We start from the raw sequence: 144179 nt of genomic DNA on the forward strand, positions 1-144179 counted from the left end.
ACTTTTCTCAGGTGAGGACAATTGTTTTCCTCTGTTAAGAATTGAGTTCACATCAATCCACTTCAACAAATATGAGTGCGTTGATATATATGAAGCTCCAGGAAAGACATGAAGATATTTTAAAAAGAAAAAAATTGACAGACACTGACCCTAGGGAGGTTGCTGAACAGTGTCTGTGCCTGTTTAAAACAGTTGTCTGATCTCTGTGATTTGCCATAAAATGTTAAATTTAGCTTTAACTTGCTGTGCATTATTCTATCTAATAAGAACCAAATTTTTATCTTTTTAAGGTAGGTTACCCAGATAAAAAAACAATTTTCTTTTCAAATGAAATTTTATTTAGAATTAATTTTTTTAGAAAAGTGTTTTCTCACATTGCTAATAAATAAAATGACTATGCATTCAATAATTCTTAAAATAAATGTGTGTTTATTATTCAGAGGATAACTGCTATATACTTGAAGTATATCTATCTTAAGGCACATTTAGCTACACTATAGCACTGTCATGCATGTATGGTTATTACAGCACATTGTTTAAAAAGCCTGTTGCCTGAACTAGGAGACATCATCATATATGAATTATCTAGTGGTGATAGAAAAATTCGTAGAATTAACTTTGTATAAAGCTTCAAATGTGCAAAAGATATGTGTGTATGCATAATATATACTTGCATTTACATATGTATGCATATTTATGTGTGTGTGTGTGTGTGTGTGTGTGTGTGTATATATATATATATTTACTTTTATTTTATGTAGAGATAGTTTCTTGATGTTTCACCCAGGCTAGAGTGCAGTGATGTGATTCTAGGTCACTGTAGCCTTGAACTCCTGGGCTCAAGCGATCCTCTCACTTCAGCCTCCTGAGAAGTTATGCTACAAGCTTGCCACACCATGTCCAGCTAATATTTTAATTTTTTTATGGATAGGGTCTCACTATGTTGCCCAGGCTGGTCTCAAAATCAACTGATCGTGTTGCACCTCAGCCTTCACAATTGTTGGAATTACAGGCATGAGCCACTGTACCTGATCTTACAGTTCTATTTTTATGAGCCTGTATATGTGAAAGTAATTTTAATTATAAACCCTAATTTTAACACTGTGACACAAATAAAATGTATATCATTTAAGTGATGTAGAAATTAAGAATTAGAATGCTTTGGAGACTTCCAAATATCACATATCTGTGAGAGCAGATCAGATTGACTCTGATGTTATTTGTTAACCATTATTTAAATTATTATTACTTTCTCATGCTGAATTTATACTCATATATCTTGAAAAAGTCTTTAAAAGTCAATTACGTTTATTTCTAAATTATGTTTAATATTCATGTTCATAACGCTGACAACCTCACATTTATTGCCTTCATAATATGTGAGGATTGAGGAAGGTGGACAGCTATTTTTTTTTAATTGAACAAAAGAAGAAACTAATACATTTATCTCTGGATATAAGTACTTTGAAGCTTTTGATGACAGATGAAACCCTAAATGGACACTAAGAGGTGTTCTATGCTTTCTCAGCCTACGTTCAAACCATGAGATTCTGTACGGTGAATGGTGCTGGTAATGTGGAAATAGTAAGTTTTAAATTATAGTTTGGGGAGTTTAGTGGTCATTGGCTTAAAACAGATGTCGTGTGTGAACCACAGTGCATTTTTTAACAGAGACTCTAGGCACTTCTGGGCTGGATGGAAGATATATGGATAATCACTGTGAATTTAGTCTACACCCATTCATCCTGAATTTCAAATGAACCTTTAACCACATAGTATGTTGTGTTGTCATCTCTTCAATTTTGCAATAGCCCTTAAGTTATGAGATTATTCTTTAACAGATTTAACAGATTGTAAAATGAAAAGATTTTCTGGACCAATTAGACAGTATCTAGCAGCCTGAGGGCAACCCATGTCTTCTTGCCAGGAAAAAAAAAAAAAAAAATGGAAATAGCAAGTGACTTTCCTCAGGAGTATATTTCTAAAAGTCTGATTGACTTTGTGTTTGAGTACTCCTACCTTCCATGGGCTGAGAAGAGCCTTGAAGGGACTCATTCAGAGGCATTAATGGTAAAATAAACAGAGTGAAATAATAGAGAAAAATCCCAATTTAATAGTTTGGAAAATTAGTTATTTTTATAAAATGTATTTGAAATTAAAAATTTAATAGGTTAAAACCAAAACAGAACAACACATGTTCCTCTGTGGGCATGCTGCTCATGGGTTGTTTGTTTGAGTGTTTGGAGTAAAATATTGTAAGTAAACCTTGCTTTTGTTTCCAGAAGAAAATCTGCAGGTAGAGGAAAATGGTGTTCTTTTGCGGAGTTCTTGTGAGTCTAAGTCAGACCTTCTTTCTCACTCCAACCTTAATTCTGCCTGCTCAGAACACTGTCATCTCCCCATTTACAGTGCTCTATTTTTCCAACAGAAAAGCCTTCTCTGATATAACACCGTAAATTCCTTCCTGATCTGGAAGGCCCACTCCATTAGCACATGCGCTATGTGGATATTCCTGGTGTACCACATTAAGGATAATGACTTTATCACTGTAGGAGCGCTTCTTTGTATGAAAATAATTCTCACATTATCAAGGTGAAATCTTTTAATTTAAAAACGCACACCACTTTTTCCAGTTTTAAAGGATATCATTGCTGCTTCATTATGACACTAAAAAGAATCAAATGAGTATATTAATAGTTAAATGTCATGAAATAAAAGACCACCACTGGCTAGGGAATACTATTTGAGCACGTGGTTTTGGCTAATTTTATTTAGAATTTCATTATAACTAATATTCACTGATTTATTTTCTTGTGCCAGATCCTGAAAAATATTTTCACACAACACCCATCTGATAAGCTCATATGAAAATGAACAAATGGAAGCTAAAGCAAAATCATTTTCTCGTAGTATGGTTAATCTCATAATTCCAAATTGACAGGGATGTCGAGCAACTAAAACTCTCATGAATTGCTAAGCGGTGTATAAAATGGCATAATCCCTTGTAAAATAGTTTAAACTACCAGGTAAGAATATATTCATATCTTCTGAACCAGAAATACTATGCCTAGATATAAACTCAGGTGATATTAATTACACATCCAACAGGGGACCTATGTTTACTATTGAAATTAGTGCTGTGAGAAGCTAAGCTGAACAGATTCTGTGTTCCAGTCTGGCTTCAGCATTTTTGAACATCTATTTTTAAGAGCCTTTTCTGAGAAAGTCAGTGAATAAAATCACAGTGATACCTCAAAAATGTGGGCTCTGTGTAGTTAGAGCACTTAGCATCTGGCCTGTATATTTATTTAAGAAATAAAAGTTTGCAAATATTGGAAACCATAAATCAGGCCAAGATCTTTAGAAGTCAAGCAATCACAGTATGTGATCTAATATCTTTTCCAAAGTTATGTAATTAAGTATCTATCTGAGCTTGCATGGGATTAACTAATACTTGATTAGGAGAAATGTCTTGAGTAATCAGTAATCAAACTTTTTGCTTTAATAAAGCTATTTACTAAAACTAACTTTCCAAAGTCCAAAATAATGGAGTCCACACTCACAGTAAGTTTTATTATGAAAACTCATGCTTTTAGAATGTAATTTTTTGAAAAATTACCTAAAATTTGGTTATGTGGGTAACATAACCAAAATTTTATTTCAATGTGGCTTTGATTATTCATTCAATGTATATTTCATTTTACCTATTTATTGAACTGCAACGAAAAGTGGAAATGTATTAAATCTTTCCCTCTCTTTTCCATCCTAAGAGCCTGTGTACACTGAAAATGTATTATTTATAAAATTTATGACAGTGTCTCTTGATCCACAGGTGAGATACATACTTGAAGGTCTTCATCTATTTAAGCAAAGTACTTAAATAAATATGCACAGTATACCCTTTAATCTGATAAGCCCAATATGAGTAATTTTTCATGACTTTAGATGAGAGTGCTAAGTTACAGTTCTCCTCTCTCCTCTGGAGAGTGCTTTATGTTACCTTTAAAGCCTAGAAACATTGTTTTCATTTTGCCTCCATGAGTTGAGGACAAATATGACTGGCAAGGAAGTTAGAACTAAGAAAGTCATTCACACTTGTGCAGACACATACACACATAAACATATACCTCAGGTATAGAGTGCTTATAGTGAATCTATTGGCATTTTCAATAATATGGGAAATAATTTCCTTGTATAGTTTACTAGTTTGATTTCACTTGTAAAAACTATTTTTCAATCTAAAAGCTATAACTGATATAATATTTATTACCAGAAATGGGGTTTCACAAGTAACTGACTCTAAAATATTGAATTTCCTGAGTTCTGTTAGAACATAACAGGTGAGAAATGTAGAATATTTATTTAGTCACTAACGAATGATTAAATGATTGCTGTTTTTGTTGTGGACATTAGATCATGTGCCTACCCAGGCTGCAATGTTAGAGGAAGTGTGTCAAAAAGTTAGAATGCTGGAATCTCTACAATTGAAGAGACAAGCTACTGGAGTCAGGCAACGATAGAAATAAAAGGCATCCAAATTGGAAAAGAAGAGAGATCCTATATCTAGAAAGACCTAAACTCCACCAAAGAATTCTTAGAGTTGATAAATCTTCAGTAAAGTTGCAGGATGCAAAAGCAACACACAAAAATCAAGTCTTTTAGTACACCAATAATGATCTAGCTGAGCTAGAAATCAAGAAGGCAATCCCATTTACAATAGCTAACAATAAAATAAAAAATAACTAAAAATGTATTTAATCAAGGAGGTGAAAGATCTCTGCAAGAAAAACTACAAAACACCGATGAAACAAATTGAAGATGACACAAACCAAAGGAAAATGATCCCATGCTCATGGATTTGAAGAATTAAGAAAGTTGAAATGACCGTACTGGCCAAATCAATCTACAGATTCAATGCAATCTCTATCAAAATAATGACATCATTTGTCACAGAATTAATAAAACAATTCTAAAATTCATATGGTACCAAAAAAGAGTCCAAATAGCCAAAACATTCATGAGCAAAAGAACAATGCTGGATGCGTCATATTACCTGACTTCAAATTATATTACTAGGCTGTCGTAACCAAATGGAATGATACTGGTATAAGAACAGATACATAGATTAATGGAACGGAATAGAGAATGAAGAAATAAACCACCTATTTACAACCAACTGATATTTTATAAGTCCAAGGACATGCATTGGGGAAAAACACCCTCTTCAACAAATGATGCTGGGAAAATTGAATAGTCGTGTGCAGAAGATGAAAACTGGATCCCTGTCTTTTACCATATACAAAAAAAATTAACTCAAGATGGATTAAGGACTTACATGTAGGACCTAAAATTATCAACATTTTGAAGAAGGCCTCTTTTGGATATTGGTCTAGGCAAAGAATTTATGACTAAGATTTTAAAAGCATAGAAAATTGAATAAAAATAGGCCAATGAAACTGTATTAAACTAAAATGCTTCTGCAAAGCAATAAGAAAAAATGAGTGAAGGGACAACATTTCTAATGAGAGAAAATATTTGCAAACCATTTATATGATAAGAGTATACAAGAAGCTTCAACAACTCAAAAGGAAAAAAAATCTCTCTGTAAAAAGAGAGCAAACAACATGAATAAACATTTTTAAAATGAAAAGATAGAAATGGTCAGTAGATACGTGAAAAATTTCTCCACAATACTGATCATCAGAGACAGGCAAATCAAAGCTACAATGATATATCATCTTACCCCAGTTAGAATAACTGTCAAAAAAAAGATAAAAAAATGTCAAGAATGCAAGGAAAAGGGAACTCATACATCTTTGGTGGGATGTATTTAATACAGCCTTTATGTAAACAGTATGGAGAGTTCTCAAAAAACTAAAAATATAACTACTGTTCAATCTAGTGTACTACTGGATATTTTCCCAAAGGAGAAGAAAGTAATATATCAAAAATAGACCTGCACTTACATGTTTATTGTAGCACAGGAGCAAAGATATGGAATCAGCCTAAGCATTCATCAATGGATGGTTGGATTAAAAATATGGTACATATGCACAATGGATTACTTTTTAGTCATAAAAAACAATTAAATCATGTTTCTCTGAAGCAACGTGGATGAATGGAATTGGAGGTCATTATCTAAAATGTTACAAGCCAGGCACTGACAGCCAAATATCAAATGTCTTCATGCAAAAGTGGATGCTAATAAATGAGTTTACAGGGACGTAGAGAGTGAAATGATAGATAATCAAGACTTGGTTGGGGGGTTAGAAGGAGGGAGGATCATGGGAAATTGTTTAATGGGTACAATTCATGTTATTTGGGTGATAGATACCCTAAAAGCTCTAACTTGACAGCTATGCAATCTACACATGTAACAAAATTGCACAGGTATCCAACACATTTGTACAAAAAAAAAAAGGCAAACTTTTAGTGCAACTGTCCTCTGAAAAAATAAAATATCTCATTCTATTTGTGTTGGCAAAGAAAAAATACCACAGACTGGATAATTTACAAACAATAAAAATTTATTTTCTCAAAGTTTTGGAGACTCGGAAGTCTAGCATCGAAGTGTCAGCAGGTGTGATGTTTCACAAGGGTCCTTTATCTTCTTCAAAAATGGTACCTTGCTTCTGCCTCCTTCACAGGGAATGAACATTGTGTCCTTACATGGAACAAGGTGGAAAGGCAAAAGGGATGAATGACAAAAAACCCTAAAGCTGCATAAAGCCTTTTTCATAAAGGCCTTAATACCATTCACAAGGGAGCAGACCCCATGACTTAATCACCTAGAAACCACACCTTTTAATACTGTTGCGTTGGAGCTTAAGTTTCAGTGTGAATTGTGGAGGGAGCACAAACATTCAAACATGGCAGAAAAGAAAAAAAAAAAAAGTGTTGGCAAGACTTATTCTTCTGCTTTTGGTCTACAAACCAAATTTACTAAGAGTCTGATAATTTGGATACTTGAATAGTCAGACAAGCTTCATTCCCTACAGGGGGCAGATGACAAGATTAATTGTGAAGTGAGAAACCTAGTAGGAGAAAGGACAGGGGATTAAGAAATATGTGACTCCACTGATGTCATCCAAGATCATTATCCTAAGATAATGTAGTTTGATAAAGTAGCTGACTGCTCACATTGTAGAAAGGCAACCAATAATGTGGAATTGGAACAAGGATATAAATATGTCTGTTTTTCTCAATCTAATAATTATTTCAAATTGTTCTAGGGTAAGGTCACTTTGAAAAGATCCAGGTGAATGATCAGCACACAGAAGATCAATGCAATTAACTAAGAGAGAAAAGCTTCCAATGCTAGTTCTAGGCTCAAAGACTATGATTAAATATAATCTCTGGTTTTGATTACTAGACTGTGGAATTGGCTAGATATAAATAGGGATAGAGCCAGCTGCAATTTTAATTGTTATATTTATTTAAAAATATAACCTCGCTCATTGACAACTAATGATTGCTCAATTGAGCACATCCTAAACTCCTAAATTTGCACTAACAGAAAGTGGGATGATAAAAAAAAAAAAATAAGGCCCCATTAGGATGGCCTCTCCAATGTTGATTTTGGGCACTTCCATGAAATAAAGTCTACAAAAGTTTTTCTCAATGTTGACAGATAGGGATCCATTAAGAAAATCAATAAAGAAGTTCCTCACCAAAGTTAGAACCAATGCTACCAAGTTGTCCATTTAAGGAATTCTATTTGATTTCTTAAGCAGGAATTGCTTGAGGTTTTTTTTTACGGGAGGAGATGATATGTGATGTGCATCAGTCATTATCATGTATTGTTTCCTGTTTTTCTCATGGAAGGAAAACGCTATTGAATAGCATTAAAATACATGAGAATTGAATAATGTATTTATTCTATTTACTAGGGTATCAAGAGTTCAATGCAAAACTGATGGGACTGCCATCAACCAGAAATGCTAGTCTCAGATCACAATAAATTTATGTCTGGGAGGTAGCCTAAACTTTTCAAGGGAAGAGGGCTATTACATATGTTTGGGAAGTAGGATACAGATGGAAATTAGGCAAAGAGGTGAAGCATACTTGACACCTTTGCTTGCTGTCCTGGCATGCATTATTCTTTCCCTCTTCCTAACAACTCCTATTTTCATTGAAGATCTATTTGCTTTGAGAGAGAATGGGCTGGCTTTTGGCTCCAGCGTTTGAACAGATCATTTGGTTTACTATTATAAACATTGTTATAACTTCCATTGTCCTGGAGAAGCCTTTGAAAGCTTCTCACTGTCTTACTGGAGTTCTTTGTATTTGGCCCTTTCATTTTTTGTAATCCTTTCAAATATAACCTAATGAAAGTCAGCTACTCATGTAAATGTTACATTTTAGCACTACAGAAAAAAAATTATTTGGTGAGGGAGATCAGATTTATTGTTAAAACAAGAAGTTGTCATTATATATACATATTATGTCCTCTGAATGACCACATACATTCAAAAGGCAACTATAAAAAGCTCTACTATATTTTAATTAAATTATTTTCTAGCATCTTTTCTTAAGAGGAACTCCAAAACTGAATTCAAGATATAAATAAATATTTAAACAACTTGATTCTTTTAGAATTCAAATAATGTATATTTAGAAAAAAAATTCTCAGAGATATTGTTATATAAATCCTTTCTTGTCACATCCTTTTCAGTACTGTCCTAGGATTTTATAAAAATAGCAATATAATATAGGATTTATGTGCTCTATAAAAATAAAATAGAAATATTTTTGTAATATCCTCCCAGAAGAATTTTTTTTATTGTTATTTATTGTGTTGCCAGTGGTTGAACTTAGTTTACTATAAAACATGGTGGTGGACATGGTCCCCGAACCTTCCAAAGTATTTGAGTTTGAGGAACGTTTTCATTTTTTACTGAATGATAAAATGTTTCTTTTTCTGATCTCCTGTGAATCAGAATATGCCCTGTGATTTCTTGATGCTTTCTAGCTATCTTTCTGTTTAATTGCTCAGTTTTATTTCAGGGATATATATCCAATGTTTTCTCCTGTCAATCACAGTAGTACCACTTAAAAGCATCCATGGGACCCATTCTCGCCTCTTTTCCCACCTCCCATAGTAATGATTAGAGCCTAGAGCCCACAGTGACTTCAAAAGTCACTGTGTGCTTGGATCTTCTCAGCAGGATGCTGAAGACACACTGAGCATTTGGTCCTTCAGTTCCTATTACAATTCCTGTGAATTTCAATTGGCAGAAGATGAAACACTAATGTTTACCTAGATTATATTTAAGTAGTTACTCTGTGATGTACTTGAAAGAAAACTGCCAAAATAAAACCTTCTAGGGAAAGACTTTATTCTACTATTCACATACATGAGATCTGGGTATGTAGCATGAAGATTGTTAACATAGTGAGCCCAGTTTTCTTTCTTTTTCACAGAAAGGACAGCAGATTAACATAAAAACATACCCTATGAGAAGCCTGGTATGAATTCATATAGAGCGTGAAAGCAAGTGATTTTACCAAATGAGCAATGTCGACCACAGTGCACAGCTTCAAGCACAGTGAGCAGGAGTTGATCAGCTGGAACCACATCTTGCTTTTTTTGTTCACTGGTCCTATCCCAACTGTATTGCTTCAGATTATGGTCAGAATAGAGAAAAGAACACAAGGAATCCTGAGGGGATATATGACTGTGGAGCACATTCTCTTATTCTGATCTTTTTCTGGTCTCATAACCAAGAAAGAAGTTAAGTTACCTGTCCAAGGTCACAAAGAGAGTAAATGGCAGCCCGTGATTTGAATGCTGGCAGTCTTTCCTCATGATATGTTAACTATTATCTCTATATATTATGTTATAATTTTTCTCATTGAAAAATTCCATCACATATGAAAATATTTTAATATAGCAATAGCAAAGTATAGATGAAAATAGTTTTCATGTCAAGGAAATAGATCCTTAATAAGACACTGTTGTTCACTTGGTGTTTGTATTTTGCTATTGGATGAGCATTGCAATGGTGAAGAAGAACTAATTATTTACTTATAGGCAGGATATCAAAGTTCACAGTTTTGTTGTGTGGACCAAAACTGAATTTTCTGACTTTTGTGGATAAAAATTTCATGTTTTGCATTTCATGTATCTAGTTTTTGCATGTAATCTTTCTAAAACTCAAACTTCAAAAATTAGTTTCTCTTGCAAATGGTAATGGCTTTCTAAATTAAAATTCTATTTTTTTTTAGTCAAATGTTTCTTTGAACTGGAGACTATTACTTCGATTTTTTTGTCTCAAAAATCATAGTAATTAAACTCATGGTTTGAAATCTGCGTATAAATTTCAGAAGTTCAAAATGATTCAAAGAATAAAGAACATATAAAATTTGGAATACCAGATTGTTTTATTAACATGACACTGCAGACAATGAACTACGAAAAGCTTCAGCCATCCTGTGCAATTAATAAAATAGTACAACTGTTAAAGACACACGGTGGTCACCAGACAGTGCTGCCTGCATTTTTCAGAAGAGCCAAACAATTGCATGTGGAATTCGATCATGGAAAGCTCTCTCAATTCAAAGAAAGTGCCACAGTATTGTTCCATGACATGAATTTCCTCTTTTTTAAGTGCTCCACATGTGTCACTCCATTCCTTTTGAGGCTCTGCTGTGCTGTCTTTTCCTTTGTGTCCCAAGCTGTTATTCCGTTCCTGTATCTGTCAGCTGGATTGTGTGTTATGTGAGGTTAATTAAAATCAATAATAAATTATAAATTTAGGTGCAAAAATCAGGGCGGTAATGAATGAGAGAAACGTCAAACCATTGAAAGCAGCCTACAGCACACCTAAAAGATGGCAAAATGTCAAAGATTAGAGCAGCTCCTTGTGGGAAGTGTTAGAACTTTGTAAAGATGATTTCTACTATTTGCGTCCAATTATACTCATGAATATAAAATTCAGAAATCATTTTTATAAACATAGACAAAGTGCTACTAGGTTATTGAAATCATGTAAGGGAGCATATAAAGTAAAAACAAATAATAAATGTATAACTCTGCAACTGACAAGTGTGTTTATCTTCAATTTTAATATTAGTTTAACAAGACATTCATGGCAAAAACATTGAATTTTATATTCCTTTGTATTTCACTTGTCTTTCCTATATCCTTAAAAACAAAGAAATATACTTATTTTCTGTAAGTATGATGTTTGATTTAAGTTGTTTCAGTGGCTTAAAAATGAAATCTACATAACAGTACATCAATGCTTTTGATACTTATATGTTTATTATTTCATAATAAACAGATATTGTAGAATTCTGTGAGTTCAGGTCAATGCCTATGGTTAAAACTAATTATAGAAATCCAGTGATTCAAGTGCTGAGCTTCTCATTATGGTAATTAAAGCCAGAAGTCAAATTAATCAAAAAGAAATAAATTTAGAATTCAATTCTTCAAACACAGTAACCATATGTTGAGTACCAAATAGTACCATATGGCTAGTGGCTAATGTATTGAAGAGTGCAGATGCAGAACATGTCCATCATGGCAGAGAGTTTTATGGGACAGTGAACTTAATTAATTCATAGTAGTTATACATGACTTTGGTAAATAATATGTTAAGTCAAAGTATTTGTCTTATCTAATTACATATGTTAACAACATGGATATATTCTGATAAATGTGTTTTTAGTCCTTAGCCCTGCAAAGTGTAAGACACCAAAAAATTAGGGTTTATCATAAACGTCTCAGTTTTGAACAGCATAGTATAGATATTTGTATGCTTTCTTATTAAACTAACTCAAAAATATTCTGAAATTTTTATTCTAACCACATTAGTAAACTTTAGGAGAGAATAGTCAAGCAATGACCATACGTTTGTGAGTATATACTATGCTGAGAATGTAACATCTTATTCTCTGTGACTGAAAGAACATGGCACAGTACAGAAGAAAGTCTTTAGGCTCCAACAGCATATAATCTAGTTATAGATATGACATATATAAAAAATGTATACAGAAAATATTTGGTTGTAGAGCATTTTATGAGACAGATAATAGGGTCTGAAAACCAAGGAAACCTTCATGGAAAACATAGAATTTGGTGAATCTTGATAATAGCAATAATAAGAACAATCTCTGGCAAATTCTCCATATCAGTACATTGAATATTCGGTATTTTGAAATATCTAATTTCAAAAATTGAAGAAAAATTAAAATTTATCCAGTCTAATTCTCAGATCTATCAGACACAATATTTTTATTTTTAAGTACTTTTAAAAATAATACTTATTATTATTTTTTTGTATGCCTGCTAATAGTTTTTCTTTTCTTCATTTTTTATTATACTTTAAGTTCTGGGGTACATGTGCAGATTGTGCAGGATTGTTACATAGGTATACATATACCATGGTGTTTTGCTGCATCCATCCCCCGTCACCTACATTATGTATTTCTCCTAATCTTATCCCTCCCAAATCCCCCACCCCCTGCTATCCCTCCCCTAGCCCCCCCACCCTCAAAGAGACCCCAGTGGTTAATGTTCTCCTCCCTGTGTCCATGTGTTCTCATTGTTCAACATCCACTTAAGAGTGAGAACATGTGGTGTTTGGTTTTATGTTCTTGTGTCATTTTGCTGAGAATGATGGTTTCCAGCTTCATCCATGTCCCTGCAAAGTACATAAACTCATCCTTTTTTAAGGCTGCATAGTATTCCATTGTGTATATGTGCCACATTTTCTTTATCCAGTCTATCATTGATGGGAATTTGGGTTGGTTCCAAGTCTTTGCTATGTAAACAGTGCCACAATGAACATACATGTGCATGTGTCTTTATAATAGAATGACTTGTACTCATTTGGTTATATACACAGTAGTGAGATTGCTGGGTCAAATGGTATTTTTATTTCTAGGTCCTTGAGGAATCGCCACACTGCCTTCCACAATGGTTGAACTAATTTACACTCCCACCAACAATGTAAAAGCCTTCTTATTTCTCCACATCCTCTCCAGCATCTGTCTCCAGATATTTTAATGATTGCCATTCTAACTGGTGTGAGATGGTATCTCAATGGGGTTTTGATTTGCATTTCTCTAATGACCAGTGATGATGAGCCTTTTTTCATGTTTGCTGGCTGCATAATGTCTTTTTTTGAAAAGTGTCTGTTCATATCCTTTGCCCACTTTTTGATGGGGTTGTTTTTTTCTTGTAAATTTGTTTAAGTTCTTTGTAAATTCTGGATATTAGCCCTTTGTCAGATAGGTAGACTGCAAAAATTTTTTCCCATTCTGTTACTTGTCGGTTCACTCTAATGATGGTTTCTTTTGCTGTGCAAAAGCTCTCAAGTTTAATTAGATCCCATTTGTCTATTTTGGCTTTTGTTGCCATTGCTTTTGCTGTTTTAATCATGAAGTCCTTGCCTATGCCTATGTCCTGAATGGTATTGCTTATGTGTTTTCTTCTAGAATCTTTATGGTGTTAGGTCTTACGTTTAAGTCTTTAATCCATCAGGAGTTAATTTTTGTATACGATGTAAGGAAGGGGTCCAGTTTCAGCTATTTGCATATGGCTAGCCAGTTTTCCCAACACCATTTATTAAATAGGGAATCTTTTCCCCAAGCTTGTTTTTGTCAGGTTTGTCAAAGATCAGATGGTTGTAGGTGTGTGGCATTACTTCAGAGGCCCCTGTTCTGTTCCATTAGTCTATATCTCTGTTTTGGTACCAGTACCATGCTGTTTTGATTCCTTTAGTCTTATAGTATAGTTTGACATCAGGTAGTGTGATGCCTCCAGCTTTGTTTTTTGTTTTGTTTTGTTTTTGCTTAGGATTGTCTAGGCTATTGGGCTCTTTTTTGGTTCTATATGAAATTTAATGTGTTTTTTTTCCAATTCTGTGAAGGTCAGTGGTAGCTTGATGGAGATAGCATTGAATCTTTAAATTACTTTGTGGAGTATGGCCATTTTCACAATATTGATTCTTCCTAACCATGAGCATGGAATGTTTTTAAACTAATATTTTTTAATCCTCCCTGAATGTTAAGACAGTCTTAACATTCTCCACATCTTGATGAAAGTTTAAATGAGCTTCCTCCTGACGCTAGGCCCCTGACCTCTCTTTTCTTAGAGTGTTTACTTAAAAAAAACCCTGTAATCACAATTTTTTTCTCTGTCCTTTTCAAATGCAGGATTTTACAAATGAGGAGTGTTTTGCCTGTTTTACAACTTAGGGCTGTCTTTCTTAAGAATCTGGGGACTATCCCTCTGAAAGGTAAACATAGAGCTGTTATTTTCCAGTTTCTGTGGGAAGGTAGAAGCCTAACTTCAATAAATGAGAAGAGATGGCCTAATTACACTGACCAATCTGTTCTCTAATATCCTCTGGTACTTTATTACTAGCTCAAGAAAGTACTGGAAGACATAAAAAAAAAAAAAGTTGAATTCAATCTCTATCCTCTATTACAACAGTCTTCAATAAAGTCTTCTTTGTCCAGTGCAACTTTACTTAGAGGCCCCATATAAATCTCTTCTTGCTGCTATAACAAATTACCACAAACTTAGTGGCCTAAAACAACACAAATTTATGATCTTACAATTCTTGCATTCAGAAGTCCAAAATGGGTCTCACTTGCCTAAGTCTAGGTATCAGCCAGGCTGCATTATTTTTGGAAGCTCTATGGGATGATTTTTTTCCTGGCCTTTTCCAGATTTTAGAGTTTGCTGGCTTTCCTTGGTTTTTGGACCCTTTCTTTCTCTTTAAAGCAAGCAACTGCATTAGTCTCACCTGTATGTCCATCCTCACATCTTCTGTAATTCTGACTCTCACATATTTCTCTTTCACTTATTAGGGCTTTGTAATAACACTGGACACAACTGGCTAATCCAGGATGATCACTTTTTCTGAAAATCCTTAACTTAGTTACATCTGCCCAATTCCTTTTGCCACATTAGGTAATGCAATCACACGTTCTAGATATTAGGATATGGACATCTGTTTTTAGAGGGGGATGGCATTACTCTGGCTACCACATACCTTTACATATTCTGACCTGAAATTAAGATAATTTGAAACACCTACAAACATACTTTTTGTCAAGATAATTCCATGACTTTGACGAAGAAAAAGCAATGTTTAGCAAATAATATGTATGTACACACAATATCTGATGTAATGATGTTTCCACTTAAAAATTTTGAACTTATACTGGTGCACAAGTGATATGTATTCAGTAGAAATGATGCTTCAAGTACTCTTGCAACTATCCTGTTTTTCACTTTCAGTATTCATTACATTGCATGAGATATTTGACATTTTATTATAAAATGTGTTATATAACTTTGTCAAACTGTAGGCTAATGGAAGTGTTCTGAACACATTTAAAATAAGTTAGGCTAAACTACACAATATGTGGTAGGTTAGGTGTATTATATGCATTTATTGATTTATAATATTTTCAACTTACAATGGTTTATTGAAAAATAACTATATTGTAAGGCAAGGGACATATCTATTTTAATATGTAAATAATTCAGCAGGACAAGCTTAAAAATAAAGTAGCCAAATGGTTCTGTTGACTTGTAGTAAATAAATATGAAGATAAGTAAAGAAAATAAAAAGTGTATTATTTTAATTTTTACATTTCTAATTTAAAGTAAAGGTTAACTAGATATATTCACATATACAAACATATACATATAAATGAAAAAAAATTTCTCATGAATGGGAAAGCTAGAAATATAGACTCAACATGTGGTGTTATATCAGTAACTTAAATGCCATAAACCTTCCCCAGCAGTAGTGCAATTTTTACAAAATGGCGAACAATCCTCAGGAAAAAATGATAGTACAACCATACCTCAATAGTCAAGTTACCTTCATGTCTGGAACGCTTATTATACACTAAAACCATACAAAACTCTTGATATTTCATGTGTAAAATGAAATAATATTTTAGTCTCAGATAATTAAAACCAGTTTTTTATCTACATAAATGCGTGGTCAGAATGCCAAAACTTACGTGCGATATATAGTAATACTTCACTGTGCAATATGTTGTGAGATAATGTGAATCTACGGTGCCTATGCTTTCAATACCAGTAGCACACCTCCCATAACAAACACACACAGGCTTCTCAAATGTTTTAAAACAACCTGATGGCAATAGCTCCCACCTTTGAGAGTTAGCAATCTTTCCAGCTTTCTCATTTATAGAGGAAGCCACTGCAATTATCATTAGTCAACTGATAACTGACATTTGGAGATTTAATATAGGGGCCATATTTGGGATTGGAGATACATTACAGAACCAAATTTACCAAAAACTTCTTTATCAAAAAGATTGTGTATGTGTGTGTGTGTGTGTGTGTGTGTGTGTGTGTGTGTGAAGGAGTGACAACAAATAATTTATAACATAGAAAAGTAAATTGTGTAATATATTAGAAATTGATGGTTTCAGCACAATGTATTTATTAAATTATATTTATTGTGTGCTTATTTTAAGACAGACACGAAAGAATGCTTGAGAGAAGGCAATGCCATGTAAAGCATGTAAAATGTTTGTAATTCATGTTTTTCTACAGTGGAGCAATGAGACTCTGAGCATGGGAATGAAATAATCTGATCTGCATTTTAAGAAAATCACTCTGACTACTCTGCAGAGAATGGAGAGTTGGTAAGAGATTGTAGAAAGTACAGAAGGCAATAGTTAAGGATAGAGTAGATGAGAAAACATAATGACAAATTAATTATCCCTTGGCAGCAGAGATATATCAGAGTGTAGTAATGGTGACAGATACGAGTAAATGATCTTAACAGATAGAGGTAGAATTGATAAGATTCATTGAAGGATTAGATCTCTAAGGGTATGTAAGAAGGCATTTTCAGGATTGACTTGGTTTCTGAATTGAGTGATTCATTGATATTTATTGATATGGAGTTGGAGAGGCTTTAATCTGTGGGGAAAAAAATCTCAAATATTATTTTATTTGCCAGGATTTCAGAGTTAAAGTCTGCATATTTAAATTTCTTTGAAGAATGTGAATTGACTACCCATATTAAATTAAATTTATGCATGATATAAATAAAACTTAGAAAACAGAAGGGGTTGATTTTTCATCACTATTTATGACAATAGAAACAACTTTTTATTTTGTCTCAGCTTTTCCCTAGAAAGTTCCTGGAAAATTTCTGACAGAAACTCTTAGTCCCAACAACATTTAGTACCTCTTATTTTATACTTCAAAACCCAGAAGATAAAAAAGCAAATAAATGAAGAGTAATGATGGTTTTGAGATGCGTTTTTTAAAAAGTTTTTTGCACAAATTATAAATCTAGTAAGCACCTTCACATATTGTCTTTTAGATTATTCCTATGCACTGCTAAGTTTAAATATACTTAGAAGTCAATAGCATAATTTCTTTGGTTGAACAAAATATTCTGATGACAGAAAAGAGCAAACACACTCAGGTTACCAAGAACTTATGATAACACATTTTTATAACCTTTAAGACAGATGATTTTACAAAAGTTTAGTCCATTAAATGAAAGACAAAGGACCCAAAATTGAAAAGGAAGTGTTGCTAATCCAAGAATTAAATCTCATTAGTTTGCATATACCTTCCTTATGATTGTTTACTATCACATGTTCAAATGTTGGCAATAACAAGAAACTATCAGTTAACACAACTAATAGGTTGCACTATGGTACCACCTAATTTTGGTATTGCCTCTTCAACCCACCCAAGTAGAATGCACTACTGTCCAGCTGTATGGCTGGTCCTAATTTGGATTTGAGGAACAATTCTGCCTCAGGTTGGATGGATTATACAGATGTCCATATCCACAGTTTACTGTTAAAAATATATCCCCCTGTTGCCAACTTGCTTTTTTTTCCCTCCTTCTTCTGTTTTTCTTTTCTCTCTTTCTTTTTCCCCCCAAACACAGCTCCCTAAGAAATATAGCCAAAGGCCTGACCCAGGCTAAAGCACTCTTATCTTTGCCCCTGTTTTATCTTCATAAGCTGACCCCATAGCATCAAAAGGAACGTAAAGAGTCTGTAGCTTTCTTGGTGAAGACTTGCACCTCAAGAAGATTTAAACCAATGACCTTTACTTTGGGCACTAGACTAGTCTTCATCTAAATTATACTTTCTCAAGATTTACATCTCTTATTAATTACTGGAATTCCCTTAGCTTTTATATTCACCACAACTTCTTTGTAAAAATCTCAATAGTAGAAATAAGCTATCAGTTCTATGTAAACAATGGCAAGTTATCTACATTCAAACCTGTTGGAAGCAAGTTTTCCTAAAATTTAATGTACTAATAGATCTATTATTACTGCTTATGCATTTATGTGACCAATGTCTCCTAAATACAAAAAGCTATTAGATCCAGAAGCAAAAATTGAATTAGCTTTTAAAAGTAAATTAGTGCATACAAAAAAATAAAAGTGTTGAAAAATAATGTCACAAGACTGTTAAAATTAGTTTGGAAATTATTGTTGTAATCATAATATTGACTTATTTTAAAACCTAGAACACCTTCCTAATCTGGAACATCTTATAGCATTATTTAGGGCATAACACTTAAAACTTTTTTTGATACAGAGTCTCGCTCTGTCTTGCCCAGGCTGGAGTACAGTGGCATGAAGTTGGCTCACTGCAGCCTCCGACTACTGGTTTCAAGTGATTCTCCTGCCTCAACCTCTTGAGTAGCTGTGACTACATGCAGGCGTCATCACACCCGGCTAGTTTTGTATTTTTAATAGAGACAGGGTTTTACCATGTTGGTCAGACTGGTCTCAAACTCCTGACCTCAGGTGATCCACCCACCTCGGCCTTCAAAAGTGCTGAAACTACAGGCATGAGCCACTGCATCCAGCAACACTTAATAACTTTTATAGCCTTTTAAAATAACTTATTTATAATAACACAATTAAAAATACATTTTAGTTTATTTAGTTATAATATGTCCACAATATGTCTAAAATACATGGAATTCATTTTATATCACAGGTCCTCCATTCATGCTAAAAAAATTTATTGTATACATAGAAATAGCAGAAGTTAGTTTTGCTCATTTCAAAACTTGAATTTCAATATTAAGAGTTTATATGTGTGTGTTTGTTTGTCAATGTATTTTAAGAGATTACAGTCTCTAAAAACAATTTTGTTAATGTTATTTTTCTTTTTGATATAACAATCAGTATATACCATAATGAATATGTATTCTTTATTTTATATTTCATTTGTCTGTTTATCCTTTTTTATTATAATCTAGCTGTACAAAATATCTGAACAGCCTGTAAATATATGTTGCCCATTGTGTTCCTCAAATTAGCATTTCTAGCAACAAATTTATTGTGTTAAACAAATGGGGATGGAATACAGTAGATATGTTTCTGAATGTGCTGCCCAGAGAATGGTCTCACTTATGGCCAAATGTCTTATAAAGCGCCATATTGATTTTGTTATAAGAAACATTTGATATTCTGAAAAGAAATCAATAAGAGGCCCAAATAATTTAGATACTATCTCTCAAATCAATATTAACGTATATTACTTTCCATTAGCTATTTGATATTACATTACTTTCCATTAGCTATTTGATATAACTCTACATTTTGTGATTTACATTATTATTTATAAAGTTGCTTATAAATATTAAAAAGGGATCTCCTCGACACATTAGTTTTTAAACCATAGTTATTTAAATTGACTTTGGCTCTGATGTGTAAAATAATTAAAATAACTTTTTTCTTGTTTTTGCCTTGTCTTTTAATACATCTCTTTCAAAATAAGAAAATAATATATCTATACATGTATAATTTCAAATGTTTTTATTACCTCAAAGAAAAATTTGAGAGTTCAGTAGCATTTGTAAAGGAAAGACAAATTAAAAGAAACCCAATTAATTACAATCATACAAAATTTACTTTAAAATGACCAGAATGCATTTTATTAATGTTTATATATTTAGTATTTAACAATCATAATAATTGACAATGATTACAAAATATTTGTTCCATTAAGCAAAACAGAGTGGGATTGTGTTAATACAAACTTGTTAAGCAAAAATAATGCAATCATTAGTGCAGAAATTTGCAATCACTTGGGATTCGACTGTTTTAAATATTGTAGTCTTAGACAACTCATTTATTCGAGGATTAGTTTTCTAAGTCAATTCCTTGTATATTAACACATAGCTTTGAAAAGTATATCTAATTTTCTCAAATACGCACATTTATGTTTAGATAAGTAAGACAAACTTACCAGATCACACAATTTTAATTGAATCCCTACCTAAGGATTAGCTCTTAAAAGAGGTTAATAGTGTCAGTTTACACATGAATAAATAAAAATTGATAAAAATAAAAATCAATATTGATGTTTGTTTTTATAATATATTTCTTTTTTAGTGAGTAACTAAGATACATGGAATGGGGGCATTGAATTCCCCCCTGTCTAGATCTGAATCATAACAGTGCTCTATAACCTTGGACAAGTCGTTTAGAATTAGAGACCATGTTTTCTATTCTATAAGTATTATTAATAATACTACTTTCCTCAGAGGGTCATTATGGAGATTTAATAAAATAATGCAACAGTAAGTTTTTAGAATATAATCTGATAAATGGCAAATTATTATTCTTAAATTATTTCACTTTTTAAAGAAAAACCTCTATTTTTCACAATTTCAGAAATTGCTATTTCTATTATAATTATCTATTATAGCTTTCTAATAGGCTATCTATTAATCATCAGATGATAAACTTTCTTCTTGGGAATGATTTTCAAACAGAATGATAGAAATTTAAAGGTAGAGTCATAAAAATGATAACATAGAAATCAGAACTACTTGTTAAAATAATTATTTGTATTATATACTTGTATCATCTTAGTGATTTGGGGTGGGGTTGGGGGACAGTTGAGCTGAAAGTGGATTAACTGAGGCCAATTTCCCCTAATCTTTGTTATCCAGATTCCCGGGAAAGATCAATTACTCTGGACACAATGACCCCTTGCATAAAGTGGCTGCTTCAACTGCTCTGACCACAGCACTTTCACTGACTACAACCCTAGACACAGTAACTATTTGGGCACACCAGAATAAACTGACAGGCACCTTCCACTCCCTGTGAGTCTCTTCTTGCCCTTAGACAAAACATATCTGACAATATGTTAACAGTGTATGTGTGTAGATTAGATAGATAGGTACTAATAGATGACAAATAGAAGTGAATTTAAAATTTTGTAACTTCCTAAGTATTTATTTCTTAATTTTTAAATTGAAACTAAAAATCTCTGTGTTAGGTTAATCTGATTTTGCCTCAAAAGCATGTTTTATGTGTGTGTATGTGTGTGTGTGTGTGTGTGTGTGTGTGTGTGTGCATATGTGTATTTTCCTTTTTTGTGAATCACATTTGTTCCTGAAAATGTCTAAATAAATTTCTGAAATGTATATTAAACATTTACTCATCATATATGTAACTTTATACTTTTAAGTGTAAAGGGCAAAATGTTATTTTAAACTTTGAGAAGTAGAATATATTCCCAGTTTAAAGGATTATGAAACCAAAATATATGAGTCAAAGATGGTTACAGTAATTGATGGAAGAGATTAATAATTGATAGCAAGAAATTGGAAACTGCATATGAATGTTTAAATAGAAAAACAAGAAGCAAATCATAAACAATATTTGATAGACAATGACAAGAACACAGGAAATATACAAACATTGCAGTATGCCTAAATAGCATTCTTCTAGTCTGTATCCCTTTCAGTGCATCTAAAGGAAATGACTTTAATAGTAAAAAGCTCATATTTTTTCTTATGTTTAGGCTGTTAAAAATACCAGTTTTGGGGAACACACTTTTGACAGACTTTATCATATCTATATTTTATTTCGAACAATTTCTAGACTATATGATTGTCATTAGTAATCTTGTTGTCCCAATCACATGAGGTAGTACCTTACATGTATTCTTACAAAATGTAAATAGCAAATTAAAATGGATTATCTGGGTATTTTATTGAGGCCAGGGGACTTCTATACAGGAATTCATAGATACACCTATGTTTTATTAGTAAATACTAAAACGGCAAAAACAGGATACGTCACTTTCTGTGTAATTACAATAATATGATTATGCGTTGGCTGGATGATGAAAGGCTTTAAATGCCAAACTTGTGATAAAGATTAAGCCTCTCTAAAGCTTCTGCTTTAAGGAGAGATATGTGTTCTAATCATTTTACACTGGGAGAAATCCTCACTGGAGCTGACACTTCAATACCTTTCAATTAATTCTGTTGATTAAAGAGTTTCTTCACCCAGAGCCAAAATTTACCTTTCTAGAACTCTTATCAAGTAACTCTAATCAAATTTTCTAACTAAATTATCTGTATTTTGTGGGAATTATGAGAACAAAATATGGTTTAGGTATTCGGAAACGTATACAATTATAAAATATAAATGTCACTCTTAATTTTTATTTAGAGATATCTAGATAATCACTGTTAAAATTTTTATGGATTTTTCAGATTTGCATACATCTGTATACAATTGAGACTATACACACATACACACATGTAAATTTATGTATGTTTTTAACTTTAATATTATGAAAATAAGCATTTCCATGTTGTATGTTTTATGAATGTTTTTAAGCATTGTGTAATAATCAGTAACATTGATACAAAATAAGTTCCACAGTTTGTTCATTTTTAATTTCCATTTCTGCTCATGCTATTTCAGGACATGGCAGTGCAGATAACTTTTGCTTAACGATTAGTTTTTTCAGAATAAGATATTGCTTCATTATACTTTAAATTCTATAGCAAATGTTCTCATTGGGTAACAGTTGTTTCTTCAGGGAGCTAGGAACATATAATTCAATAGCATTTTGAATTTGACTTAAGGATATCATCTAGTGTAATAAATAGATTGAAACAAACAAATAGAATAAGAGATGCAGGTTGGGAGGTGGCAATAAAAAGATACAAATGCACAAATAATATTGGTACTGTGAGTTATAATCATTATTGTCTATGCACTTCCTGTAAATTTTGTGAAATAATAAATTTAATATATGATAAATAATTGGTCGTTATAAACTTTGTCTAAGTAAATTAAAACATTTAGCACATGCATTCTTTAGGATACTTTGGAAACAATTTTAATCAATGAGATAATCATTATTTTTTTTCATAAACATCTAAATGTGTACTCTTAGATGAAATTTTGGCAATCCTGGAACTATTTTTAAGCAGAAAAGGAATTAAAGATTTCTGAAAATCAAATAAATTTATAAATATTACTAAAAGGTAGTTTTATCATTTTAGTAAAACATCGTTTACCTGACAAATAGTAGAAGAAGGTTAAAATATATTCCTGTCAATCACACCACTGGCTAACAGCTTAATGACTAGTTAGAGGGACAAATTTCAAGTCTCAATAGCATATGTCACAAAACATAAATTAATCACATATCCAATGGATAAAATATTACTGAATGCAAAGAAAAATCTAACATTTTTCCACAAATATTTATTGAATGTCATTATGCTTACACAGCTGTAATGTGTATTGGGTAGAGTCAGACAAAGAAGACATTCATTTTTTTACTAAATACATACACATATACACTTACATATATCCATAAAACTTTCTTAAAGGGGCTTAGAAATTACTCACCATAGAAGAAAAGAGATACTGCCAAAAATACATTAAAGAATAGTTTTATAATTGATTTTCTTGAATTTTCTGTGGAGAAAATGTTACTTTCAGCAAATTTATGATCACTTGCACATTTTATTTTTGTATGTTTTTTCTTCTTGCCTTTGAAATTCTTCATATCATAAGGTATACATTGCAGTATGATTTTGAATAATATAATGATATTGATAAGAACGTTAACAATGCTTTCTTCTGATATTCCAAATCACTTATTTTTATTATAATCCATTCAGTGTCACTTCATCTATTAAATTTATGTCATTCTTATTAGTTCTAAAACTTTATTTGTTTTCTAAGAATTTCAATTTCATTTTCATTAAAATCATTTTCTAGTAAAGTACTCTTCTAATTCTTCCATTAAATCTATCATAATATAACTATTTTGGTTGTTTGAATAGGTCTCCACGTTTTAAGCAACTGACTCTACTTGTTTCTGTCATAATCTTTGCCTGCTAGTAAAAAGTTACTTCAAATTATTGTTTGGGTTAGTCTGTTTAGGTTTGGGGGCAGTGGAAGCTTGGATGATATTGAAAGGAAAGATTATTATTTTCTTGACTTTTGGAGGCAGTGGGCTTCGATAAGCTTTATCCAAGGCTGCAAGATTGGAATGATAATTTCTTACTTGTGTTCTAAAGAGATTTACTTGGTTCAACTCCACATACCTTCAGACAGTTTCTGACCTGGCCTCTTACCTTCAAGTTTCACTAGGGAAGGATTCTTTTTATCCCCAAACTGGTAAGTCCTGGAATTCCCTCCAGCTTTACACCCTGGAGGTCTGCACAGGTACTCTAACCTCAGTAAGTGCATGGGACAGCCTGGTTGCATAGCCATAGCAACTATAACAAATCTTTCTATGGCAACTCAATTACATTATTACTTAGAAACAGTGTAAGGTGACAAGACTTCCATTTATTTAGACTGGCAATTGGTAATCTTATTGCACATCAAGTTTTGCTTGAGAAACTCACAGAAGGGGAAAAAAAAAGCTGCAATTGTTGGTACATAGATGAACAAATTTGCACTTCAATTTGCCATGCTTGATATAAATTGTGAATACACGTGAAAGGCTTCTGCTTCCTGGGGAGAAAATAAACTTTTTCAAGAAAGCTATTTACTTGAAAACACTTAAACAAACAGAACTGAGATTTATGTGGGTCTGCTAGGACTCAGAAATTCTGCAGAAGTATTTTGAGGCAGGATACAGAAAACAGAGTGACAAAAGACTGAAGGTAAAGACACTTCTCTGGTGTACCTAAAATAAATGACCTTTCCTTTATTTTATTTTTTTGAACAACTCTATAATTATGAATAACTTTGAACTATTGATGTCAAAAGAATCTTAGAATATAAGCACTAGATAAATGATATGACAGAAAAAAAAGTTAAGTATGTGACTGTTAGAAGAGTTAATTTCTTTGTCTAGCATTGTGGTCTTTTTACTGCTTTAAAAGCTGGTCTATTTTACTGTTTTATTTTTCCTGTCTTTAAAATAGAGCCTGATATTGACATTATTTTAGTATAAAATATTGTGGTCAATAATTACTTCAATAGTCAAAACTGAAGCTAATCTTCTTTTTAATATAAAGTACAGTTAAATAAATGTTTTTCTTCCATTTATACATCATAATATTATAAAGTAGTGGGGTTTAACATCAGTTTCATAAGTTCTAGACCAAAACATAGTAATTTAATTTCATTCACTTAAATATTGATCTTTACATTTTTCACAAAAATAATAAAATCAGGGAACAAAATTGATTACCCTTTGTGTTCCAGACACTACTCTAAATGTGTAACATATACTGATTCAAACAACTCTGTGAAGTAAATGTTATCATTATCTTTCCATTGCAGATATGGAAACTCAGGGACAAAGAGATTAAGTAACATTCCCAGGTTCACGTGGTCAGAAATGGCAGAATTGAGATTTATTTGGATTTCTATTTTAAATTCTCATCACTTAGGTATTAAGCCCAGCATTCATTAGGTACTCTTCCTGATGCTCTCTTTCTTCCTCATCACCATTATGCAGCCATGAAAAGGGACAAGATCATGTCCTTAGCAGGAACATGGATGGAGCTGAGGGCCATTATATTCAGCAAACGAATGCAGGAGCTGGAGATGCAGCCAGGAAGACAGCTATGACCACTGCTCCAAAGTACTTATGAGAACAGACTCAAAATTAACATGTGAACAAATAGATAAGATAATGACAGCAATAAGTTCACAGAGGGGATAATACAGAGGATATAACAGAGAACTATTTGAACGTATGTAAACAGCAGAGGGGAATTCTCACTGAAGCTTTTTTTGATGAGGTGACATTTAATCTAAAATCTGACTAACAATAGGAGAACAGTCTTTCCAAATGACTTGGAAAAGCATTGCAAGCAGAAAGGAAAATGCATACTAATAAAAATTTAAAATACCTGGCATATTTGAAGAATAATAACAAAATAAACTGATATGGTTAATACTAATGAGTGAGGAGTCTTAGTGAGGCAAGATGCTATCTCAGACAAGGTCTTGTAGACAACAGTCAAGAGTATGGAACATCCTCTAATTCAATAATGAGCCATCGGAGGGTTTTAAGCAAGGTCTTGTATTGATCTGATTCACATTTTTGGAAGATGACACGTGATCATAATCAGTTTACTACAGGAGGCAGGCTGGTAGCAAAATGAGTCATGTGGGTTTGATGTACACAAATGGCAACGTACTGAACTGGAGGGCTCATTCTCTTTCTAAAGACATTCAAATTAATTTAAGTAAAACATCTCCTGGCTAGACATGGCCTTCACAGATCCAGTTTGTGGCACTTGTCTAGGTGTCGTTTAGAAAATGAGTTGGGTAGGAGGCTATTTCAATAATGTAGGCACAAGATGATGCAATCTTGGTAGATTATTGGCAATAGAAAGGGTAAGTGTGAGTATTTTAGACATATTTGGAAATTGGAACCAATAGGACTTAGATAAAATGTGGAGAGAAGGTAGAGAAATATAATGTAATTAAGTTTAACTCCAAGGCTTTTGGACTGAATATCTAGCTGATGATATCATTTTGTAAGGTTGAAAATAATGGAGAAGAAACAGGCTTTGAAGATCATTTCATTTTGGATAAGCTATATTTGAGATAACAAATTTCCAAGAGGACATTTCAGGCAGTTCAAGACATAGACATGTCTAGAAGTCAGAGGAGATGTCAGTGCTAGAATAGACCTTGGTAGTCATCTTTTTGGAAATATTGTTTATGCAGTAGGACCAGATGAGATCTTCTGAAGAGATGCAGTTGATATCAAGAACTCCAGCATTGACAGAAAATGTAGAGGAGGTATGTGCAGAAAGGGATACTGGAAAGGAGAAGCCAGGGGTTAGGAAGAAAACAAACAAAGAAACGGTAAAATCTGAGGTAAGAGATCAAGAAAAGAAAATATTTTAAGAATAAAGAACAGTCAACCTTAATCAAAGATTTGAATAATCTTCTATAGTGAAAACCAAGAAGTACCAATGGATTTGGCAACATAGTGGTTTTTGGTAACTTTGACAATGGAAGTTACAGTTCAGTGAAGAGGACATAAGTTAGAATGTTGTGAACTGAAAAGTGAAAATATGATGATGTACAGATACACAGACAGAGGATATACAGAGAGAGTACACTCACCTCTTTAAGAAGTTTTATTCTGAAAAGGAGGAGAGAAATGGTAAATAACTGGAAGGGTATTTATGGTTGAAGAGAAGTTTTATTTTGTCTTTGTTTTAACAAAGACTGAAATTGTGTTTTTACAGAATAACATCAGAACATTAGCATATTGGACAAGGGAAGAATTTTACATAGTAAAACATGGATTGACACTGTTAAGGTGAGTGGGAACGTATAAAGAGCGCACAGAACAGAATTCATTTTGAGAGCTGTAGGGATATTTCTGTGTGTGTAACAAGAAAAAATATTTACACATTTACTTATATTATTATATTTAGTGGTGGAAGATGAGGGAGTCCGTTTAAACTGCTTCCATCATCTCAGTGTGGTATAAAAACACCGTCATCAAATGAGGATGGTAGAGGGCATTGAATAATTTAGAATAGGAGACTTTGTGAAATTCCTTTCTAGTGTGTGGGGAAGTAAATCTGCTTAGGAAATGTGGTAGGATTGTCATGAAGTATTCTTTTGAACATTGTGGTAGTGAATTCAAGAGAGACGTGTCCACATGGTTTTATTATTTTTTTCTACCATTTTAGATGGCTCTGTGCACAAAATAAAAGGCAGATTCATGGGTTGACCTGACATATTAGCTTCCTAAGGATGCCATAATAAAGGACCACAAACTGTGGGATATGAAACAACATAAATTTATTGTCTCTTAGTTCTGGAGGCCAGAAGTGAAAAATCAAGGTATAAGTAGTGCTGTGCTCTCTCTGTAAACTGTAGGGCATCCATTTCTTGCTCCGTTTTTTTAGCAATTGTTGCTGATCTAAAGCTTGCAGCTGCATAAATCCAGCCTCTACCTTTGCAGTCACAATAGCGTTGTCTCTGCATGCTGTCTTCACATGGCTGTCTTGTCACAAAGGCACTAGTTATTGGACTGGGGCCCACTTAACTCCAATATGACCTCATTTTAAATTATTACACTTGCAGTTAATCTATGTCCAAATAAGTTCATACTCTGAGGTTCAAAGGTCTAGGACTTCAAAACATCCTTTTTGAGGGGAACACAATTCAGCCCATAACTTTAGAGTTGGTGTTTTTTGCCAAGCAAGACTGAAGAAAGAGAAAACGTTAAGCATTTTCTTGTAATGCCAGGAAAGTAAGGTATGTTTTTGGAACACCCTTTCCTCATGCAATGAGACCTTTAGCCTCAATGATGGCTTTCATGTACATTCCAACCTTAACATTATATGACATGTCCATCTGAATTCTGAACTTAAACTTTTATTTTAGTGTTAGGGTGGTAAATCTTACTTAGCATTTTAGATACTATGAGACATTTTAAAGTATTTTTTCTTGATCTACTTACACAACACAAAAAATGAACATGTAGATTCAGCTATTTTAGGAAGATTTCAAAAAATAGGTGATCACTGGGACCACAGGGTTCTAAAACATTTAGTCTGTGAATATAAATTCACAGATATTCATTATATTATTAATGTTCTACCATGTTTAATAAAGAGAATCTGAGAGAAAATAAAACAAGTGGCTGAATTTGGGGTCTGTGGGCTAACCCCAGCTTACCATAGGACTGATACTGCTAAGCTTATCTTTATATGAAAAGAAATAATATCTTGCAGATCAATGATGGATGTAATTAGTGGCTTATTAGAAATGTCACTCAATTATTATACAAAACTAAAAGCTTATTATTATAATTTTTATGATTTCAATATCTACAGAGTAAAAAACAAATGTTGCAGCTCAAAAGCACATCAAATGCTGTGATGGCACTTAATTTTCAAAGGCTGTACTTTGCTTCTAGTTCTGCTTTTAATTTTAAATTATCTAGCTTGCTGAATATCTTCATTCTGCAGGATTTTATGAAGCCTTTTGGATTAACATATTGCCTTTCATCTCAGGAAAAATGCGTATGTGCTTTTTGATGGATCTATTATTCAAATGACAATGCTATTTGGTTTACTACATTGCATACAACTTATATTTCAAAATATTTGAAATATTTTCATTGAAATGTAACAGAAAATGAAAAAGGCAAGGGAAGTACTTTTTCTGTCTACACAATAAAGTGAAATTGGCATTTTCTACAGGATAAGAAAGGTTCATTTTATTCTTCAGGTCCTCTAGTAATCTTTAAGACAAAATACCTTAACAGATAGAGTTAAAATGCTTACATATAATTACTAAACCTTTCAAATGAAAATTATCCCTCTGTTGTAATTTGTAAAATATTATTATTGTAAAGATAATACAAATACATGAGAAAAATGCAGAATCTAAATGGTTTCTATGTCCTGTATGACTGTTATAATCTAGGTCAATCTCTATTCTCCCTTTCTCTATTTAAAGGACTAAAGAAAGCTTCAAATACGCATTTTGAAACATAGAAGTACACTACTGTAGCATCTGATTCTTGCATTTCATTGTTTCCTGGGCTGCTCTAGAGACCAAGTTGCATGGAACTCCTGAGTTTTATTTGAATTTTTATTGTGTGATAAATTTGTGAAATGTAGGTTGTTACCCCTGATCATCAACTCACAGATATTTATTGTCACATTTTTGCAAGCCTTTAAAATATAACTAAAGGACATAAACATTTTTATTATATATGTATTTTTATTACATAGAAATAATATTTAAAATAATGGATTAGTATTATTATTACATTATTTATTACATGCGTACAATAAATAACTGCTGTTGTTATTAGCATAATTAAGACACTTTTTGAAAGTATTACTGTATATGAGCATATTTAATATAGGGTTCTTATTAAGAGTTTATATTCTAGGTGAGCAGAAAGCAATAAATTGTTATAAAACCATGATTTTGGTGTCAGATACAGAGCTAAATTCAGATCCTGATTTTCATCATTTGCTATCAGTGAGACACTGGGTTTTGTATTTTTCAGGAGAAATCCAAATTAAATTAGCTCAAACATAAAGGAAATTATTAATTCAAATACCTCTTAGGGGTAAGATTTATTTCATTAACTACTCAATCTAGGAGCTCAAAAAAATTAAGCCAAGTTCTGTTTCATGACATGTGTATTAGTTCTGATTTCCTCCATGTATGGACTTTCTTCTGCATGAAGTTTTGTCTTCAATGTCCAGAAAAATGGTCCCTAGTAATTTTAACATACAATGTATGTACATGTGGGATAAAAATCCTGAGCTATCTCTCACCATCCTCATTTTACATCTGAGAGAGGAGTCTGGTTAACCTCAAGGGGGTTCACATGTCCTCCCATATGGCAGGAAGATTGATATTCATGATGGCTTGCCTAGTGGAATGAGAGAGGGGGCATCACCAGAGGAAACACAGTTGTTGTTAGTGAACAAAAGGACAGGATATGAAGAAATGAGAATTTTAAAATAACACAAGTCCAATTGCATAACTCAATTTTAGCTTTTAACTTTTTTATTTTTGAGACAGAGTCTCACTCTGTTGCCCGTGCTGGAGTGCAGTGGTGCTATCTCAGCTCACTGCAACCTCTGCCTCCCAGGTTCAAGCAATTCTCCTGCCTCATCTTTCTGAGTAGCTGGAACTACAGAAGTGTGTCACCACACCTGGCTAATTTTTGGTATTTTTAGTAGAGACGGGGTTTCACCATGTTGGCCAAGCTAGTCTTGACCTCCTGACCTCACGTGATCCACCCACCTCAGCCTCCCAAAGTGCCAGGGTTACAGACATAAGCCGCTATGCTTGGCCTAGATTTATAACTTTAAAATATCAATAATAATATCTATCTGATTAACATAAAGGCATGTGAAGTGTTAACTCGCTACCTGGGACATAGTTACTGCTCATTAATGACATATATGTACAAAAATATTTTGTTATATGAAATAATAACATAATGATTATATTTATTTTATTTTATACATAAAATATAGTTTATAATAATTTATTATATTATTATATAATATATATTATAAATTATTGTAAGATAATTATTAGATTATAATAGTATATTTTAAAAGTGACTGTTAATATTGACTTAATGCATATAAATATGTACCAAGCACTTGTGCTTAGCGATGGAGAAATAAAAATAAATCACAGTTCCTTTATTCACATTAGATTAATTTGAATATATTTTTCTATTTGTATACACATACATAGATCCTTGAACATGGGGGAAGGGAAACAGATAATAGGTACTTAACAAGAGGACATTATGCAAGATGCTGTATTTGACCTAGGACGGTTATATAGAAATTCAGAAAGAGACTTTGATTCTAAAATTCTAGACCAGGGACATCTTTGAAGAGAAGACAATTAAGTGGAACTTAAACCACACACAGGAGTATTTTAGGTAGAGGTAGTGGGATGGATATATCAGCATGAGCAGTGGCTAGAGGTATGAATAGATGTGGCATGTTTAGGAAATTAAGAGCATGTATTAGTTTTCTATTGCTTCATGGAGTAGTCACCACAAATTTATTTTATTCTATTTTATTTTAGTGATGGTGTCTTGCTATATTGCCCAGGCTGTCTTCAAATTCCTGGGTTTAAGTGATCCTTCTGCCTCAGCCTCCCAAATAGCTTGGATTAAAGACATGGACAATCACATCTGGCTCACTACAACTTTGTAGCTTAAAGCAAACATAATTTAAAAAAAATGTTTATTCTCATGTTTCCATGGGCCAGGTGTCTGGGAATGGTTTAACTAGTCCTTCAGGTCATGAACTTCCAAGGATAGAACCAACAGGCTAAGATTAAAAATAATCCTCAAGTAAGAGGTCTTGATGTTACCTTTTGAGATTTACTCTCATCTGGAGGTTGGACTGAGGAAGGATCCATTTCTAAGCTTATCTGGGTTGCTGGAAACATTTATTTTCTGTGGCTGTTTGACTGTGGTCCCGTTTTCTTACTAATGATTGGCCAGGAGCTACTGTCCACTCCTGGAAACAGCCCACATTCCTTGCCAAATGGCCCTCTTCATTGACCCTCACAATACAGCAGCTTCCTTCTTCACGGACAAAAGGGAGAGTCTCTATCCAGTCTGATGGATAGAGCCTTCTATAATGTAACATAACAATTAAGTTGACTGCACATCACTTTTGCCGTATAATGCAATCTAATAAAAGCTCAGACATCCCGTCACAGTTGCTATATCTTATTGGTTAAAAGCAACTCACAGATTTACCCTCACACAATAAGAGGTAATTATATAGAAGCATGGAACATTTGAAATCATCTTGAAATATGTTCACTGTAGAGCAATTCAAGTATAAAGTTTGAGAAGAATTGGTTACAAGACTAGAGAAAAAAAAAATAGAAGCCATATTATGGAAGGTCTTGGATTTTTGCAAACAGATTCTAACATTATTTCTTAGGAAACTGAGTATCATTGAGAATGTTTAAACAGGTAAAGTGACATAGCTATATCTGTGTTTGGGAAAGATGACAGTGCTGAGAAGATGAAGCATGAACTGGAGTAGTGATAAAGGAGAGACAGAGAAAGTAAAAGGCAGGGGTCTATGAACAGCATACTGAGCCTGAATATCACAAAATGTTCACATTTAATAAATAAAGTTCCCTTTAGATATTTATATTTTATATTAAAGTAGAATATTATTGATATATTGAAAACATTTTACTTAGTAAAGACAAAGTTTAAAATTATTTGAACATTCTGACTCCGCATGGTTCTCTTTGGCTCTGAATATCAGCAGTACACATATTGAACCCATTTGTATTTCCTGTCTTTAGACTTGGGAAATTATTTTGCAACTGAAGATACTTTACCTTTGAAATTCAGGATTAACCACAAATATCGTATGTGAATTGCCACATTGCTCCTTTAATTCAGATAACATTTCACTTTCCCTTCAAAGGCTAATGTTCTTTTGTTTTGCATATGCTGTGAGGCCTAATGCTGACAGCAAAGCTAAATACTAAAACCATCTGTCAGGACCCAGGGGATTTTGCCATTATTCACTGCTTCCTCATGGTGTAAGGTCAATAATACAACAAGGTATATTTCAATAAATATGCAGTGAGAAGATAAATTGTTTCAAAGTAGGAACTACCAGCTGTCAATACAATTAACGACAAAAGAACAGAGAAGTAGCTTTGAGGGAATACAGACCCATTTGGGAATTGATTTCCTTGGTTCTAAGCTTTATTCTGCAGAATGTCTTTCAGCAGAAAAGAAGCATTTGTTAAAAGCGGCATCTTTTAAAAATATTGTCATTCCACACATGATCTCTCAAACACGATTGTTACAGAATCTATGTATGTTTCGTTATTGACAGATACAATTACAAGATGATATATATATATATACACACACACACATATATATATATATATATACACATATATATATATTTTTCCTACAAATAGAAAAATAACCCATTGTGTTTTAAAGGAAGAAAGGAAAGTGTCTTTAGCCATCTGTGGTGCTTGCTATAGGTATTGTATACTGTCATTGGACTACTGACTGCTGAGATAATTAATTCAGAATGAGCTAAGTTTAATGGCTTTCAAGAGTAAGAAAGCAGGGTGAAACATATGTCACAACCACATTATATGCATGGTTTTTGTCCAGAGATGCAATATCTATTGCATTGATTCACATTTCTAAGAAGAAATAATGAAAAAAATGTAAGATTAAAGAATTATACACCTTATGAATCTTAAATATGAACAATCTAATGATGTCTTAATCCCTTTTATAAACTTTTCCTTGAAAATAATTCGTATTATTGGTGCAACCCCATATATTTTCCCCTTTTTAGGAAAAATTGTAAGCAAGTACTTTTTCTCTATTCCTTTTTACAAATAATAGTTCATTTGTCTTCAGCGAAAAATACTTCCAAAGGAAGGAACATATCCCAGTAAGGTATTTAGAAGTGGCATGGCACCACTGCTTACAAATGTGATTTGTTTAGTCATTAATAGGAATAGTTTTATGGTCTCCGAAGCTACTGTTTGTCTAGCCACTATTCCCTAAGTTTGCGTTTCCTAATGACCTGTTGAAAATAAGGGAAGAGGCGGGGCGCAGTGGCTCATGCCTGTAATTCCAGCTCTCTGGGAGGCCAAGATGAGCAGATCGCTTAAGGTCGGGAGTTCAAGAGCAGCCTGGCAACATGGTCAAACCCTGTCTCTACTAAAATACACAAGTTATCTGGGAGTGTTGGCAGGTGCCTGTAATCCTAGCTACTGGGGATGCTGAGACAAGATAACCAGTGTACTGAGATGGGCCATTGCACTCCAGCCTAGGCGACGGGGAGACTCCATCTCAAAAACAAAAAAATTGCTTACTTTGCTACTCATGTTGTGTAAACGATCTTGAGCAATTAAACCTCTCTATATCCAAATTCCTCATCTATGAAAAGGGCATATATCAGGAGTGTGGCTGGAAGTAGGGAGAAATACGTAAGTGAAGCACAGAGGATTTTTAGGGCAATGAAATTACTGTATAACACTTCTATATTGATGAATACATGTTGTTGAACATTTGCCCAAAACTACAGTGTGTACAACACCATAAATGAACCCAATGTAAACTATGGACTGTGAGTAATTATATATCAATGTAGTTTCATCAAGTTTAACAAATGCACCACTCTGGGGGGAGGATGTTAATGATGGGGAGGCTATGCATGTGGAGGGGCAGAGGACATGTGGAATCTTTGTACCTTTCTTTCTCAATTTTTCTTTGAACCTAAGGCTACTCTTAAAAAAAAGTCTTCTTAGAAAGGGCATGAAATACATCCATCATTTATTTTATTGGGAAGATACTATGAGGTGGTGAACTTAAATAAGTCAATCACAATAGTATATTTCATAAGTAGTAATTGGTTTTGTTAATAGCTATTATGGTGACCTAAACCCCAAAGGGAATTTTTAAGAGGAATTCTAGAAATTTTTTTTAGTAATGTAAAATATTATTAAACTGAACGTTTAGTCTTTGAAAGTGACTGTTTTGAAGAAAAAGGCATTCATCTAAAAATATATATATTGAGTTATTAAGAAATTATATTACTTACTTAAAGTCATAATTACTATGAAAGTGGCTTGTCCTCTGAAGACTGGGTTTTACCTAGAGAAAAAAAATCCGGTTTGAGACTGGGCAAACTTTAAGATAATCACACAAGTTTCTTACTTAAAAATAATGTGTCAAATCCTGCATTTTCCTGAGGTAGAAGAAATTCCTCCTATACTAATTAGTCTTAACCAGCCTAACAAATAACTCAAACTTATAAAAATATCACTATATAGTAAGGGCTAACCCTATAAAAATCACTAAAGAGATACAGTATCAATTTTAAAACTGTGACATAATGTAAATATATTTGAAGATAATATAAATAGCATTTAGTTTCTTTGAACTGATTTTTCTAGGCCATTGTTAAATTCACTATAGATTGTTTACTTTTTTCATTCCATAACAGCCATTCAAGAAAAATTTTGGATAAATGCCTTTCTTTTTTTTTGACAGTCTTGCTCTGTTGCCAGGCTGGAGTGCAGTGGCACAGTCTCAGCTCACTGCAACCTCCCTCTTCCAGGTTCAAATGATTCTCCTGAGTCTGCTTCCTGAGTAGCTGGGACTACCTGCGGGCGCCACCATGCCCAGCTAATTTTTGTATTTTTAATATAGATTTGATTTCACCATCTTGGATTGCCTCGATCTCCTGACCTGGTGATCTGTCTGCCTCAGGCTCCCAAAGTGCTGGCATTACAGGCATAAGCCACCACACCCAGCCCAAAATGCCTTTTTAGAAAAATTACAACCATAAGCATTAACACATGATGACAGTGTCACTCAGAGCCCTGAAAAATGGTGGGTCAAGTGAGAATGCCTGAAGTCAAAGCTTTATTAGCTTTATATTAGGTTCTCTCCCTATTTATTCTCCTTTTTTACCCAGCCTAAAATCCATAGTCAATAATTATAATAATTGCCTTATAAATATCCCCTTTCTTTTCTCTTCGTTTATAATATTAATTTGGTCAAGCCATAACCTTGGTACATTCAGTTCTATCTGCTCCCACAGAGCTGAGGGGGTCTGAAGAAAACGACATTATCATACTGATTAGTCTCACTTTAAAGTCATAGTTTTGTGATTTCGGTTGGCCCTTAGTACAGCCTGGAATCACACAGTATTTTCCTAGTCCATTGACTACCTTCCTTTCCTGGACAGCAATTTCATACATTCTCTTTCCTCCTCAACCCCATAGTATCTAACATCTTCACTCACAGCTGACCTAGCTTTCTCCTTTATTAAGAATATAGAAAACATTAGAAGAGCTCCAAAAGTATTCAACTACTTACCAGCATCTCTACCTGTACTTCTTTAAAATCCTACAGTCCAACTTATCTTCTTCCCTTTCCCAGGAGGAAAGGAAAGGAACATTTCCTCCCTGTTACTATGGGGAACTTGTTCCTAGGCAAAGACTAATGACCTGGTGTGGGAATAGCATTTCACCTTTTTTTTTAACCTCTTCAAGATCCAAACTCCAACAATTACCCCTTAATTCTATAATATCAGCTTTCACTGTGTCTGCAGTTTATGACTCCAATACTGACTTCTTCCTAGATTTCAGATTCTTACTTCCAGCTACCTACTCAAAGTCTCTGCTTGGAAGAGTAACAGCCCTTTAAATTTTATCGTCATCCTCCCTACTCAAAACTTCTACCTAATGCAATATCCCCATCTCTGTCAGGGCAACACCATCTTTCTAGAAGCTCAAGGCCACATGGCGAAAGTTGCCAGAGACTATCTTTCTCTTTCAAATGATACCCAGTCATTTAGCACATCTGATTGGCCTTATCTTCAAACTAGACTCAGAATTAAACTGACTACCACCATCTTCACTGCTATAATCCCAGTTTACACTTCTCTTTCTTGGATTAATACAGTAGTCTGCTCATACTTCCCTTTTCTGACTTCTGCTTATTTTATTTTATTTTACTTTATAAGTACCAGTGAGTCAGTTACGGTGGCACATGCCTGTAGTCCCAGCTACTTGGGAGGATGAGGTGGGAGGATCCCTAGAGTTGAAAAGTTCCAGTGTAGCCTGGGCAACAAAGTGAGACTCCCATCTCATTTAAACAAATAAATAAAATGTTAAAATCAGGTCATGCCATTTAATTGCTTAAAATACTCTACTTTACATCTATTTTTGAGAGAGAGAGAAAGAGAGAGAGAGAGAGAAAAAAAAAACATAGCCCAATTACCTACAAGATCCTAGACAATATGAACTGAGTACCTTTCAGAGACGTGCCCTGTTTTCCCGCTTATTCTATCTCAGCCCCTCAGGCTTTGTTCTCTGTGTCAGATAACTTCCATTTCAAGAACTTTGCACTTGCTCTTTGTTTTTTTGCCTGAAAATCTTTTCATACAGATATTCATTCCTTTGCTTTCTTTACATTTTTTGCTCAAATATAACCTTTTCTGACAATTATCTTTAAAATCCTACAGTTCAACTTTTCTTTTTCCCTTTCCCAGGTTTATATTCCTCCGTAACAAACTTACCACCCTGTAACATGCTATATATATATATACAAATTTGTTATTATTATTATTACTATTATTATTTCTTTATTGTCTGTCTCCACTTATTCTATTATAAATTCCATGGCAGGCAGACATTTCTGTCTATTTCATTCATTGCAGTTTCTACAGCATTTAGATTTTTTTAAGTGAGTGAATGAATAAAAATTAAGTGAATCTGAATATGGTACTTTACATATTAAAAGAAATTTAAAAGGCTAACTTAATGACTGAAAGAAAAATGTTATCAATAATAGATGAAAAAATTAAGTTAGATGCTTACTGCATACCAACACCAAATTTAATTCTAGATGGATTAAAGAGCTTATTGTTTTTAAAAATGTACAAAGGTAGACCAAATTAAAAAGGTATTGTCCCTCACATTACTGACTGGCTCAGGATCTTCTATGCATAAAAGCAAAAGAAAAAATTTGAAATTAATAAAAAATTTTAAAGAGATGAAACATATAATGTAGAAAATGATCAATAGACATGGCTACCTTCGAATATTCATAAAGAAATTAACCAAAATTTAAAACTAAACCTTTAAAACAAATAAGATCAACAAGTTTTTAATAACCTTAAGGAAAATACAATAACAACCAAAAAAAAAAAAAAAAACTCCAAACGAATGAATATAGGAGATTAATAGTAAATTCAGAAACAGATATTTACTGCTCCTGGAAGAAGGGTGTAGGCTGTGTTAACTTTTGCTGTTGTTCTAGGAAACCACAATTGCAGCATTATTCACAGCCTGTTTTGCTGTACCCTTCTGTAGCGAGTTAAATGTTGCCACCCCCTGCCCCCCGGCTCAGCCCCTGAAACTGATAGGTCTATCCTGATGAATCTGTGAATGTGACCTTATTTGTAAAAACTTCTTTGCAGATATAATTAAAGTAAGGATCCTAAGATGAGATAATCCTGGATTAGTGTGGGCCTAAAATCCAGCGATAAGTGTCATAAAGAGAAATGTGATTTGAAAGGACACACAGAGGAGAAAGTGAGTTGAAGATAGAAGTAGAGACTGAATTTATTCAAAACACAAGCCAAGGAACAGCTTGAGCCACTAGAAGCTGGGAGAGAGGAAGGGATTCCTCACTAGAGCATTCAGAGGGAGCACAGCTCTGTTGCTACCTTGATTTCAGACATCAGGCCTCCAGAAATAAAAGAAAAGGTATTTATGTTGTTTTAAGCCACCCAATTTGTGGTTATTTCTTATGGTGAACACAGAAAACAAAAACATTGTCCCAGACCTGAATGGATCAGAAAACAAAACAAAACATATTCATACACATACACACAGGTGCACACACACACACACATACACACAAACATACACTTTTTATAGTCTGAAGTAAAAAAATGGCATCAAATTGTTTTAACTAGAATTACAGTTTTTCAAGAGAATTTGATTATTTTTCTGTGTGTTTGCTGGTAACATACCAAAAAATATGTATTGCCAGAGAATTTTCCCTGGGTCTTTTATGTTTCTGCACATTTTGTGTATAAGCCATTGAATGTCTTTCTTTTCAACTACCTTTTCAAAGATAGTCGAATAGCCAACAGCTTTGAAAAGTAGAGATAATGCCACCTGCTAGAAGAAAGAAAAAGCACGTTTACTGCTCATTATGATACATTGTATTCCTCAGCTTGGAGCTCTTCTTCTATAATTAACTTACTGTGTGTGTGCAAGTGTCATCTGTCATCTGGACCTTTTTATGTGGCCCTGTGGTAACTGAGGCCTGTGACAACAGCACAAATAGTGATGCACTTGTATTGTAATTGCCATGAGTAATGAACTATCCATCTCTGATCGAGGAATCTCATGCCTTCTACCAGAATCCATAGAGCTGTGGCAGGCTAACTGGTTAGCATACAAGTAGTATAAAATCTCAACAATTTGCTCTGTTTTTCAGACAGTCTCCATAGTATGTATGATTGTCAAACATGCATCTCTGGTCTTTGTCTATCCCTCAGTTCATAGCCAACTCTTGTTAACAGCCGGCTGGGCTTCATTCCCCAGTGCGCTCATGACGTCTCATATTGAGTATGTTCCAAAACTGAACTGAAATTTTTTCCTTCAACTGCTTTTTATCCTATTTTTGAAACCTCAGTTAATATGATCACCGTTTTCACAACTTGAGTAGTATATCATTCTTTCTTTTTCGGCTTCAATAAAATAAGCTAATATTTCCTGTCAATTTTACTCTCAAAATTGCTTGCATATCCTTCTGTCTTTATATTATCTCTGCTTTTGTGTTAGTCTGAGTCATTTGAGAAAAATACGTGAAAATGGGATTAAACACGTAAGAATATTTTTAGGCAAAGCACCATGTGAGAGAAAATAGAAGAGATCTAGAACAGCTGGGCGAATCATCAAACCACGATGTAAAATTGCTCTTGAATGAGAGAGAAAAGAAAAAGATTGAATGGGAGCTCCAGAAAATACCATCCAGTCTAAGGGATGTTGAGCAAGCCGTGGGGGATTCTCAAGCCTAAACCAACTCTCAGAGGATATTCATGTCTCTCACGAATGAACCTGTCTTTGTATTCTTGCTTTCACGTGAATATTCCTGAAGGCAGTCCAGGAGAAACATAGATAAAGATTGGTATAAATGCTGAAATGATGTCCTAGGTTAATCACTTTTTTCTTTTTAGAGTTCTATGAAATGCTTTCTGTTGGTTGCCACAGGACTCATGCAAATTCTTATGTTTTAATAGTAATAATATTTGGCATTATTAGAAATTCCCTGTACTAATTAGTCATGAACTTTATTACTAGAATTATGCTCCCACAGTACAAATCTGACCATTTGAAAGAAACTATTAAAATTGTCTTATTCCCTAATTCTATCCCTCATTGTCCCATGTCTTTAATACAATGTGCCTACCTCATCATTCTAAGCAAGAATATCCTGAGCTCTGTTTCCAAATTCAATGAGTTAATTAGACATAGCAATAAAATTTTGATAGTTTTTCCTGATGTTTGGTGACAAGCAAAACGTGGTAAGTAGAGTTAGGAGTTTTCTCCGGCAATTTCCTCTGCCTGGCATTAAAAATCTCTTTGTTAGGGCCCCAAGCTCTTCTCACCTTATTTCCTACTTCATTCTTCACAGGCTTTCTTATTGTGATGTTAAAATCTCTGCAACGGGCGTGTCTCAAAATTTAATTAGATCTGCAGACAGCTCTGATGACAAATCTGGTACCCATTGGAGTAATTAAACTAACATGTATAGGGCTTGGGACTTGAGAACACATGGGATTACTGGTACAATCTCATGGCTTAAATCTATACTTTTCACAAATTTTATGTGAGTCATAGATACCTGCTCACATTTATTACTCAAAGTTTATAGAGAGATAGAAAATATATATAATATATATGAGAGTACTGCACATTTACAGATTTTTCATTTTTTATCTTTTAGTGTTTTCCTTTTTCTCTGTTATTTAATTTTATAGGTTCTGTTTTATCAAAATCTTAATTACCCTAATTCATGATTATCTAAAGAATTAAAAAATAAATGTAATTGTATTCAGTGTTTTCAAATTTTGATTATAATTTTATTAAAAATTAAATTAGGCCCCAAAGTGGTGACTCATGCCTGTAATCCCAGCACTTTGGGAGACTGAGGCAGGTGGATCTCGAGGTCAAAAGATCAAGACCATCCTCGCCAACATCGTGAAACCCTGTCTCTACTAAAAATACAAAAATTAGCGGGCGTGATGGCATGTGCCTGTAGCTCCAGCTACTTTGGAGGCTAAGGCAGAAGAATTGCTTGAACCCCGGAGGTGGAGGTTGCAGTGAGCCCAGATCTTGCCACTCTACTCAAGGAGTGCAGTGCAAAATACAAACATCAGACGTTTTCTGTTATGAATTAATGTGCTTGGCAATTATATCGAGACTTTGTCTCAAAAAAGAAAATTAAACTAAATGTAAAGGTAAATAAAATTAGTTATTTTAATTATATTTTCAAAACAATATTTTTACCAAAATATTCAAAATCATATTTTAAAGTTAAAATATATAAATTCGAACTAAATAACCAAATGAAAAGAAATAATTTGAAAACCATTGTTTTATTTAATTTTTGGCATTTAAATTAAGTCATTAAATACTTTCCTACAAATGTAACTTTCTAATTTAATAAACATTACTTTGCCAAATTAAAAATTGGTACTATATTATAGGTAAATTTATGTGTCACTGTGACTGTGTCATGATTCTGAGTGTTTCTGTGAGGGCATTTCTGGTTGAGGTTAATATAGGAAACAGTAGACTGTAAAACAGACTGCTCTCCCTAAGGTGAGTTGTCCTTAATCAATTGCAGGCCTGAATAGAACAAGAAGGCTGACCCTTTTCTGGGTAAGAAGAATTCTTTCTGCTTAAGTTCTTTTGAACTGGGCCGTCAGCTTTTTCTTGCCCTGAGTCTCAACTGCAACACTGGCTCATCCTGGGTTTTTAGTCTGCTGGCCTTCAGACTGAAACTCCACCACTGGCTTTCCTCCGTCTCCAGGTTGCCCACTCACCCTGCAGGCCTTGTGAATTGTCAGTGATATGAGTTGGCTGTGTCCCCACCTGAATCTCATCTTGAATTCCCAACATGCTGTGGGAGGAAACCGGTGGAAGGTAATTAAGTGATGGGAGTAGGACTTACTCATGCTATTCTTGTGATAGTGAAGAAGTCTCATGTGATCTGACAGTTTTATAAAGAGGGGTTTCCTCTCACAATTTCTCTCTCTCTCTTTTTGCCTGCTGCCATCCATGTAAGACCTGACTTCTTCCTCCATGCCTTCCACCATGATTGTGAGGCTTCCCCAGCTATTGGAACTGCAAGTCCATCAAACCTCTTTTTCTTCCCAGTCTTGGGTATGTCTTTATCAGTGGTGTGAAAATGGACTAATACAGTCAGGCTCTATAATTATGTGAGCCAATTCCTTATAATACATCTCTTTATACAGAAACGTATATTTACATGTATAAATGTGCAAATATTTATATAGTATTAAATATACTTATACTTTATACTATAAATATAAATATTTACACATTTGTACATAAATATACATTATGTACATGTATATTTACATGTAGTATAAATATATAATCTAATATAATATTGTATCTTTACATATAATATATATAATAAACATATTAGTCATAATCCATACATATTATGTCTAAATTATTATATACATAGACATACACACACACTTAAAATAAAATGAATTTGTTATTATTGGACACATTTCCTCAGTCACTGCATGCCATTATGATACTGTGCTATGAGTAATATGAGTACTTCTGATTTACTAATCAAGACACCAACAAAAATGAGAAAGTAGATCCTTGAAACTAATGAGGACTATGCTTAATTATTCAAGAATCAATTACATCCTTGCTATCTGAGAGAAAGAATTTGGCAACTTAATTAATTTGTCTTTTATCTTCTATTTTGCAATTCCTTTCTGCAATGCAAAATACTGTTTGTCATCAACACTGATATCGACACCACCTGCAAACCTTCATGACATTCAGATGTACTTGTGTTTTTTTATGAAGACTTAGAATAAGATATATGGAAAAATTTTTTTTGGACTTTAACAATGTAAGTCACAGGAGCAGATATGTGGACTTTATGTGAATGCTGGCTAGTGAGCCCCAAGTGACATAAAGTTGTGTACATAGGTTTATATGCTCACAACTTCTGAAGCCCTTAAGAATGATAAGTATAAATCAGAGTTTCCTCTTGCCTGTTTGTCAAAATGATAATGATAGAATTAGCCAATATATTTACGAGCTTTGTTAGAATTTAATATTAACTTCAGTGTTAAACTGTATGTTCTTCCCATAGAAGAAAAAGTAGACCTATTTGGGTTAGACATTGGTAATGTTTGTGCTTTAATAGTGAGCAACATACATGATTTATATCCTGTGTTTACCACAATGTAATGATGTATACTCATATGTTAAAGTGATAATTACTCAATGAGTTTGTGATAGGGACTGTATGGTAAAGTCCTAAGGTCCAAAGGACATTTTAATTTATAGGGCATGGATCACTGCTATGACTGAGAGGGTGAATTCTGATGAAAGTTAGCTTTCCCTAAATACATATATTAATTTTAAGAAGGGTAATTTCCCAAATAACAGGATTCCCTTTTTATGTAAAGATGGCCACATATTATGAGAATGAATATTTAAGAATATATCTGAACAACAAATATGAGTTACTCAGGGCTGTCATCTTACATTTGAGATTTATTGTCACACCCTTTGTATTTGCATCAGTGAAAATCAACGAGGGCCTGAGTAAGAAATTATGGAGTGCATATCAATGGAAAAAGGGTCCAGAATAATATTAATATTTCATAATCAAGCAAACAAAACTGAGGTGCACTGGTCAGAAAACAGTTTGAATAGAATAATTAAAGCAGTTATTACAGAGTTTCCACTGCAAAGGCTGCACCCTTACTATATGTAATTGAATCATGACGCATGTTTTCTTTTCTCTGTATCCTTCTAAAGTATCATTGTGCTCTGGAGATTGGCTGTGCCAGCAAATGTTTAATCATACCCCTTGGACAAAAATGGATTCAAATAGGTTAACAAAACCTTTATTATTAACTTGGGAATCTTAGAAAAAATTTCTGAGACAGAATCATCTTCAAATATTGACAAACAAGTACATTGAATAAAACAAACTCTAGAACTACATCAATAATTTGGAAATGATGAATCAAATATAACACATTTAATATGTATAAATGTAGAGTGATGCTAGGGTTTAAGAAAGAGCTACAAAATCTAAGAGAGGTCAAGGGCTCAATAGCATTATATATGATTTAGGTATTTAAATCTCTAATAAACTCAGTGTGAATCATCAGTAACAGATGGCTGGCAAATATGCTAATAAAATTTCAAAATACTTTAATAGACATGTAACATCTAGAATGAAGGCGATAATGTGTTTAGTTTTCAGAGTTTTAGACCAGCACTTTAGAGGTATAGTGACAAAGCAGAAAACATTTAGAGGACAATTATAGGAATAATGAGAGTATAAAAAACCTAGGGATATTTACATTGTAAAAGACAAAACTCACGATTGTCTCTTACTATGTGAAAAATTATCCAGAAAAACTGGGTTAGAATTGCTCTGCAGATCTTACATTCTTTTTAGATAAGTTGGTCAAAAAAGAAAACTTTGAGTAAGTGGCATTCTATCAGAGACGTGAAGGAGGTGATGGATTGAGCAGAATAAAGATCTAGGAGAAATACATCTGGTTTGAGGGAACAGCAACTGCTCAGTCTTGAGGTCAGAATGAGAAAAATACTAAGATCATAGACCCATATATATGTGTCACATATATCATGTTTGCATATATATACATATATATATATATATATATATACACACACACACATACACACACACACACTGATATATTCAACCATATGTAGTCTTTAAACAAATCATTTCACCAATGGGCAGTTGAGAGACTGGTTAGAGAGACATCTTCAAAGCAGAAGAAAGATGACAGGAAGCATTTTAGCAATGAAATCTCTTCAAACTAATCAGTGCTGCTTTCTTAAAGGGTGGTTCAGTGAAGGCAGTTAATCTTTTAAATTGTTTTTCCAGATTGTATCATTGAAAGTAAATAATACTACATTATTTAACTGAAAGTTAGAATTGTAATGACTGTTTTAACCTTTTTCCATATATATTTAAGCAAAATGATTATGATCTAAGTTTATTTTCTATATGAAATAATAAGAAAAAAATAATAAATGCAGTAAGGAGTTGACTTTTTTTTAACTCTTTAAAGACAGATTTATTTCAGTTTATCTGCAAATATTCTCTCATTTATGATAAATTTGCTTATCATTGACTTTGCTACATTAACCCTGTTCCTAATATTGCCTTGCTGTCTTTGCTCCCATAATATTATTTTAGGATTATCTGTGTGAGTGTGTGTGTGTGTGTGTGTGTGTGTGTTGTGTGTTTTATTCCAAAAGTACCCTTTTATTTATTATAATTTCCTGAGGACAATCTTAAAGATTATATCAGATCCCATCTCAAATGTGAGTATTGCACTTAATTTAATTAAATTAAAAATTAAAATTTATTAGATGTGATGATAGAAAGAAAGCAAATATGTAGTAAAGCAAAAACTCAAACAAACTTAAAAAAAGCTTTTATTCATAAAATACAAATAAATCCTTAAAGTCATATGACACTTTATTACAAAGCAGGTTCATATATATTTTTAATTTAATCTTCACATAAAGAATTTGGTAGGATAGGTATTATGTATATTATTTTGAAAATCAGAGAACAGATTCATAAATACTCAGCAACTTTATGAAGTGAGTAGAAAAGTCAGAATTTCCAGCTCAGCATCGTTTATACTTCAGTTGACCAGTTTCCAGAAATATTTTGCTAAAATCTCAATAAACTGATCAATTAAGAACAGAGAATGACCTATGCAAACCGGATGAATTTATAATAACATATATCAATTTCTACAGCATTCAATATTGTTAACTTTTGTATTTTTTTAAAGCTATGTCTCTGGATTTTCAGACCCTGGATTCCAGTCCATTGTCTTTTAATCTGTAATTTTAATTCCTTTTCCTGTTTCACCTTTTATGCTGTGACACTCCATGGTCAATAGGGTCTTTTCTTGTTCCTCTTTGAGTCTACATACTCCCATTTCAGGATTTCAAATTTGTTTCCATAATTCACCTGGCATACCGAGTTTCAGTGTTTTTTTCTGAGCAGAATATATCATCTGTGAATGTAGGCGTATTTGTGGGGGACAGGAATAAGAGAAGCCTGGCAATGTTTACAAAAAGCAACTTGTTGAAATGCAGTAAGAGAAGCAAACTAAAAATAAGTAAAAAGCAGCTTTGCCAGCACTGAGAAAAAAATATTTAAAATCTAAGGGTTTTAGGGGAAACTGATTGACCGCTTCTAAGATCTCATTAACACATTTTTAAAATTCAAGGATAAATAGCTGAGAAAATTAACACGGCATTATTAGCAGGAGGAGAAGAAAAAAGGAATTGGAGAATAAGAAATCCCATCAAGACCAAAGGGCATCAAGATACAAGTTCTGTGGGAACACAATCTATTTAATTCACTGATCCAGTGGTGGCACTTATATACATGCTAGCACACAGTAGTTCCTTAATAAATATGGACATAAATTATATGAAAATAAAAGACTAGAGAGGAGGACTCTTACTGACAGTGCATATTATGGATATTCTCAAAGACTTTTTCATTAATTTCTATTTTCTTCAAAATATAGTCAGTGTTCAAAATGACTAGTTAAGGAATGAATTTGTCCAGTGTGTTATTCTTCCTTTCTCAGACTGAACATAACCATCTAGTTCTGTGAGAACATCAAAACAAAATTGAATCTGGCAAGGGTAAACTTGAAAAAAAGAGAATTGAATGATAAATGACATGATTTACTTCCTGACTTGATCATATTAGTATTGATTTTCTTTGTGTTTAAAGCAAAATTTTTTTTATGCCTCTTCAAGTTTAATTTTTCCAGTTCATTAATTGTTGATGGAATACACTAAATACCAACCATAATTTTATTAGCACATAGATCTCCTATTATTAATGGCAATTCTGAGATTATCAGAATAAAAATGAAGTGTTTAGAAAAGACCAGTTAATAGTTGTGCCTAAAGGATATTCAGGTGCAATTTTTTACAAGGTTGCTTTGACAACTAAATGTTTTTGTTTTTTATATTGTACTTATTATTAACTAAAATTATGACTTTGGCTTTTCTGAGACAAAACATTTTGCTTTAGTGTAGCGCTATAATTGGCCCAGTTACAGCACATGTGCGTTCTTAGCTTGGAAACATGAGGAACCTAATAGTTCCACTTGTTTTTTTTTTTTTTTTTTAGTTTTTTAATTTATTTTTTATTTTTTAGACAAAGTCTCGCTCTTTTGTCCAGCCTGCAGTACAGTATTACACACTTGGCTCACTGTAGCCTCCACCTCTCTGGTTCAAGCGATTCTCCTGCCTCAGCCTCCAGAGTGAGATTGCAGGAATGTGCCACCATGCCAGGCTAATTTTTGTGTTTTTAGTATAGACAGGGTTTCGCTATATTGGTCAGGCTGGACTTGAACTCCTGACCTCAGGTGATCCGCCCGCCTAGGCCTCCCAAAGTGCTGGGATTACAGGTCTGAGACACTGTGCCCAGCCCACCTGGTTTTATCCAAAGGCTAAAAGATATGTTCTGAGGATATTGAATGCTAATAGAAACAAGAAAATATTTCATTTTGGTCTGACTGTTTTGTTAAATAACTGTTTCAAGTCTGTATTTTGCACAAAACTAGGATTTCAGCTTCAGAGAACTCTCATTGAGTAAAAAAATACACATCATATTTTCTCTTTTCTTTTTTGTAATTTTATCTTTTCTGAAAACATAGCCACAGGCAAGCAACTATGACATTCCAAATTACTAAATGCACATATTTTCATTTCAAATAAACATTTTTTGCTTAAAAACTTTGGATTTTAATTTTGTTCCATTTTTGAAGTGTGAAACAAAGCAGGAAATGTAAGAAGCCATGCTTGCTCTTTTCTGCTTGTACCCCTGACTCCATGACAATGTGCCACTCTCCAGAGGGATGCTTTGAAAACAAAACAGGATAGAGCCCCTGATTCCTCACATCTTTTCCCTGAGCCACTCTATTCCTTAAAAGATAAATGACCCTCGTCACTGTCTTTTCCTACACATAAGATGTCTGATGGGGTTGGTTATGCTTCTGTAATGTATAACCAGATGTATTCTTACACCTATACTTTGATGTACTTCTGTTTCAATGTAATTTCTGAGCAAGTTTGATGTGATGTTACATGTACTGAGCCCCCACCACCCGTATATAAACAGTGGGCTGAAATGCTGTGCTGGGATAGTCTCATATAAACGTTCCTGGGTTATAGGATTTACTCTGTAGTCCTTAGTAAGACTTCTGAATTAAATTAACTTTAATTATTTAAAAGCTTTGTAAAGTTTCTTTTTTAGTTGGCAGAAGTTTTGTAAAAGAAGGACTTTAAAATAGGTGGTAACCAAGGTGTATGCTGAAGGAAAAAGAGGGAAAACATTAGAAAAAAAATTGTTCACTATTATAGTTCTTTAAGCCAGTAGAAGTATAGTAATAATAATTTTAAATTCTACAAATACCTGGGCTTTGGGCTGGCTCAGAGGGTGTGGCTAATCTCCACTTCCTAAGCAGAACAGCAGTGTTCATGCAGGGGACTGTGGACAAGCCACAGGGACGTCTGTTTTGGGCAGAAGGAAGAGATTATGCCCTGAAGTCATATTGATGGTAGCCATGGGATGGTCATTTTGAGGACCTCAGTTCCACTGCAGCCTGCGGATAGGGACAGTGTTTATCTATACCGAAAGCCAGATGCCCTGGAATATAGGGAGGAGGTGATAGGACAGCAGACTGCATTCCTGCTCCCTCAGGATAAGGAACTGGTGCAATCCTTTTCCCCACCCACTGCCATGGAGACCTTAGTGCATTCCACCACAAGCTCTCCAAGACACACTGTCAGGGCCATGCTTCTGCTCATCATCAGGGTATCTGAGGATGATTTTACTCTTATTTATAAGTGCTACCTACTAGACTGCAAAACCAAACAAAAATCCTGCTGATAGAAGGGCATCATGCCAGATAGCCTTTCTGAGACCCCAGCCCTTCCATCCCTCGCAGAAGACAGCGACTCCGGTCACACACCCAATAGATTGCTAGAACAATCAGCATTGGAGAAGCCCCATTCAAAAGTTACCTAAAGCCAGGAACTCATATAGAGCATTGACCTTCTGAAAACACCCACAAAGACAAACTATCATAAATAACATACATTACAGTTACATCCTCAAGGGAGAAAATAATAGAAAATTTTAAAATCTCATCTAATGAAAACAAATCAAAAATAAGAAGTGGCCCAATCTCCAGATCAGAATGACTCAGAGTAAGAACTCCAGTTGTACAATATGACAGAGTGTTTCGACAACCCTAAAGGATGACACTGTTGCTACAGAATGGCAATGCATACTAACCAAAATGAAAATTCCAAAATGACAGATAAACAATTAAAACTATGAATTGCAAGGAAGCTAGTTGAGATCCAAGAGAAAATTTAAAAACAACATGTAGAAATCAGAAAAACAATTCAGGATATAAAAGATGAGACAGATTATGCATATGTATATATGTGTATATATATATATATATATATATGTTTTTAAAGTATATGTATATATTATTTTATGTTAAAAACCAAACAGAGAAAACAAACAGAATGTCTAGAAATAAAAAAAAAACGCACTGAAGGAACTTGAAAATACAGATGAAAACTTTAAACAGGGACTAAGTTGGGCATGGTGGCTCATACCTATAATTGAAGCACTTTGGGAGGCCAAGGCAGGAGGATTGAGTCTAGGATTTTAAGACTAGCCTGGGCAACATATTGAGATCTTATCTCTACAAAAATATTTTTAAAATGAGCTGGGCACAGTGGAATGCCTGTAGTCCAAGCTAGTCAGGAGGCTAAGGAAGGAACGGTTCCCTTTGCAAGAAGAACTTAGGGAGAATATAAATGGGCCACGATGAGCTAGAAAATGAAACCATTTTGCTTCAGTGAAGTTAAAATTCTTCAAGTATATAAAACCTAGGAATGAAATCCAAAGCAGTACCAAACAAACGTAGCATCGGGTTCATGATGATAAAACTGAGGTTATGGCATCAGATCAAACTGAGATTGTAGTCTTAAGACACTCAGTTAAGATCTCTAAAGGGTTTAAGTGGCCTTACTTGTCCAAAATATAGAAAGCCTGTCTGGAAACAAGGGAGAAAATGGCTTTTTATCAAACAAAGTGGCCTATTATCTGATACATAGAAAGTCCACAAAAATTTTTTTAAAGGGTTGTATAAGTAAATGCGACCCAAATTGAAATAAAGAGACTGAGAAAATTGCATAAAAGCCTCTGTACCTTCCATTTTCTATGGACAAGAAACAGATTGAGAAATAGACTCAGTTTTTCTTACAGAAGAGGGAGAACATCTCAGAGGAGGAACCTGGAGTCTAGAGGGTAAAGTGAAGATCTGAGAAGACAAGAGGATGGATGAAGGAATCACTGTAATGATACAGTAGAGAATAGTGAACTGGAAACCACTTCCAGGAAGGTAACTAGATGTTATCTTTAGAGAAGCGATCTTGGCAGCATTTGTCTATTAGAATTTCATCATAGCAATGAACCAATGACTGCTTTGTGTCTGTCACTTAATTCCTCCACAGTCATGTTGTTCCTATCTCACCACTGTATGTTAGGAGTGTATGTTTCTAGGGGGACAAATACAGATAACTTGCCTTACTAGCTACCAGAGGAACATCATCTGCACACAGATCAATATAGACCATGGGATCCTACACTTCAAGTTTGATAGCGTAATTTAGAAAGATTTTTGAGGATTCTGGAGTGGAAGTGAGCACATATTTTTTGGAGGAGAAATGTGAACTATTGTGACCAGGAGTACTAGGACCTCAATACTTTGAAGTTCCTTTCATTCAAAGGTGGAATCTATTTGTCCACCACTTGAACCTGGGTTAGCCATGTGACTTGCTTTGGCCAAAGTCTCTTTAGGCAGTCTTATGTAAGCAGGCGCTGTAAAGTGCTATATCAAGATTTACATCTTGTGGCTTTTGAAGTTCTGCTTCCACTTTGTGAACAGCCTGGTCTAGGCTCCTGCAAGACAAGGTTGCCCAAGATGTGGCCTTCTCACAGTAATCAGCCTCAGGAAAACCTGGCAGTGGACTGCAGGCATGAGTAATCCCAGGAGAATTTTAACAGAGAAAACAATCAGTCAAACTGAGCTCACATTTTCATCGACAATATTAAGACATTAAAAATGGCATGTTTTGAGCAAAGATGCTTTAGATTGGCTTTTTATACAGCAAAAGCTAACTAATTCAACACCACCCTGGGTTTCAAATTGTCAACATTTGGCTATAGTTTCTTCCAAAATTTTTCTGCAAAAGGTAAAATAAAATAAAACATGACAAGTTAATATAAAACAAGAATGGTTTTTCCTTCTCTACCAAGAAGTAACCACTATCACGAATTTACTTTGAATTATTTCCATCCATATTACATGTTTAAGCTTTTACAAATACAAACTATTATTTTATAGTTTTAAACTTTTACAAAAATGATATACAGTACATGTTTTCTTAGTGAAGAAAACTAATATGGTTTGTAACTATAGTCATTCATTTCTTATTTTTTTGTGAACTTTAAAAGGCAATAATTCACAAAGACACACAATGGTTGGTAGAAATCTGAGAAATAAAAATACATAAAAACTGGTCTCCTTGAACCACTAGAATGATTAAGCACCTATAATTGTCCTATTTAAAAATATTAATCACTCTTCTAATTAAAATTTTGTGATTCTTTTTTATTTTACAAAGAATAAACATGAAAATCTTTACAATGACCTAAGAGGTTCTTTGTGGCATTTCCTCTTTTTACCTCTCTCACTTCAACTTCTACTATATTTATCCATCCTTACTCAAACAATAAATAATGGAAGTCTGCACATAAATTCCCTAGCCTCCTACCCTTCAAATGGGCATTTTTGGGAGCCATTCTGTACCTGTCTCAAATTCTGGTGGAACCACATCCGCATTGCTCACGACAGTGACCTCAGTAATCCGCCTCTTTAATAATCTTGGCCTCCCTCTCTAACTCACTCTACCTGCTCCATCATTCATGTTTTCTTGAATTACCTCCCATATAAATTTAATTTCCTTGTACAAGGTGTCTATCTTATCTTTGTCACTTTCATATATGACACTATTGCTGAATCTATAATCAAGCCAGGAACAGGAATATATAATTAAGACTCACCAGACAAAGAGAGGCTATTTCTATTTCATGGAGTGACTTACTATGATAAGAAGGTTCAGGGAACTTGTAATTATCTGAATCCTCCCAAAGCCTTCACTGAAATTTGTCATCTGACACCCTCCTACTCAATCTCTGAAGTTGAACGTATCCTTCACTCTTTTTTTTCTCTAGCATCCCTTGTCAGCTCTGCATTAAAATATATTCAGAATCTGACCATTTCTCATTGTCTTTGTGGCAGACACCCTCATCAGAAACAAGCAAGCATCATTATCTCTCCCTTGGAAATTACAATAGAATCCTATCTAATATTTTTATAACCATGTCTCTTTATCGAATGCATTTTATAAGAGAGCAAGAATGATCATACAAAATTCAGATAATTTCAAACATCATTCTTACTCTTAATGATCTACAGAGTTTTTCCATCTTCGTTAAAAGTCAAAATCCTTCCAATAACTCCCCCTTTTATATTACCTATATGATCCTGATCCTGCTATCCCTCTGGTTTATTTTTTTATGCCTTTCCTTCTGCTCACTAGGCTATAGATACACATTATATGCAGACACATTTCCTTCTCAGCAACTTTGTGCTCTTAGTTTCCTCTATGTAAAATGTTCTTCCTTCAGTTTGCTGCATGGCTTCATTCCTAACTGCTTTCAGCTTTCTGCTCTATCTTACCAAAGAGACATGAAACTATTCTGCTCAATTTCCTGCCCTAGGAAGCATAATTGATGGTCCCAACTTGTTCCACTGCTTTATTTGGGTCAAGGCTAAGTTTTCTGTGGGCTGCTCTGAGCCAATGACTGATGATGGTGGGGGTAGAAAGGCTGGCCTACTCCTGAAGAACAAAAATGCTCCTGAAACAGGTGACTTTGGCTTAAGGATTCCCTGTCTGCCTGTATGAAAATTTTAAAGAATTACATTGTGGTGTAAGATTCTACCTATTTAATTTTCTTACTTGGCCCTGTCCTTCATAGGTGATCTCAAAGCTCTTTCAACCTTCTCGGACTCTGCCTGTTTATCCTTCACGGGCATTTCCCCCAATAAGTGTCCTATTCATTTAATCTCAACTTGGTGCCTGCTTTTGGAGGGGAGTGTGGGTATTCCCCCGTCATTTTCAGTGAAACATTATCCCATTTTTATCCAGTTTATTTAGCTTCGCTACAGTTTTCCTTTCCTATCAGCGTAGATATTAATTTTCTCTTTATTCCTACCCCCCAAATACTGAATGTAATATCTTTGAAGGCAGATGATTTATCTATTTTTATTTCCATAACATAGTATTTGTACTAGTGCCTTTCATGTAGTTGGCTATAAATATCTATCGAATGAATAAGCACATGAAAAAAGACACCTAAAACAGCTGCAGATTCTGCATATGTTGCAACACAATAATGACATCAGGTTCTGTGTTGCTAAACAGTCCTGTTGCTAAAGGACAGAAAAATAATTCTAAACATATCATAAAAACCTTTGGTTATCTGTTAATGGTTGATATAATAATTTAAAACTTTGAACTGTTAAATTATTTTAAAACTCTCCTACACAGCTAGAATAGTCTACCCATTAATGCTAGCATTTTTGATACCTATTAAAATGATGTAAATAGTAATCACCAAATTCCTCAAAGTTTATTTTAATTAATTTGCACTTCATTCCAGGTGACAACAGAGATGTCTATTTTTTCAGTATGTGCCATGGAATACCAACAACCTTTCCCTAATGCTAATGAATTCTTTACTGACCTCAAATTCAATCAGATGAGTTGATCAATTTCAAATAATCCTCCCCAAAACCTTTTTTTTTTCTTAAAGTGCTAGATGCCTGAAACCACTGCTGAAGTAAATTACTATATTAGTCATTCTTCCCGCTGTAAGTCAATAGACTCTACTCTCACAAGTTTTTATTTATTTATTTTGAGATAGAGTTGCATCCTGTTGCCCAGGCTGGAGTGCAGTGACATGATCTCGGCTCACTGCAAACTCCGCCTCCTAGGTTCAAGAGATTCTCCTACCTCAGCCTCCTGAGTACCTTGAATTAGAAGAGTGCACCACCAGGCCTAGTTAATTTTTGTATTTCTAGTACAGATGGGGTTTCGCCATATTGGCCAGGCTGGTCTCTAACGCCTGACCTCAAGTGATCAGCCCTCCTTGACCTCCCAAAGTGCTGGGATTAGAGGCGTGAGCCACCGCGCCTGGTACACACTCACAAGTTTAAACAGAATGATTCATTAAGATATTAATAAGCTTCCAGGAACAACTCTCAGACCACATCGCAGAACTAGGTAGTTAAGCAACTAATGCTATGGATCTCATTGCTTCAGTCACAATTAGGAAAGAAATACCATTATTGCTAATCTCATAAATTTACTGCTTGGCTCCTGTGTGCTCCAGCAATTTGGATTCCCTATTCCTGCTGGTTTGATGACATGGCTTACTTATGAGTCACAGTTTTATGCAGGTGCATGAAATTGGCAAAACCTAAATCAGATCTCTGCAAGCTAGTGGAAAACGTAGTTGGGAATATTTTTATCAAAATTTCTCAAAAATATTTTCCATTAGAAAATATTTTCAATTTGGGAAAATGAAATTCACAATAAAGGAGGTGCTGAAATATACAAACGATCCTTGATAGTTTTTGGACAGCTGTTAATGATAGATTTACACTAAAGTTAGTACCTAATATATAATGATACATTAGCACTTATAAAGAGCTTATTATGTGCAAATTTGTTTTATGTACTCTATCTCTAGCAATTTATTTTATCATTACATCTTCCCTGTGTAATTGATATCATTGTTTACCATATATTAGAAATGAAACTGAAGCATATTGACATATTAAGAAATTTGTCCAAGGTCACGGTGATTGTACGGGGCTGAGCTGAGATTCAGATGCAGGCAGAGGCCCAAGTCCAGACTCTCACTTTTAACCAATATATAATATGTACATTAACAACATTACCAAAACAATATGGAATAGGCAAGAGAAGTAAAAAGAAATTGAATAGAATATAAGAACAAGACAGTTACAGAAAAAACCACGATGGCTAATAAAAGTGAAGTATTATCATCATGGAAGGAACTATTACGTGATCAATTCATATTTCTTTGGGCCCAATACTCTTATACATTATCTACATATATCATATTAATATTAAAGAAATTACTTTAGACATAAATTTCTTTGAAAGTTCATTCACTCATTCTTTAAATACATATTTCAAATTCACATCAAGCTGCCCCATACTACTGTCACAATATTTACAGTAATTAACTGTAATATTTTTTCTTTCTTTCTTTCTTTTTAAGTGTGTTAGAATCAGAACAGGTGCCCTGTTGGACATACCCTCAATGGCACACTCAGCATTGGTCACACTCAGCCATTCAATAAGAATTTTTAAATAAAATACTTGTTAAATGTAATCAAAATGTCTGCTATTGAATCCTCAAGAATTATTAAGTGATTCTGAGCACTCTCTGTCCTTAGAAATTTCTAATACATGGTTTAAAAAAATAAGTAAACTAACATTGTTCTCCACAATAAAACATGCTATAATCTCCTTACTTATACTTTTCCTCCTGTAACATATATTAGCATTTTATTAAATCAACAGAGAGTAAAGTTCTTTCAAAGAGATAAAAAAATGCTACAAATTGTAATGATCCTTAATCAAAGCAGAAGATAATGAAATTTTGCTAGACAGAGATTTATTCACCCCATGAATTAAAATAACAAGATAAAAAGGGAAAAAAAGGAAAATGAAAACTATTCAAAGGGCTCTGAATTTAAGATAGAAAAAAGCTGTCATTAGAAGATTAAATCTACCTTTGAAATAAAAGTCATTTAAAATCAGTCTCAATTAGATTAAATTGCACTTGATGTGATTTCCTTTCTTTAAAAACTTCTGATATTCGCTTCTCTATTTGATTTGACTATGTGTTTTGCATATGAATATATTCATGTGTTAAGCTGTCTGGATTAATTTAAGTTTGATTTAACTTGGTTAACACTAATAGTCTGTTTTGACATATTGAAAAAAAAATTTTAAAAGAATTAAAGAGAGTAAAAGCTCATGAAGATTTTATACCCATGAGAAACATTTTTTATTGGCTGGAAGATGGTATTAAAATTTAGCAGACAAAACAGTTCCTATACACATTTTTATGGTAATATATATAAGAAATAAGCAAGGATGAAAATTTAGGACAAAAGACCAATCACAACAATACGGTATATCAGTGGTCCTCAATCTTTTTGGCACCAGGAACAGGTTTCATGGAAGACAATTTTTCCACGGGCTAGGTAGGAAAGTAGAGGGGCAGTGAGGGGAGATGATTTCAGGGAGATTCAAGCACATTACATTTATTGTGCACTTTATCTCTATGATTTTTACATCATAATTTATAATAAAATAATTATATAGCTCACCATAGTGTAGAATCTGTGGGAGCCCTGACTTTGTTTTCCTCTAACTAGATGGTCCCATCTGGGAGTTCTGGGAGACAGTGACAAGTCATCAGTCATTCCATTCTCATAAGGAGCAGGCAACCTAGATCCCTCACATGCACAGTTCATAACAGGGTTCGCTCTCCTATGAGAATCTAATTCTGCAGCTGATCTGACCAGAGGTGGAGTTCAGGTGGTAATGCAGGCAATGGGGAGTGGCTGTAAATGCAGAAGAAGCTTTTTTGCTCACTCGCCATTCACCTCCTGATGAGCAACCCAGTTCCTAACAGGCCATGGACGGATAGCCTGGGGGTTGGGGGCCCCTGCTGTATATTATAAGGAGAACTATCTTCAGATTTTAAAACAATGCCTGTCTTCTTTTGAGATGAGATGCTATGCATTTGATTCTTTGGGGGAACCCAGTCAAATTTCATCTGAATCAATTGATAAGACAGAGCAAAAGGTCCAGTAAAAGCAATTGGAAATTATGATTTGCAATATGCGTATAAACTGCAGGGAGACTGTGTTCCTATACTGAAGTCTAGAATGAAGCCAATTACACACAAAACACTGCCAAAGAGGTCAGTGCTTGCTCTCATAGAGTTCCTCTGCCAAGGAGTAGATTTGAATATGGTGCTCTCTGAGCAACTTCTCTCAAGAATAGGAGAGACAGGATGGGAAAGATATACTTACTCCAAGAGTTTTCTCCTAGATTTTCCAATTATGTAAGCCTGTCTCCACTTCCAATCTACGTGGAGAAATATGTTATTATACATCAAGATCCGGAGTAACACCTTATCAGGAGGTTGAAAAAGTGTTGTTCTCCAATAGTGTATGTCTGGCATATACTGAGACTATTGGAAAGAATAAATTGACTGATTCAGTAGTGTGTACTTGCCTGATCTAAAAAAAATTCTATTAAATCCCTATGCTGGAGATGAGGATAATATACCAACACAGGAAAACAGGTGTGGAATTAAGAGACTATCATTTTAAACTAGATACTGAGTGTGGGGTCAGGGGAAGAAAAGAATATCACCATGAATGCTGCCTACTCCCAGTGCTTCTTGTATGTTTCAAAATAGCTAGAAACTAAGAATTGAAATGTTTCCAACACAAATAAAAGATATATGCTTGAGGTGACAAATATCTTAAGCACCCTGATTTAATTATTTCACATTGTATATAGGTATCAAAATATTACATGTACTCTAAAAATATGTATGACCATTGTCTTTCCATGTTAAAACAGTTAAGCCTTTTCTGTGACCTGAGTTGAAAATGGACTTTTTACTACATTGTAATTTCCCTTTGACTTCATTTACAGTTGTTTTAGGAAAATAAATTTTTTAAAAATTAGAAAAAAATAATGAAAGCATGCTTTCATCATTAGTACAAATACAAATTGTGTGTGTGTGTGTATGTGTGTGTGCATCAGAGGGAGAGAGAGAGAGAAAGAGAGAGAGAGAGAAATCCTTTTTCTATTTCAGAAATATTAATTCAATTCAAAGCCTTTTTTTGTTTGATAGATAGGGTCTTATACTGTCATCCAGCTTGAAGTGATCATTGTAACCTAGAAATCCTGGGCTCAAGGGATCCTCCCACCTCAGCCTCCTGAGTAGGTAGGACCATAGGTGTATACCACCACGCCCAGTTAATTATTTTTTGTAGCGATTGGGTCTCACTCTGTTGCCCAGGCTGGTTGCAAACTCTCATATTCAATCAATTCTCCCAGCATAGCCTCCCAATGTGTTGGGGTTACAGGCGTGAGCCAATGTGCCCAGCCTGAAAGCACTTTAAATAAATGAGCTCAGTTAAATTTCTTTCACAGTCATTTATATCAGCTGTTGACTTTAATTTAGATTTTTAAAAAACAGTAAATGGTATATACTTTGTATTTTACTTTGCCTTGTTTGAGTTGTATGTATGTGTTTGCAAAAGCTTTGGGTATGGCGTATGTTTTAGGAGTTTAAAGAGAGCTTTTTGAAGTGGTATATGCAAAGGAAAGCTTAAAAAATTGTTTCAGTATACGTTTATGGATAATTTATTCTACAGAATATATTTTTATAATCTTAACAAAATAAGCAAATTAAAATATGCAGCAATGATTAGATATGATATCATGCCCATATGCCAATTTTTCCTTTACTTATATTTCCTATCTACCATTTTCATTTTCAGATAAATGGTAATAGGATTTCTAGCCCGATGGACTGCTCTGTGGCTATTTCAACCATAAAGAGGCAGGTGGTTAGTGAATCCTATGTCTACTTTTTAAATGAGTTGCTTTCAATGAACCTCATCAGGCACACTTTCTGAATATAATAGGCATTACTTACTTTTAAGCTTAAGTGGGACATTTGCTATATATTGCTTTTTAAGGTTTTTAAAGTATATTGTTTTTTTTCTGTTTGATTTTTTCAAATAATCATGTAAGCTGAATAATAATTTAAGTTACTACAATTGATAATATATTTTATAAGCTTATAGTTTTGTTAATATGGTGATCTGAACTAAAAAAACACATCTGCTTAATTATACTACTGGACAGCTTCTGGGCAATTAAATATATCAGCAAACCATAAAACTGCAGAAATTAAATTTAAATAATGCTATGTTCTAGAGTTGATGACAAATGTATGCAATTCAGCCTAGTGTAACTACAATTGAATTGACAATTACTTTAGCTGTCTGCATTTTCATCATTTACACCATATTTGAAATACCACAGGACAGAAGATAAATTTTAGCTTCGGTAAGTGGTATCAGTGGGAAAGTGAAAATTGTTTCATGAGGTCCAGAAACTAGTTACATAGTGAAAATTCTAATTAAAATAGAAGAAATATTCAATAAGCTATTATTGGTGAATAACACAGACATTAAAATCTTAACCAGATTCTATTTTAATATTATTTTTTAATCCTTTTATTCAGGTCCTAAAAAATACTAAAACAAGTAAATTAAATGTCATTCAATAGACTAGCGAGCCTTAAAGCCTTCTTATTTAGACTATTTGGTATCTATGAACTTATCTAGAATTTTGAGTCTTGAAAAAATAATTTTGACCCTTCAATGCCTGATTCAGGATTTTACAGGAAATGTTTTGATCACTTTGACTCTGAGAAATACAGAGTCCTAAGACTGAAACAAATAAACTTTGTCATGGTCTATTAAGAAATGAGGCCACTATACACGGTTCCTAACAGCCTTCATACTACACTTGGCAAGCCCAGTCTCTTTCTATTCTCCATCCAGCATGAGGAATAATGCTTTTAATATAAAAACCTTGACAACATGAGGTCCCTATTTAAAACATTGAATACTCTAAACCATGGCCTCCAAATCCTGCAACATCTGTTTCTGGTGTTCCACTTAATCTTCATCACATTTTGATTTCTCTCATTCTCATTGCAGCCTGCCAATTAGCACTTTTACTTCTTTGAAACAATACACACATTCCTGCCTTCAGTGTTTCAGCACTTGCTGCTCACTTTGCCTGAAGCACTCATTTTGCCAGGTATCTAGAGAACTCACATGCTCATTTTCTTCAGCTTTCTGATTACCTGTCATATCTGAGAGGTTTTCTTTTATTACTCTGCATAATTGATGCATTAGCCTCTCCCATTCTTAAATTACTTACCCAGTTCTATTCCTTTTTACATGACTATAATTAACTGACATTTCTGTTTATTATTTTTCCCTCCCCTCTGGGATATAATTTGCATGTGTCCAGAAACTTTGCTTTTGTGTTCACACTTGTATCCACTCTATGTGATTGATACGTGAATGCTTGCTAAATATTTCTGAAATGAAGAAAATAATTGAGTGAACAAGTAATTAAAATGGTAATGAATTAATTCTCAATAGTTCATGCAAGTGGCACTGGCATTTGAAATGAACCTAAGAAAATTCTTTTTAAATATATTTTATTGCACTTTAGGTTCTGGGGTACATGTACAGAACATGCAGAATTGTAGCATAGGTGCATACATGGCAACGTGGTTTGCTGCCTCCATCTCCATCACCTATATCTGGCATTTCTCCCCATGTTATCTCTCAACCTCCCTATCCCCCACTGTCCCTCCCCTTGTCCCCCCCAACAGACCCCAGTGTGTGATGCTTCCCTCCCTGTGTCCATGTGTTCTCATTGTTCAACACCCTCCTATGAGTGAGAACATGTGGTGTTTGATTTTCTGTTCTTTTGTCAGTTTGCTGAGAATGATGGTTTCCAGATTCACCTATGTCTGAACAAAGGACACAAACTCATCATTTTTTATGGCTGCATAGTATTCCATGATGTATATGTGCCACATTTTCCTTGTTCAGTCTATCATCCATGGGCATTTGGGTTGGTTCCCAATCCAATGCTATTGTAAACAGTGCCACAATGGACATATGTGTGAATATGTCTTTACAATAGAACAATTCATAATACTTTGGTTATATACCCAGTAATGGGATTGCTGGGTCAAATGAAATTTCTATTTCTAGGTCCTTGAGGGATCACCACACTGTCTTCCACAATGGTTGAACTAATTTACACTCCCGTCAACAGTGTAAAAGTGTTCCTATTTCTCCACATCCTCTCCAGCATCTGTTGTCTTCTGATTTTTTAATGATCAACATTCTAACTGGTGTGAGATGGGATCTCAATGTGGTTTTGATTTGCATTTGTCTAATGACCAGTGATGATGAACTTTTTTTCATGTTTCCTGGCCTTATATATGTCTTCTTTTAAAATATGTCTGTTCATATCCTTTGTCCGCATTTTGATGGGTTTGTTTGTTTTTATCTTGTGAATCTGTTTTAGTTCTTTGTAGATTCTGGATATTAGCCCTTTGTCAGATGGGTAGATTGCAAAAATTTTCCCATTCTGTTGGTTTCCAGTTCACTCTAATGATTATTTCTTTTGTTGTACTCCAGAAGCTCTGGAGTTTAATCCCATTTGTCAATTTGGCTTTTGTTGCCAATGTTTTTGGTGTTTTAGTCATGAAGTCCTTGCCTATGCCTATGTTCTAGGGTTTTTATGGTGTTAGGTCCTATGTTTAAGTCCTTAATTTATCTGGAGTTAATTTTAGTGTAAGGTGTCAGGAAGGGGTCCAGTTTCTGCTTTCTGCACATGGCTAGCCAGTTTTCCCAACACCATTTATTAAACAGGGAATCCTTTCCCCATTGCTTGTTTTTGTCAGGTTTGTCAAATATCAGATGGTTGTAGATGTGTGTCGTTGCCTCCAAGCCCTCTGTTCTGTTCCGTTGGTCTATATCTCTGTTTTGTTACTAGTACCATGCTGTTTTGATTACTTAGTCTTTTACTGTAGTATAGTTTGAGGTCTGGTAGCATGATGTCTCCAGCTTTGTTCTTTTTGCTTAGGATTGTCTTGGCTATGGGGCCTCTTTTCTGATTCCATATGAAGTTTAAAATGTTTTTTTACAGGTCTGTGAAGAAGGTCATTCGTAGTTTGATGGGGATAGCATTGAATCTGCAAATTACTTTGGGCAGTATGGCCGTTTTCAAAATATTGATTCTTCCTAACAATGAGCATGGAATGTTTCTCCATCTGTTTGTGTCTTTTCTTTTTTCCTTAGCATTGGTTTGTAGTTATCCTTGAAGAGGTCCCTTACCTCCTTTGTTAGTTGTATTCCTAGGTATTTTGTTCTCCTTGTAGCAATTGTGAATAGGAGTTCATTTATGATGTGGCTTTCTTTTTGTCTGTTATTGGTGTATAGGAATGCTTGTGATTTCTGCACATTGACTTTTGTATCCTGAGACATTGCTGGTTGCTTATCCTCTTAAGGAGATTTGGGGCTGAAATGATGGGGTCTTAATATGCAATCATGTGGTCTGCAAATAGAGATAATTTGACTTCCTCCTTTCCTAATTGAGTATGCTTTATTTCTTTTCTTGCCTGACTGCTCTGGCTAAAACTTCCAATACTATAATTGAATAAGACTGGTGAGAGAGGGCATTCTTGTGTAGTGCCAGATTTCAAAGGGATTGCTTCCAGTTTTTGCCCGTTCAGTATGATATTGGCTGTTTGTTGTAAATAACTTTTATTATTTTGTGATACATTCCATTGTTACTTAGTTTATTGAGACTTTTTAGCATCAAGGGCTCTTGAATTTTGTTGAAGGCCTTCTGCGCGTCTATTGAGATAATCATGTGGTTTTTATCTTTGGTTCTATTATATGATGGATTATGTTTATAGACTTGTGTATATTGAATCAGCCTTGCATCTCTAGATGAAGTCTACTTGACTGTTATGGATAAGCCTTTTGATGTGTTGCTGCAATTGGTCTGCCAGTATTTTGTTGAAGATTTTTGCATCTATGTTCATCATGGAGATTGGCTGGAAGTTTTCGTTTTTTGTTGAGTCTCTGCTGGGTTTTGGTATCAGGATGATGTTGCTTTTGTAAAATGTTTTGGGAAGGATTCCCTCTTTTTGTATTGTTCGGAATAGTTTCAGAAGGAATTGTATTTGGCCTCTGGGGTACATTTACATGCACACATCCTGCATCCTGCAGGATTGTTGCATGGGTGCATACATGCCATGGTGGTTTGCTGTCTCCATCCCCACCCCTGTCACCTACAGCAGGCATTTCTCCCAGTGTTATTCCTCCCCATCCTCCCTGCACGCCACCCCATTGTCCTCCACCCCTCCACTCCACCACCCAACTAGTCCTGTGAGTTTTGTTCCCTTCCCTGTGCCCAAGTGTTGTCATTGTTCTTCACCCACCTATGAGCAAAAACATCTGATGTTTTGTTTTCTGTTCTTGTGTCAGTTTGCTGAGAGTGATGGTTTCTAGGTTCATCCATGTCTCTACAAAGGACACGAACTCATTGTTTTATATGGCTACATAGTATTCCATGGTCTATATTTGCCACATTTTTTTGTCCAGTCTATCATAGATGTGCATTTGGGTTGGTTTCAGGTCTTTTCTATTGTAAACAGCAGCACAATGAACATATGTGTGCATATGTCTTTATGATAGAACGATTTATAATCCTTTGGGTATATACACAGTAATGGGATTGCTAAGTCAAATGGAATTTCTATGTCTAGGTCCTTGAGGAACTGCCACACTGTCTTCCACAATGGTTGAACTAATTTACACTCCCGCCAACAGTGTAAAAGTGTTCCTTTTTCTCCACATCCTCTCCAGCATCTGCTGTCCCCAGATTTTTTAATTATTGCCATTCTAACTGGTGTGAGATGGAATCTCAATGTGGTTTTGATTTTCATTTCTCTAATGACCAATGATGATGACCATTTTTTCATATGTTTTTTGGCTGCATATTTGTCTTCTTTTGAAAAGTTTCTGTTCATATCCTTCACCCACTTTTGAATGGGTTTGTTTTTTTTCTTGTAAATCTGCTTTAGTTCTTTGTAGATTCTGGATATTAGCCCTTTGTCAGATGGATATATTGCAAAAATTTCTTCCCATTCTTATGGCTGTTGGTTTACTCTAATGATTGTTTCTTTCACTATGCAGAAGCTTTTAAGTTTAATTAGGTCCCATTTGTCTATTTTGGCTTTTGTTGCCAATGCTTTTGGTGTTTTAGTCATGAAGTCCTTGCCTGTGCCTATGTCCTAAATAGGTTTTCTTCTAGGGTTTTTATGGTGTTAGTTCTTATGTTTAAATCTTTAATCCATCTGGAGTTAATTTTTATGTAAGGTATAAGGAAGTGGTCCAGTTTCAGCTTCCTGCATATGGCTATCCAGTTTTCCCAAATCTCAGGTTACAAAATCAATGTACAGAAATCACAAACATTCCTATACACGAATAACAGACAAAAAGAGAGCCAAATCATGAGTGAACTCCAATTCACAATTGCTACAAAGAGAATAAAATACCTAGGAATACAACTAACAAAGGAGATAAAAGATCTCTTCAAGGAGAACTGCAAACCACTGATCAGGAAATAAGAGGACACAAACAGATGGGAAAACATTCCATGCTCATAGTTAGGAAGAATCAATATTGTGAAAATGGCCATACTGCCCAAAGTAATTTATAGATTCAATGCTATCCCCATCAAGCTACCATTGACCTTCTTCACAGAACTGGAAAAAAAAAACACTTTAAATTTCATATGGAACCAAAATAGAGCTGGCATAGCCAAGACAATCCTAAGCAAAAAGCACAAAGCTGGAGACATCATGCTACCTGACTTCAAACTATACTATAAGGCTACAGTAATCAAAACAGTGTGGTACTGGTACCAAAACAGAGATATAGACCAATGGAACACAATAGAGGCCTCAGAAGCAATGCCACACATCTACAACCATCTGATCTTTGACAAACCTGACAAAAACAAGTAATGGGGAAAGTATTCCCTGTTTCATAAATGGTGTTGGGAAACCTGACTGGTTTTGATTTCAATTTCTCTAATGATCAGTAAGGTTTATATATAGATATATGCCACATAACAACTTTTCATCAAGGATGGACCACATATAAGACAGTAGACTCGTAAAATTAGAATGGAGCCTCCCTATACAAGTATACCATTTTAAAATATTTTGTAATTTTTTTTACTGTACCTTGTCCATGTTTATAAATGTTTAGATACACAAATGCTATTGTGATAAAAATGCCTAATGTATTCATTACAATAATATGCTGTAAAGGTTTGTAGCCTATGGACAATAGGCATATCATATAACCTAAGTGTGTAGTAGGCTACACCATCTAGGTTTGTGTAAGCATGTTTGATGTTGCTTGCACAATGATGAAATTGCTTAACGACAAATTCCCAGAGTGCATCCTGTCCATTCTCACATATAAACATTTTTCTTCTTCAGTAAATTTTTGTACTGTATAAACAATACATTAAGAATCATAACTCTACTGTGAAAATAGAAATAGAGTTTTTTATGTTTTGTTTGTTACAATAAAATTATTTTTTGACATTGAATTTTTAATGGCAGTGTCAAGTAATGTTAATAACCGGATTATTTCCCAGGCTCACCTGGTTTAATATGCATCTAACATCCTACAACCTCAGCATAGAAATAAATTCTAATTCTTACTGAAGAAATCCATCAGCAAAACACAGGTAATTTTCACTGATACCAGTTCCATACCCATCACTGTAAGCTATATTACAGATAAGGGTTATTTGATAGTGATAGTATCATATATATGGTGATGCTAATGATCTAAATGAGTAAATAGAAAATAAAGAGAAATGCCAAGGTTATCTTTTCCTCGAACAACAGGAGACTTGGAAACACCCGACTCACTACAAACTGAAAAAGGAGAACAGGATAAGGGTGACACATATGCGTCATCTTACATTAGGAAAACACTTTTCTACAATTGAAAGAAATATCTACTAATAATTCCAACTAGTTTATTACCTAGAATTTCTTGTTTGAAAGCTGCCATAGATCTTTTTACAGTGAGTCATTGCATCATTATAGAGAATTGTTTTCTAGCATGTGTCTCAAGGTAGAAGTTGGGTATGGAAAAATGAGAAGTTAATAAAGTGAGTACACAATTAGCTGTTTTGTTTTCACAGGCTTGAGTAGGTTTTATTTCTCTTTAATGTCAGATTTAAATTTTAAGACTTGTTTAGATATTCATACAACGACTTCAGAATTAGTGAATTAATGCCAGTGGTCTGCATTGTTTTGTTTTATTTTACTCTGCATTTTCAGAGAAGGGTCCAACTTGCCCTTTATCTACATCATAATAAAAATCAATCATAGTCTACTTGTTATCAAAATACTGCAAACTATGAAACTTAAAAGTATTTATAGTAGGAAAATGGAGGGCTATGAGCAGCTCATTTAGAATACATGAAACTTTATTCTATGGGCACATATTGCACTTTTCAGCATGCATCAATTAGCGAACATGATTCTGTTAATTTTTTATGTGTTAATATGCTAATGTGAAAGTTCAAGTTAAATGAAATTTTATAATTCTTTAAAAACTGCAAATAGAAAATACAGAAAAAAAAACTGAAAATAGGAAAGCGTATTTTCCTTTCTGGAATGAAAAGTGCCTAATGAATTTGTGAAGAGTTTTGTCTATAGAAGAGAAAACATGCACTGACAGAATTTAGAGAAAATTGTCATAAATAGCAGATTTCCTTTCATTATTAAAATTTATGGCTCTATGCATAACATCAAAGCAAATGGGTGGAGAATCTGCTTTCGTGTCTGTCTCAAAAGTTTGTTAGAGATGGATCGTTTGATGTCTTTGGAAACATTATAGCTAATTTACTGAATGCCGATTTCATCAATTTGATTCTGAACAGTTCCTGAGAGTCTGTTAAAGTGACAATTGATATTATACAGACCATTTTCTCATGCAGATTTTCTTTTATCTTATCTCCAAATATGTGAAGAAATTTAGCCTCCAGCTACCTCAATAAACAAAAGGAATTAGGTTTTGTAGGTTTGAATCAACATTTGGAGGCTGAATTAGAATATGAGACTATAATGATGTGATTCATGTGTGAGTGTTAATTTTTAAAACTTGTGTGAATGTTTTTCCTATATATGGCAAAAAAAAAGAGCTGTCATAGAAACTAAATTGCATGATATTGACAAGAGCAAAGAACACTATGCAGTATTTACTACTGACAAGAAGCATAATATTAATGTCTTTAATATGCCTTTCTCGGAGATCCCTTTCTATTAAATGCACCAATTCATGGATATCATTGTGAGGGCAGTCATTGCTGGTATTTTTTCTGGCAGTTCTTTTATTTAATAGATACTGAAGTGAGTTCACTTCCTACTACAAGTGAAAAAGAACAGAAAGGAGTTTCCTATATTTATTTTTGGTGGCTCTTAATATGTGTTAGTTTGCTAAGGATAATGGCCTCCTACTCCATCCATGTCCCGGCAAAGGATATGACCTTGTTCTTTTTTAAGGGCTATATAACATTCCATGGTGTATATGTACCACTTTATTTATTTATTTATTTATTTATTACCCAGTCTATCATTGATAAGCATCTAGACAGATTCTATGTATTTGCTATTGCGAATAGTGCTGCAGTGAACATACCTGTGCATGTGTGTGTGTATGTGTTTTTTTATAAATAGGATCATGTCTATTTCTTTTGTTATATGCCAATAAACAAGTATTTCTGTCTTTAAGTCTTTGAGGAATTGCAACACTTTTCCACAGTGGTTGAATTACTTTACACTCCCACCAACAGTGTATAACCCACCAACAGTGTATGAGTGTTTCTTTTTCTCTGCAACCTAGCCAAAATCTGTTATTTTTTCACTTTTTACTAATAGCCACTCTGACTGGTTTTGATTTCAATTTCTCTAATGATCTATAAGGTTGATCTTTATGCATATATATATATATATATATATATTTGTGTATGTGTGTCTTCTTTTGAAAAGCGACTATTCATGTTCCTTGCCCACTTTTTAATGGGGTTGTTTGGTTTTTACCTGTACATTTATTTAAGTTCCTTACAGATGCTGGATATTAGATCTTTGTTAGATACATGGTTTACAAAAATTGTCTCCCATTCTATAGGTAATTTGTTTACTCTGTTGATAGTTTCCTCTGATGTGCAGAAGCTCTCTAGTCTAATTAGATCCGTTTGTCAATTTTTGCTTTTGTTGAAATTGCTTTTGGCATCTTTGTCATGAAATTTTGCCTGTGCCTATGTCCTGAATAGTATTGCCTAAGTTGTCTTCCAGGGTTTTTATACTTTCGGATTTTACATTTAAGTCTTTAATTCATCTTCAGTTAATTCTTGTATATGGTGTCAGAAAGGGGTCCAGTTTCAATCTTCTGCAAATGGCTAGCCACTCATCCCAGCACCATTTATTGAAAAGGGAGTCTTTACCCCATTCCTTGTTTTTGTCAGGTTTGTCAAAGATCAGGTGGCTGTAGGTGTGTGGTCTTATTTCTCAGTTCTCCATTCTGTTCCATTTGTCTGTGTGTTCATTTTTGTACCAGTACCATGTTTTTTGGGGTTTTCTAGCTCTGTAGTATAGTTTGAAGTTGGGTAGCATAATGCCTTCAGCTTTTTTCTTTTTGCTTAAAATTGTCCTTCCTAATTGGGCTGTTTTTTTTTTTTTTTGGTTCCATATGAATTTTAAAATACTTTATTTCTAGTTCTGTGAAGAATGTCCATAGTAGTTTAAAAGACATAGCATTTCTGAATCTATAAACTGCTTTGTACATTATGGCCATTTTAACAATATTGATTCTTCTTACCCCTGAGCATGGAATATTTTTCATTTGTTTGTATCATTTCTGATTCCTTTATGCAGTGGTTTGTAGTTCTTGTAGAGATCTTGCCCTCCCTAATTAGTTGTATTCTTAGGTATTTTATTTTTGTGACAATTATGAATGGGTGTACGTTCCTGATTTGGCTCTCGGCTTTACTATTGTTGGAGTATAGCAATGCTAGTAATTCTTACTGGTTTCTCTTGATTTTGTGTCCTGAGACTGCTGAAGTTGTTTCTTAGCTTAAGAAGCTTTTGGGCTGAGACTGTGGGGTTTTCTAGACATAGGATTATATCACCTGCAAACAAGGATAGTTTGATTTTCTCTCTTACAATTTGGATGTCCTTTATTTTTTCTCTTGCCTGATTGCTCTGGCCAGGACTTCTAATAGTATGTGGAATAGGAATGGGGAGAGAAGGCATCCTTGTATTGTGCCAATTTTCAAGAGAAATGCTTTCAGCTTTTACTCACTCAGTATGATGTTGGCTGTGGGTTAGTCATATATAAGATTTTATTATTTTGAGATACGTTCCTTTAACACCTAGTGTATTGAGAGTTTTAAACATAAATGGATGTTGAAATTTATTGAAAACCTTTTATGCATCTAGGAAGATAATCATGTAATTTTTGTCTTTAGTTTTGTTTATGTGATACATTTATTGATTTCCATGTTTCGAACCAATCTTGCATCCTGGGAATGAATCCTACTTGTTGTGGTGCAAAAGCTTTTTGATGTGCTGCCATATTTGGTTTGCCAGTATTTTGTTAAAGATGTTTGCATCAGAGTTTATCAAGGATATTACCTTGAAATTTTCTTTTTTCTGTTTTGTCTCTGCCAGGTTTTGGTGTCAAGATGATGTTGGCCTCATAGAATGAGTTAGGGTGAAGTCCCTCCTCAATATTTTGGAATAGTTTCAGTAGGAATGGTATCAACTCTTCCTTGTACATCTGATAAAGTTCAGCTGTGAATCCATCTGGTTCCAGGTGTTTTTTTTTTTTTTTTTTTTTTTTTTTGTTGTTGTTGTTGTTGTAGTTGGTTGATAGGCTATTTATTAGTGCTTCAACTTCAGAACTCATTATTGGTCTGTTCAGGGATTCAACTTCTTCCTGGTTCGTTCTTTTTTTTTTTTTTTTGAGACGGAGTTTCACTCATGTTACCCAGGTTAGAGTGCAATGGCGTGATCTCGGCTCACCGCAACCTCCGCCTCCTGGGTTCAGGCAATTCTCCTGCCTCAGCCTCCTGAGTAGCTGGGATTACAGGCACACACCACCATGCCCAGCTAATTTTTTGTATTTTTAGTAGAGACGGGGTTTCACCATGTTGACCAGGATGGTCTCGATCTCTTGACCTCATGATCCACCCGCCTCGGCCTCCCAAAGTGCTGGGATTACAGGCTTGAGCCACCGCGCCCGGCCTCCTGGTTCATTCTTGTGAGGTTGTATGTGTTTAGGGATTTGCCCATTTCTTACAGATTTTCTAGTATATGTGTATAGAGGTGTGCATAATATTATCTGATGGTTATTTGTATTTCTGTAGCGTTAGTGGTAATATCCCCCTTGTCATTTCTGCTTGTGTTTAGCTCCCTTGTAGTCTATTTATTTTATTAATGTTTTCAAAGAATAAACTGCTGGATTCATTGCTCTTTTGAATGTGTGTGTGTGTGTGTGTGTGTGTGTATTTCCTTCAGATCAACCCTGCTTTGGGTTATTTTTTGTCTTCTATTTACTTTGGAATTTGTTTGCTCTTGTTTCTCTAATTATTTGAGTTGTGATGTTAGGTTGTTAACTTGAGAACTTTCTAATATTTTGATGTGGGTATTTTGTGCTATACATCTTCCTCTTAATACTGCCTTAACTGTGTCCCAGAGATTATGATATGTTCTACCTTTATTCTTACTGGTTTCAAATAACTTCTTGACTTCTGCCTTAATTTCATTATTGGCCAAAAAGTTATTTATGAGCAAGTTATTTCATTTCCATGTAATAGTGTGATTTTGAATGAATTTCTTAGTCTTGATTTCAAATTTGATTGGGCTGTGGTCTGAGAAACTGTTTCTTATGATTTCAGATCTTTTGCATTTGCTGAGAAGTGTTTTACTTTGCATGAAAGATCAATTTTAGAGTATGTGTCATGTGGCAATAAGAAGAATGAATATTCTGTTGCGTTTGGGTGGAGAGGTCTGTAGATATCTATCAGGTCCATTTGATTCCGTTTAGGTTCTGAATATCATTGTTGATTTTCTGTCTCAATGATCTGTCTTATATTGTGAGTGGAGTGTTAAATTCTCTCACTATTATTGTGTTGGAGTCCATGTCTCTTTGAAGGTTTCTAAGTACTTTATGAATCTCTGTGTTCCTGTGTTGGGTACATATGTATATAGGATAATTAGATATTTTCTTTAAATTGAACCTTTTACTATTATATAATGACCTTCTTTGTCTTTTATAATGTTTGTTGGTTTAAAGTCTGTTTTGTCAGAAACTAGGATTGCACGCCCTGCTTTTTTGTGTTTTCCATCTGCTTGGTAAATTTTCCTCCATTCTTTATTTTGAGCTTCTGTGTGCCATGGCATGTGAGGGGGTATCATCTTGAAGTCAGATTACCAATGGGTCTTGTTTCTTTATCCAGCTTGCTACTGTGTGTATTTTATTTGGAGGATTTAGTCCATTTACATATAAGGTTAGTTATGATATGTGTGGATTAGATCCTGTAATCTTGATTTTTGGCTGGTAATTTTGCAGATTTGATTATGTGATTTCTTTATAGGGTCACTGGTCTGTGTTCTTAAGTTTTTTTTTTTGTAGTGGCTGATGATAGTTTTTCCTTTTTATATTTAGTGATTTTTTCAGAAACTCTTGTAAGGCAGGTCTGGTGGTAATAAATTCCCTCAGCATTTACCTCACACCCTTTAAAAAGAGCCCTTATCCCACTCATGATGACTCTGTCTTTATGACTTAATCATTTTTAAGGGCCCCACATCTCAATACAATTATTCTGATGAGTGAATTTCAACATAAGAATTTTAAGGGACACATTCGGACCATAGCACTTCTCCAGCTGTGAAACAGATGTGTTTCTAAAATATAATATGATCAATGGATGAGATAATATAAAATCTTCATTTTTAATTATCTTAGACTAAAGAGAGATTAAAAAGTGGATAATTTTGTATTTTTGATAATTTTGCATTCTCTATATGGCCAATAGAAACTGTGAGATAGTGAGTCTATATCATTGTACTTGCTTATCCTTAGACATGAGTGTAGTTGTTGAGTGACAAAGCTCTATATATTTACTTTTTGGTTTTATTGAAACTTAAAAATCCCAAATTGATATTTACAAACAGCATTCACCCAACAGGAAAAGATCCATTCAGCAAACATGTTTTAATAGACTGTTTCATACAAAACAAGGAAAATATAAAACAGAGAGAAAGTATGTCTCTCTAGTTGTATCAGGGAAGAGTATACACAAGCAATCATAGCTTGGGCAAAGGTATTTCAAAACAGAAAACAGTAAGCAGAAAGGCCCTGACTCAAATCACAGTGGTTGCTAGGTTACTGGTCATTCATACATTTGCTCTCAAATCAATTTCTTGCCCTTCCTCTGCTTTACTCGCAATTGTGTGGGGCTGACCAACTAGCTATAGCAAACAGGAGGCAGAGGGAGGCATTGGGGTTGGAGAAAAAAAAAAGCCATGACGTATCTTCCTCCATATTTTTTTTTCTGTCTGTATCCCTGGTAGAGGCTAAGTTTCCTCTCTGTTTCTAGTTCCCATTACAGCCCTCTGTTTTAACAGTTCTCTCCTGGTGCTCAGACTCCTGGTATGTGATAAATCTCAGGGGATAGTAATGGTCACTTTCTCATGCAAAACTCTGGATTGTCTCACTACATTTTATTGTTTGCTTTTTCACCTCTTCTAACAACCTTGCGACAGTTCTTCATAACAAATTTCTTGAAATGAAATTTATGATCTGGCCTTTTTTTTTTCCCTGATTGGACCCTAGTGATACAGTTTATCTGAGTAAATAAGCAGGAAAAGGGTCATAAAATGGTAACCTATTGTTAAGGAAAGAGAGAAAAATGGTGGATAGGAGGCAGAACTAACTCACAGCTCCCACTTGGAGGGACAGCATGTGGAGACTCACAACAGAACTTTTGCTCTGAGAACTACCACAGCAACATACCAAGAAAGCTGAGATAATCCATACATCCTTTGAAGGAGGGTGATTGCTGCTGCAGGCTCCATGGGACAGCCAAGGAACTGTGAATCCACTTACTTTGTTAGTTGAAAGGCTTGTACCCTGGGGCAAGTTCTCAGCCCTGCTCACCTGCTGCCTGGAAATAAACCTGGTGTCCTTGGGGGAGCATGGTGGAGTAAGACGAGTCTTTCGGGCTACAGGCTGTGTGAGAGTTGGGTGAAGCATGTGGCTGATGGCTTTTTCCCACTTCCTTGGTGACCTTTGTGATGCAGCAGAGGCAGCCATAATACTTCTGGAAACAGAACTGCATTGGCCTGAGAACCACACCCCCATATCCCACAGCAGCTGCAGCAAGCCCCACCCAAAAAGAGCCTGATCTCAGACACCCTTAACCCTGTGCCTGCCTGATGGTTCTTCTCTATCCACCCTGGTAGTTGAAGACCAAAGACATAATCTCTTGGAAGCTCTATGATCCCACCCAATGACTGGCCCTAGGGCAAGCTTGTATCCTATCTATACTACTGCAGCTGATGCACTCTTGAAAGCACCACCTCCCAGCTGGAGACTAACTGACACAAAACCAGCACACTTAACAAAAATAAACCAAAGACCCACACGGAATCTGTTTCACATCCTTGCTCACCTCTACCAGAGCAGAAGCTGGTATCGATGGCTGAGAAACCTGAAGATGGATCAAATCACATAACTCTGCAGACACTGTCCAGCACATGTATGAAGCCTGGTAGATCTGCTAAATCCGGAAGAGAAATAAAAATCACTTCAGATTGGCTCTCAGGAAGCCCCATCCCTAGAAGAAGGGGTAGAGAATCAAATCAAGGGAACATCCTGTTGGACAAAAGAATCTGAACAGCAGCCTTGAGCCTCATATGGGACCTCTGACAGTCTACCTAAATGAGAAGGAACCAGAAAAACAATTCTGGCAGCATGACAAAATAACATTCTTTAACACCCCCAAAAGATCACACTGGCTCCCCAGCAATGGATCCAAACCAAGACAAAATCTCTGAATTGCTAGAAAAAAAAAATAATTAGGAAGGTTAACTACTAAGCTAATCAAGGAGGCACCAGAGAAAGGTGAAGTCCAACTTAAAAAAATAATACAAGAAAACAATGACACAGAATATAAATGGAAAAATCTCCAGTAAACTAGATAACATAAGTATGAAACAATCACAACTTCTGGAAATGAAGGGCATATCTTGAGTATTGCAAAATGCACTGGAAATTCTCAGCAATAGAATTAAAGAAGTAGAGAAAATAACTTGAGTGCTCCAAGCCAGGGCTTTCAAATTAACACAATCTGACAAAGATAAAGAAAAAAGAATTTAAAAAATGAACAAAGCCTCCAAGAAGTGTGGGATGCTAAACCACCAAATCTAAGAATAATTGGAATAATTTGTGTTCCTGAGGAAGAAGGGAAATCTAAAAGTTTGGAAAACATATTAGAGGGAATAATAAAGGAAAACTTCTCTGGCCTTGCTGGAGATCTAGACATCCAAATATAAGAAGTTCAAAGAACACATGGGAAATTCATTTGCAAAAAGATCATTGCCTTGGCACATAGCCATCAGGTTACCTAAAGTCAAGACTAAGGAAAGAATTGAAAGAACTGTGAGGCAAAACCATCAGATAACCCATAAAGGAAAACCTATCAAATTAACAGCAAATTTCTCAGCAGAAATCCTAAAAGATAGAAAGTATTAGTGTCCTATTGTTAGCCTTCTTAAGCAAAACAATTAGCCTTGAGTTATGTATCCATTAAAACTAACTTTCATAAATGAAGGAAAGATACAGTCTTTTTCAGACAAATGCTGACAGAATTCACTGCTACCAATCCAGCACTACAAGATCTGCTAAAAGGAGCTCCAGATATCGAAACAAATCCTCAAAATACACCAAAATTGAAACTTCTTGAAGCATAAAACACACAGGCCCTGTAGAACAATGACATAATGAAAAAAATAAGGCATTCATGCAACAAATAGCATGATGAGTAAAATAGTACTTCATATTTTAATACCAAAGTTGAATGTAGATGGCCTAAATGCTCTACTTAAAAGATACAGAATGGCAGAATGGATGAGAATTCACCGACCAAGTATCTGCTATCTTCAAGAAACTCACCTGACACAGAAGGACTCACATTAACTTAAGGTAAAGGGATGGGAAAAGATATTCCATGCAAATGGACACCAAAAGCCAGCAGCAGTAGCTATTCTTATATAAGACAAACAAACTTTAAGACAACATCACTTAAAAAAGACAAAGAGAGACAGTATAAAATGATAAAAGAAATAATCCAGCAGGAAGATAACATAATTTAAAGTATATATGCACCTAGCATTGAAGCGCCAAACTTTATAAAACAGTTATGACTAGACCTAAGAAATGAGAGAGACAACAATATAATAATAGTGGGAGACTTCAATGTACCACTGACGCAGTAGACAGTTCATCAAGACAGAAAGTCAGCAAAGAAACGACGGACTTAAACTACACCCTAGAACAAATGGACTTAAGCTATATTTAGATAACATTCTAACCAACAACTACAGAACACACGTTATATTCATTAGCTCAAAGAACATTCTTCAAAATAGATGACATGATAAGCCACAAAACAAGTGTCAATAAATGTAAGAAAATTGAAATTATATCACATACTCTCTCAGATCACAGTGGAATAAAATTGGAAAGCAACTCCAAAAGGAGCTCTCAAGACCATGCAAATACTTGAAAATTAAATAACCTGCTCCTGAATGATCATTGGGCCAAAAATGAAATCAAGATGGAAATTTAAAAATTATTTGAACCAAACAATAATAGTGACAAAATCTATCAAAACCACTGCGATACTACCAAAGCAGTGCTAAGAGTTAAGCTCATAGCATGAAATACCTACATCGAAAAGTGTGAAAGAGCACAGATAGGCAATCTAAGGTCACACCTCAAGGATCTATAGAAACAAGAACAAACTGAAACCAAAGTCAGCCGAAGAAAAAAAAATCAAAATTAGAGCAGAACTAAATGAAATTGAAACAAACAAAAAATACAAAAGATCAATAAAACAAAAAGCCGGCACTTTGTTTGAAAATAGATGTAAAATTGATACACAATTAACAAGATTAACCAAGAAGAAAAGAGAGATGATCCAAACAAACTCAACTAAAAATGAAATGGGAGATCTTACATTTGATACCACAGAAATACAAAAGATAATTCAAGGATGCTATGAACACCTTTACATGAATAAATTAGAAAACCTAGAAGAGATGGATAAATTCCTGGAAATATCCAACCCTCCTAGACTAAATCAGGAAGAAATAGAAACTCTGATCAAATCAATAAGAAGCAGCGATTTGAAATGCTAATTAAAAAGTTACCAATGAAAAGGTCCAGGACCAAACAGATTCAAAGCTGAATTCTATCAGAAATTGAAAGAATTGGTACCAATCATATTAACACTATTCTACAATATAGAGAAAGAGGGAATACTCCCAAAATCATTCCACGAAGCCAGTTTCACCATAATAGCAAAATCAGAAAAGAATATAACAAAAAAAGAAAACTACAGAGCAATATCTCTGATGAATATAGATGCAAAAAAAATACTCACCCAAATACTAACTACCCAAATCCAACAGCACATCAAAAAGATAATTCACCATGATCAAGTGGATTTAATACCAGGGATGTGGGAATGGTTTAATATTCACAATAAATGTGATACACCACATAAACAGAATTAAAATTAAAAATTACATGATCATCTTAATAGACACAGAAAAAGTATTTGACAAAATCCAGCATTCTTTTATGTTTAAAACCCTAAGGATAATTGGCATACAAGAGACATAAGGTAATAAAAGCCATCTATGACAAACCTACAGCCAATTTTATGATGAATGGGGAAGAGTTGAAAGCATTCCCCCTGAGAACTGGAACAAAACAAGAATGCCACTATCACCACTTTTATTCAACATAGTACTGGAAGTCCTAGCCAGAGCAATCCAACAAGAGAAACACATTAAAGGCATCCAAATTGGTAAAGAGAAAGTCAAAGTGTCTTTGTTTGCTGATGCCATAATTACATTCCTAGAAAATCCTAATGACTCCTTCAAAAAGCCCCTGGAAATTGGCAAATGAATTAAGTGAAGTTTCAGGATGCAGAATTAATGTACACAAATCAGTAGCTTTGCTGCACACCAACAGCAACCAAGCTGAGAATCAAATCAAGAACTCAACCCCTTTTACAATAGCTGCAAAAACAAACAAACAAACAAACAAACAAACAAAAAAAAAACTTTAAGAATATATCTAATCAGGGAAATGAAGGACCTCTACAAGAAAAACTACAAAACACTGCTGAAAGCAATCACAGATGATACAAATAGAAGCACATCCCATGCTCATGGATGGATAGAATCAATATTGTGAAAAATGACCATATTGCCAAAAGCAATCTACCAATTCAATGCAATTCCCATCAAAATGCCACCATCAATCTTCACAGAGCTAGCAAAAGCAATTCTAAAATTCATATGAAACCAGAAAAGAACCCCAATAGCCAAAGCAAGACTATGCAAAAAGAACAAATCTGGAGGCATCACTTTACCTGACTTCAAACTATACTTCAAATCCATAGTTGCTAAAACGCATGGTGATGGCATAAAAATAGGCAGAGAGACCAATGGAACAGAATAGAGAACCCAGAAATAAACCTAAATATTTACAGCTGACTGATCTCTAACAAAGCAAATAAAAACATAAAGTGGGGAAAGCACATCCTATTCAACAAATAGTGCTGAAACAACTGGCAAGCCATATTTAGAAGAATATAGCTGGTTTCTCATCTCTCACCTTATACAAAATCAACTCAAGATGTAACAGAGACTCAAATCTAAGACCTGAAACCCTAAAACTTCTAGAAGATAACAACAAGAAAGCCCTTGTAGACATTGGCTTAAGCAAAGACTTTATGACCAAGAACACAAAAGCAAATGCAACAAAAGCAAAGATAAATAGATGGGACTTAATTAAACTAAAAAGCTTCTGCACAGCCAAATAAATAATCAGCAGAATAAACAGAATGACCACAGAGTAGGAGAAAATCTTCACAATCTATACATCTGACAAAGGATGAGTATCCAGAATCTACAAGGAACTCAAACAAATCAGCAACAAAGAAAAGCCACACAATCCCATCAAAAAGTGAGCTAAGGACAGACGTGAATCAGCAATTCTAAAAGAAGATAAGCAAATGGCCAATAAACATATGAAAAAATACTCAGCATCACTATTATTAGAAAACTGCAGATCAAAACCACAACGTGATACCACCTTACTCCTGCAAGAATGGCCATAAAAAAAAATGTTGGCGTGGATATCATGAAAAGGAAACACTTTTACACTGTTGGTGGGAATGTAAACTAGTATGATTGCTATAGAAAACAGTGTGGAAATTTCTTAAATAACAAAAGTTGCATCTACCATTTGATCCAGTAATCCCATTCCTGTCTAAAAAACTTAGAGGAAAATAAGTCATGTGAAAAGAGATAGATGCACATGCATGTTTATAGCAGCACAATTTGGAATTGCAAAAATATGGAGTCAGCCTAAATGCCCATCAATAAATGAGTGGATAAAGAAAATATGATGTGTGTGTGTGTATATACATATACACACAAACACACACACACACATACATATATATATATATATATATATATAATATGTGTTTGTGTGTGCATACGCATATCAATGCTATATATGTATGTATATATACATCTGTGTATATATACATATATATGTATATATATGTTTGTGTGTATACACACACGCACACACACACACACACACAATGGAATACTATTCAGCCATAAAAAGGAATGAAATAATGGCATTTGCAACAACCTAGATGGAATTGGAAATGATTATTCTGAGTAAAGTAACTCAGGAATGAAAAACCAAATATTATATGTTCTCATTCATAAGTGAGAGTTTAGCTATGAGCATGCTAGGGCATGAGAATGATACAATGGACTTTGGGAATGTGGAGAAAAGGGTGGTAGGGGTTAGGGTTTGAGGGATAAAAGGCTACCCATTGGGTAAAATGTACACTGCTTGAGCAAAATCTCAGAAATCACCACTAAATAAGTTATTCATTTGTGAAAAAATAGTTTAAAAACTATTTAGGAAAAATAAAAATAAAACACTACATAGTGATGTGCCAAATAAGCACATTTCATTCCATAATGAACGGCATTTATATAGACTTATAAAATTATGATACTGTAGTTTTACTGTATCTTTTCTATGTTTAAATACACCAACACTTAGCATTGGGTTACAACTGCCTACAGTACTCAGTACAGTAACATGCTGTACAGGTTTGTAGCCTAGAAGCAATAGACTATACCATATAGCCTAGGTTTGTGGTGGGCTATGCTATCTAGATTTGTGTAAATATAATGTTCACACAACAACAAAATTGCCTGATGATGCATTTTTCAGTATGTGTACCTCAGAAAGGTTAGTATTAACACTTGCAATTTCCATTTATATAGTATATACCTTCTGTTCTCTCAAAAGTTTTACTCAAATAATGCACCTACTCCATATATAAGAACACTCATTTTCTCACATCTTTCACAACAATGGTTAGTCTTCACTAATATGGAGTTATCCTTCAGCCAAACAAAACAAAACCACCTGTTATTTGCATTTTCTTTGTTACTGAAGAAACTGTAAATGTTTGGCTACATTTATGTCTCTCCTTGGAATGGTTTGAGTCTTCTGCTGATTTTCTACTGAACAGTGTTATTTTCTAGGAATTTGGCAGTATTGTTCTTGTTAAAAGTAAAGAATTTTCATTTTCCTTTTTTTTTCTAAAAAAAGAATAACCTATTTTTTAGGTGTTTATGGAAATTCCAGATATTGCAATTCATTAAATATGTCTGAAAATCAGAAGAGAGGCCAACATGGGAGTTCAAAGGAAATGAACAAAGTCATCCAGAGGCAGAAGATATGGGAGAAAAATGGCTGAGGATGAATTTTTATTGTAAGCAAGTTAAGCAGGTAAGCAGACAGAGATAATTGGTAAGAAAAACAGATGAAGAGAACATAAGTGAGAAAGATAATGGGAAAAAAGAACAGTATTTACCGAAATATTTAGAGTGGAGACAAACCTTGAAAATTTTCAATCGGGCTTTGAATTAGAAGATAATTGATAGTGTTGGCAAAGAGTTGGAAATGGCGGAAGGAAATTCAGGAAATTCGGGACATGTACTAAAGTTGAGAAGCAGGAATTGCTAAATAAATTGTTAAATAAAAAGTGTTAAAGCTGGAAAAAAACATGATATATTTTTTATTCCACTCAGAATTGCTTGATTTTGGGGGCATAATATTTGATGAGGCCAATTGTAGCAATAACCCAAGTTAGATCGACTCCCAGAAGCACAAAAAGAAAGACTGGTTGATGATTCTAGTGATGTATACCAAAAGACCAGCCATGAATCCAGAAACTAGAAGAATGGCAGGCCAGGGAGGAGTTACTAATGAGGAATAACTAGTTGGTCCAATGGTATGGGTATCATTGGGGTATACAATAAGAGGCATTTTATCATCTAAATCAAAGATGTGAGCAATGTTCATGACTGACATAGAGGGACAGGGGAAGGAGCAGGCATCACCCAAGATGGTTGCAAGAAAAATTCTGTCTTTTGAGAACAAGGAAATGTATAAATCCATCTGTGTAGAAGTTGAGGATGAAGGAGAATTTATTTATGATGGAATGCGGATCCGGTGACCACAGTGGTGTGGGCTGTAAGAAACATCAGTAGGGGAGTGACAAATTCACGGCTGAATGTGCAAAGTTGTATAGAAAGAAGAGAGTATGACAATGGTTATAGTCATGATTACATTTTATTTCCTTATTGCTAGCTCTGAACCACTCAAAGTTACTCAATATATTCAAGGGCTGTCTTTGTGGCCTCTAATTAATATGGAGGCTTTGGATATTTTACGCTGTGTAAGAGCTTTTATATGAATTTCTTTATCCCATCACTATTTCTTAAATTTCTATACACTTGAAGTGCAGGCAAATATTTGTATGTGCGCTTATATCAATCTTCCTCAGCTATTCTAAAGGGCTGTAAAGAAAACTTAGTACTCCTTTGTGAATTAGGCACTCAAAGTTACCAGCAAAATTTAGGGAGATAATGTCAAAAATAGCTATTCTATGTCAACTTTTTTTTCTGTAGTTGACTAAAGAATTGATTTTTTATATACCTATATATGTGCATAAAGAAACACATGAAAGGAAGAGAACATATGTTAATTATGAACTTTGGAACTTTAATGGTGTAACATAAGAAAAATAAAACTAATTATAATTCAAGATTATCTACTGAACATCTTGGTACTTTCTAACTTGTGATGCCAAGCTGGTGATCCTCTTACGCATCTTTTAACCACACTTGTCTTCTTTTGGTCAAAATTTAGTGTCTATAGAGAAGGCCAACTCTTCAAACCAAAATGGGTTTAAACAGGAAAAATTGCAGGTAAAAACTTTATGAACCCTTCCAAGAATAATTTGAAAAAGATTTGTATTTATAGACTTGCATTATTTTATGCTAATATTTCCTTCCACTGACTAATATAAATGATATTTGGCAGAGTTTCGGAGTACCACCCAAGCTTAAATTAAAGCATTTGGAGAATATTGTCTCTACTCATGCATATGATTTCTAAATACTATGAAATAATTAATCTGAACTGCTTCCAAAGATAAAAACATACAAGCAATATATGAAACAAAATAAAATGCTAATCTTCTATAGTTCTACTGCAGTGAGTTCTAGGTAGGAAAATCAAGCACGAAGTTTAGTTGTTAACCTACAGATATCATTTACCCAAATATATAATATGTATGCAATTGGCTACAGAAGCCTGGTCACAAAAGCATAGGTGTTATCAGGTTGAAACAACTCTGTGTGTACTTTTTTCCAGGAATTCCATGTACCTCCTAGGCATGAATGTGAACTAACTAGGAAATTAGATCAGTTTTACCCTAAACAAAAATAAAATCTCCTGAAACTATGCACAAGTTTATTCGAGTGAAAGGGAGTCAAATCATTCTGTCAAGTTTTTTACATGTTGTGTTAGGGAAAGAACATAGTAAAGCTATAAATATAAAATAAGAAAGATAGAACTTAAGATCCCAAGAGAGATACGTTTTAGCAGTTCTTGCTTTTATTTTTGTATATCCTAAGATGAAAATATTTTAGTGGTTCAAAATAAACTTTTCAAAATAAAAGTTTAATAAATTTTATTTTGTTTATCCTAAGAGAGATACATTTGTAGATCCTAAGAGAGAGATATTTTGACAGTTTTTACTTTTATTATTTTTTCTAATTTTATTATTTTCTTAATAACTATATTAGATAAATTTATTTTGGATATAAAGTGGTTTAACTATGTTTGCTCACAATGTGTAAAAATAACAGAAAACAAAGAAAAGAAGGGTAAGAGAAAGGAAAGAACATTAATACTTTGTGGATTAGCTGTATTACACACTTTGGTAAATATTTTATTCTGCAATTTTCTGAAATTTTTACTAATTCCACAATAATTTCCATGGGAAAAATATCTCATTGAATTTGTTTTAAATGCCAGCTATCCAAAATAGTATAATGATCTTTAAAATTTCCTTTTGGAGGCTGTAGGGAATAGCATAAATATTTCCAGAATGCTAGATAATTTTTTTCTTTTTAATGTTGAAAAAGTAGTATGTAGTTTTAGAAGAGGAATATAAATTTCAGACAGTATAATCTTCCTATCAGTTCTTCATTTCCTTCTATATTCTAGATTATTGTCCATTAGCTATATGTTTTTTATGGCTGAGATGAAAAACTACCACAAACTTAGTCGCTTAAAACAACCTAACTTCATTCTCTAATAGTTCTGATGGCCAGACAGCCAAAACCCAGGTGTTGGGACAGCCGTACTCCCTCTAGAGGCTCTAGAGATGAATTGTTTCTATGCCTTTTCTGGCTTTGGGTGGTTACTGACTTCCTTCACTTTTGGCCACATCACTCCAATTTCTGCTTCTGTCTTCACAACATCTAACCTGTTCCTGTCTCCTCCTCTGTGTCTCTTATAAGAAGCTTCGTTGCTCTTCTGGACAATCCAGGATGATTTCTTTATCTCAGGATCCTTCAATTAATTATAATAACAAAGACTCTTTTTCTAAACAAGGTAATATTCATGGATTCTTGGATTAACGTGTAAACATATCTTTTGGGGGGCTACAAGTCAGCCCGCTATATTTACCATCTGTAATACCAATCTGTGAAAAGAAGTACTTAGTATTTTCAAAAATGACCTGCTTAAGCTATGATGCCAGTCTCTGTTTCACTGAGCCAAAATCTGTTTCCACATATTTTCCTCATAATTCCAGTTCTGCCATTTGGGTCTGTCTTATGTTCATTTTCTGTTGCCATAACCGAATATCACAGATTGGGTAATTTATAAAAATAGAGGTGTATTTATTCCATCATTCTAGTGACTGGGAAGTCCAAGAGTGTGGCACTGCTACCAGGTGAGGACTTTGTTACTGTGACAAAACATGGCAGAAAGCATTCACATGGTGAGAGGGCAAGAGTACATATATACATGTCAGTCAGGTCTCCCTTCCTGTTTTATAAGGTCACCAGTTCCATTGTGGAAGTCCCACACTGGTGACAGTATCTAATCCTAATTACCTCCCAAAGAACCCACCTCCAATGAACATATGATTTGAAGATTACATATCTAGCTTCAAAAATTTGAAATTTGGGGGAGACATTCAATTCATAGCAGGGCCCCATTAAATAATTTACCATGTTCCTACAATATAATCATCTAAATATTTGAAAATTTCTATATTTTTTATTGAAAATTTTTCATTAATTTTTCAATTCTCCTGAATTGAATTTTCTGTATCTTCCTTTCTGGGTATTTGTTTTTTATTTGAATCCTAATGAGTCACTCTGCCTCCTTCAAGACTAACTTGAGGTCTACTAATAGGTAGAAAGAATTTATTACCATAACATTAATCACAAAATGCCAGTTTATGATATAACAATACATTGCCTCTTGCAGTGCACTATTCCTTTTCTATATTAATAGAAACATCAGGGATGGATTATATGCAGTTTTCCACGGGCAGATGAAATTGAAAGGATCTTTCTTTAACTTACTGCTATTTCTTCTACTCGTATTAAATTTCATGAGTAATTTATGACAGGTGTCATTCCTACTCTTGAGAGAGTTAGTTAAATCCAACAGAACTATTCATTTTATTCTCTAAAAATTGCATTGAGTGATCCCAGGGGCAGTGCAGAGTTACAGATAAAGTATCATCAGACAAAATCTATAGGCTGACAGAACACTGCAGAAGGAAGAACATACAAGCATGCATAGGAAAATTGGTTTCTAATGGAGTAACAAATGATGAAGTGTGTTTATATAAATTTAAGGGAGACAATTTATAGTAAATAATAAAATTACTTGCTGAAATATGTGATTATGTTACTGCTTATATTATTGCACTTGAAATCGATCTTCTTTTAGTAATTTAATTTAAATCCATACTAAGTATAAATCATAATTTAGGTTTTACAAATATCAAATCTGTCAAGTTATTGTTACCATAAATATATTAAAGATAATTTTGATTATTTCAGATTATCTGCATTAGTCTGTTCTCACACTGCTAATAAAGACATACCCAGGACTACATAATTTATAAAGGAAATAGATTAAATTGACTCACAGTTGCACATGGCTGGGGAGGCCTCACAATCATGGTGGATGAGCAAGGGATATCTTACATGGCAGCAGGAAAGAAAGAGGTTGTGCAGGGGAACTCCCTTTACAAAACCATCTCATGAAACTTATTCACTATCATGAGAACAGCACAGAAAAGACCCACCCCCATGATTTGATTACTTCCCCATGGGTCCCTCCCAGGACACCTGGGAATTTGGGAGCTACAATTCAAGACAAGATTTGGGTAGGAATACAGCCAAATCATATCATTATCTCGGAGATGAATCATTAACATATTACCAATAATCTAGTTTCCCACATATTTTGTTATTTTATGTTGAAATATGGGCAACAAATTACCTCAAATACATTAAAATGTCTTTTCTCTTAGTTTCAACAGAAAGAATCATGATATGTACAATGCAATGAAAATAACTACATATGTGCAACATCATCAGTTTTATTTCCCAGTCTTCTTCTTCCTCCAATATACATTTTCTGTTAACATCAAGGCTTTGTCCATTTGAGTCAATTAATAGATTATAAAATGAAATGAATGGATGACCTTGATATTGGTTACTAAGAAATTTGGTTTGATGGACTATACTATTAATAGAAATGTTAAATATTGAAATAAACACCGACAAGAGGATAATGAGTCAAACACATTGTAATTTTTTTATTCATATAAATAAGGTCCAAAACAGCATTTCTGAGAAAAAGATAGCTTTCCTACAAGAAGGTCCTATGCTACACCCTTTCTCTCCCTGGCTTCCTAGGTCTTTGAAGTCTTCTGCATTAAATCAAGGGGGGAATGGCCTGAAGAGTCAGAGAGTGGAGGTTTTTATGAGATAGTGCTAGAAGTAGGACATGACACTTATAGTCTTTTCTCTTTTACTAGCATTCTGTCACATAGTCACACCAATGGCCAGGGAGCCCATGATACAGGCAGAGAAGAGAAATTGGGTTTAGAGATGAGCTATCAATTCTGTCATGCCAGGAAGATGCTTTATGGGAAAATCCTTTATAAATAATTTCTTAGTTGTTAGAGAGTAATATAATCCAGATAATAGAAGTTTGCTATTCAGGAATCAGTTCTAGTTACATGATTAGTGAGACAAGTACAAAATGAAAATGTGAGCCCCCTTGTTCAAAGCACAGAAGAAAACTCCCACTTAATGTAATAAAATATAAAGGCTTTTACTTCAAACATTCTTATAATACATACAAACATAAGAGTACAGTGATACGTAGTTTTAATAACAAACACTGTATCAAATGAACCACCTTTCTTCAAAAAAAAAAAAAAAAAACCTACTGGACAAATACATAAACTGACTTTCACAAACCATACAAATGGCAACCCAAACAGGCAAGATTTTAGGAACCATAATCCTCAAAGGAAGGAAGCCCATGAGATTAGCCCAAATTCGCCTCAGATTTTTTTTTAGAATACGTTATAAAAATTGTAATTAAGGAAGAGTGTACCAAATCAGAGAACTAAAGGATCAAAAGGGACAGAGAACAAAGGGGACAGTTCAGAAGCTAGGACAAGAAAGCCAAAAATCCAGAGACAAAGAATTTCCAGGTCATGCAAATGACACATATTCCAAGAAACAAAGCAGAAGACAGCAACTAGGGGGCTGAATTGTTGAGCAGAGATTTTAGCAGCTATATAATCCTAAACGAAGAGTGAATGAATTTCAAGCTTTACCTTGGAGGAATCACTTTAGGAAATACCTCAAGACTTCAGTTGAGACAATGAAAGGTCACTCCACAGGAGTAAAGGTTGTGTTCTATTGTGGTATATTGCACAGTATCTTATTTAAACCATGTGTGATCTACTCTATGGAGAAATTTACATGGCCTCCAGGCAACAGACAATGAGGAATTGAGTCCCTTGTCCAAGAACCCAAAAGAACCTGAATTCTGCTACAATCACATGAGTCACCATGGAAGTGGATCCTGCCCCAGGTAATCCTTGGGAGGACTGCTGCCCTGCCACACATGGAATTCAGCATGTGAGACTTTGAAGCAGAAAGTCTAGCTTAATCATTCCCAGATTTCTGGCCTGTATGAACTGTGAGATAATAAATGTTGTTGTTAAAACCATTAAGTTTGGCAGTAATTTGGTATTTGCGATAGATACCTAAAGTGGCTGTAATATGCATGAGAAACAGAAATAGACTATCCTTAACCGACCCTTAAACCCATCAGTCAATAATGAAACTGATCTGCTGACACTCTATAAATAAGAGAGACTAGAGACTCCAAAATTTTTAACATGCAGTCTGGCAACTGTTCAAAATATTCGAGACATGACAAAAACAGGAGAAAATGAGTGAAAAAGAGGTGGAAAAAAAAAAGCAGAGCTGATAATAGAGACCAAACATTGATTCAGAATTCAGAGAGATTAAACAATGACTTTAAAATAATCAATATGGGACTTGTAAAGTATGCAGTTTGTCTGTAAAGCACGTATTAAATTAAAAGTGCAACTTTAAGTTCTAAATGAAAAATGTAGAAAGGAAGAAAAGTTGTAAAACATTGATTTAAGCTTTCAGTTCAAGAAGCTTGTCAGATAAAAGGTAAATTAAGCTCAAAGGAATTGTAGAGGTAAGAGAAAAAGTAATGAAATAGAGAATGTACACTAGATCCAAAAATAAATTCTTTGAAAATTTTAATTAAATTTATAACTCCTTAAAAAGTCTTATCAGAAAAAAATAAACAGCGATAATGTAAGTTATCCATGTCAGAATAAACAACAAAGCATCAACCTTGATCTCACAGATAAAAATAATACACTATGACTAATATGTGGCAATAAAGTTAAAATTTTCACAATAATGGACAAGTTCTCAAAATATATAACTCATGAAAATTAGCGTTAGAATAAATAGATAATCTGAATGGTCTTACTAAAGAAATTGAATCTAAAATTAAATACCTACACACAAACACACATCTTTACACACTTTTAAACTCAGATGATTCAAAGGGAATTCTTCCAAATGTCTAAGAAAGGAATTATACTAATTTTACACAAATTCTTCCAAAGAGTAAGATTGGAAGTACTTCCACATCATTTTCTTATTTTGTGATAATCTCGATACCAAAACTTGATAGGAAAAAGTAAATTGCAAGACAATATTTCTCATAAACATGTACACAGGCCTATAAAAATATTCCCAAATCAAATTTCCAAATTAAAGTGTTATATAAAAACATTAATAGACAACTATCTAGTAAGTTTTATTTCATGAAAGTGAGGCTGGTTTACTACTGAGAAAACAATAAAGTCATCACATTAACAGATTAAAAAAGAAAAGTCATATGATAATTTTTAGGCATAAGCAAAGCCTCAAATAAAATATGAATAAAATTCAATTCCTGTTCATGATTAAAATCACTAGAAAACTCTATACATAAAAAGAAGTTTGTCTGCTAATCTATACAAAATCCACACAAAGCATACAGCTAAGATTATATTTAATGGTGAAATAGTTCATAGTCTCCCTTTAAGTATGGGAACAAGACAGATATATACCACCATCACTGCTAATGAACTTTAAATGTTCTTGCCACTAAAATAGGGTATGAGAGATAGAATAAAACATGTAAGTATTGAAGAAGGAAAAGGAAAATATTTAGAAAATCCAATAGTATTATAAGCAATCTATTAGAATTAATTAGCAAATGGAACAAGATCATAGGGCACAGGTTACCAAATGGATTTCTACACTAGCAACAATTAGAAATTGGAAAACAAAATAAAAATATTATTTACAATATTATGGGAATAATACATTACTTAGGGATAACTAATAAAATATGTACTGGATATCTATAAAGTATTACTGAGACACTGAATGAGACTAATAAATAAAAGTGTATACTGTATTTATTGACTGGAAAATTAAAAAGCTTTAGGATACTAATCTCCCAAATTCTTCTACAGATTTAATGCAATTACTATTAAGATCTTTGTAGGCATTTTTATGAACATTTAAAAGTTGTTTCTAATATGTATATAAAAATGAAAATGACCTACAATAAAAAAGTTAGTCTTGAGGAAGCAAAATGTTTCTAGATATGAATGGTATGAGAAACAGACGATTAGACATATTACCAAAATATTATCAGTGTTTTCTTGAACAGTATGATTCTTGAATTTATGCTTTGTTTTCTATCTTCATGTTTATTTTTACTTATCCAGTTTTCTAATTAAAACAGTAATATGACTCCTATAATCAGAAGAAACTGTTAAAAGAAAATCAGAAAATTATGTTTCATAAAAAATCTTATTTGATAAAACTATTAAAATATCATACACACAGAAGAGAAAGAACTGTATAAGTTGTTCATCTGTATGAAAAAGTGAAAGTGACTTTTGAGTTCTTCAGTTTCCATTTTTCAGAAACACAGAACTTTGACAGCAAAAGTGACTTTTGACTGGTTTATTTATAACATGGTAGTCCCAGCTATGGAACCTCATATTTTCTAGGCCATTCTTATAAATTACCACAAACTTACTGGAGTAGGCTAAATAATGTCCCCAGTCCCCAAAAATATCCATGTTCTAATCGCTAGAACTTTTTAATATATTACTTTACATGGCAAAAAGGACTTCCCATATAGTTCAGAATCTCAAGATATGGAGAATATTCAGGAGTAGCCTATGGGCCCATTGTGATCCCAAGAATTCTCATAAGCAGGAGGTAAGAGGATAAGGGTCAGAGAAGATGATGTGACAACAGAAGCTGACTTGGTGAAGGAGACGTAACGATACTACTTTAACTTGTCTATTTGAACATGGAGGAAGGGGCTATAAACCAAAGAGTGCAGGTGGCTCCTAGAAATTGGCAAAGGCAAGGCGATTGGCTCTCCTCTAGAGTCTCCAGAAATAACCTGTCCTGCTGATATCCGACTTTTTTACTAATAAAACTGATTTGGAACCTCTGACCTTCATAAACATAAGATAAAACATTTGTGTTTTAATCCATGTTTGTGGATTTGTTAAAGCAGCAATAGGAAATTAGTAGTTATTCAACCTTTGTTTCTATGATCTTAAAAATGCATTAGAAATAATGCAATGTATACCCACACCTTATATGAAATCTAATGAAATTGTACCTTGAACATACAGATATTAATTGTATGATATTGTATTTTTTGGTAGAGACATACTGATGGGGGAGAAAATGAAGTGTATGTGCAGCTTTCAAAACTATTTGTGAAAAATTTTAAGGCCACCTGAGCTTTTATGTAAGCCTATATGTGAAAACATTTTTATAGGAGATTTGTCTAAATTGTTTGACTAATTAGGATTGTGAGTCTTGGTAATCAGTAGAAAATTTAGTATGTAAACAACTAGAAATTTTTGTTTGTAAATGTACTAATATTACAAAAATATAAAAATGAATCTTTGTTCAGTATCTTGGCTGGGAAACTTTGAATCTTACTTAATATTTTTTTATGAAAAAGAGATACAACTTGTATTCTTCTGAGTTGCTACAAGCAACTATTTTAGGGGTGAGGGCATCAGCCATCCCTAGAGAGCTTTTGTTTCTATCTACAGACAGTCTGGAACCTACATGTGGATGTATTTTATGGTATTGAGAACATCTGAATTATGTACCTTTGGTGTAGGACAATGACTCTAAGCTGCATGACATTTATTACATTAAAAGTTCTTTCCCTTAATTATATAATTTAAAATGGTAAACAATTTCTAGGAAAACTGAGGTCATAAGTCCACACAGATCAATTCTTCAGTGCTGGAGGGCAAGGATGAGGTTCCTACTTGGAAAACTATGTGGTCATGGAAGAACGAATATCTCTAGGAAAAAAACTAAAAAAGACATGCTTTGGCAAATAAGGACCTGGTCATCTAATGTATGCAACAGCTGAACTAGCTTTCTGCATATTACAGAGGATGTGCATCTACTGTAGAATGTAATTTTTAATTAGAGAATTGTTAATAGAAATACATCTTATATATGATTACAAAAATAATTTATAAAATAACCCTTATTATCTTGTATTTAAATTTCTTATGGGCTCGTTTTCCCTAAAATATTGATTTTTTTTTTTTTGAGGTTAAAACACATTCACATCTTCATGTTATGGTCTTTCCTTTTATCGCCACTTTAAAAAATTATTTCTGTCATCTAAAATATTATCTCTTATTAAAAATCATGAATATGTGTAACCAAATAATTCTACAGTTTCGTTTCATCCTTTTAATCTACTATTATTAAAAGATGAAACTAGCATAAAGGATAATTCACCTTAAGATAAATAATTGTAAGTTGCTGTTTTCTCCCTGGCAGGCGGTCACTATTGCATTTCTGACAAACAGCGGGTATCTTATGTTTAATGAATTTTCTGATGGCAATCTAATACCTTTTCATTCACTGCCTTCATTTGAGACTGGCTGTTGATCATAGCTTTGGTATAGCAAAATAATTGTATTCAGTAAAATGGCCAACTAAATGCAGATAGGTGGAACAGCTCCCACCTAAAGACTGAGATGACTGGCATGCTCCTGACAGATCTTCTCGAGAGTGGACGGAGAGAGGACACAGAAGCTGGCAAGAAGGAGGAGAAAGCTGAGAGCCCTACATGGAGATGAACTGCACCCAGACTTGTTCCTGGCCACCAATGGCTCCAGAGGAATGGGTGAGTTGAAATGGCAAAGAGCAACCTGCTCTCACCACAGGCCTCTGGACCACTGGCAGAAGAAGACCCATTAACCACCACAGGCATTTGAATTGGCAAGGAGAGCTGCTTAGAGAAGTGGTAGAGGAAGGAAGCCAGCTAATGTGCAGCCTAGAAGGTTTGGTGCAGGAGCATCTGTAGCAGAGTAAGCCCAGAAGTGGCCATCCTGCTAGGCTTGACTTGCTCCCATGGGAGATATTAGTGCTAGAGGAACTGCTGGAACTGAACACTGCAGGGTGGTCTTGTCTAATAAATAGGGCCAATTTTACCTGAGCACTCCCTGGTCTGTTGGCCTCTCTCAGAGGCCCAGCATGACCATGCCTACTTGCAGGGCAGCCTTGAGAGGTCTGGAGGCCTGTGTCATAGTTTCCATGCTGGTGGACTGTGCAGGACTGGCAGAGAGCTCCAGTGGGGCAGCATCTATGTCCAGGCACCAGCCCACACACTCCTTCCCTATATTGCAGCTTCCGCCCTGGGCTCAGGACAACTTCCCAGGTTGCTCTATTGGTGTATGTCTCTGCAGGTAGGTTTTGCTTTCCTGGCACGAACAGTGCGCTGGAGTCCTGTCTACCTTCCCTTTGCTTCCGGAATGCCATTGCAGGCAGAGGCTTGGGGGGTGGAGAGCCAGCAAGCCCCACACCTACAAGCACCCAACCCTTGTACTATCACTGTGCAGAGAACAGTGGATCCTCCCCTGTCCTGAGCCATCATTCCTGCTTAAGGGGCACAGAGAAGGTAGGCAAACCTGTGCCTGCCAGTGCCTGGCCCCTCAGCCAACACCACCTTCAGCACAACTGTTCACACAGTCTGCAGCAGAGGTCCCCAGCCACTCCCACCTTCCCCTCTAACCAAGTTGCAAGGGAGGCAGGCACCCCAGAACTCACTAGCACTCTGCCACAGCTGCCACTACTGCTATTGTTGGAACGTGAGGATGGACCCTGCTGTCACTGCACTATGAAAGGCTTTGGCTGACATCATCCATTGGAGTGTAGTGATTGGTGGTCTTGGAGCCCCTCAGATTCCCCCAGCACAGTAGATTCCTAACTTTGAGGAGCCAGAGAGTAAAGCTGGTGCCCAACATATGTCCCCCAGTTAACACACACAGTTTAGGATTTGGGAGCACAGTGTTGATCCCCTAAAATCTTCCAGAAATGAAGCTAGTCAACGGAATCCACCTTATACCACAATCAAATCCTCAAGGCAATCAAATAGTATAAAAGCAAACAAAAAAACATCAAAAGGTCAGCAATGTCAAAGACTGAGGGAAGACAAGGCCACAAAGATGAGAAAGAATCAGCACAAAAACTCTGAAAATTCAAAAAGCCAGAGGGCCTTTTTTCCTGCAAACAGCTGAATCATCTCTCCAGCAGGAGTTCTGAACTAGGTTGAGATGCTGAAATAACAGGAAAAAAATTCAGACTAAGGATAGGAAAAAATATCATTGAGCTAAAGGTATACATTAAAACTCATTCCAACAAAGCTAAAAATCATGTTAAAACAATGCAGAAAGAGACAGGCAAAACAGGGAGTGTAAAAAAAAAAATGAAACCAATCTGATAAAGCTGAAAACAAACCACAAGAATTTCATAAAGCACTCACAAAAGTTAGTATCAGAATAGACCAAGTGGAGGAAAGATTCTCAGAGCTTGATGGCTGTCTTTCTGAAATAAGATAGTCAGACAAGAATAGAGAAAAAAGAAGAGGAAATTAACAAAACCTCAGAGAAATAGGGGATTATGTAAACAGACCTAATGTATAACTCATTGCTATTCCTGAAAGAGATGGGAGAATGGAAGCAAGCCGGAAGACATATTTTAGGATATCATCCATGAGAACTTCCCTAACATAGCTAGAGAGGCCACCAATCAAATTCAGAATGTAGAGAAAAAAAAATATATGTACATGTATTTCCCAACCCAGAAGCACACAGATTCATAAAGCAGGTTCTTAGAGACCTTGAAAGAGATTTAGACTCCCACATAATAATAATGGGGGACTTGAACACTCCACTGACAGCATTAGATAAATCACTGGGGCAGAAAATTAACAAAAACATTCAAGACCTGAACTAAGCATTGGATCAAATAGATCTGATAGACATCTACAGAACTCTGCAGCAGAAAACAATAGAATATACATTCTTATCATCAACATATGGCACATACTATATAATCAATCACATAATCAAAAGTAAAACACTCCTCAGCAAATGCAAAAGAACATAAATCATGGCAACCACTCTCATACCACAGCACAGTAAAGCTAAAAATCAAGACTATTTTACTCAAAGACATACAATTACATGGGAATTGAATAACCTGCTCCTGAATGACTTATGGGTTAATAATGAAATTAAGTGAGAAATCAAGCAGTTCTTTGAAAGCAATGAGAACAAAGATACATCATACTAGAATCTCTGGGACACACCTAACACAGGGTTAAGAGGAAATTTATAGCACTAAATGCTCACATCAAAAAGGAAGATCTCAACTTGATAACCTAATATCACAACTAAAAGAACTAGAGAAAGAAGAATAAACCAATCCCAAGCTAGCAGAAGACAAGAAATAACTGAAATCAGAGCTGAACTGTTGGAGATTAAGACACAAAAAACACTTAAAAGATCAAATTTAGCAGCCTGTTTTCTGAAAATATTAATAAAACAAATAGATCATTAAGTACACTAATAAAGAAGTGGGAACATATTCAAATAAACGCAATCAAAAACAATAGGGGCATATTACCATTGACTCTGCAGAAATACAAATAACCATCACATAATATTATGAACCCTTCTGTGAACATCAACTAGAAAATCTGGAAGAAATGAATAAATTCCTGGACATGTACATCTTTCCAAGACTGAACCAGGAAGAAATTAAATGCCTAAGGTATAACAATAATCAGCTCTGAAATTGAATCAGTAATAAATAAGCCACCAACCAAAAAAAAAGAAAAATCCCAGGACAAAATGGATTTACAGCTGAATTGTACCAGATATACAAAGTAGAGCTGGTACCATTCCTTCTGAAACTACTCAAAAAATTCTGAAAGAGAGATTCCTCCCTAACTCATTCTATCATCCTGATATCAAAATCTGACAGACACACAACAAAAAAAGAAAAATTCAGGCCAATATCCTTCATGAACATTTATTCAAACACCCTCAAAATACTGACAAGCCAAATCTGACAACACTTCAAAAAGCTTTTCTACCATGATAAAGTAGGCTTTAACCCTAGGGTGCAAGGTTGGTTCAATGTACACAAATCAATGAACATTATTCATCATGTAAACAGAACTAAAGACAAATCCACATGATTATCTCAATAGAAGCAGACAACATTTTCAATAAAATTCAACACCCCTTCATGTTAAGACTTCAACACAGTAATAGGGCTAGACTTCAACACACTACTGGCAGTATTAGATCACCAAGGCAGAAAATTAACAAAGATATTCAGAACCTGAACTCAACATTGGACCAAATGGATCTGATAGACTTCTATAGAACTCTCTACTACAAAACAACAGAATATACATTCTTTTCATTGCCACATGGCATGTAATCTAAAATTGATCTTATAACTGGACATAAGAACAATCATCAGCAAATGCAAAAGAACTGATATAATAACAAACACATTGTCAGACCACAATGAAATAAAAATAGAAGTCAAGACTAAGAAAATTGCTCAAAACCATGACATTACATTGAAAATAAATGACATGCTCCTGAATGACTTATGATTAAATAATGGAATTAAGACAGAAATCAAGAAGTTCTTTCAAATTAATGAGAACAAAGATACAACATGCCAAATTTTCTGATGCATAGCTTAGGAAACAATAAGAAGGAAATTTAGACATGAAAAACCTCTCAAAAGCTCAAGGAAGTCAGGAGCTGGTTTTTTGAAAAAAGTGATAAAATAGGCCTCTAGCTAGATGACTAAAGAAGAAAAGAGAGAAAATTCAAACAAACTCAATTAGAAATGATGAAAGTTACTGTTGACCCCACAGAAATAAAAATAACCATCAGAAACTACTATGAACAATTCTATGCCCATACACTAAAAGAAATTGATAAATTCTTGAACAGATACAGCCTCCCAAGACTGAACCAAGAAGAAATTGGTGTCTAGAACAGACAAATAACAAGCTCCAAAATTGAATCAGTAATAATTAGCCTACCAACCAAACAAAGCACAGGACTCTACAGATTCACAGCTGAATAATACCAGATGTACAAAATATAGCTGGTATCATTCCCAGTGAAACTATACCAAAAAAATTGAGGAGGATAAACTCCTTCCATACTCACTGTATGAGGCCAGCATCATTTTGATATTGAAACCTGGCAGAGTCACAACAAGAAAATGAAACTTCAGGCCAATATTCTTTATGAACGTCAATGCAAAAATCCTCAAAACAAAACCTTGCAAATTGAATTCAGCAACACATCAAAATGCTGAATCTACCATGATAAGTAGGCTTCATCCCCACGATGCAAGGTTGGTTGAACATAGGCAAATCAATAAATGTGATTTACCATATAAAGAGAAATAAAGATGAAATTCACATAATTATCTCAACAGATACATAAAAGGCTTTTGATAAAATTCAGCACTTCTTTACATTAAAAACTCTCAATGAACTGGATATTGATGAAACTTTTGAACAACAAAGAAGGAAGCAACAGACACTGGGGTTTCCTTAACGGTCGAGAGTAAGAGGAGGGAGAGGAACAGAAAAGATAACTATTGGGTACTGGGCTTAATTCCTGGGTGATTAAATAATCTATATAACAAATGCCCATGGCATGAGTTTACCTCTATAACAAACCTTCATATGTAACTCTGAACTTAAAATAGAAGCTAAAAAAAAAATTTTTTTTTTAAAGGAAGGAACAAAACCACAGTCAACATCACGCTGAATGGCCAAATCTGGAAGAATTACCCTTGAAAACCAGCAGGAGACAAGAATGTTCTCTGTCACCACTCCTGTTACACATAGTATTGGAAGTCCTGACCAGGGCAGTCTGGCAAAAGAAAGAAATAAAGGGCTTCCAAATAGAAGGAGAGGAAGTCAAAATAGACATGTTTGTAGATGACATGATTCTATATCTAGAACACCACATAGTCTCAGCCCAAAGTCTCCTTGAGCTGATTAACAACTTCATCAAAGTCTCAAGATACAAAAATCATTGTGCAAAAATCACTAACATTTCTATACATCAACAACAGTCAAGCTGAGAACCAAATCAGGAATGTAATCTCATGCACAATTGCCACAAGAAGAATAAAATACATAACTGGGGAGGTGAAAGATCTCTACAAGGAGATCTTTCAAAACACTGCTCAAAGAAATCAGATATGAAACAAACAAATGAAAAAAACTTTCCATGGTCATGGATAGAAAGAATCAATATCATTAAAATGGCCATACTGCCCAAACGAATTTACAAATTCAACACTATTCCCATTAAATTACCACTGATATTCTTCATAGAACTAGAACAAAAACTATTTTAGAACTCATATGGAGCCAATAATGAGCCCAAATAGCCAAAACAGACTTAGCAAAAAGAATAAAGCTGGAGGCATCATGCTACTTGACTTCAAACTATATTACAAGACTACAGTAACCAAAACAGCATGACACTGGCTTGAAAGCAGACACAAAGACCAATGGAAAAGAATACAGAACCCAGAAATGAGGGCACACACTTACAACTATCTGCTCTTAAGCAAACTTGGCAAAAACAAGCAATTGGAAAAGGACTCACTATTCAATAACTGGTGCTGGAAGAACTGGCTGAACATATGCAGATGATTGAAACTGGACTCCTTCCTGACACCATATATAAAAACTAACTCATGATACATTAAAGTCTTAACTGTTAAATTCAAAACAATAAAAGCTGTGAAACACAACTTAAGCCAACCCATTCTGGACATAGGAGCAGGGGCAAATATTTTCTGACAAAGGCACTGAAAGAAATTGCAAGAAAAGCAAAACTTGACAAATGGGAGCTAAATAAACTAAAGAGAGAGCTTCTGCACAGCAAAAGAAACTGTCATCAAAGTGAACAGACACCCTACAGAATGGGAGAATAATTTTGCAAACTGTGCATATGACAAGCATCTATAAGAAACTTAGACCAACTTACAAGAAAAAAACAAACAACCTCATTAAAAAGTGGGGAAAGAATAGGAACAGACACTTTTCAAAAGAATGTGTATGTGCAGCCAACAAGCACATGAAAAAAGTTCATCAGTGATTATGCGAGAAATGAAATCAAAACCACAATTAGATGCCATCTCACACCAGTCAGAATAGCTATTATTAAAAAGTCAAAAAATAATGGATGTTGATGACACTGCAGAGAAAAAGAAATGCTTATATACTGCTGGTGGGACTGTAAATTAGTTCAATCATTGTGGAAGACAGTGTGGTGATTCCTCAAAGACCTAAAAACAGCAATACCATTACTAAGCATATACCCAAAGGAATATAAATCTTTCTTTCATAAAGACATATATGTTCATTGCAGCACTATTCACAATAGCAAAGACATGGAATCAACCTACATGCCCATCAGTGGTAAATAGGATAAAGAAAATGTGGTACATATACGCTATGGAATACCATGCAGCTATAAAAAATGAGATAATGCCCCCTGCAGGAACATAGATGGAACTTGAGGCCACTATCTTCAGGAAACTATCATAGGAACAGAATACCAAAACTAAATATTCTCATTAAAAAGTAGGAGCTAAATGATAAGAATAGATGGACACACAGAGGGGAACAATAGACATTTAGGCCTGCTGGAGGTTGGAGGCTGGGAGGAGGAAAAGGAGCAGAAAAAATAACTAATGGGTACTAGACTTAATATCTGGGTGGTGAAATAATCTCTATAAAGAATCCCCATGACAGAAGTTTATCTATATAACAAATCTGCAGATATAACCCTGAGGGGCATGGGAGAAGTTGGGGCAGGATAACATTGGGATAAATGACTGATGTAGGTGACAGAGGGATAGAGAAAGCAAATAACCATGGCATGTGCATACCTATGCAACCATCCTGCAAGATCTGCACATGTACCCCAGAACTTAAAGTACAATTTAAAAAAAAGACGCATATATATACATATATATATATATATATATTTGAAAAAACAAAAAAAGGTTTAAAGAATCAAGTCATATCTCTACATCTCTTTCTACTATTTTGAAAAATGCTACTATGTTTGTCACTTAGACAATTAGATAAATGAGAACTATTTTGTTTATTGTTTTTGAGAGTCAGTTATTGCACTACTTTAGCAAGCAGCAACTATTAAAAGACTGATCAATGTCTGTTGAATAGAAAACCTAAATTCTTTATGGAAAAATAACTGAACCTGAGAAGGAACACCCATATAAAATACATTGCCTTTAATCCCTTTTCTCATTTTCAAAGTTCACAGTCTGCTGGGAAATATTTGTTAGAATGATGTATGTGTTTAATTTCATTCCAATAAGCAATACAAGAACTTTGAAATATTGAGCGTACTTTGTGCATTACAACCTCACAAACTAGTTGTGATCTACAGTTTCACTTCTCTTTTAGGGAAATACAAGTTTGTCTTTTTTATTCTTTGATTTACATTATTGATCGGGGCCATCTTAACTTTCGTGTAACTGCATGTATCTTCATTATGCCATAGGAAGTACTGAGTGCCTTACTTCTCCAAGGCTTTTGCAGTTTCATCAGCCTTTTGTAATATGTACTTCCAGTCAGGCAGCAACTGGAGATCAATGTGGAGAATAACAAGGACATCGCAGGGCTGTAAAACCTCTTCTCTTGAGTACCATTCCTGCTTTTGTTCCATGACAAGGAATTTATGAATACCCCTGTTGCGCTTTTATGACTCCATAAGCTAGCCTAACCCTGTGCTATCAGGCTTGGACAAAGTTATGTATACTGCTTTCGTTTTGCTAAATTCCTGGCCCTGCCATAATTTTTTTTTCTCTTTGCTTATGACATATAGCTAACTAAATAAGCACACATCAGTTATAAACATCTTTAAAACGCTTTGTTTGATAAGTTATTCATAGGCTTAAAATTAAAAAAGGTTTTATAAGAAGTTTTCCAAAACACTGCATTATATCTGTGGCAGAGACAGCTATCTGTGAAGTTAAAAAAAATAAAAATAAAAAATTGTCCTTTTCCATGGCATGGAGTTGTCCCAAACTGGCAGCCAAACTATGGTCAACATTTTCTAGGAATAAAAGGAGAACGTAAAACAAAATGCCTGTATTCCCCACCAAAGTGATTAATATGTGAATATGATTTTTCCACCTTCTCTATTCTTGGTCCTGCTGCCTGGATGACAATGGACAACCTTGAAAGTCCCATGTTGCTAATGCTGAAAACTGTGAGCTTCAGTTTCTCAATGCTTGTCTGCAGCTGAATCCACTGCCCTTCCTCTTTCCTGCCACAGACCGGGAACATCTACTTTTTAATTTATGTGATTGAGAAGCAAATCTGTGGTAAGTCACAGATGTCTCTAGTGTTTACTGATGTATACACTACTGAATATATTATTCTTGTCAGTATTTCTTTTACATAGTTAATGTAGGCTAATTAGGCACTAATATCCAGCATATGCTAAGAAATCCTCATTATTTGGGGTTCCAATAATTCTAAATAATGATAGTTCAGTATTACCACAGTGGAAATTTACCTTTACAACTTCAATGAATAAATAAATTAATAAATAAAATTTAAAAACCAGTTATCTAAGTGAATACTATTTTAAGAACACATATGTATACATTTATTAGAGCCAAGAAACAGAACACTTGGAGAAATGCAGTGATATGTGATACAGGTTAATAAACTAGTGTCAAAGTCTTGATGTCAAAGCCAGACTGCTGTTGTAGCTGGATGATTTTGTACAGATCATTTAATTCCTCTACATTGTTATTCAAAAAATAAATATATTAATCGCTTCTACCTAAAAGTGTGATGCAGCTTTGACACAGATCATTGCTACCACTGACGGATCTCAGATGAACCCAGCTATGCTGAACAAACTTTGGGTGATGTCAGGAAGACATTCAATAGGAAAGAGTGGCATACAGTAACTCATTCATAAAGTGACAGTGGAGTAATCAACAACATGGTATGGAAAAGTGGAGAGGGAAGGAGTTCAGGAACTCTACCACCTACTTAAGCAGTTTGCTTCACTCCCATGGAATCCATGATAAAGCCCCCTGATTACCTCTCCACTCCTATTTCTGCATGATCCAAGCCCAAAACTCTGCTATTAGAGAAAATGCAGGCTCCTTGGTTTACTAATAATTTGTGGATAGAAGCCCATTACTAATAATAGAAAAATTAGCATCAATATTCTCTGCAGATGACAAAGCCTTTATAGAAGAAAACAAGGAAAAACCTGAACAGTGAGTAAAGTTAAACTTTTCATCAGTGAAAGAATATTTAGGTTTCCTCTATCAGTGGAGGGAACAGATAATCAGATACTTGTGCTTTAGTCAATGGCTTTGCTGTATAGTTTGGCAAATGAACCCTAGATTCACAATAAAGACTCTCCGGTATGGGACAATCAGTTATGAATTTCTGTGGTAATTTTTAGGGAGAATTAGAATGAGTTAAGTGAGACATGAGCGTGCACACAACTCATGAGAACAACAGCAACTCAGATTTAGCTCATTGGAGTTTTAAGGCAAAGGCCTTAGAATCGTAGTACTGACTACCTGGTTGCATGAAAAGCGGAGGCATGTGGGTGGTGATGCCAAGCACTGCTGGGCTTGGAGACGAAACAATTTTCTGGCACCCAGTGAAATAGTTAATACAATCTTTAAAAGAGGAAGAAAACAAATCGCCCAAATGCTAACAGGAAGGAAATTCATTGAAAGTCCCCTTGAGTTGAATTCCACAAGGACAAGTACCTCCGGAATAGGGTGAGTGAATTACTTTAGATTTTTATCAGCAGCTTCCAGGTCTACAACTGGATACTAGCAGATGTTATTCTGTTCATTTTAGGTATCGCTTGTTGGCTAAAATATAAAATTCAGAGGACAAAATTAAAAGTATGAAACAAAAAACTCTCAGTTTTACTATCCAAGCTTCCTAAATATATTTCTTCTGATTCTGGTATGTACTTTGCTGTAGAGAAATGATTAAGAACATTAATATCACATATATACATATATAATATATTTGCCATCATCTTTAAAATTTTGGTCTTTTTGACAATTAAAGGTAGGTTTAGTGGTTTAAATACATTTTCACAAAAATTAGCTATGAGAGTAAACATGCTCAGATTCTGTTGGAAAAGTTTCTTGGTTCAGGACGTGGTACGGAGGGATAGGAAGGGATATCATTACAAAATTGTACATCTTTCCAACTTCACAACATTTCTCTTTTATTTGGTCCCAGGCCCAGTTTTAAGCTTATGTATACCTAAAAAGGAACATATCAATTGCCAAAACTTTTTACACAGCATATCTCTAAGAAAGCGTTGGGATGGGTGATAACATGGCCCACGTAGCAACATTAGGATCAGCTATGAACACTATAATACAAAGCAGCAGAGCAAGAGTACTCTGATTCTTAACCTGTCAAATACCATGGCATCTGCCTGTATTGGTACAAGGGTTAGTATAGGTGCTACTGTTGTTTTTTGCAGCTCTGTGGATACATCATCCATCCACTGAATTAGACATCTTAGCTATAAAGGGGAAAGGTATGAGGAGATGGTCAGAGTGGTGCAGCACTGACATCAACAAATTCCCAACCTCTTTGTTCACTTAGATCGCAGAACACCAAGAGCCACTTTACACTTTGGTAGAGAATTAGAGACTTCCTCCACAAAGAAACTGAACAGCCCACAAGTAAAATATATATAACCTTTAGACCATTAGTTATACTCCAGTGCAATAGCAGTATCACTGACAAATCACTACAGATTGAGACCTATTGGTAAACAAGTCTAAACTATAAGTGCAGTTTCTCATCCACCTGTAAATGCTTCACTGTTAAATTTGAGTGGGTATCTAAGAATCATTAGATAAATAGCAGTGAAAAATTAAGTAGTAAAAATAAATAGGAAAAATAAAAAGTCAAGTCGTGAAAAACATCAAGTAGTTAAAATAAAGATAATTTGCAACGAAAAATCAAGTAGTGAAAACAAAGAGAAAATAAAAATGATAATGAGACAAGGGAGCTATAATTGACCATATGATTTTTAGTAACATTTTATTTAAAAACTATTTATATGCAATTATTTAATTTAAACATTAAATGGAAATAATCATTCATAAACAAGTAGGGACAGGGAGGAAACACTATATGATATTAACTTAATTTTTTGAGATGTTTCTTTAGAAGACAATTTCAATGGACATATGATTGATGTAGCTTTTCACATTTTAATATTAGTTACATGCTTAAATCTGTATGTGGATGACAGTTTTTGAAAATGTAATGTCAATCCATTTATAAATTAGTGATTTTTAAATTATTTACTAAAAGGCAAAGATTGTTATTCATTAACAGATGCATTTGCTCTAATTGTGGTTGAATTTATATTTGCAACCTAAAAAATGTAGTGAGTATCCAAAATATGAAATAATGATAGAGACTCTTGGTTTAAATCTCATAATTGGTTTTAGAAGGATCATATTTTGGTGTTTTATGTTTACCTTTTTTTTTTTTTTTTTTTTTGACAGAGTCTAACTCTGTTACCCAGGCTTGAGTGCAGTGGCACCATCTTAGCTCACTGCAACCTGTCCCTTCCGGACAGGAAGCAATTCTCCTGCCTCGGCCTCCCGAGTCCCTGAGACTACAGGTGTGTGCCACCACACCTGGCTAATTTTTGTAATTTTAGTAGAAATGTGGTTTCACTATGTCAGCCAGGCTGGTCTCAAACTCCTGCTATCAGGTGATCCACTGGCCTCTGTCTCCCAAACTTCTGGAATTTCAGTTGCGAGCCATCGTGCCTGGCCTACGTTCACTTTTTAATAAGAGGAAATAACAGAGGAAGAAAAACTGATGTAGCTAGGTGTTAGAGGTCCCAGATCTTCTTTACTTGTCTTTTCTATAGAGACAAAAACCAAAAACCAAACCAAACCAAACCAAACCAAAATATTCTTTATTTACTCTAAGTGTCAAGAGTTCTCAACTTTTAATGATTCATTAGAAGAACTCAGAGAACTCAGAAAAGCTGTTTGAGGCATTTTTTAAAAAAGTTTTCATAATTTTCCACACATACCATTTTCTTTCTGTCTGAAAGCAATTTTCCCCTGTTCTATAGTTTCACAGTAGCTAAACGCATGCAGAATTAAGTGGAAGCATCACTCATAATTTAAGATATTTCTAACACATTCATACTTGTTTAGGTGCCTTTTACTTTTCTCTATCTTTCGATACTATTGTTTATGTCTATTGTAGCACTTCAGTGAAATTTTGTATTAAGAAAAACAAAACCTCTCTATCGACTTTGAGCTCTTTTAGCAAAATGGTAATGGTTTAAAATTTCTGCATTTACTGTTCCAGTAAACTACCTTGCATTTAGTACCTTCTTGATAACACACAATGAAATGAATTACTCAATTATGTTCTGTCACTTCAAGAATTGTATCTGTTCATTATGTGAAACATCACATAGTGTTTGTATAATTATATCTCTAAAACCAAGTAAAAGTATAGATGGATAGTGTTGGACTAAAGTTAAATATGTACTAAAATAACTCATATATATAAATTTAAAGAAGCTTATTTTTGTGTGGATGTTATATCAACCTGGCTAGGCTAGCACATTCGTCACAATTATTTTTCTAATGTGTTTTCAGATAAGGTACGCTACGAGAGCTATTCTCTTCTGTAAGTTGGAATCTGGGAAGGAGATAGCAGCTACTTTGTAGCATACACCCACTTTGTGCCAGTTATTCAATCACACATTAATGTACTTGGTGCTGTGAGGGGATTTTGCAGATGTAATTAGAGTTCCGAAGAGGTTTATTCTGGCTTAATTAAAATAGAGGTTATCTCAAGTGGTCCTGACCTAATCTCATTGGTGTCCCTTAAAGAGAGACTGGACGAGACATCAGACATCAGAGACTTTAAGCAACACCTGGGCTGTAATCCCCGTTTTTCCTCGTGGATTCTCCCTTTCTGACTGCTCTGTGAACTTTGGGATAGTTGAGCCAGCCCTTACAATTGTGTAAGCAGATTACTTGTAGTAAGTCACATATGTGCCTATGTTTGTTTGTGTGCCTGTGCATGTTTGTGTATTTATATAACTTACCATTTCTGCTCTTTAGTTAAGCCCTAATCGATACAATTTTTACTGATATTTTGTAATAATATTCAACACACCTGGTACTTTATCTACTTGATATTTGGATAGATGTACTGAAGTACACGTTGTATAGCAAAACAAATTCTTACTGCTGAGATCCTAATCTCAAATGCCCTCAGAGGTCAGTCAGACACAATGGAGGTTGTGTGTCCTGTGGCCAACTGGGAAGAGCATTTTTATTCAAACAACATTTCACAGAGAAATCATGGATATTCAAAGAGCGTTAAATAATGCGTTTGTCAAAGAGCACCTGCCCAGCATTCTACACAAAGGCCATGCACCTCTAACTGCAGAAGTCAGACCTTTGTTCTTTCTCCATAACCAGCTTTATACCCTGCTGTGCTCACTATTGTCCAAAGCTGCCTGAACCAGTGTTCTGTTCATTAGTTATAATCAGAAAACCACTCTTTATATATTGGAAGAGCAAACAGAAGAGGACAGAAAGAGTAATTTAGAAGGGCTCTGTAAAGTTTCCAGCTGAGATTTGTGTGTGTGTGTGTGTGTGTGTGTGTGTGTGTGTGTGTGTGTGTGTGTGAAATGGACCCATTAAGACCCTGTGTCCAATATTTGGTTTGGTGCATAGCAGAGGCTTTCTGATTCATGATACACATTCACCTGTCCCTGAGATACACCCAATATTTCAGATATAAGCCAGGCTTTTTAAAAATAAAGGGTAGAATCACACAAGAGAATATATTAGATACCATTGAAACCTGTCATTGTTGTATTTATATTTTGTCATTTCACACACTTCTTTTCATAAAATAGACTTTTTAAAGATTAATATTTATAAAACTATCATACAAGGGGGTAAATTCTAATAATTGCTTTTCTTCTGTCTGTAAAGTTCATCATGCTTAGATTTATTTTGGCTTATCACATTGTCAGCCCTTAGCTGTCATATGTTTACCTTCAATTCCTCATCAGAGTTTAACAAGGCATGAGCGCTTTATGTCATTGCATGTTTATGTGGAAGATATTTAGGATTTGAAATAGATATAAATTAATCATGTATTAGCAACTCTGAAATTCAATTCTTACTTCCCACAGGGAGCATGTTCAATCTCTATTGAATAAGAATGAATGAATGAATGCATAAATGAATGAATGAATGAAAAAGATAAAATTCTTTGGAGCCTTTGACTATATCATTAATAACTTAAATGTGTCTGTGTGTGATCTCAGTTTATTAGAGAATACAGAGATGACAAATAATAAAATTTTCATTGATCATTGAATGAAGCCCTCTTTGATTATATCCAGAAACAAACAAAAAAAATGTGGTGTCAATGATCTAGAATATTGTTCTCTTCTATCCTTGTGCCAGTGTTTAACCACTTTCTCATCTCTTGCACGTAAAAGACATATACATAAAATATTAAGGGCAGTTAACATATAATTTTCACAGCTGATTAGGACAAAGTGATTCAGTACTTCAGTCTTGAGTAAATAGCATTTCTAGGAGTGCTAAGCATTCAGAAGAATTGTGCACTAAATCTTGCCTTAGAGTCACTGGTTACTTTAATCATGACTTTCAAATGCTCAAGTCGAATACAACAAATTTGCCTGGAAAATGCTCATCGTTATCTGTTCCTTAAATATGCCGAGGTAACGGGATCATCTCTTTTGGAAAATGCACTCCATTTTAAAATCCAAACATTTCTAATATCAATGATATATATTAGATGATTCTAGAATAACTTTCGACAACAAATTTAAACTTTGTAAACAGATGAATCAACAAAGAAAATTTTATGGTAACTATTTTGTATCATATTTTAAACTAATGTGCATATTCAAATATATACAAATTAGACACAGCCTACCATATGCAGGTTTGTGAACACAACCAATTGTTATTTACAGTAGCAAGTACCAAGGTGGCTGTGGAATTAACATAGAAGGTATTTTTAGGTAAATAAAATGAGCCTGATAATTTTGTTTCAGTGTAGGAAATATGACCTCAGAAATATGGATTAACTTGTTCATTCTTTTAAATTTATAAACTTCCATAATTTTTTGGTCCATTTTTTATATGTTCTTATTGTTTTTAACCTTAACCTCCCATCACCTTCCTATCAATAGTGCACACGCTTGTTTTAATGCATATCTTTCCAATTAACTTGTCTGTATTTGTATTTAAATATTCAAACCAGTGTAAAAATAATACTTAGTTTTAAATTTACCCCAATAATATGCACAATAAATCTCACATTTTTATCTTTCTATTTTTGTTATTTAACATTCTATTTAAGATCGAGTTTTACCAGATTTAGTTCCTTACCTGATCATCTGACCACTATGTTGCAGAGTTTATCTCCAGCTGTTTCTTCATACATACAATATTAAAATAAATCACTTTGTAAAGGTCTTCTTGCACATGTAGGAGAACTAGAGCTATAAAAGTGATACACAGGTCTAGTGTATAAGCTAATTATCTTATTAGTGCCTTTTCCCATTCCACTATTGCTGATAACTGTGAATATTCCTGATTCCTGCTTTCTTGTTATTATTCAAAGTATTGCAATTTTAAAAACTAAGACTAATGCTTGTTTTCTCTCAGATATTTCTCCATATTTTGTTTAAGAACATGTGGAAGAAGAGGAATAATATTCAATAGCCTCAGCAGTCTATTTCATATAGACTATTGCAGAAGATAGTTGTTGCTGACCTGTCTACAATTGTGGGCTGAACATCCTAGTATCCAACAAGGAAGAATGGATAGTCTAAGAGGGAAACTTGTGAGACTTCAGACCATTTTGCAAACTCAAATGGAGTAGCAGTAAATTCAGGAGTTGGGAAAGTGCATTCACCTGACATATATCCTTGGCATATTCTTTTCAGTAACAACTTGCTTTAAAAAGAATCTCTTTAGTATATGTAGAGAAATAGAAGACAGGCACGACATGCATGGGTGCTCAAGAGGAATGCTGCCACACATGCACAAGACTTCCTGGGCCAGCATCTACCATATCAGATCCAATAAGCACATCTCCTTGGTGTTGCATGGATGGCAGTGTCCACATAACACAGAGGAGGACCTATGTTACCCAGAGCCACGGTGATCAGGAACATCACATGCCTTCATGGATGGTCAATGCTGTAGTCAGTACCCGCCAAAATGTCGGGCTCCCGGAAAGCTGCCTAGATCTGCTTAGGAAAGACTGAGAATAAAGTATAGGCAGCAATAGGTGTGGCTCGTAAATGCAATCAATCTTAGTAACAGGCTGGCTGGTGTTCCTGAAGGATATGACTCACATCAGCTGGATTTTCAATGGCAACAATGACATGAGCTGCCAGCAGAAGCATATCTGGTCCACTTCATATTTATGATGCAGATTCCATTTTTTTTCTGAAGATACATTTCTCTCTAAAATTCAGTTATGATGACACCTATGAATGTTCCTGAAGTAAGCACTTTGTGAATATTCTCTCCTGCAGGAAGTCAAGGGCTCTAGACATTGTGAAAACTTTCCTTAAAGTCATGACACCAGTAACAATGTTAAATGGACCACTTTCTGAGACTAAGTAGAAAGTAGAATCTCATTATTGTTTTAATTTATGTAATTAAGGTAAATTTTTATCCAAGCACCTATTCATTTTTCTACTTGACATTCTGTCTTCTTATTTTGAGAATTGTTTATTAATATAATTGCCCATTTTACAATTGGATTTCCAGAGTTTTGTATGCTTTGCAAGATTTCTTTTCACATTCAGGATACTAAAATATGCTAGTTATATATCCTGCAGATGTTTTCATCTCCTGTGGTAACTATCCTTTCATTGTGTATTTTGAGTCTTTCACTGAATAGAAATTTTTTTAAAAAATTGATAAAGTAAATTTTATTTTGTTTTTAATTACATATTATAATATATTAACACATATTTATGAAGTACAGTGTGATGTTTCAATATACATATATATTTTGGAATGATCAAATCAGTGTAAATAGCATATCTATTACCTCAAAAAAGTGCAGTAGTATGTCAGAACTTACTACTTCCGGAATAGAAATTCTTAATTTTGATGTAGTCAAATACTGTTGTTTGGTTCTCCACAACTCCAGCCTTTTTTTCCTGTGTCCTGTATATTAATTCTCCCTGTATTGATCATGGTCCACCTATGAGGAATACAGAAATAATGAAAGTGATAATGAGGTACCCCAGAGATGGCAACAGTAGAAGCTGTTGCCACCACTAGGCTAATGGGGTAAAGAGAGGAGGTACTTGAAGATACAGAGAAGACAGAGAAGCGAGCAGGTCTACAGGTGAGATCCTGGGCTAAATTACAGGCAAGACTCCCAGTTAAATTTGGATTTCAGGTAACAGCTATTACTGCTAAGAGATAATGAGTGTCAAAAATACACTGGCTTCTCCCTTTCTCTTGCCAGTGACGTTCATTGGCTGTACTCAACCAGAAGACTAATGACAAAGAATCCTGAAAAATACATCTGACAGAGTAAAGCAAATGGGCTATAGAACCAACATAGAATAATAGACTCATATCTACCTGAATTTTTAACCAGTGCAATCATCTGTGGCTATTCTACAAAATGATCTAGTCAATGGCAATGCTTTCTGCCAATCATATTGGTCACTATGGAGCAGGGCTATCTTAGCCTATTCTTGTGCTATAACAAATTACCTTACACAGGCCATTTTATAGGCAATTGACATGTATTTCTCACAGTTCTAGAGGCTTCCAAGTCCAAGATCAAGCCACAGGCATATTCTGTATTTGGTGAGGCATCACTCCTCATAGACAGTGCTTTCCCACAGTGACCTCACAGGGCTGAAGGGGCAGGGCAGAAAGGAAAATCAGGTTTTCTAAAGTGATTTTAAAAGGGTACTGATTCCATTCATGATAATGAAGCCGTTATGATCTAATCACTTGTCAAATGTTCCACTTCTTAATATCATCACTTTAGAGGCTAAATTCCAGCATATGAACTTTTGGTGGGACACCAGCATTCAGACTAAAGCAAGAGATAAAACAAAAGTGTAAGATTTAAGTTTGTAATCTATGACAGGCTTTGTAAGAGTCATAAAGACCTGTGAATTTACCTCAAAATTACCTACATGTAGCATTGGGATCACCTTGTGTTTTTTCATCCTGTATTCTGAAGATGCTGCTAATTGCAATTAACCACAAATTTTCACAATCAAGAAAATATGCAATTTGAATTGAAGATAAAATTATATGAGTTACTGTCCACTTAAATGCTTTTCAGGTGATTCATCACTCATGAAATTAGTCCTACTAAGGACTAAAGCCTGCTGCATGATGCTAAGCCCAGCTCACACAAGAACAAATTGAAAGTGAACATCAAACTATGTTCCAAATGCACTTTAAACACTTTAGTCTTTAATTTTTAATATTTAGTTATTTGATCAACAAATTAAGGTTTCTGCTTTATAACAGGGAATTATTTTAAGGGTTGGAAACACATTTTAAAAATCTATAATTCCTTATTTTCAGATGTCTCTCTGTGTATGTGTTATGTAAGCAAGTATCTCATAATCACAGGTTGTTAATTAGATGTTTAAAATATTTACACCAAATATTTTCTATATTGTCTCCAAGGCATAATAGAAATATTCTGACATATTTAGCCTTAAAACTATAGAAAATATTTTAATTGATAAACAAATGTAAATGATTATTTTTTCTAGATTTCATGAGTCCATTCTGAATGTGTCTTAGTCTGTTTCCTTTTTATAACAGAATATCTGAAACTGAATAATATATAAATTAAAAAACTATTTCTTGCAGTTGTGGAAGCTGAGAAGTCTAAGGTCTAGGGGCTGCATCTGGTGAGAGACTTCTTGCTGGTGGGTATTCTTGAAGAGTCCTGAGGTGGCACAGGGCATCACAGGGTGGGAAGCTCTGAGCATGCTAACATGCCAGCTCATGTGTATTTTCCTTGTCTTATAAAACCACCAGTTTCAAGCCCATGTTTACCCATTAATCCATTAATTCAAGAATACATTAATCTATTTCAATGACTTCTTAAGGCCCCATGTCTGAACATTTTCACAATGGGGATTAAGTTTCAACATGAGTTTTTAAGGTGACTTTCAAACCATAGCAGCATGCAGTCATTGTTTTTTTAGGCAAAATCTTCCTCAGGTCCAGTCACTTTCATTACTAATGTCTCGGTTTAGAGCTTGTGGCATCATTTCTCCTTGAGTCAAGTACATTTGAATTCAAATACACACACACACAGACACATAGACACACAGACACACACACACACACACACACACACACTTTAATCCTGCCAAAACAACCTGCAGATAAAAATACATTATATAATTCATTTTAGAGGTCATAAGTACAGAGGATTCACTTAAAAACAGTTAGCATTTTTAAGGTTCATTTAGTAGGTTTTTTTTTCAAATTATTTTGAATAATGTGTGGATAGATTATAGAAGACATTTTCACTATAAAATGTAATTTAAAAGTGCTAAACATTAGAATAAAAAGTCACAGTAGTAGATGTATGTTGTAATCTTGAAAATTTCACTTACTATGAAAAAATAACTAAAATAAAATAATTTAACCTGCAAAATCATCGTTATCATTTGATAAAAATCACTGTTGTCTAATGCAGCTTTGTATACTGGTTATAAAATACAACTTGAATTGTTCTACATACTTTACAGAAAAACATAAATTTTATTTGATATTTATTTCAAACTATGCCCAATAGTTATGTCTTAAAAATAATACTTACACTTTATTCATATATGTATGAAAGGTACCCAAGTGTAAATATTGTACCTCCCCTTTTTATGTTGTCATTTTAATTAACTTTATTGTATATTTAAGACATTTTTTCCTAGGTCAGGGTATTTTTAATATTTATATTGTTTTGATTAAAGACTAGTGAATTCTAGCATCTGTTTCATCCCAGAAATTTAAACTTGAGCTACTAAAGCTGAAAACTGGCTCTCTTAAGAGAACTAATACATTTTCTACTCCTTTCTTTATTATATGATAGTGAGTACATAGACATCAAAAAATAAATATTAAACTTAATCTACTCAGGATTAAATAACAAATGTCAACAGCATTTCAGTTTATTAAACAAATTTTGCTCTTTGGAAATAAGAACATGTAGTTTTATACTTTTTTTGTTTTTCAAGTAGTAGATATTGTCCATTTTGAAAATCCAAGATATAAAGAAAATCTTATAATCACTTTACTGCCTGAAAGGAATATGCTTTCTCTGAAAAGTCATGAAATAAACATATGATGCAGTTGTTTTGCTTTTCTACTTGAGACTCTATTTCTTCTTGTTTTATTTTATTTTATTTTTTTCCTACAAAAAATAAGGAGAAAGACCTTCTTTGAGTTCCCTATGGTTTTACACCTCTAGGAGAGTTAATACACTGCAGTTTGTGTCCTCAACCTCTCAAAACCTAGATTGGAAAAACATTTTTCTCTCTGAGCAGCACTTCATGTCAAGTATTAGAGTCTTATAGACCATTCCTGTGATTAATTTCAAATAACAGAATTGATGGTATGGCTATCCTTTAGAGATTGAAGTGCTACTAAACTGAAAAGGAGAACCAATTTTGTGACAATGAGTCTATGCATTACTCTAAAGAGTATGGCTGAAGAAAAGAATCCCAGGATTTCTCTAACCTAATTGATATTAAATATACAAACTGGTTGAAAAAGTATAATAGAAAAGTTGAGATGAAATGGAAAATTGATATTCAAAAACTCAACAGATTCAGATTCAAAATACTTAAAGGTATTATAAAAAAGGGAGCTGGGAAGTTCAAACCCATAAAGAAATAAAACAGGTTTAAAATAAGATAAGAATGATGCTAAATATCTCCTACTTTATTAACAAATCTATAAAATATGTTAAATTCATTTGTGTTTTGGCTTTAAATTAAAACACAGAAATAAAAATAACATTTTAAAAATAAAGTATTTAAACATTCATATAGATAGTGGTTTTGACAGGACATGATAGATAAGATATGGGTAAGAAACAGATACCATTAATATTTAAAAAAGATAAAATAAAAGGAATTAGAATGGCCAGATATTAAATGATTTTATATTAATACCCAAATGATGTTAAATGTTTCATTCATAAAGGAACAAAGCAACTCTAGTTTAAAGTAGGGAATAGAAAGGCAGAGCCCAATTATATCATTTTTCTTTAAGGAATTAAAGATAGCACTATTATATGCACAAAATAGTTTTTTAAAAATGCATTTGCAAAAAAATATTATTTGTGCCTCTGACATCTACCAAAAGACACAAAGCAAAGACAAGGGAACTTTTTTAATTTTATAAAAAACACTAAAGACTGAAGAATTATGTTACTTCTACCTAGAAATGTAGATAAACATTTTCTGTTAAAACAATCATCTCTTGCTTTTATCAGTGATTTCTGCCACCTAAGCTTTACAAGACAGATATTAGACATAAAATTTTTCACAAGAGTTGGAAGTAAGTTTATGTGTAAAAACATAAGTGGTACATTGTATTAATTGCCTGATGTAGTTTCATTCCTTTTCTTTCATTGGTCCTTTCTGTGGGAAGTTTACAAATCTTTGCCCTCTTGAATTCAGACATGACTACATGTCCTGTTTTGGCTAGTGCAATGCCAGATGAAATGACAGTTGTCATATATATTAAATGTATATATATAATATATATTATATATATACACTTCTGAATATATCTATTATAAATATTTATATAATATATAAATATCCAGAAATGTATATATATGTATTATATATACATTTATGTATATTAATATTAAATATTCAGAAATACATAATATATATTATAACAATATATATTATTGCCTATCTTTTAGATAAAAGCCATATTAACTGGGGTGAGATGATATCTCATAGAAGTTTCAGTTTGCATTTCACCATGGCATACATATAACTATGCAAAAAACCTGCAAGTTCTGCACAGGTATACCATTTTTTTTTGAAGAAATAAAAAATAAGATGACCTACAAATGGCAAACAGGCATATGAAAAGGTGCTCAACATCATTGATTATCTTTTTTATTTTTATTTTTTAATATATATATATATATTTTTTTTCCCATTTATTTATTTTATTGCATTTTAGGTTTTGGGGTACATGTGAAGAACACACAAGATTGTTGCATAGGTACACACATGGCAGTGTGATTTGCTGACTTCCTCGCCATCACCTGTGTCTGGCATTTCTCCCCAAGCTATCTCTCCCCAGCTCCCCACCCCACACTGTTCCTCCCCTATTTCTCCCAACAGACCCCAGAGTGTGATGCTCCCCTCCCTGTGTCCATGTGTTCTCATTGTTCAACACTCACCTATGATTGAGAACATTAATTATCTTTTTAATTTTCTATATATGTGATCCTCTCATTTAAATTTTAAAATTTATTATTATTATTTTTTTTTGCATTGCTGCATTACCTTTGGCTTCTACTACAATGGTAAATAGAAATGGTGATAAAATTATGAAAATATTGGTTTCTATGCCCACCTCATGGTATACTTTAAAATTATAGTGCAATGTTTTTGTTTGTCTTTCTCTACCCATGATTACATTCAAAAGATCCATTCCATTCTCAGTTTGATAAGATTTTAAATTTTTTTAGTGGGTGTTAAATCTTAATAAACTCTTTTTCTGAATCTACTGAGAATATCTTGATTAATTTTAAAATTTTGAACCAAACCTGTATTGCTATAGAAAATGCAGATTGGTCTTGATGTTTTATATTATTATATTCAGGATGTTTATTATTTTGTTTAGAATTGCTGCACCTTTGCTCATAACTGAACTTCAATTTTTAGTAATCTTTATATCATAGTTAATATTTGCTATCAAGTTCCTGCTCACCACATAGTTAGTGGCTAATATTTCATCTTTTCCTCTTAAGAATTTGAGATTCTTATTTCTTCTTCATTTAATGCATAACAGAATTCATGGGTGAAGCTATTATAATTATACTGAAAGGTCAATTCCTTGAGTTATAGAAAAAGGGAAAAAAAAAGAGAAACGAGTAAAATTCTCTTTTACTATCTATACTATTCAAGTTTTAACAAAATTGGTAAATTATTGATCATCTTTTATATCCACCCTTTTATGCCTTATATTATCAGTTACGGTGCCATCATTTTCATTTCTCATATTAATTATATGGACTCTCTCTTCTCCTAGATTGGCTCTTAGCAAATTTATTAGTCTTTTCTAAGAACAAGCTTTTTAAATTCTTAATCTTTTCTATTGCTTTATTTTATCTAATATCAATAATTATTTTTCACTTACCTTGTTATAGTTTCTTTTAGTCTCTGAATTTAATTTCTTCTTATGTATCTGTATTCTTGAGATAAATGTTCACTTACTGTTTTCCAGCGTTTCTTCATTACCTGTTTGCATAACTCTTTTAAACTATGGCTGTATGTTCATCTAATAAGTTTAATGTTACATATTTATCACCATAACATTTAAAAATATTTTATATTTTCTAAGTTTATTTTTTGATTCAAGGTTAATTAGAAATATGCAGCTTTATTTCTAAACATATAGAGATTTTCTATTATACCAATGATTTGTAATTTGATTTTCCTGAGGTTTGAAACATATTCTATATAATTTTTAATCTTTGAAGTTTGTTAAGAGCATTTTATGATCCAGCATTTGGTCAATTTTTGAAAATATTTTATTTGTACTTATAAGTAATATTTTGGATCCATTATCCTGTAGATATTGAGTCAAATTTTTAATTGCTTAATTTAAATATTTTATATACTTATTCATTTTTATCCTGTTTCTTCATTTACTGAGAAAGATGCTTAAGTTTTTTATTCCTGTTTTTGTCTTGTCAATATAATTTTATTCTGCTCATTTTTGTTTGCATATTTTGAGTCTATGTTATCAGATGTATGATAAGAATACAAGTTTAGAATACTATGTCTTTCAGATGAATGCAAGCTTTACCATTAGAAATATTGTTGTTCACTTCTAGTAATTATCATTTTCCTAAAATCTGTTTTGTTTACATTTACTGAAACTATATCAACATATTTCAGGTTAGGATTTGTACCAAATATATTTTTATGTCTTTCTAGTTTAGTATTTTGCGACTCTATATTTTAGAGGAGGATATTATGTTTTTTCTTTTTGACATATGTATTTTAATCCAATTGGAAAAAATATTTGTTATAATTTAAAGTATTTAGTTCATTTCAATATAATACAACAGTTTATTTTAAATTTATCAACTATTTTGTTTTCTTTGTCTTGATGGTTCTTGTTTTTTTTTATTTTATTACTTTATTTATTTTATTTATTTCTCTTTATTGGCTTGAGGATTGCATAATTTTCATCCTTTTGAGTTTTGTTTTGTTTTGTTTTTAACTATAAGTTTCTACATTCATTACTTAAGGACAACATAAACAATTTCCAAACATTTTAGCTCTATTTAACCTGGTAAGACTTATATGTTATTGTTGTTTTATATATTATGTATTAAATATGCATTCAATATATAAAAACATTATGTGTTAGTATTTATATATTATCTTAACATATTTAATTATATGTAATATATGAAAATACATACCTTACATTGCACAATATTCTTTTACATAGTTAATGTTTACTTAGATTACACATATATTTAACCTCTGTTGGTGTTTGTTTATTTGTGTTGAATTTCTTCTCATGAACAACACAGTACTGGTGCAGTTTACCAGTATAAAGTTATTGGGGTTTTTTTGTAGGATAATATCACAGAATATAAAATTTTAGACAAAGGAATATTGTGCTTTAAAACTTTGAAGATACCATTTGTTTTCTGACTTCCACTATTTTTTTTTCTGTTGAGAAATTAGCTATTTATCTGATTTTTCACTTTGAAAGTAAATCTATTATACCTTGATACCTCAACAACATTTATGTTTTCTCTAACTTTTGGAATTTTCATATGCAGTATTTCAAAGTGATTTTATTTGTATTTACTTACTAGCATTTCATAGTTTCTGTTACTGTGACTTGATAACATTTATTAGTTTCATAAAATTCTTAGTTCTGAAAATAATGCAGTGCTTTCTTTTCCATTCTCCTAAAAATTCAATAAAATACGTTAGACTTTATCTCTTTATTTTTTATATCTCATCCACATTTTCAATCATTTTGTCAACACATGCTTAATTTTGCATATAGTCTTCTGACCTATATTACTATTTTTAAATTAATACATTCTACTGTTAGTTTCTGTACTGAATTTATAATTTTTGTTTTTATATTTCTAGTTGTGGAATTTTCATTGGATTGTTTACCATAATTCCAGTTACAGTCTATCTTATCTCTTTTCACATATGAAGTAGAGTCATTTTAATGTATGTGTCTAATATTCCATTACCTAATTCCCTGTGGGTTATATTTTCAATCAATTGTAGCACCTAAGGGTACATTTCAAGCAGGCGCTACCAAACTGGGGCCCCAGGTGAGGCCAGCAGACCAAAGGGTGCTCAGGTCAGACAAGCCTTGTCTGATAGACAAGACCACCCTGCAGAGTTGACGTCCAAAAGTTCCCCTAGAGCTAATGTCTCCTGTGGGAGCAAGTACAGCCTAGGGAGATGAGCATCCCTGGATGTGCTCTACTATAAAGCCTCCCACACCAAACTCTCTGGGCTTCACACTGACTGGGGTGCTGCCCCTACCACTTCTCTAAGCAAGTCTCTCTCTCAAACAGTGTCCACTGTCCTCAAGGGGTCTCCTCCTGCTGGAATTCCAGAGGTCTGGGGCAAGAGGGACTTGCTTCTTGTCAGTTCAAGTCACCAATTTCCCTTGAGTCACCAGGGACTAGGAACAAGTCCTGGTGCATGATAGCCCTCTGTGGGGTTCCCAGCTTCCTCCTGCTTCAGCCCAGCTTCTGTGTTTTCCCTTCATCCACTCTCAGTGCCTTCCCTCTGAAATACATCTTAGAAGTGTACCAGTCATTTTGATGCCTCCATGGCAGCTGTTCCAAGATGATCTAGCTTGTCATTTTGCCCTGAAATCTGGACCATTTATTTTAATTCTCACAAACATTATTTGAGATTATTATTATTAGTTTCATTTTATTGATAAAAAACTGAGTCTTATAGATGTTAAGATGTTGGAGGTGACATAGCTAAACAGATATTTCAGTTCATTTGTCTCTGGATAAATGAGATATCTTTGTCTCATGGGAAAGATATTCAATTCTATCTCATGCATTTAGGTTAATTTTTCAAATCATTACAATAGTAAACTCAATTTTAGATTAATCGATTAATAAATGAAAAATCTAACATCATAAATGCATGAATTACTGGGCTTGATGTTTGACTTCTGAATGGGACTTTTTACTCTCTGCGTGGAATAAGCCTCAGGAAGTTTTCTGTTTGCAAAATGTAATCCTGATACTTTCTGGATTTTTATTAAAGTAAAATAAGAACAATATAACAGGCAAATTCTTAAGTTAGACATCATTTACACATATCATAAGAGGAAAATAATTTATAAATGTTGCCAAATGTTTCTCCACAATAAGGAGAATAGTATAAAACAGGTATTTTTTCCCTTCAGAATTTAAACATATACAGCTCACTCATTATTCACATTGGTTGAAAGTCTTTTAAGTGCAATTTTACTAGAATAATGGGACAACTGCATGGCTCTACAGTAAAAAAACATGAAGAAGTACATTCAAAAGTATATCACAAAGTACAGTTAAGCAAACATGAGTGTTTCAAATACACATTTTTTAAAAATCAGATCTGGGTAAACCTTTCATTTTTGTTGCTGTCAATCTTTTGACAAGAAAGGCTTGTCATATTTGATTAAGAAAGTAAAAGTGCTTACAAATGAATGCTTTTGTGACAGAGTAGACTGTTAAATTGTCTTTTGACTCTTGCTGCTGCTGTTTGACCATTAATCACATAAATAGGGAAAAATGACATTGGGAGATTCATGTTTCTAGCTGTCACAAACACTGGCTTGTCACCAATGTCAGTTATATACATTCAGCAAGAAATATGAAAGTGACACAGAATTATTTTGTCTCTAGAAAAGGGATTACTTGTGTTGCTCACTAGGAAAATCCACTTTTAGGTTTTATTTTTCTGCTGGCAAATCTAGCAGTTTATCTTTTATTTACGGTGTCCCTATTCCTCATCGCCAGCCCTACATTTTTGAAACGTGTATCTATAGAAGCACCTGTAGACAATTGCCAATGATGTCTTAGGATGCTATATCTCACTCATCTGTCATTCTTTCTAATACTCACTTTTAGTACCAATGCAATGCAAAAATATTCTTAATTAAGACAAAATAATTGGAAATCATCAGATGAATTCATAAACCTAGGCATATATTTTTAAAGGCTTCAAAGCACTGTACCTGGAAAAAAAAAAACACATGCAAGACCACAAACTAACTTAGATTCTTTTAAAGTTCCAGATTAAGTAACATTATGGCAAAATCTTAAATTTAATAAAGATAGAGCTCCAGAAGAATTTATACCTTCTTGTCCTTTTTTCAAATTGCTATAATATCTTATTAATCAAGCAATGTAATTATTTTACTCACTCAAGGGAAGTAGTCCATTTACATTTATATTAAAAAAACCCCAAAAGTTTTGCAGGTTTATTAACCTAGCCAGTTCCATTGCATTTTCTTTATTCTACTAGATTCTGTCTTATAAATTAATTGTCTTGTATAGAATCTGGGCACATATTCAGGCCCTTCATTTTCTCTTTTCTATTCTGGTTTCCATTTCTTCATTTGGGCATTTACAATTTTAAAAAAAGTATAGAGATTATCTGATTATTCAATCATGTGCTCTGTTCATATAGTATCTGTACACAATACCTAAAGTGATCCTCACCCAGGCTTCTCTTCCATAGAACTTGAAATTATTGTTTACATAAATAAAGTGAAATAAATGTCATTTTACTGTAGTGTTATTTGCTACTTTGACTTATGTGCTCACTTACAGAATTCACTAAAGCTTTAACATCATGAATAATAAACAATTATAATTTTTCTTACTTTGTTGTAGGCAGTAAGTATAATGAAGCCATATATGAGGAATAGCATCTAGCTCTTGAACCACTCTCTCTTTATTTTTTATATCCTTCTCCATGCTTCATTTACATAAAATGACTAAATCACAGTTCCTTCCCAACACTTTCTTCCTTTTTTATTTTTTTTCAAAAATATTATATATCAAGTCCCAAGGCATATTTTACTTCAATATAAGACAATCTGTTATGAGAACATGTGGAAAAGCTTGAAATGTGTGCTCTGAAGTAATAATGGAATACTTATAGTCATATGTATTAATAAATCTCTTGTAGTGTTGATAAACCTTAGTGTATCTACAAAAACACAGTTCATTTACATTTTGCCTCTTTGCACTGCTTCTGCCTACATTCTTTTATAAGGAAATCACTCAATTGCCAAACTAGTGAATGTAATTATTTAAAAAATAATCTTTGATTTAAATATTTAATGTCATCTTGAGTTAAATTTTGTATATGTTGAATGATAGGCGTTCAGTTTCATTCATCTACATAAGTTTATACAGTTTCCTTGCACCATTTATTGAATAGGGTGTGCATTTCTTGTCAGTTAGTTTTGATGACTTTGTTGAAGATCAGCTGGTTATAGGTGTGTGGCTTAATTCTGGTTTTATTCTGTTCCATAGATCTATGTGTCTATTTCTGTACAAGTACCATGATGTTTTGGTTACTACAGCCTTTCAGGATGGTTTGAAGTCAAGTATTATGAAGCCTCTAGCTTTGTTTTCTATTCTTTTACCTTGGGCTTGCTTTGGCTATTCAGGCTCTTTTTTCATTCCACATGCATCTTAGAATTGATTATTTTTCCTAATTCTATCAAAAATGATGGTAACTTGATAAGAATTGTGCTTAATCTGTTAATTGCTTTGGGTTGTGTGGTCATTTGAATGATATTGATTCTTCTAATACATGAGCATAGGATGTTTTCCCACTTGTTCATGTGATCTATTATTTCTTCATCGGTCTTTTATAATTCTCCTAGTAGAGATTTTTCACCTCCTTGGTTAAGCCATAAATATCCTAGAAGAAAAACATAGCAACGAGTCTTCTGGACATTGGCCTAGAAAATAATTTATGACCTAAGACCTCAAAAGCAATTGCAACAAAAACAAAAATTGACAAATGGAACTTAATGAAACAAAAGAACTGCATAGCAAAAGAAGCAATCAACAGAGTGAACAGACAACCTACAGAATGGGAGAAAATATTTGCAAATTATGCATCCAACAAAGGATTACTATCCAGAATCTATAAGAAACTTAACAAAAGAACAAGAAAATAAAATGAATAACTGCATAAATAGTGGGCAAAGGACATGAACAGACATTTCTCAAGAGAATACGTAAAAGTAACCAACAAACATGAAAAAATGCTCAACATCAGTAATCATCAGAGAAATACAAACTAAGACCACAATGATACATTAGAAGTATATACAAGAAGAAAAAAATAAAACCATGAAGATATGCTATCTCACACCAGTCAGATGGCTACTATTAATAAGACAAGAATCAACATATGTTAGCAAGGAAATGGAGAAAAGGGAATGTTTATACACTGTTGGTGGCAATGTAAATTATTACAGCTCCATTAAAAACAGTATGGGGATTTATCAAAGACACCTTTACTCGTATGTTTATTGCAGTACTATTCATGGTAGCAAAGACACCGAATAAACCTGTGCCTCTCAATGGCAGATTGCATAAAAAGAACATGATACATAGACCATGTAATACTATGCAGTCATAAAAAAGAATGAAAATATGCCCTTTACAGCAACATAGATGCCATTGGAGACCGTTATCCTAAGTAACTTAAAGCAGAAATAGAAAATCGAACCCCGCATGTTCTCACTTGTAACTGAGAAGTAAAGACTAGATACACATAAAAATAAAATTGTAAATAATAGACACTGGGGACTCCAAAAAGTAAGTGTGAAGGAAGAGAGCAAGTGTTGAAAACTGCCTATTGAGTACTAAGTTCACTATTTGAACATAGAACTATTTAATGGGTTCACCAAAATCCTTCACAGAGCATAACACAATACGCCCATTTCACAAACCTGTGCATGTGAAAAAAACCCTTAATCTAAGATTTAAAAAAAAAAATCACCACTACAATTACTCTCCTTAAACTTAGCAAACTTCCTGAACTCATCCTGAAAAAAAAGTTTAAACATCTTTGAAAATTCTAAAACAATTATAAAGTACCTTTATTAAAGTTAATTCAATTTCAAAGCTTCATATTAAGACCGTTATTATTTTCTAGAGCAGTTAAAAATATTATATTACTTTAACTCAATGAATTTAGTAATTAAATTATATGATTTGAATTTTATTTCCTTTCAAATATATTTAAAACCAATAAGAGATAAACGTGATAATACAATTAATCTAAATTTCATTATAGTTGTCTTTTAATGTGACTTTCTAATATTATCAAGAAAATATTATTCTATTCTTACTTTTTATTTAACTGTCAGAATCATAAGTACTCTCATCTTTGAGAAAAAAAGGAAAAATTATATTTTTCAATATTCTTAAGCTTCTATTTTCTTGCTTACACCCAAAAAACTAGTAATTTAAGGATAAATCTATTTTTATGAAAAATGATTGTTTCTCCACTGACCTGGAATGAAATGAAACAGTTAAATAAATAATACATGTTTTTTTTCTAAAAAAAAAAGTATTTGAAAATCCAGGTGTTCACTGTTGGTTGTTTATTCATTGTATATATTCTAAATATTTAATGGTACTGTAGGATGGTATAGTACTAACGGACCCATATTGGGTGTACTTTTTTATTATTTATCTTTACCTGAGTAAAAAGCAACATAATTTGTATATAAAAATGAATTTATGTGTTTTATTTTGTCATTTTCTAGTCTATAAACTTTTTCCATGGCATGTGTACCAGAACATAGGAGCATTAGTGTCCTTAGAATTCTACCTTCTGTAGTATTGGTAGTCAACTTCTTAATTTATTTCTGCTCAAATCTTTAGGATTTCCTTCTATTTGCTTTGCTTTGCTTTGATTTTTTTTTTTCATTTTCTAGTATATTAAGTTGGAATCTTTGACAGTTGATTGTGAATCTTTTTACTTTTCTGAAATAATATTTTTCTAGCATAGTTATATCTGTATCCCACAAATATTGCTTTGTTGAATTCGTATCATTTCACTGAAAGTGTTTCATTATGATTTTTCTTATCACCATAAATCATCGTAGTGTTTTTTAAAATTGTATTAGACATACTTTAAATTATTAATTTCCAAGGTAATTCTAAGCTTGTCCAATAATATATGTGTATGCTTTAATTCCTTTACATTAATTCACACTTGTTTTATGACCAGTAATATAATTGATTTTGAAGAATGTTCCATGTGCACTTGAAAGCAGTGAAACAATCTGTGTTAGACTTCTCTTTGTGGGAAAGGTGGTGGTGAATTTTATTGATTTAACAGTTATTAGGGTATTTAGGTTATCTGTTTCATATTGTGTCAGTTTGGGCAAGTTATTTTTCAAAAACTTTATTTCATGTAAGTTTTTAAGGTTTTTTTTTTTTTTTATTTTCTTAATGTCTTTTTAAAATCTGTAAGATCTCTGGTGATAATGTCTTTCACTGTCCAATCCTGATATTTTCAATTTGTATTCTCTCTTTTTCTTTTGATCAGGCTAGTTAAGGGTTGATTAATTACATCTATTCAAATAACTAAACTTTAGCTTTCCCAATATTTTAATACAATTAATATTTAATCAAATAAGTAATATTTAATTCAATTTTATGTTGTAATTATATGAGAGAACAAACTACATTAGATATGGGCATATTCAGTTGAAGAATTGAATAATCTATACCCATCCTTCTTTGGAAGGCTTTCCAGGTATTCAGAGGGACTTGATGCTGGGTGCTGTGGATCATGCTTGCAATCTCAGCACTTTGGGGGGCCAAGGCAGGCAGATCACTTGAGGCCAGGAGTTTGAGGCCAGCCTAGCCAACATAGCAAAACCTTTTCTTACTAAAAATACAAAAATTATCCAGGTGTGGTGCTGTATGCCTGTAGTCCCAGCTACCTGGGAGGCTGAGGAAGGAGAATTCCTTGAACCTGTGAGACAGAGGTTGCAGTGAACAGAGATTGCACTACTGCACTCCAGTCTGGGTAACAGAGTAAGACCTTGTCTCAGAAAAAAGGGTGGGAGAGGGGATTTTAGTGTTGTTATATTAGTTTTTAGTCACTGCAGCCATATCAAAATCAGGAGCACGCCAAGCCCAGTAATGATGTGTCTTTTTACTGCTGTAGCTCACCTAAGCTCTTATGCTTGCAAAGCAGAGACTCTGATTCTCTTCCCTTATTTCTTCCAAACAAATGGGGAGTTTCTCTCTGGATCTGGAAGAGGAGTGACACAACATGCCTGTGGCCACCACCACTGAGACAGTTTTGGATCAGAGATGAAGCCAGCATGGTACTGGCTCTCACCCAAGGCCCATGGAAACCACTGCTTGGCTACTGCCTATGTTTGTTCAAGGCCCTGTTTCTCTACAGTCAGCAGGTGACAATGCCAGCGAGGCTTGTCATTTCCTTTCAGGGCAGTGAATTCCCCCTGGCTCTGTGTTGGTCCAGAGATGCCTTTAGGGAGTCAGGGCCTACAGTCCAAAACCTATGGATCTACCTTTTGCTCCATTCTACTACAGCTGAGCTAGCATCCAAGACACAAGAGAAAGTCTTTCTCACTCATTCTTCTCTTTCCAAAGTAGCACACTCCCTCCATGGCTACCACTGCCCTAAGCTCACTGCAGGTACTGCCGGACTACCACTGATGTTTACTCAAGGCCCAGGGACTCTTTATTCAGCCTGTGGTGAGTGCTGCTAGGTCTGCGACTCTCCCTTCAGGAAAGTGAACTTATCTTTGGTTCATAGCAGGTCCAGAAATGCCAACCAAGTGCCAAGGCCTGGAATTGGGGACCCCAAGTGCCCACTTGGTGCTCTTTTGTGGCCAAGTTTCTCCTTTACTCTTCCCTCTCCTTTACTTTTCCCTCTCCTTTTCTCAATGAGGAGTCCCTTCCCATAATCACCACAGCTGGGAATGTGCTGGGTCACACTCAAAGTCAGCATGTGCTTGAGTCCCAACAAAGGTCCATGATTAGTACTGCCTGGTTACCAAAGCTGGCTATTCAGGGGCCAAGACCTCTTTAGTTAGAAGATGATGAATCCTGTCTGGATTTCTGACCCAGGGTGTGGCTAGAAATGTCATCCCAAATCTAGAACCTGCAACAGAGGTCTGAGGACTCTTCCTATCGCCCTATCCTACTTTGCCTGAGCTGGTATCTAAATTTTAAAACAAAGTCCTCTTTAAGCTTTCCTCTCTTCTCCTCAAGCAGAAAGAAGGAGTCTCTCCCAAAGCTTGGAGCTGCACTGCCTGGTTTCAGGAGAGTGGTGACACAAGGACTCCCCTGGCCATGCTGGCTGATGTTCCATTAGGTCACATACCCCCTCAAGTACACTGGCTTTGAGCCTAGCACAGCACCAGAACTTGCCCCGGAATTGCAGCCCTTGTTGTTTAGATTACCTTTCAAGTTGATTTAGAACCCCATAACTCGTGGTGGTGGGGCTTGAGGGCACTCAGGCTCTGACTGCTAGGATGAGTGATTCTCCTCTGGCTAGGGCTGGTCTAAAAATGCTTCCTCTGTAGGTGTTGAGTAAGTTCTGTTCAGTGTTACTTTCTGCTATGACAGAAGTGCTGATTTCCAATGCAAAGTTCTACATTCACTGTGCTGTCTTTCTTCCCAAGTGCATAGATTCTCTCAGTACCAAGTGGCTACTGCTGTAAGACAGGGAACAGGTGGAGTCAGCAATTCAAGACTGTCTTTTCTATTCTTGTTACTACCTCTTTCAGTGATTTGAAGTTAGAATACGTGCTGTGCGCAGTCACTTATTGTTGATTCTTATGAAGGTGCTTTTCATTTATGGATAGTTGTTCAATTTGATGTTCTTGTGGGGGCAAATTCCTATTCAGCCACTTTGAGCTGTTACTCTTTTCTCAAATATTTTAAATTGAATATATAAATAGATATGGATGAATCAAGCTTTTCCAGAGATATCTGGTCATGAACTTCAACTATTCCGCTTATTGTCAGTTAAGTTTCTATTTTGTTAATATTGTGATATAAGTATTAAACAAGATAATGCTTTTAAAGTGCCACAAAACTGTTTAACACAAACAAATTGGTAATAAGTTTCACTTTTATCTTTCTCCTCAACTTTTTTCCTCTTTGATTCGTCAGTCAGTGCTCACAGCAAAGTAAACTTACTTTTCAGTAAACATTTGTTTATTAATTAATAGTGGTAGTTTTCAATCTATTTAACAGCACTACTGTTATAGTTGAAATATTGTATGAGGATTTGTGGGAAACAAACCTCTCAAACACCAAACTGAGAAAGGAAGTGGCTTTTTATTTGGCCAGGAGCTGTGGGAGGCTAATGCTTTGACCACCAAGCTCTCCAAGAAGCAGCTTCTTTCCCTTTTTAAAGGTTTACAACTCTGAAGGGGTGCAGAGGTGGAACTGTGTTATTTTCCATTGGTTGGACATTTGACCTCACAATCTTTGGCTTTATTGATTTGCTAGTTCACATGCAGTGTGAACGGAAACAGGCGGGGGAGAGGGCTTACAGAAACAAGACAAAGGCAGTAAATCATTAATTGATAGATGTATTTTCAGAAAGGAGCCTGGGTGATGCAAACGTGGAGGATATGATCCTGCGCCAGGCTCCGGCTGGTAGTATTTCAAGGCTTATAGATAGCAGAGGCTCTGGGAACGGAAAAGGGAGTTATTTTCCCAGTCCTCGGGCCTCTTTACTGTCTGGTCAGTGGTGTCAACAAGTTGCCTGACCAGGGATTTAAGCTCTTCAGCATTTTATTTCTCTTTACCCTCCTTCTTATTTGAAGGGAGAAGATGGAGGCCTGTGAGGAGGGAGATGGGGAGGGGGTCTCGCCTGTCAGTATAATAAATCTGTACATATTTCAAGTGTACAATTTGATACACTTTGACATGTGGATATACTCATGATTCTATCAGCAGAATTAAAATAGTGAACATATCTAGTTCTCCAACAAAACTTTTTAAAATTCCTCTCTCCCTCCCAAAAATCTCCTTCTCATGTATCCACTGATGTGTTTTCTTTCATTATATAGATTACTTTGTATTTTCTAGAGTTCTATATAAATTATTTCATGTGGTATGTACTCTTATTGCCTGATTTCTTACATCCAGTATAATTATTTTGAGATTTATCACAATTGTAGTATGAAACAATAGTTTATTCTTTTTTAATCCTGAATAGTACTTTCAAATTTTTTTTCTTGAAGAAATAGCCTTTTTCTCAGATCGTATCTATAACACTTATAATAATGTTCTAAAGCTGGGTGTGGTGACTCACGCCTATAATTCTAGCACTTCGAGAGGCTGAGGTGGGCAGATCACCTGAAGTCTGAAGTTCCATATCAGCCTGACCAACAAGGAGAAACCTCGTCTCTACTAAAAATACAACATTAACCGGCATGGTGGCACATGCTGTAATCCCAGCTATTTGGTAGGCTGAGGCAGGAGGATTGCTTGAACCCGGGAGGCAGAGGTTGTGATGAGCTGAAATTATGCCATTGCACTCCAGCCTGGGCAACAAGAGGGAAACTATGTGTCAAAAAAATAATAATAGTTAAAAACATAATGTTCTAAAGCCCATGTTTTTCTCAGTGTGGTATATTTTGTTAAAAAGAGACATTTCTATGATTTTGCCAAATTAGTGCACTCTTTGAAGTAATCTAATCTTAGAATTGCATTTGATAGCAACTTAGAACATTTAATTTTTTTGTTCATGTGTATCAACTATGGTATATTTAAACAAATGCACAGTTAAAAATGAAGATTACAAATGTGGTTTTACTGAGATATCAAACAATAAAACATTGAAAAGTCTATTGTAATGAAGTAAAATAATAAATGGCCAAAGTATAATAAGAAAGATAATTTTAATTATTGAGAAATATAACTTGACATTGCTGGTTTTCAAGCAATACAGTTGAGACATCCTTCAATTTTCCATTAAGATATCCAAGGTATGTTTAATAAGTAAAGTCTATTTACCAGAAAGATCAGTGTTTTCCCAAATTTTTCAAATGGAGTTTCAGATATCAATATACTTGTCCCATGTAAAGTAGGAAAAAAAATAAGTGAGATTATTTGAATTGATAATCATACGGGGGAACCAAAGCCATTTTAAAAATGCTTCCACTAGGAAATGGTTTTTTAGCCTGTTAAGTTGCAAAATGTGCTACCATCTGGCTTTTAATAATATTATGCCTCTCCAATGACTCCATGAACAAATCACACTTCAGATGGTTCAAATTAATTATAAAATTCAAATAGTCACAAATAACGCTTCTGCTTTTCCATATGATAGGCACAAAATAGAATGATGCAAAAATGTGCCAATTAAAAATAGCAAAACTGTTAAAAATAGCAATAACTATTGTTAAGGTAGAAGATGTAAAAAGGAAATGAAGGTAAGATTATTAGATAAGAGCAGCTTGCAAATGAAGTATTCAGATTTTGAGAGTTTTATGTATTTATCAAAAATAAAACTGAGGTAGAAAATAAGAATTAAAATATACTAACAAATTTGTGAATATCTATCACAAATACTTTATAATCTTTGAAATTAGAATTGGTATGTGATGAGTAAATCACTTACCAGTTTGTGAAATGTGTATTTTACTGGTTTGTTAACCTATATTCATTTATTGATGCAAAAATATATTAAATTCTCATTATTAATAAATACCAAATTCGATGTTGATTTTACATTTCTAACTTCATGGAGTACAGGTAACTGGTGATTTAGGAAATAAACATTTAGCCAGATAAAAAGACATACAATTATAAAATGTTAACACTGATGAAGCAGAAAAACAGAGAGAATTCTACACTAGGCTTTGAAAGCCTGTTTGAGGAGTTTAATTTTAGCAGAGCATTGAAAGACAAGAGTAAAGGGTGAAAAGAAGGTGGAAAGTAGGAGGATGATATTTCCAGGATAGAAAACAGCTTACATGAATAAAATATAAATATAAAATAGAGCATAGCAAGAATTGTTCTTTTTGAGACAATGTTTTCAGTCTATTTTCTTGTTTAGTTTACACAATCTTATTTCACTTATATGTTACATCTGTATAAATATACCTAATATTAAATATGTAGTTATAGGTCCTTCCTTAGAATCCTAGTTAACCGAATATTTAAGCATGCTGGAAAATTGACTTATTTTATAGTTGAAAATATCAAACACCACTTTTTGTCCTAAGTCAGATTAATTGGTGAAAGGAGGCTTGAGAACAGAAAAATTCAATTCTTTATGTAAGGGTGAATAAATCAAATTATTGAAAGAAGATGCTGTAGTGTTCAATCTTACGCATCTGAATATCATTTGGAATTTTCAGTAAAGGTCTATTTAATATCCAGGATTAGATTCATGTCTAAATACTTTAAACCAGAACTAAATCCAACAGCTACCATCAAAACATATTTTCCTTTTTCTCCTAGCTTGTTCTCTTGCTAACAACACCTCTCCTACAGTTTCAAAGCATCAAGATCTTCAATAGCTTCCCCTCCTCTGCCAATTATAAATTTAAAAGTTGGAGAGATTTACATTTTGTGTTACTGAAAATTTTCCATTAGTTTGTATTAACAAGGTCTCTAATGTCAAAATCCTGTTTCTTGCCTCCTTGCCTCTGGCAGTAACTTGCTCACTAGTATCCCACCTCTGACTTGAGCCCCTTCTATTAAGCCACTCACATTGGGGCAAAGTAAGGTTGCTAAATCATAGTCAGTATTGTTAGGATGCCAGATTGATTAAATACTACTTCCTGAAAACACCCCATACTGTTCTGTTGCCTTGTCTGACTTTACTTTCTGTTATCATCACTCATCTATTAGGGCTCAATATTATGTATGTTTAATTCTTCCTCATCTTGACCTTTATTATTTTTCTTAATAGAATACATTTTTTTCACCTTTAAATACCAAAGGTTTGGTATATTAATTACCAAAAGTTTTTAATTCTTATGAAATTTAAGTCTTTTCACCTGAATTATGCTTATTAACATTCACACTGTTTTCAACTAAGTTGCAAGTTGTCCCAGAGAATGAACAAAAATATTAACTTGTATAATGTATAAATCAATTATTTTTTGCCGAGTTAAATTTCAGAAATAAAGTAACATTCCAGGGTTTCATTACTATGAACTATTTAATGTAATATCAACTTGAAGTAGTATGTTTTGATGAATAAAGATTTGCTTAAATGACATTTAACAGGAATGGGCTTGCTAATTAATTCTTCCTTAATTTATTTAAGCTTTACATAAAGATCTCCCATTATGTGCAATGTATTATTTTAAAAACAGATGGCCTTGGATCCTGTAATGAGTAGGGAAACAAAGCTACTATACTGAAGAAACTTATAAAATTGCAGTGGACTGTCTCACACTATTAGTTGTTTAATGTTTCTGTAATATATATGTGGCTACAATGTTATCATCTGAAAGTTTTAGTATTAATAGAATTTAAGAACATGGATCTCTCATGCTCTTTGTTTTATATTCAGCCTTTTCATTACTTTCTGATGCTATAAATTTGTGCATATATGTATTGTGTATTTATTCAGTAAAGTCAAAACATTCTGCAACAGTTCACTAATATTTTGTATTCATTTCTACTCTTCAAATTACCATATGCACTTATAATTTCTCTAATAAACAATATTAGAGTATTTGCAAATTGCAAAAAGTGTCAGATCTCTAAAACTATCCCAATAAAATCACTTATTTTATAATTCATATTAAGCTTCTGGTAAAACTTGATTTTTAACAGGACAAATATTAGATGATATTCTGATGTTAATTATTTTAGTCAGTTAAACTTGCAGTATTAAAGTCAATAATTTAATAATCTAAGATTAAATTATTCAGGTGCACAGGACAAGTTTTCCAAAGCACAACAGTGGAGTTGCTACAGAGCTCAGACCTGAACCAGATGTCATATACTCCTGAAGATGTTAAATTTTCTTCTTAGAAAGAGTGGAGGGACCTCACTGAGGACCTAAAGCATTTAGTTGAAGCTCCAGGGAAGGTATACTTTCAGAGGAAGTATTGCACACTGGATAACTGCCAACGCCTTTTATTAAGCACATAAAAGAAACATCCAGTCCCGTGTCCATAAATGTCATCTCTATTCTGAGGATTTCCAAAAATCATAATTACACCTCAGATCTCTCCATGAAATTTCTACTCATGTACTCAACTTTATTTTTGACTCTATTTAAATAATTAATAGCCATCTAATACTGAGCTGTGCTGCAATACACCCCGTTAAAAAATAAATCTGAAACTCAAAAGCATACTCTTTCTATATTGCTTTAATTGCTGGAACTTGTATGTGCTCAGGTTCAGAATCTTCATGTCATCTTTACTCCACCATTTCTTACACCTCAGTAGCAAATGCAACCATCCACAAACACAACCATAATTCATAAGCTTCACTGCTTGTGTGCATTTATGACACCAATGTTTTCACCAGTTTCTTTTTTTCTTTCATCAGTAGCCTCTTAATATGCTCCCTGCTTTCATCCTTGTCCCCACACCAACCCACAGTCTCTTTTCAAATTCAGTGGGCTTTATTTCTTTATTAAACAAAACATGTTTCTGTCTCAGAATCTTTGTTACTGCTTTGTTGTCAGTGTAGAATGCTCAGCCTCAGAGCCTACATGAATTTCCTTTGACAACCTGTGAACAATACATCTCTAGCCATCTTTATTCTCATTCTTTGCACTTATCATCTAATAAATAATCTTTATATTAGATTATTTTTGGCTCTCTCTGTATGAATACATGCATCATTAAAAGCAGTCCCAGCTACTGGGACTGAGGCAAGAAAATTGCTTGAACCTGGGAGGCAGAGGTTGCAGTGAGCTGAGGTCTGCCATTGCACTCCAGCCTGGGCAACAGAGCAAGACTCCTTCTCAAAACAAACAAACAAACAAAAAAAGTAGAACCTTTTTTGTGTGTATGTTCTTCAGTGACCCAAGCATCTAAAACACATCATGACACACTAGTAGGGGTTTACTACATAACAGCTAAATATAAATATAGTCCTTGTGGCTGCAGTTTGGGGACAGGACAAAATAGTAGGTGATGAGATGGAAGTTGCAAGCAGAAAAAAAATGAGAAGCCAGGCTATGACTTGAAGCATCGAAGTGACATGATTGTTTTAGAATTCTTCATGACTAGCTGACTAGAAAAGTGGATTTTCTTGGGAACAAAGATGAAGAAAAAATAAGAGCCTATTTGAATTGCTTAGTTAAGAGATAATTCTGACTCAGATGAAGGCATCATCTGTAGTTTCTGGCTTTTGCGACTAGGTTTTGCATGAATTGAAAACAGAAGCTCTTGGACATCATACATGATGCATACAGCTACTATGGATCTGTATAAATGAACAATAGTGATGATAGATGTATTTATATATTCATGCCAATTGATTTATAAGATAAATGCCACTTTATAAAAACGAAAATTATTCCCAATATTGAATGATATTATGCCATTTGTATAATAAAAAGGAAAAGAAAAAAATGCATTTACTTGGATATATATATTTTCAAAATTCTATTTATTTTTAAAAAACTTAGTAAAATTGTTTGCCTTTAGGTGCAATAAGATATCTGTGTGAAGGAACTGGGAAGGGAAATTTCCACAATATATCATGGAGTAACTTTTGAACTTTGAACCCTGAAAAGTATAAGCTACATAATATATCAAAATACATATGAAAATAATATATGGAATTATATCCTAGTTTGTAGTGGGGGGAATGTAGGGCTAAGGGCCCTACAGGGTCATGGGGTGTCCCCCATGCTGTGCTGAAGTGCAGGATCTGAGAAAGAGACGGGACACAGAAGTAAAAAGAAAGTGCAGCTGGGCTCAGGGGGGCCACGCCACCTGTAAGCGGAGACAGGCGAGGCCCGGAATGTTCAGAAGCGTCTGTATTTATTGGGTGTAGGTTAGGGGGCAGGGTAGGGAGTGAAGTCATCTTTAAGGATAATGATAGGCTTGTGAGCAATAAAACAAGGGGTCCACCCCCATTAGGTCATCAAGACAAGGAGGTGGGCCATGTGCAGTAAGGGGTCCACCCCCATTAGATCACCGAGGCATGGAGGTGGGCCATGTGCAGTGAAAAGGGTGCAGTGTGCAATACCTTTATCTATGGGCATGCTACTTCTAAAAAGCTCTATAGGAGGATGCTTAAGTCATACAGCAGTGACAGAGCTGTCAGGGTCTACTGCCACCTTTTGGCAGTTTCCAATGAGTTCTACAGGAGGATGCTTTTGAGCTAGCACAGTAACAAGAGCTAATAAAGTTCACAGTCACCAAGGTGCTATTATCTGGAGGGGTTTTGAGCCCTCGGATGTTCGAGGGATTGCCAGTCTGAGGGCAGCCTTCCACAAGAACTGGACGCAAGGTCCTACAACTCCTTTATCAGGAGGAGTGGCTGTTGCCCCAAGCCTGCCATACAGCAGGTATCTTTACTACACTGAAGGCTGCCTCCTGGGCTATGAATTCCTGTCCTGGTATAGCTGTTTTTCCCTTAAATCCTCGGTGCCTATATGGGGGATTACCCGCATGGGAAAACTACACTTCTGTCTGCTCCTTGTTCATTTTTCAAAGTATATCTACTTCCACACACTTACCTTTACAGCATTTTCTACTGAACCTCTTGTCACAGTTATTGATGTCAAATTGTTATGCTCTTAGGTTAAGAACAGGTCAGGTGTGCTGGCTCACACCTGTAATCCCAGCACTTTTGGGGGTGGAGGCAGGCAGATCAGGAGGTCAAGAGATCAAGACCATCCTGGCCAACATGGTGAAACCCCATCTCTACTAAAAAGACAAAAATTATTTGGCCACGGTGGTACGCACCTGTAGTCCTAGCCACTCGGTAGGCTGAGTCAGGAGAATCATTTCAACCCAGGAGGTGGAGGTTGCCGTGAGTGGAGATCGCTCCACTGCACTCCAGCCAAGCAACAGAGCGAGACTCTGTCTAAAAAAAAAAAAAAAAAAAGGAACAACCATAGTAAACAATCTAGTAACTTTATATAGAGAAATACAAATCAGTTTCTAAAAGAAAGTCAGGGTCAGATGATGAGATGACTCACACCTGTAATCCCAGCGCTTTGGGAGGCTGAGTCAGGCAGATCAACTGAGGTCAGGAGTTCCAGATCAGCCTAGCCGACCCCATCTCTATTAAAAATACAAAAAGTTAGCCGGGCATGGTGGCACAGGCCTATAGTTCCAGCTACTTGCTACTCAGAAGGCTGAGGCAGGAGAATGCCTTGACTCTGGGAGGCATAGGTTGCAGTGAGCTGAGATGGTGCCCCTGAACTCCAGTCTGTTTACAGCAGCGAAACTTCGTCAGAGAGAAAAGAAAGAAAGAGAGAGAGAGAGAGAGAGAGAGAGAGAGAGAGAGAGAGAGAGAGAGATATCAGTATTAATGGAATTTCAGAAATTATATAATTTTGTGATTTTATTATAGTTTGCTACTGAACAGTGTTCATGGCCAAGTAACTGCTAGAATTTGATTCTCCCATGAATAATGCATTACTTATTATTAATTGGTAGACAGTAATCAGTTTGTTGTTACTAAGTAAGTGCATAAGCAAATTTGCAAACACTGAATATAGATATGTAGAGGCATCACACATTATAGTTTAAGCCCTTGCTTTTGAGATTGTAGACCATATCATTTACTGACTGGTGTTTCTCTTTTGCCACATGATAAAAATAAAATTAAATAGTTGATTTTTTTTCTTCCTACTGTGGTTGTGATAACATGTAAAATAAAATTTAAAACAATGAAATCATATTTATATTTAGATCTTAAATATTACTTATAATATTGTTAATAAAAATTAAAATGAAACACACTACATTTATCACTAAGATTTTCTTATGTACAAGAAAGATAAATTTATTCTATAAAATATTTAAATATAAGAAAAAGCTGATATTTTACTACTGGATTTTATTTGCAATTTTTGTAGTTGAATATCGAAAGGTTTTAACATAGTTTGAATAAAGTTAATATATTTAATATGTTAAAACATTTTTTAAAAACAAAATTCTACTGATAGGTTTTTTTTGGGAAAGGTTTTTGTACACAATCAGCTATTGAAAGGTCAAATATAAGTTGGCATTTATGTGTGCTGGGTAATTAAAACAACTTCATAAGCAGTTTGTACATAATTATATTACACGAATATATTAAGTTTTTAAAAATATATTTCTAGTAGAATGTGGTTTTGATTGATTTAATTCTTACAGTATTGTGGGTGTAAGAGTCTAGTTGGAAATATTCTTTGGCCTGCTCATATAGCAGCAGATGCACTATTTGCATAAGTAGGATGTTATATGTGGGCTTGTATTTTTGGCTGCCTCTAGATTTATGACACCAATTCATTTTTTTTTTTTTGCACAGATGGAAGAAAGACTGGCAATATGAAAAAAGGAGTTAATCAATTTCATTTAAAAAATTGTTACAATTACTCTGATTTAAATCTGCATATATGTGAATCTGATTACTTCATTCATGGACATGTATGAAACAGTAAATTTTTAGCCACATTATGATCTTGCATTATAATGTTAGCAATAGAACTAGAGGGTGATGCAAGCACATTAGTTACATTAACAAATACATTTATTATTATGGAGTAAAAAGTCATTTATAACACTACACTGAAAAAATAAATGGCTTATTCTTTTCAGCAAAAAAAAAAAACTATTTTCTTACATAGAATATTAAATTGCTAAATAAATGGCCATTTTTTGCAGAAAAATATATAAATTATGCTATACTATAAAATATGCTTTTTTTTTTTTTTTTTTTTTTTTTTTGAGATGAAGTTTGGCTCTTATTGCCCAGCCTGGAGTGCAATGGCACTATCTTGGTTCAAGGCAACCTCTGCCTCCTGGATTCAAGTGATTCTCTTACCTCAGCCTCCTGAGTAGCTGAGATTACAGGCATGCACCACCATGCTGGGCTAATTTTTTGTATTTTTAGTAGAGATGGGGTTTCTCCATTTGGCAGGCTGGTCTTGAACTCCCATCTCAGGTAATCTGCCTGTCTTGGCCTCCCAAAGTGCTGGGATTAGAGGCATGAGCCACTGCACCTGGCAGAATATGCTATTATATTCTTTAGAAACCTTATGTTATTTAAACATTTTCTTTGCTTAGCATAATACGTTTAGAATCCTTAGTAACAGCATATTGGTTTTCCTGTGTTTTTTATTACTGATTTTCGTACAAGATTTATTCTACTTGATATGAAACAGATACTAATTTAAATAATTTAATTTGAAGTCAGTATAATGTAAAGCATTACATTTTAAAATTTTAATAAAATGTTTTTTTCCTAAATGATATATTTTTGTTATAAAGATAAATGGGGTATTCATTTGAAAAAGAAATTTATAGTTTTAAATAAACTGTAAATTCTTCTTACTCATATTTATCTCATTTAATTTTGTTCATGATATGGAGGATGCAGCATGCACTGGATGGGCATTTGGGTTGGTTCCAGGTCTGTGCTATTGTGAACAGTGCCACAATTAACATATTTGTGCATGTGTCTTTCAAATAGAACTATTTATAATCCTTTGGATATATACCCAGTAATGGGATTGTCAAATGGTATTTCTTGTTCTAGATCCTTGAGGAATCACCACACTGTCTTCCACAATGGTTGAACTAATTTACACTCCCACCAACAGTGTAAAAGTGTTCCTATTTCTCCACATCTTCTCCAGTGTCTGTTGTTTCCAGATTTTTTTAATGATCACCATTCTAACTGGAATGAGGTGGTATCTCAATAGGGTTTGATTTGCATTTCTCTAATGACCAGTGATGATGAGCATTTTTTTCATATGTTTGTTGGCCTTATATATGTCTTCTTTTGAAAACTGTCTATTCATGTCTTTCACCCACTTTTGAATGGGTTTGCTTGTTTTTTCTTAGAAATCTGTTTTAGCTCTTTGTAGATTCTGGATATTAACCCTTTGTCAGATGGGTAGATTGCAAAATTTTTTTCCCGTATTGTTGGTTGCTGGTTCACTCTAATGATTGTTTCTTTTGCTGTATGGAAGCTCTGGAGTTTAATTAGTTCCCATTTGTCTATTTTGGTTTTTGTTGCCAATGCTTTTGGTGTTTTAGTCATGAAGTCCTTGCCTATGTCTATGTCCTGAATGGTTTTGCTTAGGTATTCATCTAGGGTTTTTATGGTGTTAACGTCTTATGTTTAAGTCCTTAATCCATCTGGAGTTAATTTTAGTGTAAGGTGTCAGGAAAGGGTCCAGTTTCTGTTTTCTGCACATGACATTCTGATATCTCTGTGTGTGTCTTTGTATGTGCCTTCCTTCTTTTTTTTTTCTTTTTTCTTTTCTGAGCCTAATTTTAGGTATACAAGATACTCCAGTCTCATCTTGCTTATTTCCAGCCCAGTGCTAGTTTCAGCCTTTTCTCCAAGGTGTACATATTCCTTTAAATGAATAATAGTATTATTACAAACCAAGAACTGGCAACTCAGCGTGCTTGTTGCTATTTGGGTAATGTTCCTTCTAGACCTCAGCTGCACACACACACACACACACACACACACACACACACACACACATATGTGTGTGTGTGTGTTAACCTGTGTATATGAAAACATCTATAAATATTTCTATATCTAACTAGCTATGTCTATATTAAATTAAACCTGAATTTATAATGGTGTCTCTAATCCATTACCACATGGATTACCATTGTAGTCACTTCCCATTGATTATTTGCAACTTTCCATTCTAAATGTAAGAAATATTGCTTCCAACATCTGCCATCCATTTGCTAAATTGACCAGTGCCGGTATATATGTATAATGCTTGCAAAATTGTTGACCTGTATCCTTATAGGGAATAGTTTTATCAACTAGCATACAGTGCTTATCTAAAGCTCCTATTGTCTTTAGTCTTATAGATTCTACTCACTTTCAAAGCTGCTAACATCAATATCTTAACCCTCATTTTACTAATTTCATATAGTTACATTGTATTTAGATTCTCTTGCCAAATTTTGAATTTCATTTTGGTTCCACTGACAACCTAATTTTTTTTAATTGCATACATTAACATATTGCATTGTGTTGTAAAATTTTATGTGTTTTGAAAAATACTTAATGCTTTTAATTTACCATTATGTATCAAACACAATAATTACATTATCCTAAAAATTCCCTGTGTTTCAGTTATTTAGCTGCCTCCCTCTCCAACCCTTAAACTCTGGCAAATCTTGATCTATTTACCATCTCTATAATTTTTCTTTTCATGAATGTCATATTAGTATTATGTAGCATGTAGTTTTTCCTTAGACTGGCTTCTTCCATGTAGTAATATAAAAAATAATGAAATAATGTTTCCACAGCAATTGCCAATGTGCATATGATTAGCATTAGTCGTGATAAATTTCTGTCGGCAGAAGTGCGTCATAGTTAATTATCTAGTTTCTCTAAATACTTTCTGTGGAAGATAAATAAAAGAAATGCTTGAACCATATCATGTCTGAACATTGTTCTTAATAAAGGGTTACTGATGGCTGAAAATATCCAGATGAGAGCTTTAAAATGTGTTACAATTTTTATCAGCACACATTTAATTTTAAGATCTATTTTGAACCCTACACAAACCATCTGGGGAGAAATTCCTTTAGGGAAAATGAAAAACACTGCATCATGATTCTATCTGATACCATTAGCAGACATTGCAGACTTGTTAATCGCATCTGTCTTCAACAATTTCTGGCCATATGTTCATGCAGATGAAACATTAACACTCATTGATTGCACAATTCCATTAATCTCTATCATTCTTCTCACAAATAAAATAATCTCCAATTAGGTATTCTTTCAAATTCTATGATTCCTCTATTAATTTTTTATCCCACTGACTTTTCAATCCTGACTTTCCTATCTCCATCTGAATATTTATTGTCCTCTGATGCTCCATTCTATGTTGAACACAGAAAAAAACTGTTCATTATTCTCATGCTCTTTCCAGAATCTATGCAAAATCTCCTTGCTGTAACAGACATTTTCCTCCTTCCTAAAACCGTGCATTTGTCGTAGTGTTATTTTTCTCCTAACTCCCCTTGGTGTTTGTTTAAATTCCCGTGTCATCTGTATACAGCATTATAACCTTCACCCTCCTTTCTCCTAGTAATTACTTAATGTCTCTGCATTTTATTGAGTTTTAAAATTCTGGTCTCAATGTCTTTCTATCTACTTCAATAGTCTCTGTTTATCTGTCTGTCTCTCTCTCCCAACATATGCACATACACACACACACACATAAAATAAAAAGCTATAATTTTCATATGGGTAAATAACACATTTAGAACTCAACATTATTTTCTGAAAAATAGATGTTTTTAAAATAAAAAAATGTATAAGTAACAGTCTATACTTACAGAACAATACATTGATCATAGTAAATCCTTTTGCTATGGTCTTATGATTTTCTCTAAACTGACCTTTTGGAAGAACATTTTCTTTAGCATTAAGTTTAGTGTCTCAAAATGGAAATCTTGGGAGGCAATTCAAGAATATTCATTCATTTACTTATTCATGAGTTCATTCATTTAAAAATCATTTTATGAGTGATTATATTAATCCAGGTAGTTTCTGAGGATTAAAGTAAAAGAAGAAACTGAATTTGTTTGAATAAATTTAATCCAGTGGAGAAATAGACATCCTAATGAAGAATTAAAATATGATGCAATTTTTGATGTATTGAATATATGAATGTGGCATAATTAGTACTCAAGGAAGGATTTTTCAATTGAAACACAGAAAATAACTTGTAAAAAAAAACCTATCATATAACTGTATTTTCACCCACCAAAGACCATATATGCCTCTGGAAATATTCCTGTAGAAATAACAAGGATGATGACAATAATCATAGATTATTTACAGCAGTAGGGACTACAAAGCATGAGAAATTATGACATGTCTATAAGAAGGAGTTAGGAGGCGCTTTAATATAATTTGAATTTAGGCTAAGTGGCTTGGAAAAAAGAATGGTTGACACTTATTGGATAGTTATATTTGCGAGATACTGTTAAGTGTTTTAAAATGTAAGTTTATTGAAGTCACAGTGCATATAGTTCAGTTCTTACTACATTTTCTATAACATAGAAGGGGGCCCTTCTTCGAAGAGTGATTCAGATGACATAGCTCTGTTTCTAACCCAAGAGAAAATTAGTCTGGGGATTATAGAATATTTTTCTTTCATTATTTCATTTTTGGGGGGTGGGTAGCAGGCTCAGTAGTTGATGGTGGAGAGAAACTTGTTAATATGCCCACATTAATATTGTTATTAAATCATAATTTCCTGTTCCACTTTATATACGCCACTAAGATGTCTGCAATATTTTTTCATCCTAAACACCTCCTGCTACTGACTTTGCATTGCTTAAACTTCTTTTCCCTTCTTGCAATATGTGTAATTTATTGCAGCTAGCATCAGATAATCTTCTTCCAGATCTTGAGACTGTAGGGTGGACATGTTTTGAAGAAGAAAATAGTTCAGCATGAAACTTCATCATTAGAAAATATTTCAATATTAATTTCTCTCCTATTCAAAGTTCACTACAGTAATATCTCATTGAGGGAAGTGAAAGAAGCTTGCAGACAAAAGCCCACTAGCTGTTCCCTTTTGCTACAACTGAAGAAGCACAAAGCTATCCTTATCTTTTAAACATCCTTGCTTAATCCCACCTATATTGCTATTCAAGAAACTCCAATGGATGATTGAACGGCTTATTGTGGGCACAGTTAAAAAGTCTTTGGAAGTAAATTCTAGGCATTATTTCGAAATTCCATACTGAGGCTGCATCTTGGAATCACCTAATTGAAACGAGAATTTGCTTATCTGTATATTTGTGCCCACATCCCATCAGAGGTCTATTTTTATGGGACCAGTTTATACGTGTAGTATATTATCTTTCCGTGTTTGCCCTAACATCTTGGATGAAATGTCACTAATTGGCTACAAAGTAATATTTCTTTTTCTTAATTCAATCTACTATACATTATATATGTATACATATATAATTCTTAATTAAATATACTATATAATATAAATATTATATATACACTTTACATATAGTATATTATATAGTATATATGGTATAATATACATATTATACTATATATAATATAGTATATATTATATGTAGTAGATTGAATTAATATATGTGTGGGTCTTCCAAGAGCATTCTAAAAGTCTAATACCATTTACTGAATCCTACTGTATGTCAAATCTGCACAGTCTAATAGTATGTGTTTTTGAGCCATCAGTATTTCTTTAAAAATTACAGTTACACATTTCTCTGAAAAAGTCTGAATAAAAATGGATATATGTACTTCTACACAATATTTATATAAATTCAAAGGTTCAGGGAACATTTAAGCTCATGTAGTATACCGTCAGAGAACCATGAATTCTAGATTAAGTACCACTGCTTTTTGTCCTCCTCCCTGGGACTTGCAGTAATGGATTTTCTACACTTTCTTGATGTTGTTGCATTATTACTTTGAATTTGGCATACAAATCTCAACCACCATCTGCCCTGACATATATTGATTTTAGGACAATGGACTAGTTCTACATAGAAATTTTGTTTAAAGCAGAGTCTTAAAAAAGTCTCATATGTAAGGCAGCAACTCTCCCTATCTGACTTTCCTTATTCTTGTGTCATTTTTATCATATGCACTGCAAGTATATCACTTTACACTTAAAAAATAATTTGTAATTAGTAATATAAACTCTTGCTTGACTTTTAAGTACTAAACAATCTGGGTTTTATGTCATATATTTAAAAAGCTGGAAAGTGGTGTTTTATATCAGGATTGATATCTATCACCATCGATATCTAAAAGGAAAAATAATTACTTAAAAAGCTGCATCTTTTAAGAAAATAGAGATTAAAATTAATTTCTGGTTGTTCCTCCGTAATAATTTATTTTAGCATCATTTATTTGGTGAACTTACAGAGTACTGTATAGATTTGGTTCTCTGAAGGGCACATAAATCTTTGAATAATGCACTAGTCTATAACTTAGATTTTAACTTTAGTTATTAAAGTTATCTCCCTGATGGTTTGATTATTTTGTGTCCATTATTAGTACAACTACAATAATTATCATGTCTCAGTGTGTTTGATCCTGTTCATTTACAATAATATTGCAATACTCTAATGTTCCTGACTTAGATGAAATGAATGAGGGAGATAGTAAAGAAAGGAGGTGGGGAGCAGAAAGAAAGGAAGAAAGAGGCTGGGAGAGGTGGCTCATGCCTGTAATCCCAGCACTTTGGGAGGCTGAGATGGGCGCATCACCTGAGGTCAGGTGTTCGAGACCAGCCTGGCCAACATGGCAAAACCCGGTTTCTACTAAAGAAGTTCAAAAATTAGCTGACATGCTGGCAGGCGCCTGTAATTCCAGCTACTCAGGAGGCTGAAGCAGGAGAATCACCTGAACCCAGGAGGAAGAAGTTGCGGTGAGCCAAGATTGAGCCACTGCACTCCAGCCTAGGCAACAAGAGCGAGATTCCATCTCAAAAAAAAGAAATAAAAGAAAGAAAGGAGGGAAGAGACAGAGGGAGAAAGGAAGGAGGGATGAATGGAAGGAAGGAAAAATGGGAGGGAAGGCAGAAGATATTCATGAAATTAATACCCTATTGTGTCATGTGGACTACATGAACCGGGACAAGTTACATATGCTTTTTTTACTCTTAATATTGAAAATATGATACTGAGCTCCTAGAGGTTTTATGAAGGTTAAATAACATAATGCATATAACATCTGAATTCAGTATCCAGGATATAGTGAGCATGCAACAAAAACAGATATAAAATTACATCAACAATTACAGTTATCTAGAAATCTTTATAAGACTCTTTGAAGGAAGAACTACTACTGAAGGTTGAGAAAATGAAATAACTATAGAAATAAAACTTTGCATATATAATCTTATCCTCACAAGAACTGCTGAGTGCTGTACTTAACTTTAGTTTAGATAAAGCAAATAACAGACTGTCAATAGGGTGTGCTGAAGTCACAGTTAGTACACAGTGATGCTAGACTTCAAATTTACATCTCTTAATGTGTCCTGTTAGGTTTTTATTTCTTAACTTCATATCTCAAACAATAGTAAAATAAAGATACAAGCAATATATTTTGGAATTGTTGTCATGAGAAATTGGTTGTGATCTTGGGTTTATTTTCATGTGTATATTTTTAAGTAAAGTTA

This window comes from Sapajus apella, unplaced genomic scaffold (genome assembly GCF_009761245.1).
Source record: "Sapajus apella isolate SASKATOON/1434 unplaced genomic scaffold, GSC_monkey_1.0 scaffold27, whole genome shotgun sequence".
Classification (NCBI taxonomy): domain Eukaryota; kingdom Metazoa; phylum Chordata; class Mammalia; order Primates; family Cebidae; genus Sapajus; species Sapajus apella.